Source organism: Callospermophilus lateralis, chromosome 7 (assembly GCF_048772815.1).
Source record: "Callospermophilus lateralis isolate mCalLat2 chromosome 7, mCalLat2.hap1, whole genome shotgun sequence".
NCBI classification, from domain to species: Eukaryota; Metazoa; Chordata; class Mammalia; order Rodentia; family Sciuridae; genus Callospermophilus; species Callospermophilus lateralis.
The window spans coordinates 126,789,908-126,932,517 of record NC_135311.1 but is presented as its reverse complement, the minus strand read 5'-3'; the positions used below and the strand labels follow the sequence as shown (position 1 = coordinate 126,932,517).

The 142,610-nt window shown below is 46.8% G+C and overlaps 2 protein-coding genes, 2 non-coding genes and 1 pseudogene across 4 annotated transcripts in view; 2 read left to right on the top strand and 3 right to left on the bottom strand.

Moving 5' to 3' along the window:
* Positions 1-18,403: 18,403 nt before the first annotated feature.
* On the bottom strand, positions 18,404-18,510 carry LOC143405420 (U6 spliceosomal RNA). Its single transcript, XR_013092117.1, has one exon. It is a non-coding gene; the product is annotated as a U6 spliceosomal RNA (small nuclear RNA).
* A 5,679-nt stretch (positions 18,511-24,189) lies between these two features.
* On the top strand, positions 24,190-91,831 carry Clic4 (chloride intracellular channel 4). The gene is made up of 6 exons (XM_076861017.1): positions 24,190-24,412; positions 62,864-62,973; positions 74,163-74,288; positions 80,072-80,178; positions 87,567-87,748; positions 88,439-91,831. Exons 1-6 carry the CDS (start codon positions 24,341-24,343, stop codon positions 88,601-88,603), a joined length of 762 nt encoding a protein of 253 aa, XP_076717132.1. The 5' UTR covers positions 24,190-24,340; the 3' UTR covers positions 88,604-91,831.
* LOC143405300 (U6 spliceosomal RNA) lies at positions 49,540-49,632 on the bottom strand (annotated as a pseudogene).
* Positions 91,832-92,013: 182 nt separating the features above from the next.
* Trnaa-cgc (transfer RNA alanine (anticodon CGC)) lies at positions 92,014-92,086 on the top strand. The gene has a single exon. It is a non-coding gene; the product is annotated as a tRNA-Ala (tRNA).
* Positions 92,087-132,955: 40,869 nt separating this feature from the next.
* The window catches only part of Runx3 (RUNX family transcription factor 3), a 46,251-nt gene continuing 36,596 nt past the window's right edge, over positions 132,956-142,610 (bottom strand). The window contains 3 exon segments of the mRNA XM_076863198.2: positions 132,956-133,142; positions 133,144-133,480; positions 137,329-137,487. Of these exon segments, the coding sequence (XP_076719313.2) occupies positions 132,956-133,142; positions 133,144-133,480; positions 137,329-137,487 (683 nt within the window).

Here is a 142,610-nt window from a genome sequence, read left to right as displayed (position 1 = left end):
CTGGCCTTCAGTTTCCCCAGGTCTTCTTCATGGGTCCTGTCCCCTTTGTTCCTCATGAAGTTGGCATTGACGGTGACCTTATCCCTGTTTGGCAGAGGTGGAAACTGAGGCCTAAAGAGGAGAATTGCTGTCCAGTTTGCACGGAACCTCAGCGGCTGTCACAAATCCGTATGCCCCTTCTGCAGAGGGACCTGAGTGGTTCAGAGGCTCTGTGTCTCTCATAGGCCTGGGACCCCTCTAGAGAATGAAATCTTTATTTCTTTTCTTTTTTTTTGTACTGGGGATTGAACCCAGGGGTGCTTAACCATTGAGCCACACCCCCAGCCCTTTTTATTTTTTAATTTTGAGACAGGGTCTTGCTAAGTTGCTCACAGCCTCACTAACTTGCTGAGGCTGGCCTCAAACCTGCCATCCTCCTGCCTCAGCCTCCCCAGTCGCTGGGATTACAGGTATGTGCCACCGTGGTCAGCTGAGAATGTGATCCACCACTTGTTCCCCCAGCAGAACCTCCATGGCCCTCTTGGCAGCGGCGGCTCTGGAGGTGGGAGGGTGGGACACTGGGCCTGGGCTGGCTGTCTCCCTGCTCGTCTCCTGGAAGGAAGAAGTGGGTGTTTTTCCACTTGGCCTGACCACACAGCACCCCACCCAGCATCATCTTCATGGATGCCTGAAATTCCTCTGTCCGTGATTCATGCTTTCGGTTGAGCAATTGCTCCCGCGAATGTCCTTTAGGGGAATGTCCTTTAGAGTTCCCGGAGTGGGTCACCAACACCTCACACACCTTCACGAGCCGAGAAGGAGCCCTAAAGCCTTCCTTCCAAGGGGGTGGGGTGGAGGACACGGGTCGTGGAGATGTGACGTCAGCAAAGGAGCTGGGCCCTGAGACTGGCCTCACTGCTCCTGTGGTTCCTGGGCCTCCGGGGACCTCCTGCGAGCCTCCCCACGTGGAAGGCGCTCTCTCTCTCTCTCTCTCTCTCTCTTTCTCTCTGGTACCTGGGATTGAACCCAGGGGCCGTGTACCACTGAGCCAGATCCAAAGCCCTTCTATTTTTTGAGACAGGACCTCACTTGCTGGGGGGCTTGCTCAGCTGCCGAGGCTGGCCTCCAACTTGTAGCACTCCTGGCTCGTCCCCTGGAGTCACTGAGATGACAGGCATGCTCCATAGCATGTGGCCCGCATGGAGCTCTCTGGATCCAGCCATCCCCGGGAGCTTTGCAGGGTCCCCTCCCACGTCCTTGGCGTGTCTGCCACGGCCACTCCTCTTCTTCTGGCAGCAGGGCCTGGCCTGTAGTTCAGGGAACCAGAGGTGCCCTTCACTGGTCCCTGCTGCTGGATCCCTGGGGCGGGGCTCCTGGGATTCCAAGGCCTGTCTTAGCTCCTGTCCTCTGTGGGCAGCTCCACACTCCTTCCAGGACATTCCTTTTCTTCCTCAGCCAGAGTCGATTTTTCTTGCTTGCTTTAAAGAGTTGTGGTTGGAACACTCACTTCACAGACCAGGAGACCGAGAGGTGACGAGGAGATGTGACGTGAAGCGGCAGGACTGGGTCTGCAAGTCAGGGCTCCTACCTCCCAGCCCAGGCTACCGCCTCAAGCTACTCGCCCACTGTGAGCCGTGGGGTCCCGAGGAAACAGAAAAGCTGTTATGCTCGAATTCGGGACCCCCAAAGACCCCCAAAGACCACCAGAGACCAAGATCGATGTAAGCAGCAAAGAGGTGTTTATTGCGAGCTAGCTCGGTCCTCTGGTGACGCTGAGAGGCCCCGAGCCCAGGGTTTGCAGCAATTTTATACATTCTTTGGAGAGGGCAGGGACTTCACATACATCATAGCAAATCATCACACACTGCGGGAAAATCAAATAACAACTCTAAAACATGATTAGCACATTCACTGGCGGGAACAAGTTGGGTAGGGGTGATTGGTCAGTACAAAAGGGGTATTCATTTGAACTGATTGGTTTGAGCCAAGAGGGGTGTACTGCTGAACTACATGGTTTCCCAACTTGTTATCAACCACCATAAAATACTGGGAGGGTCATCTGGCATCCCAGGTATTTCCCTGTCTCATGCTGATTGGTGGCTGCTAGGGGGCTGCTATGGATCCCCACCTAGCCTGACTGAGTCAGGGACACCTGGCACAGCAGATCTCTCCTGTTATTTGTAGATAAACAACTTAGCAGGGTGGGAATGTGCCTAGGAGTGCTCTGTGGGTTTTTCCAAGGCAAAGGCCATGTCTCTTCCTTGGACAGGCTTTGCTCTGAGATAGAGGCTGGTTTTTCAAAGTTAAGCCAGGCACAGTAGCACATGACTGTGACCCAAGCGACTGGGGAGACTGAGGCAGGAGGATCGCACATTCAAAAGCCAGCCTCAGCAACTTTGCAGGACCCTGTCTGAAAATAAAAAATAAAAAGGGCCGGGGATGTGGCTCAGTGGTTGAGCACCCCTGGGTTCAATCCCCAGGACCAAAAAAAAAAAGGAGAGAGCAAAGCAGAGAGGAGTGCCAAGGGACAAGCCCGGATGTAGAGGGTGTGGAGGGGACTGAGAAGTTTTGGAATCAGCGAACCTTTGTTTGAATCCCAAATCTGTTACTTATTAGATGTGAAACCTTGGACAAGAGATTCCATCTCCATAGAGCCCAACTTCCCTCAAACGATAACATAAGGTAGATAGGACCTCTGTATAGAAACAGAACGGCAGGAACACCATTGGTAAGTAGAGCACTGGGTGGGTTTTAGCCTTCACATGCCCCACCCTGGCTGAATTCCTTTGTGCCACGAACAACCTGGGCAACTGTACATGGCAGCCCTGAGGCTAATGATGATATCTGCCTTCTGTGGATATTCTGACTAAATAAGGTCTATAAAGTTCTTGGCCCAGTAACCAAACACTTAATAAATCCTCAATTAACAGTATCTATGTTGGATGACACCATCACCACAGGCTCAGTCTGGAAGGTTCTGGCAGGCTGTGGTGTCCCAAGCGCCTCCCTTTCTTACCACCCACGTCCAAACTTCATGACCTTTCCTGGGTGGCCTGGCGCCGGCCTCTCCTTCCAGGGAAGGGAGTTCCGTCCTCTTCTGTCGCACCAGCCTTTCAGTCTGGTGGAAGCCCCAGGTATGCCAGGGCCCAGCCTCCAGCCTCCAGCCTCCTCAAGAGGAAATCTCCTGAGCAGATGGAATCAGGGTGCAGCATTGCGGCAGCTGGAGCCCCTCGGCCTGCTCCCTCCTCTCGGGCAGGCCCAAGCAGCCTCAACCAGGAATGAGTGGCCTCTGGAAGAGCCACGGGGCTGGCCCAGCGCCTGCAGCTCTCGGGCTGAGCTCACAAAGGCTCCATTCACGGGGGAGAGGGGCCTGCCTGCCCCACGGGGCGGCGCTTAGGCCCCAGGAAGAAGGGTCCAGAAATGAAGGCAGGGGCTGCTGAGGCCCAGGGGGCAAAGGCCCACTGTGGCCGCCACCTGATGCGGAGGTGACCACCCACCGCGGGGGACAGAGGAGACTTCCTGGGGCCCAGATGGAGGAAAACGTTAGTCCCGGGGTTCTGGGGGGAAGGGAGGCTGGGCCCACACCCACGCTCCGGCTGGCATCTGCAGGACCCCAGGCAGGGGGTGACCTGGCCTTCCAGGTAACAACCAGGGCATCTCCGCCAGACGGACGGCCTGGGGTCTCCCTCCTCCCTGCTGCCCCTGCCCTGGGCCTCCCGCAGCCCCTCCAAGGACATGCATCTTCCCACAGGTGTCCCTGCCCACCCTCCCCACCACTCCCAAACCCCAAATCTGGTCCCAGCTGCTCGTCTCCAGACTAAAGCCCTCCCTGGCCCCTGCTCACAGGACGCCCTGGCATCTGTTCCTTTCAGTGCCTGTGGTCTGGCTGGGGGGGCAGCGGGAGCGGCCTGTGACCCCAACCCGGCCAATCGGAGCGCCCCACCGCCCTCCTCACAGCCTGGGTGGCCTGAAGCAGTCCTGGGAGGGTTAGTTCTAGAACCCGGTATGGAAACTGGAGGGAGGAATCCCCCTCTGCCCGGAGCTTGGGGCTGGGAGTGCGTCAGCCCGGAGCCGCTGCCTTTGGAAAGGGCCTACTCCGGGGGGAGCCCACCCAGGGCCGAGGCGGAGATGGCAAGACCAAGTCCTGATGGCGTCGTTTGCGCGGCTGGATCCACCTGGTCCTGAAGGAGATGCACTGGCATTTTCTGTTTCCTGAGTTGATAAGTTTCCTTTCCCTCTTAGCCTCTTGGATGGGTTTTCTTGTGACAGAGGGACTCTGACCAATCCAGAGGCCCCCCCTATGCTGGCCTTGAACTGCATGTGGAACTCGCCATTGTCCTGAAGATCCCATGTGTCCTCTGACCCCTTGCCGGGCTCCCGCCAGGCCCTCGGTCTCTTTTCTTTTTGTCCTTGCTCAGTTTCCCTCCTCCCCGCCCTCCTCCTTTCTCTCCTTCTTCCCTTCCCCTCCCCTCCATGCTCCTCCTTTACGGGGTCGGGATGCAGCCCAGGGCTCTTGCAGGCCCAGCACGCGCTCTACCGCTGAGCCACATCCCCAGTCTGGTCAGCACTTAAAGGTCCAGCTCCAAAGCCAGTTCTTCCACGGAGCCGACTGCTAGCCAGGGAGACTTGGCTTTTGCTCCACCACTGCAGAGCCACCGCTTGGCCTGACAGTGACTTGTTTGCACATCCTTCTCCCCCACCAGATTGAACCACCGTATTACCATGGGGGGGCGGCCTGGCTGGCGCTGTGCTGTCGGGGTGAGGCGCCGACTCTGGAACCACTCACGGTGCCCCCCTTCCCACCTGGCGCGTGCTGTCTCCTCAGCTGAAATGACCGTCTCCCTCCAATAGGACAATCCACTCACCCACCCGGGAACGTGGGTCCTGAGTGTGCGAGGGGCTGCTCTGCGGCTGGAAGACTTGAGTTCAGGTCCCAGCTCTTCTCGTGGTAGCAGAGCCACGCGGGGCAGGTCTCAGGACGTCCTTGGACCTGAACTTCCTGGGGTGACCTGACTTTGCAAACACTTGGTGCTCTTTATGTGCAGCACCGCCAGGTCTTTCATATTATCCTCGCGCCAGTGACAGGCAGACTGAGGCTGCGTGCTGAAGACTCTGCAGGTCACGGCAGGGGCACAGCCTGCTCTCAGGTGCACGCTCTCACCGCCCTCCTGTCCTGCCTCCCAGAGGGGGCACTACGAGAACCTTCCTCGGGGTCCTTTGAAGACCCCTTCAGCTCAGGTGCGCGGGGGTCCCTGGGGAGCCGACTTCCCGTTCTCGCAGACGCGCTCTTGGCTGGTGCAGCCCTGGCTTCTCCCCAGAGTCCTGGGTTTCAGGGTCGAGCCAGAGGAGGCCCAGCTAGTCCAGGATGGATGCGTCCACTGGCTCGGCTGCTGGGCAGAGGGCCTGTTCATACTGCTCATCTGTCCAGTCCTCTGGCTCCAGGACTTCTCATTCTCCACACCCCAGAGGGGACAGGGCAGGGTCGGCGACTGGAGGGGCCAGCCCAGTTGGGGATTAGAGGTCTGGGGTGACAGGATAGCCTCGTGTCAAGGTCCCCTGGCTCCATCGCTGCCTGGGCAAGACCCTGGGAAAATCACTCACAAATCTCTGGGCCTTGAGTCCCTCACCTTACTTGGGACCCTCATGACACTCACCTGGTGGGCGTCAGGATGAAGAGGATATCATTTGCAGGGTGTTGTGGGTCCTCAGTAAATGACAGCTCATCATCCGCCTGTTGTCAGCTCAGCCACGCTGCCTGGGGTTCCATCCCGCCTCCTCCATGTTCCAGCAGTGTGACCTCAAGCCCGTTACTTAACCTCTCTGTGCTCAACTCCTCCATCACAGATTAGAGACCGCGACAAAAGAGTGACAAGAGAACAACATACCTGGTACACGGTCAGTGCGCCCCAAGTTCAGCGAGTGTCATTCATTCCCCAGGGGCCCCTGCTCCTCCTGGTTTTCCTTTTGTTAAGTGAGATGTCACTTCACTGTGAGTGCCCCTGGCCAACCCACCCCCCGGGCCCCGCCTGGCCCTGCCCAGCAGGTTCCTCTGCGGGGAGAGGCCCGTGTGGCCTTCCTCCAGGACAGCTGCTGTCCCTCCTGCTCACCGCCTGGCACATGACGGGCCCTCGGGAAACACTTATGGGTCTGTGCATCTCACGTGGCGGGCCCTGAGGAGGTGCTCGCTGTGCGCCAGGCGCTCTTCTGGGTCCCCCTGGGCCCTCTGGCAGGGGTGACTCCTCTCTGCCCTTTTTCCTTACAGACAGGCGTTTGAGGCAGAGCATTGGAGGCCTGTGCCTGGGGACCCTGGGCCAGGCTCTGGGGCTCACCCTCTGGCCTCCTTGAACCCTGTCCCCTCTGTCCAGGACTTGGGGCGCACCGTGTGCCTGCCCGTCCACTGACGCCCCCTGCTCATCGCCCGAGATGGACTTGCCCATCTGTGGGCAGTGGCAGGGCTGGCGGCAGGGCGTGGGGAGCCGAGCCTGGGCCCATGGCTCAGCTCCCGGGGACAGCTTGCCAACACCTGCCACTCCAAGTCCCAAAGTGGCCTGGGCACAGCTTACATCCTGCTGTTCTCGGGAGCTGGAGCCAGAGAAGGGGACAGGAAGAGGCCAGGAGGCCGGGCTCAAGGCTGAGTCACGAGGGGCAGAGGGCCAGGGCCGCAGGAAGGGCGAGGGGCTGGGAGGCACCAGCCTTCCTCCTCGGACACCCGCTGGGTTGAGCCTGGGCCCTCCCAGCCCAGACCCCAGGATGCTCCAGGGCTGTGGGTGGGGGGACGTCCCCTGAAAACCCAGGACAGAGCTTGCCTCTGGGAAGGAGGGGGCTTGGTCCAGCCGAGACAATGGTGGCTTCTGTGGTTCTGTGGCTGGGGAGGGCCTCCCTCTGGCTGGAGGCCGGGAGGAAGGGCTCAGAGTCAGGAAGCGGTGGGGAGTGAGGGGCGAGGCCGAGGCGAGGCCCAGAGCAGAGACAGGAGCCCGGGGAAGCAGCGGGTGCCTGGAGCCCCGGGAAGGGGCCCAGGAGAAGTTTCTGGACAGAGGTGTTGGCCGGATGTTTACCAAGGACACTGAATGCTGGGATCTTACTTGTTTAGCGGTGGCTCCCTTCAGCATCACCCCGACCTTCCACTGCCACCCCTCACTGTGACGGCGGCCAATCGAGGGGATCGGGAGGCTGGGACCTCCCTGGTTTGGGAGTTGATGGATTCAGGGGCTCCGTGAAGCACAAGGGCCCAGGATCTTCCCGCCTCCTACTCTGCCTCCCTCCACATTGTCCTCCACCCTCTGGGTGTCAAAATGGCCGCTAGAACCGCGGGAGGGGGGGACGGGGGGACCGGGGGACCTGGCAGTTCCTCCACAAGGAAAAGAGGCCGGCCCCCTAAGGCAGACAGTCAGGACCTCCTTTCCAGTCTGACTGGGAACCGTGTCATCCCTGGGCCAGCAGGAGCACCCTTGTTGGCCTGGACTCCCCTGGACCCAGCCTGAATCTGAGGCGGGGTGACCTTCCCAGAAGGGGCTGGCGGGAGGAGGGTTCCCTTGGGAAGGCCTAGGGGACTGTGGGTGGGACTTTAGAGAAGCAGTGACCCCTGTCTGCTGGGACCTGTGCGGGCAGGAACCCCTGGGTTACACAAATAAGTCCCACACAACATGCCACCGGGCGTCCAGTGGCCGGATGCAGAGGAGGAAGCGGTTTGTTTGGACTGAGGGCGGAGGTGTGTTGCGGGAGATCCCCGGAGACTTTGTCTCTGAATCCTGAAATATGAGAACGATTTCTTCAGCCAAGGAAGCCTGGGAAGAGGGTCAGAGGGTTCAGCCTGAGCTCCCTGGGGCTGGGCAGGGGGCTGGCCAGTGTGGAGACCAGAGCTCACTGTCCCCACACCTCCACCTCCAGGCTGGAAGGACAGCCGCCTGGCTAGGTGTGTGCACGTCACAGGTGTGGAGGCCTCATGACGGCCCTGTCTATGGAGAAAGTCCTGTTACTCCCCCACTTTACAGATGGGGAAAGTGAGACTCAGAGAGGTAAAGCGATTTGCCCTAGGTCACACAGCTGACAAGGGCAGAACAGCACCATGAGTCCAGGCTGTTTGACTACAAAGCCAAGGCTCTCAACCTGCCCTCTACTGCCCTGGCCAAGCCCCCACTCCAACAGGGGGAGGGCAGCAGGAGGAGAGAGAGACCAGTGCGTCATGCCATGAGTCACTGTAGCTGGTGGTGGCCTCCATGGGGGAACGCACATCTGGCAGACAAAGGCGGGAAGCTGGGTTTGTCCCCGGTGAGCAGGGAGGGGGTCACTGTTGAAGCCTGGCCCCTTCCTGAGGCCTGGGAGCTGGAGAGGTGGGCAAGTGACGCGCAGAGGGGATCCAAGAGCCGGGAGAGCTTGCCTCACAGGCCAAGGTCGCCAGGTCTCATCTTGAAGTCATAACAGCTCTCATTATTTCAAATTCCACGCCATCGGGAGGGGACGGGTGGATGGCACTGCAGAACACAAAGCTGCTTTCTACCACGTCATTCAAAGGTTCCTTGTGTCCCTTATTAAATCACGGTCGGGCATGTAAGCCGCGTTGCCTGACAGTTGAATTTCTGCCTGCTTCCCCCGCTTCGCAGTCTCCCCAAGATATTTTACTTTTTAACAGACTCCGCCCTCAAAGAAGGAACAATACGGCTCATTATCAAAATCCCTCCACGCAACACATCTGCATGAATCTATGCCTAGGATGTCTTTGGAAAGCCACCAGGAAAATGACTTCAGCGTGGTGGCCTGGGGGAGGGGCTTGAAGGACAGGGAGGTGGTGCCCTGTGCTGTAGGCTCTGGGGCTGGCTTGCAGTAGTTGTCTATTTATCTGACTGCGTGCTTGCATAATCTTCCAAAATGTCTTTTTCTAAGTGAAGAAGAATAACTGGACTGGAGCCCGAAGTTCCCACTGGGTCCCTCCTTGTCACCCTGGGGATCTGTCTCTGGGGTCCTTTCTCTTTAAGTGACACCTCTTTTGGGGAGTCCTTGGCTCCCCTGGAAGGCTGAGCCAAGGCTGGCTTGCCCTGGGCCGTCCAGGGGCTGTTCCCATGGAAGTGGGCGCCTGGCAGCCCAGGGAGCCAAACTGGAAGGTGGCCCTCTGTGTCCCACGTGGCAGCCCCTCGCCAGCAGAGTGACCAAGTCCCCACCCCCTCATTGCTTGGGAGGCAAGCGCTCTACCAACTGAGCTATGGCCCCAGCCCCTCTTGTCCTGTTTTTTTTAATGTGTTTTCAGTCGAGGGACAGGGCTGGGTGTAGCTCCTGGTAGAGAGCTCACCTGCAGGCAGGGGACCTGGGAGGTCAAGACGGTGACATTCCTTAGGGTGGCACAGGCCCTCCATGCTCCCTGGCCTGTGTGGCTTCACCTCTCCACTCCTTGATCTGGGAGCCACGCCTGCCGCCCCTGGTCCACTCCCCCTCTCCTCAGGCCTTGGCAGGGCGGTTTCCAGGGCCATCTTTGTTCTCCACCTGCCCGGCTCACGTCCTCTAATCAGGCAAAGCTCCTCGGGGAAGCCCTCCTGCTCAGTCCTGCTGGGCCCCCCCTGAGGACCACGAGACCCCAGGCTCCTGAGAGCAGAAGTCTGTCACTTTGGGGGTTTTGTTGTTGTTGGTTTTTGTTTGTTTGATTGATTCCAGGGACGCTTTACCACTGAGCTCCACCCCTAACTCTTTCTATTTTGGGATAGGGTCTCACTAAGTTGCAGAGTTTGGCCTTGAACTTGTGATCCTCCTGCCTCAGTCTCCCGAGCTGTTTGCAGGTGTGCACCACCACGTCCAGCCAGCTCTGCCACATTTACACTTACTGTGTAGCTCTGGGCTCGCTACCTAATTTCTCTGTGCCTCAGTTTCCTCATCTATAAAACAGTGCTTAGGTCCTGGGATTGTGGCTCAGCGGTAGAGCGCTCGCCTAGCGTGGGCGAGACTCGGGTTTGATCCTCAGCACCACATAAAAATAAAGGCATTGTGTTGTGTCCATCTACACCTAAAAAATAAATATTAAAAAAAAAAAACAAACCCAGTGCTTATCTTACTAAGTCGTAATGGTCACATGATGATATAGACAAGAGGCTCAGGTCACAGCTAGTATATCGCAAGCACAAGGAGAACACTCTGGATTCTTATCACAGTGGTTGGTATCACCTGTCTGTCTCCCCCAGCACTCAGCTCTCAGCTCCGCAGCTGGGTCACGGCATCTCCGTGAGCACTCCAGTCCTGGTTCGTATTAGGCTCTCAGCAAATTATTATCATCACTTTTTTCGTTGTTCTGGGGATTGAACCCAGGGCCTCACACCAACTAGGCAAGTGCTCTACCACTAGCTTACAGCCCCAGCCCTGAAATTCTTGTTAAATAAATGAAACCATGAATTTAAATTGGGAGGACGGGGCGCAGGGTTAATAGTAATAATAACCAGCTTTTTTTAGTATATACCATGCATGTGCCAGCTTTTTTTTTTTTTTTTTGGTAGGGGGTGGGTACCAGGGATTGAGCACTAGACCACTGAGCCACACCCCCAGCCCTATTTTGTATTTTATTTAGAGACAGGGTCTCACTGAGTTGCTTAGTCCCTCGTTTTTCCTGAGGCTGGCTTTGAACTTGTGATCCTCCTGCCTCAGTCTCCTGAGCCACTGGGATTACAGGCGTGCACCACTGCGCCCAGCTGCGCCTCCTGTTTCTGAGTGGGCCTGCCTGGGAGACCCAGCCCAGGTGGCCAGACAGAGCCAGTGTTCCTGGGAGGATGATGGCCGAGGGCTGGAGCGTCCTCCTGGCTATCAGCAGGAGGGAAGGCAGCCAGCCCTCACACAGACCTTGAGCTCCGCCCCTCACTCAAACCCGTGGGAAATTCCCTGGGTGTTAGTCGGGAATCAGCTTTTTCCTTCTTTTGAACCTCCCCGATGTTTATTTTAACTTGAAATAATTTCCAACTAACAGAAAAGTTGCAAGAATAATACAGAGAACTCTTAAACAGCCTTTACCAAGTTCACCATTTTATTTTAGTGCGTTTTGCTACATTGTTTTCCCATTTAGAAGATATAGGAAAAGTGATGCAGAGGAATATAGATAGATAGACACGTAAAATTATTTTTTTCTGAGAAGAGATTGCGAGCATCATGCTCTGTTTTTCGTTTTTTGTTTTTTTTTTTTTCTGTGCTGGGGATTGAACCTCAGGATTCACTCCTGCTGAGTAATGTCCTACCACTGAGCTACACCCCACGCCGATCAGATTATGCTTCTACCCCTTAACACTTCAGCACATATTTTCTAATAACAAGGACACCCCCCCCTTACATAATCCAAGTACAGGTATTAGATTTAGGAAACTTAACATTGGTCTGATGCTTTGCTCTTCACATTCTAATCCTGCCAATGAATGATCTATTATTTATTTATTTATTCGTTTTGCTGTTGTTTTGGGTTTTTTTGTGGTACCAGGGACTGAACCCAGGGGCATTCTACCGCTGACTTCCATCCCCAGCTCTTTTCATTTTATTTTGACCCAGGCTCTTGCCAACTTACCTGGGTTGGCCTTGAACCTGCCATCTTTCTGCCTCAGGCCTCCCAAGTAGCTGCGATGTCAGGCTGGTCAGTGTCACTGTGCCTGGTTTCGCAATGTGTTTTTAGGAGATTCTTCTCCCACTGGTGCAGGATCCCGTCCGCTGATATACGGCATCTAATTAAAGAGGCGTAAGCCTTTTTACTCTGATCTGGAACAGGAACTCTGTCTTTTATGACATTGAACTTTAGAATACAGACCAGTTCTTTTATACACTCTTCCTTGAGTGGGGTGTGTCTGGCATCTCCTCACCATCAGATGCGGCCACGCACCCTCAGCTGGAATATGACAAAAGTGACATTGTGTGTCTCTCCGGGCTTTGCTTCCAGGAGCGCCTGACATGTGTCGGCCTGGGCAGGGTGATGTCAATTTTGATCCCCTGGTTAGAGTGGTCTGTTTTTACCACCAAGTTACCATCTCCCCGCACAAGTACAGGAGCAATCTGCAGGACTCCCCTGGGCCGTGTAAATACCCTGTTCCTGCAGAATCTTGCAGTGTTTATTTCTGACCAGCAGGAATGGATGTTCTGTCCCTGCTCACCTTCTTTGTCCCTATCCTCACCTCCTGGGGGCACTGGGATGGGCCTCTCTTACCATGATCTATCAGCCTCCTGCTAGGAGAGACCACTGATGTTAGCAGAGGATCGGGGTTGGTTGTGGGGGTGTGGACCTTCTCCACTCCTCAGGAGCCTTCCTGAGTAAACCCAGGGTCTCTGGTCCCTGCACTGGTAGGGTGGACCCAGCAGCTGACCAGTATGGGCAGGTTCAAGGGGACAAAAAACTTCTTCTAGAACCTCACCTTAAAACTAAGGCCAATCGGGGGTGCAGCTCAGTGGCAGAGCACTCACCTAGCTCGCACGGGGGCCCTGGGTTCCATCCCCAGCCCCTGCGAAAAATAAAATAAACAAATAAACCCACAAACCCAAGAAAAAACTAAGAGGCTAACCAGATGGGGAAAGCCAATAAATGCTGGGCTCACACGACCCTCAAGCCCCTGGCCACATCTGCGATCAGCTCAGACAAGGCTGTTGTTCTGTCGCGGGCTGCTCCTGGTGGGCTGTCAGACACAGCAGGGCTCCTCGGAACACAGTGTTCTGCACAGAGGGTGCCAGTGCTGGTCCCCACACAGGGGATGCAGTGGGAAGCCGGACTCTGGGAGGAGATTAGTGACGGCTTCACACAAGCCACCAGCGGGAGAGTGGGGTGGGCCGCCGGGCGTGGGATGCAGCTGGAAAAACATCAGATGGGCTGCCATTCCCTGGCGGAGCTTGCTGGGCCCCGCTGGCTGCGGAGGCTCCGAGCCGCTCAGAGCCGGGAGCGCAGTGGGTTCTATTGAAGCGTGAAGGGCACTTGTCAGCCCTGAGAAACACGTTGCCTGTGGAATTCCAAATAGCCTCACACCCCCTCTGCTACCTAGCTGTGATTTGAAGGTCTAACTGTTCAGGACTCAAAGTACCCAATACATGAACTGGGAGTGTTCAAGGATGGAGAAGAACTGTTCTTATTCAAACCACATTTTATGGCGGGGAGAGCACAGTCCTATTTGCTCTGACTTTGTGGGGAAGCCATCGTGGCCTGGGCCACCCCTTGGCATTCTCCCGGGGCTGGAGCTGGCCGTTCCTACACCCTCAGGCAGTAGGAAGTGGGCACCTCATCTGAGCCAGGGCCACCAACTCTGTGGTGAGAACCATTTCTCTATGTTAAGGTCATATTCACAGTCTGAGCTCAAAGGACAAACAGACAGGTGGGAATCGGGAGGGAATGCTGGACACAGTTCACTGCCCACGTGGTGGCTAAGGGTGATGGGAGAAGGACAGGGCTGTAGATTGCACCATCTGAACTGAGAGCAGACTTGGGTTCAAATCCCACCCCTGCCGCTTGCTTACCAGCTGTTTCGCTTGGGCAAGCAATTTAGCCCAATTTCCGCCCTGTAGTGTGAAAGCAATTATGATGCTCAACTTGAGGACAGAGGTTGAATGAGATGGCACAGCCAATGCATACAACAGGCACTTATTTATTTATTTATTTTGTGCTAGGCATTGAACCCAGAGATGCTCTACCTTGCAGCCATATCCTCCACCCTTTTTATTTTTTTATTTTGAGACAGGATCTTGCTAAGTCGCTCAGGCTGTCCTCTAACTTGAGATCCTCCTGCTTCGGCCTCCAGAGTTGCTGGGATTACAGACACCTTGCCTGGAGCAACAGGCACATATTAAGTGTTCGATATGCCTCTAGTAATAGTGTATGTTCTGATAATAGTTGGCGTGGGGATGGGGGCCCATGGAGCCGTGAGAACTGTGCTGAGGTCCCTGAACACAGAATGTTTGTCCTGAAGCTGACTCTATCAGTGCCTGTCCCTATCAGTAGCTCCGTCTTCAGCAGATTTCAACATTATTACTATTATTTTTTGGTGGCACAGGGATTGGACTCATGCGAGTTACGTGCTCTGCCATTGAGCTGCATTCCCAGACCTTTTTATTTTGAGACAGGGTCTCACTAAATATCTCAGGCTAATCTCTAATTTGTGATCCTCCTCCCTGAGACTCCCAAATAGCTGGGATGACAGGCATGTATGACCACGCCCAGCTCAACATCATCATTTTTATTTTGGTACTGGGGATTGAACCAACCCAGGGACCATTTACCACCAAACCACATCCCCAGACCTTGTTATTTTTTATTCTGAGTCACGGTCTCTCCAAGTTTGGTCCTCACTAAGTTGCTGGCCCCGAACTTGCAATCCTCCCGCCTCGGCCTCCCGAGTTGCTGGGATTACAGGTGTGCACCACTGTGCCCAGCAGGGATTATAATTTTTAACAGTTATAGAATATTCCAATGACAGTGTGATCCATACTTTGATAGGGACACAAAGTGGTGTATTCAAATCAGAACAGGCTTTGATGACAGACATGTTCAATCACTTAGTTGGGCCTGGTGTGTGCTACACTACCACTGAGCTGCACCCCTGGCTTAGGCAACATTTTCTGAGCATCAACTTTGGACCAGGTGGGGAGCTCTGTGCCGGCCACACAGATGGAGAAGATAAAAGCAGACCTGGCCTTATAGAGCTGTACCTGGATGGGACGTAGTCAAGAACTAGACCTGAGTTGAAGTCCCTAATTGTGTGATTTAAAACAAATCACCTAGCTCTTTTGGGCCATACTTTCTTCAAATATGGAAGGTCCTTGTGGAGTATTGTAAGTATAGTCAATAGCCAACAAACATTAGTTTTCTCTTCCAAGCACTGCTAGTTTACTTAATCCGTGGTCTGTTGCTGTAACTGAATGCCTGAAGCCTGAAATTTTATAAAGAATGAAGGTTTATGTAGCTCATGGTTCTGGAGACTGGGAAGTCCCAGGTTGAGGGACTACATCTGCTAAAGGCCTTCTTGCCGGTGGGGACTCTGCAGAGTCCCAAGGTGGCCAAGGGCCTTAGGTGGCGAGAGGGGTTTGCAAGAGACAGAACCAAACTGGCTTTGATGAAGATCCACTCTCAAGATAACTCATTAATCCATTAATCCATGGATGGATTAAGTCATTCCCCAGGGCAGAGTTCTTATGACTAATCACTTCTTAAAAGTTCCACCTCATCCTACCTCTTAATTCCTGACAATGGGGATTAAATTTCATCAGAAGTTTGGGTGGGGACCTTCGAACAATAGCAGTTTTAAATCATTTTCATATTCTCGTTTGCCTTTGTGGATATTATAACCCTGAATATCTCCCTAAATGTCATCTTTTTTTTTTCTTTTGGGGGATGGAGTGATTTATTCCTCATGGGGTGAGTTATATGCTGTAGCTAAATAAGTTTTCCTAAACCTTCAGCTATTCTTCGGTGTCTACCGGTCAGGGTGGTGGAAAGAGCCTCTGAATTGGTGGCCAGAGGTCTGAACAAACAAGTCACCCAAACCCTGCAGACCTGGGTCCCTCCTGGGGGTCTGTGCTGTTGGGTAGACACACCTGGGAAGAGCTGCCTCCAGTGACCTCCTGGCTCAGTGTTTGTTTATTATACTTCTTTCCAAAGAGCACTCAGTCTGTGAGAGCCAAGATGATGTCTGCTTGGGGCCTGGGAGAGTGCCTAGCACATAGTAGGCTCTCAATAAAAATTCGCAGCATCAGTGAATAGAGACTAGACAAGACCATTCACATACTTACCATATTTGCTGGTGTCTAGAGACAGCCACAAGCTCGTCTAATTAAGGGAGAGGAATAGCACTTGGAAACTTTATACGGCACCTTATTTGGGTGGTAGGCCATCCAGGACCTTGGCTGGGCTGCCTGCCGGTGGGGGCTGGGGCAGGGGAGGAAGTATTTCCTCTCTGCCAAGCTGCAGCAAGAGGCTAATGGCCTCCCCGGGAATCCAATCCAATTAAGAGCCTGGCTTCACGTCAGCTCGGGTTCCCTTCCTGGCTGGAGCAGCTTCCCAGTGACCAAATGTAATTCCCCAAGATGAGCCGGTCTCACAGGGAGCAGGGCCAACAGGGGCCCAGGGCAGGGTTTCTGCTTCCAGGGGATCAGATCTGCCTGGCTCCCAAATGCTTTTAATGCTGGGGGGCTGGGGGTGGTGGGGAGACAGACCTGGAGGACAAGGGCAGGCACACTGGGTGCAAAAGCTGGATCTTGATGCTGCCAGCGAGGTCAGCAGGGCAGGAAGCTGCCGGGTAGCGGGAAGGTGTCCCAGGCAGAGCCAGGAGCTCTGCTTCTGTCCTATGGGGAAGGACACCAAGTGGGTGGGGAGGATGATGGTGTGTGCTAGGCACCCGCTCTGGTGCTCTGTCACTGAGCTACACCCTTGACCTCTTTTCTTTTTTCAACCAGTTTTTAGGTAGATATTACATACACATGTGCCAAAAGTTACCAGTGACCTAGTTCCCCTTTCTGGGTGTAAGCACTGTTACCAATTTCTCTCCCCTCCAGAGAAATGCCTATTTGATGTGCACTTATTCCAAGGTGATATATACATATGCCAATGGCTGGGGTTGTGGCTCAGGGGTAGAGTACTCACCTGGCATTCGATCCTCAGCATCACATAAAAATAAATAAATAAAGACATTGTATCCATCTATGCCTAAATTTAAAAAAAAAATTAGATGAACAATAAAAGACCTAACATCGTTATATTTTTGAATTTCCCTGTCCAAGAATAGAAAATGGCTTTATGTATCTTTGTGTGTGTGTGCGCGTGCGGGGTGCAGTGGCCCACGCCTGTAATCCAGCTGCTTAGGAGGCTTAGGCAGGATTCAAAGGCAGCCTCAGCAATTTAGTGAGGCTCTACACAAGTCAGTGAGACCTTGTCTCTAAATAAAATATAAAAAGGTCTGGGGATGTGGCTCCGTGGTTAAGTAGCCCTGGGTTCAATCCCTGGTACAAAAGAAAAAAAAAATCTCCAAATTGTTATATTGTTATAAAGTTGTTTTTTTTCTCCAAGTGAAACATACACATATTAATATATTTTCATATTTCTTAGATTTTATATATTCTTGATTGTTCTTAATAAATGAGATCTTCCACTATAATTCTAAGTGATGGGGCTTTTGTTTTGTTTCGTTTTGACTGGTAGTTTTTTTTTTTTTCCCCCAAGATAAATTCAAAAGGTTTATGGCACCAAATGCCACAAAAAAATTGATCCAACTAATACATGAACAAGTTTTTCAGAAAAATTTTCCACGTGTTGACTGTTAGACCAGGACGAAAGAAAAGACCACTGACTCCAATTAAAGTCAAATTAAAGCAAGCTTGTTATTTCAACCGGCCGGGCTGCCTCTCCCTCCCAAAACGGCAAGAACAAGACAGCAGCCGCAGCTTTCCTGTAGCCCAGCTCTATAGCCCAGAAAGTTACACAAAGGGGGATTACAGATAACAGAACTCTGACAAGCATCACACTAATGGTAGTTTACATTTTTTGCTGGCCCCAACATCAGAATTTATGAGGACCATTAGAGCCTCAGAGAGGGTCGTTGTCTGGCCAGGGAAGGCCAAGATTTGTGAGGCGTCACTAAAGTTTCAGAGAGGGCTGCTATCTGGCCAGAGAGCCAGGCATGGGTGAGTTCAAGGCACGGGCAGGCATTCCAAGCAGGTTCAGAATTTGCAGTAATTTATAGTAAAGCCGAAATTATCTTTTCATGGCTTTGTGGCGAGATGGCTCCCAATTTTAAGAAAAGATCAGGTTGGGTCTATCGTTGACATTGGAATCTATTCAGCTCATCAAAATTATAAAGTCCTATCAATTTCTCTTAACGGACTTTCAATAACAACCCCCAGAATTTTCTCCTTATCTATCTCAAATTTAAGCATATTGCAATCTCACTTCCTAGATCTATGGTTCATCAAATTTCAACATTTAAAAGTTAACATTCAGGGGCTGGGGCTGTAGCTCAGTGGTGGGGCGCTTGCCTTGCATGCGTGAGGCACAGGGTTCGATCCTCGGCACCACGTAAAAGTAATTAAGTAAAAATAAAGATATTGTGCCCATCTAAAAATATATTTTTTAAAAAAGTTAACATTCAGAGGGGATGTTTGATTGAAGCAGAAATTATATTAAAATATCCCCTCAAGTAGAATTAAACAAAACAAATGGTTCGCATTAACTAAGAGAAGCAAAGACTTTTTTCATTTAATGGTGAAAATATGCAAGAATGAAATGCTCCCAAAAGTACAAATTAGTGGAAAAATTCAGACATTTAAAAGAATTTGGGGGTCACTTTATATTTTTTATATACAAGTAACTAGTGAAGAGAAAATCCGGGGGGTTGTGGCTCAGTGGTAGAGCGCTTGCCTAGCAAGTGCGAGGCACTGGATTCGATTCTCAGCACCACATACAAATAAATAACTAACACAAATTAAAAAAAAAAAAAAAGAGAGAGAGAGAGAAAATACGGGACTCTTCATGAATTTGCATGCCGTCCTTGCACAGGGGCCATGGTAATCTTCTCTGTGTCATTCCAATTTTAGTATAAGGGCTGCCAAAATGAGCACTGGTGGGGATTGACCCCATGGGCGGTTTACCACGGGGCTATACCCCCAGAATTTTTCATTTTTTATTTTGAGGTAGGATCATGCTAAGTTACTGAGGCTGGCCTCCAAATTGAGTTCCTCTTGCCTTGGCCTCCCGAGTTGCTGGGATCATAGGTGGGTGGCACTGTTGCCAAAAGCTCAGTCCTTGTTCCCCCAATGCCAATCCGATAATGAGGACATGGTTTTGAGAAAAAGGAAAAAGAAGGTTTATTGCTTGGCTAGCAAAGGAGAAACACAGGGGACTCCTGTCCCAAAGGCTGTGACTCTGCTCATCAGCAGGAATAGGGGGTTTTTAAAGAGGTGATTCAGAGAGAATGAGATTAGGGAGAAGATCAGGGAAAAGAAGATCAGGGAGGAGAAGGTCAGGGAGAAGGTGAGGAAAAAGAAAAAAACATTTAAGTTTCAGAGCCACCAGGGATCTAGCCAAAGCATCAAGTGAACCCCTGTCACACCACCACGCTATGTAGAAAAGTGCTGTTAGAAAAACAAAAACAAACAAAAACCCCAGTAACTTTGTATCTAGTCACTTTCATGCATTTTCTTATTGTTGGTACTTGATTTCCATTTTGTGTGTGTGTGTGTGTTTTTTTTTTTTTTTTGCAGGGGTAAGGGTGGGGTGAGGAGCTAAAGTGAAAAGTGAAGACAGCTGATCCCGGGGACCCTGTGCCTGTGGGTGCTTCTTGATGGGAATGAGGACCCTTCCCATCAGTGAACCCTCCTCTCCCTGCCTCAACCTGAACTTCTGAGGGACACATTATTCCCGTCTCCTTGGGAGAAGAAAATAAGGTGAAATGATTTGTCTAAGCTAGCTGAGGGCAGCGCTGGAATTTGAACTGGGGCATTTTATGCAAAACCTTCTGACCTCAGCACCCAGAGGCAGAAGAGAGGTGGAGTTGGGGAGGGGCTGTGCAGAAAATCACACTTCCTGAGGGCCTTGGCTGTGCTCCAGATTTTATGGACTTGTTTCTTTTTTTTTTTTTTTTTTGGTGCCAGGAATTAAACCGAGGGCCTCTCACGTGCTAGGCAAGTGCTAGGCAGGTACTCTATCACAAAATCACATCCTGAGTCTTTGTAAAAATTTTATTTTGAGATAGGGTCCCACTAAATTGCTCAAGCTGACCTGGAACTTGGCCTCAGTCTCCAGAGTAGCTGGGATTACACGTGTGCGCCCTTGTGCTTGGCTTGTGCTTGTATCTTTTTTTTTTTTTTTTTTTGGTCCCAGGGATTGAACCAAGGGGTGCTGAACCACTCACCCACATCACCAGCGCTTTTTTTTTTTTTGGCGCTGGGGATTTGTGCATGCAAGGCAAGCACTCTACGAACAGAGCTATGTCCCCAGCCCCTATCACCAGTGCTTTTTATATTTTATTTAGAATCAGGGGCTCACTGAATAGCTTAGGACCTCGCTAAATTGCTGGGATTGGCCTTGGACATGAGATCCTCCTGACTCAGTCTCCTGAGCTACTGGGATTACAGGCGCGTGCACCACCTGTACCATCTTTTTTAATGCTTGTAAGAACTCAGTGAAGCTAGCAAATGGCTAGCCAAGAGAAGGGCAATAAGGACAAAGAGATTCGGGTTTAATTATAGGTTCTGCCACTTACCAGCTGTGTGACCCTCAGCAAACCACTTAACTTCTCTGAACCTCAGTTTTCTCTACTCTACCCTTGTTATAAATGGTACCCAGATGGTCTTTCCCTCCATGAAATTTCATCCACAGGGGCTGGTGGCCAGGAAGAGCATCTCTGTCCTCAGAACCACGGGCACTCTATGTCTAGGGCCGAGGAAATGAAATGTGTCTCCAGTTCTTGTGTTTGTTCAGTGACTCGTGTCTTCCAGGGGAGCCCAGATCTATAGGGAAGCTGGACAGGCTGATGCTTCTGTAAATAGCACACACACTCAGGTTAAGCTTTAGCCAAACTTAACGGGTGTGTCAATTAACAGAATTTTATAGGACCAAATTCATGTCACAAGGACACCGTTGGAATTCAAAGTCACATTGAATTTTCCACAGCCAAGTTGATGGCCATCACTAAAGATGAACCAAGCCCTGATTTCGTAATAGGTGTAGTGAGTGAGAGAAACCCCATCTGGAACGTAGGAGTGGGAGGCTAAGAGGCAGCGCTTGGGATCTATTCGTTCATTCCTTCAATCAGCCTGATTAGATGGAGCAGGAACTTCTTGGAGCAGGGGACTGTCCGGGTTGGGCCTTGAAGGATATGTGCGAGATTCCCTTCTCTACACCCACTTAGCATGCAGTATGGTGGAGAGCAGCAGGGCTCCCAGAGGGTCCTGGGTTTGACTCTGGCTCCACCTCTGCCCAGCTGAATGACTGGGGTAAGTTGTTCTCTGACTTGAAGTTTCCTTATTTGTAAAATGAGAACAGTGAACACTATGCTTGTGAAACACCATGAGGAATGGACATGATTGGCTATGAAAGCACCCGGCGAGGTGTCCGCCAGGCAGTGGGGCAGCGCAGAGACTGGTGGACAGGAGGGTATAATACCCACAGCGAGTGCTGATGAAGCTCTCCCTCCAGCCAGGGTCCTCACACACTTGACATTGATTTATCAATGATCCTATTAAATAGGTACTAATCTTAAACCCATTTTACAGATGAGAAACTGACGCTCAGAGGATAAAATAACAGGCAGATGGCAGAAGCAGGACTGGAACCCGGGCAGTTTGACCCTAGAGTCCACATGCATAGAGCCTCCCTTCTCTGCTGCAATCGCTGACACTGGGGTTGGTACCGTCAGTGCGCAGGACCACCTAGTCAGAGGAGGGAGCTGGGGGGTATGTCACAATGGGAGGCTTACGGGAGGGAGGAATCCTCTCTGTCTTTGGAGAACCTGGTCCCTTGTGAAGTGCTAATCATGAAGAAATACAACCTGTAATACAGCTTCTTGAGAGGCTGAGGCTGGAGGATTTCAAGTTTGAGGCCAGTCTGGGCAACTGAGTGAGACCTTGACTCAAAAATAGATAAAAAGGGCTGGGGATGTAGCTCAGCAGTAGAGCACTTGCCTGGCAAGAGCTGTTCTATGAGCCAGGAACATAGAACAAAACCCAACAAAATTCTTTGCCCTAAAGGAGTTTATATTCCTGTGGGGGGGGGCAGATAAGAAGCAGGCAAATAAGCAAAATATATATTAGAGGATGTAAATGTTAAGGAGAGAAAGAAAAGGGAGGGAGGAGTAAGAGAGAGCAGTTTGCAATGTTGCATGGGATGGGATTTGGGAAGATCACTCTGAAAAAGGCAATATTTGAGCAAAGACCTGAAGGAGCCTAGGAAGAGCAAATGCAAAGGCCCCAAGGCAGCAGCACTCTTGGTAGGTTCAAGGAATAGCAAAGAGGCAGGTGTGGCTGGTGTGGAGAGCAAAGGGGACAGAGTGGAGATGAGGTAAGAGGGGTGTGTGGGGAAGAGAAAGCACCTCCACCCATCTTTGAAATTTCTCTGTGTTATAAAAACAAACAGGAGCATAAGATGCAAACTAGGCTTGCACTTCAAAGCCAGAGGGAGATGTGAATGCAGTGTTCTGGGAGCCTCCCTGCATAAACGTCCCTTCAACGCCTCCCCAGACCAGCTTTCCCCATGGATCTGAGACTCATGGGGGTGGAAATTGGAAGCCAAGTTGGAACTGTTTTCTAACAGGCTCTTAGCCTGAGTCTTTGCTCCTCCTGCTAGGTCATCTGCTGACCAGATGCCACGAGGCCAGCCTGGGGCTGCAGACACAGACAGGTGGAGAGTCACTGGTCCAAGCTGCATTTGACAAACCCTCAGCACACCTGAAGCCGGGCCAGCTGGGGCCTTCTTCGGGGTTCCAGTGGGATCCTTCCTTTTAGGCTTGGACCAACTTTGAACTGGTTCTCACTTGGGTTCGTTCCTTTTCAGGCAGAGCTGAAGGGGAAGACCGGACTGAACTTTAAGGCAGTTCACGATTCCATGAAAAATTAACACCAAGTTCAGTTCAGAGTCCAGCAGTCACTTCAGTTTGTTTTTCAAGTCCAGATCTAAGGGGTGGCCTCCTGGCATTTATTACTTTTTGACAAACAGGCTGATCATAGAGAGAGAGTGGATATGATGCCACCCTAGTCCACAGGAGTGGATAGGGACAGCACAAGGACCAGCGCAGGTAACAACCATTCCGGACAGCACAGGACACATGGGAAGGTGAAGTAACTCACCTACCATCTACTGGATAATGAAAACAAACTTAGGGATTTTAGTGACATTTCTGTGTCAAGATGTGAATGTAAATAGTCCGATTTTAGAGGTGTTTTTTCCAATTACCTGGATATATTATCTCTTTAACAGAGTCCTCCAAGAACATCTGGGCAACTTGCTTTGGACTGACAGAGGGGAAAGTTGGAAGGTTTCACTGTATTTTCCTGCATATATTCAATTTGTTCAAAGATTCTAATATGTGCTGTGAGCTAGGAATGTGGAGAGCCCCCACCTGCACCCCGTGTTTGGCCCTTCTGGAACTCACTGATCAACCTCACCTGGGATGTTGGGTACAAGAGCTGTGAGTCAAGCCTTATGGAAAGTCAGAAGAGAGCCCAAGTTTCCAGAGGAGGTGACATTTGCCCCAGGGGGTTCAATAGCAGCAAACCAAGGGCAAGTGCCTGCCACGTGCCTGTTTCAAAGAATTCCGGCCCTTGCCCTCAAGGCCTTAAGACCCAGTGCAGTTTTTCCAGTTTGAAGACCACTTACTTCAGAATTGTTCAGGTGCGTATAAAAATGTGAATTTCTCTCCTCTCCTGGAATCTGAGAATCAGATAAAGCAGGGCTGAGTGTCGTACCCAGGTGTTTCTGATGTCCACTCAAGTTTGCCAGGTGAAAGTGGGAAAGCAATGAGCCTGGTCGGGGGTAAATAGGAGTCCCGCCTCCCGCACCAAGGGTGCAGTTCGACTGAAGCTCTGGCGGGAGAGGGATCCTGTTCCACTATGAATCCCCCCTCAGAGCCTTAACACCCTGCGACCTCACGATGCCTGTGAATATGCTGATTTCCAATACAGAAGCGACCCGAAAGTCAAAAAGGAAAAAAGAAGTCGGAGGAAGAAAAAAGTATTTCTAAGGGGATGAAAACTCCGAAAAGTTTTCGTAGAAAAGGCAGCTCCACCTAACACTGGGAGCAGGGGGTGGTGGCCGCTCCGGGAAAGGGCGATGAGTAGTGGAGTGCAGCGGGGGAGAGGCTGGCAGGCGCCTCCTCGCTTCCCCAGGCCGGCCGAGGCATGAGGTCACCTGGAACCGACCCAGCAGCAGCTGCTCAGGACGCGCTGGCGCTGCGGAGGGAGGCGGTGTCAGGCTCCGACCCCGGGTGGAATTTCCCTCCCGCCCCTCAGGAGGCGTGGCTTGAAGGCCCGTCCACCGCCGGACTCAGCCAGCGCTTAGTACCGCTTCACCAAGGCCACACCCCGAGTATAGGCCACGCCCCTTAGCCGCCTCCCGGCCTCCGAGTGGTCCCTTCGCCTCAGCTCGGATGAGGCCACGCCCCGCGAGCTCCGGCCGCCCCCATTTCCCTCGGAGAGTCCCGCGGCGCCGGGCCTTGGCCCCGCCCCCGACCTAGGCCCCGCCCCCGGAGCCCCGCCCCGTGGTTTGAAGCTGCTGGGGCAGCCGCCGCCTCCGAGTCGCGCGCGGGGCGTGGGGCGGTGCTGAGGAGCTGAGGCCGCGGCCAGCTCGACGCCGGGACTGTCCAGCGAGTGCAGCGCGGCGGGAGCCGGCAGTCAGAGTAGCCTCGGAGCAGGACCGCATTCGCGCCGCCGTTCGCGGAGCCCAGCTGAGCCGGCCATGGCGTTGTCGATGCCGCTGAACGGGCTGAAGGAGGAGGACAAAGAGCCCCTCATCGAGCTCTTCGTTAAGGTGAGCGCTCGCCCGCCGTCCCGTCCCGCCCCGCAGCCGCGGCACCCGAGGCGCCCGAGGCGCCCGAGGCCCCCGCGGCCCCCGCCCCCGGCCGAGGCAGCTCTGCGGGTCCCGCGCCCTTGCCCATTGTCTCGGCACCGAGCCTTCCCGCCTCCGGGGGCCGTCGAGGGGGCCGGCCCGGGGCGCGCGCGGGGCCGCGCGGGGCGAGCGGGCGCAGCCAGCGCCCAGCATCCGGGCGGTGGAGGACCCGCGGTGGTCCCGGCCTCCCCGGCGGGAGAGTGACCTGTCACCCGCCCCGCCCCGCCCGGAGCCCCCGCTCCAGCCCCTGTCGGGTGGTAAACTTCCCTGAGCGCGTTTGCAAGGAACCTTTGCGCGCAGCTGGTGGGAAACTGAAACTTCAGTGTTCGGTGCAGTCTTAAAAAAAACAAAAATGATAAAGGGGACCGACGCGCCAGGGCCTCGGGAAGAGACCAAGATTGCCAACTTTGTTTTCCTGCCGTAGGTATTTTACCACCATCTGCTTTTCTTGATTCTTAAGGGCAGAGTGTTCCGAATGATGCAACATTTTGGCTGCTCCCCTTGGTGTTGCTGCCTCGGGAACGAGTGTGTGTGCCCTTTTGTCTTGAAAGAAAAATTGAGTCCATAACTTCTTTGGGGGCTTCAAAGGCTCGATCCCCTCACTCCCGGCTTCTCTCTTCCGCTTGTATATCCTGGAACTACCATTTTTTGCTTACGAATAATATCCGTGCCCCTTCTTCCTTTGTTGTGTTTTTCAGTTTTAGTCAAGGGGTATCCAGCTGCTTTTCCTAACAGTCCTTTAAAATCTTTGAGAGTCTCTCAATCATTTTAGAAGCCGGTGTCATTTGGAGCTAGGCAACAAGCTGGAAAGTTAGCAGGAATCTAGAACTATTCTGCCCCTTTTTTCTTCATTTTTTTTTTTTTTTTTTTTTTTAAAGAAAAGACAATGAAGAGCGTGTTTAAGAGATGGGGAGAATACATGATCTGTTAGTGAGCAGAAGCAATGTTTGTTTTAGGATTTTCTTTCAATTATCAGCTTTAGGAATGTTTTGGGCCAGAGAACTGAAAGAACATCTGGGCATAGAATTCCCAGAATATCACAGTCTCAATTACTTTGAGTGGCAGACAGTACTTTGAGGTGCAGAGAATGTAGGAAGAAGCCTGGAGCTAGGGAAGGGAAGAGAGGGGCATGGAAAGCAGCCCAGAGAAGGGAAGGTCAGAGATTAGTAATTTTTTTTTTTTTTTTTTTAACTGAGCTAGGAATAGAAAGGAATTTCTATAAACTCAAAAAAAGTGTATCTACTTATAATGGTGAAAAACATAATACTTAATGGTGAAGCTTTAGAAGCATTATTAAATTTAGAATTGTATAAGGATAATATCAGTTGTGGCTTGTATTCAGTTTTGTACTAGAGATCCTAGCCAATAAAATAAGCCAGGAAAGTATAGGAATTAGAAAGGGGTTGGAGGTGTAACTCAGTGGTAGAGCACTTGCCCAGCATTCTAGAGTACTGGGGAAAACAAAACAAACAAAAAATTGGGAAGAGACCAGTGCTTAATACTCACTGCTGATTTAATCCTTCAGTTAGAAGGAGATGGGTGTGGCAAACTGTTTCCCAAACTTTGGTCACTTGCCTACCCATTCCCAGTTTTCCATATTTATGCTGTGAGCCACCTGCTTATTTATCTTAAGTCTTTCTCACTGGGTTTGCAGGCAGAGAACCAGGATTCAAGGCGTAGTTGAGTGCTTATTGGCTGGATTACACTGGGCAATTTGTTTTTCCTCATCAAACTTATTTTATTTTTGGTACTGGGGATTGAACTCAGAGGCACTCAACCACTGAGCCACATCCCCATCCCTATTTTGTATTTTATTTAGAGACAGGGTCTCAGTGAGTTGCTTAGCACCTACTTGTTGCTGAGGCTGGCCTAGAACTCCAGATGGTCTTGTCTCAGCCCCCCTAGCCAGTGGGATTACAAGTATGAGCCACTGTACAAGGCACCAAACTTTTATTTGTAAAATGAGAAGTGAAATGCTTTTTGCTGGCCTGTGATTCACCATAGGCCAACTTTGCACTGATGTAGACCTGGTTTGTTGTTTGAAAGGAAGGAGAACAACAAAAAAAGACAACTAATGTGGTAAAGTTATTCTCAATTTCTGAAGAACTATGTGTGGGAAATGCAAATGAGGGAAAATACCCTAATAAATATAGTTGTTTTTCAAAGCAACAAGGCAGTCAGAGGCTGTGATTGTCCAGAGTAGTGTGTTAAACAGTGTTGATTGTTCTGCCAAGAGGTATCCAGTTAGTAACAGAAATGTCTAAGGCACGAGACTATGGATTCTGTATTTATATCTGAAGCATATAGTATGTGAAATAATGAGAAATCTGATGGTGAGTGGTATTAATGGAGAATTGACTCTACCTGTCTAGGACTCAGGTTGTGTAAGAGGAATGGCCTAGGTCCTTAAAGGGTATGAGTGGACTCGTGTACCTTTCTTCATGAGTATTATTTTTGGAGTTGTCTGCCTGTGAGCCCAGTAATTCTCCATCACCTATATAACAACATTCCTTTTTTCAATATTCCTTTTTTTTTTTTTTGAGAGAGAGAGAGAGAGAGAGAGAGAGTTTTTTTTTAATATTTATTTTTTAGTTTTTGGCGGACACAACATCTTTGTTTTTTATGTGGTTCTAAGGATCAAACCCGGGCCGCATGCATGCCAGGCGAGTGCGCTACCACTTGAGCCACATCCCCAGCTCAGCATTTTTTTTTTTTTTAACCCTAACACCTAAAGGGTGTTTTTTTTTTTTTTTTTGCCTGTTTATTTTTGAAGCCGGGGGTATCTCTTTATTGCCCAGGCTGATCTAAAACTGTGGGGTTTAGGGCTTACAAGATTCTTAGCCTTCTGAGTATCTGGGACTACAGGCATGCAGCTCAGCCCTCCCAGCAGTAAAAGGGGCTTATAGTGGCAGTCATCCTCAACAGTGGAGATGTACTCTCTGCCATTTTAGTTGGGAACTACTGTCCAGTAAGGTAAAGTGCAGACCCTTTAGCAAGGGCATAAAGCCCTTTATAATCTGACTACTCCGGGTTTCTAAGCCAGTTTGTCCACTTAACTAATCTTGTGTCCCAAGATACATTACTTCAACCTCTCTGTGCCCTATCCTGAGAGTTGGCCTATTAATAGACCAACCTTAGGGGAACAAATTAATACATGTAGATTGTAGTGATCTTAGAACAGTGTCTGGTGCACAGTAAGCAGAGGCTAACTGTGTCATTTTGGTATATTGCAGCAGATCTTTTGTACACGAATGCGCCTGGAGCGTAGGGTCTGTGTATTATTGAGAGTGGCTGGAACTGAAGAGAGTACCAAATGTTTGAAAGGAGATTGCTTCCTCCTTTTAGAGTATTTTATGTCAATGTGTATGTTTATCAGTCCTTGGAATTGGAAACCATTACTTAGATCCTGATGTTCTGAGTCACAAACCATAGTCCTTTGTTCTGATTTCTCTAGTCTCTGGTCTGCCACACCTAGTGTGACTTTTATCTCTTCACCTCTTCTGTTCTTTATTTAGTACTTTTAGTGTTTTCTACCATATTTTCCACCAATATTTCTTCTTGGCTATATCCAGAATTTGGGATTTTTTTTTTTTTTTTTTTGGTTGGGGGGAGGTACCAGGGATTTAACTCAGGGGCACTCAACCACTGGAGCCACATCCCCAGCCCTATTTTTTATATTTTATTTAGAGACAGGGTCTCAGTAAGTTTCTTAACATCTCACTTTTTACTGAGTCTGGCTTTGAACTTGTGATTCTCCTGTCTCGGCCTCCCCAGCCACTGGGATTACAGGGGTATGCCACGCTGCCCGGCTGTATCCAGAATTTGAGAATCAAATTTCTGTTTGGGTAAAGATACATAAATCACAAAAATGAGAGAAGTTGAGGAGACTGGATTTTTAAATTTTTCTTTTGCTTGTATAAGCCCAGCTCCTGTTGACATTGCTACCCCTTCTACACTTACTGGTAGCTTTGGTATGATGTGGTCTCCAATCTTTGACTAGTTTAGTTTTATGGACTGGAATTTACACTTCATGTACTTTTATGAATTGGGACAGTCACTGTCTACAGCATTCAGTAAGCTGCTGGGTTTTAGGGGGTGGTTGTAAGAAATTAATCTGGTTTTAGGATGGCATAACATGTGAGAATAACTTCCTTTTGAGATATTTGGAAGGGATTTCTAATATGCAGGGATCCAGGAGCCAAGACTGCTTTGCTGGTATCTGGCTTTTTATAATATGTCTGACGAGTTTCTTAACCTCTCAAAGCTTAAGTTTCCTTACTGTCCCCCTGTCCCCGCCCCCGCCTCAGGGTGGTGGTGGTGGTGGTGGTGGTGGTGGTGGTGGTGGTGGTGGTGGTGGTGGTGGTTATGGCACAGGGGAGTACTGGAGATTGAAGTCTGGGGAACTTAACCTCTGAGCTACATCCCCAGCTGTTTTTAAAAATTTTAAATTTTGAAACAGGGTCTTGCTAAGTTACTGAGGCTGACCTTGGATTTGCAATCCTCTTGCCTCAGCCTCCTGAATCTCTGGGATTACAGCATGCACCATCATGCCACTTACCTTACTTTTAATATTAGGATAATAGTAATTATAATATCAATTTTATTGGGTTGCTGAAGGATTAAATGGTAGTTTGTGTGGATTAATTAAATTATTTTAAACTGCTGTAATAAGTAATACTCCTTCCTGTCCCCAAACAATGGTTCAAACCAGATGGAAGTTTCTTTTTTACTCAAGTAGCAGCCTGGGAGGGTATTGTAGATGTTGGACTGGCTTTACTCCTCTGAGTCATTTAGGGACCAAGCCCCTGCTCTCCCAGCACCATCCTCTTATGACTTGTCAAAGCTGGTGACCGAAGTTCTGGTTACCATCAGTGAGAGGTGGAGAATGTGGAGGAAGCACATCTTAAGTGCCCCAGCCAGAAGTCTTTATCTGTAATTTCCTATCATACGCTGGAGGAAACTTAAATCACATGGCTTTATCTAATTGCAAAGGAGGCTGGGAAGTGTGGTGGCCATGTACCTACCACACACTAGGGAAAGAATTAAGAAGAGTGCTCGGCACATAGTAAAGTTTTTGTCACTGATTATACTATATTGTTATTTTGGGCACTGGGGATTGAACTTGGGGCACTTGACCACTGAGCCACATCCTCAGCCCTATTATGTAATTTATTTAGAGACAGGGTCTTGCTGAGTTGCTTAGCACCTTGCATTTGCTGATGCTGGCTTTGAACAAATGATCTTCCTGCCTCAGCCTCCTGAGCTGCTGGGATTACAGGCATGTGCCACTGTGCCCGGCTACAATAATAGTATACTCTTATTAAATGTAGATCTCATTAATGGGATTCAGGGGATGCTGTGCTTGAAATTACATAAAAAATTTGATGTGATTCCTAACCCAAGGGTACAGTTATTGAGTATTAAAAACAATTCACATAAGCAAGGTATGAAAAGAGGGGATGTTAGTTCTGTTAGTTCTGATTAGCTGTGACTTCACAATCGATTGGTATGAACCATCATGCCACTTACCTTACTTTTAATATTAGAATAATAGTAATTATAATATCAATTTTATCAGGTTGCTGAAGGATTAAATGGTAGTTTGTGTGGATTAATTAAAGTACTTTAATTACTTTGGGAGATTTAAGAAATTATATTTAGGTTTATAAATTGTTTTTGGCAGGAAAATTATACAAGAGGTTACATACTTAAAGAGTCAAGTGTGAGTCACAATAAGTTGGGCTAAGAGAAATGAGGAAATATGAAAGTAGACTTGAACTTGGCCTTGAAAAAATAGGAGAATAGGCGGATTGGGAATAATCAAGAATGAAAATGTTAATTTTGACATCATTTGTAAACTCCTTATACAGGAAACAGTTGATAGGTTGATATTTTTGAAAGAAGGAACCAGGAATGATTCAAATCTATAGTGCCAATTAGATAAGTTTTTAAAAAGTTGGATGAGATCATTAAAATGAACCTAGGTTTGTAAAGACATACGTTTTCCAGCCTTGTTTGTTCTCCTTGTATTTCCTCATTTCCTGGATTGCTGTCTATTCAACTTCCCATTGGCATTTGGGAAGGTGTAAATGGATCCTGCAGATGGCAAACTCTCAGCTGTTTGCTAGTGTGAACTGGGAGCTCTTTGTGTTTTCCTTCAGGGCCAACTTCATTCAGTCCCACTCCTGCCCCCCCCCCCCCCACACACAGTTTTTTTCTCTCAAACAGAACAAAAGAAATTTTCTATAGAAAGTGATGCCAAGAACTTTGTTCTAATAATTCAACAAAAACTAACTCAACATCTAGAGAATGTTACCTTGTATCTCATGGGTTTGCCGTTTTTTTTTGTGGTCTCTAGAGGGGGAAATTCAGGAAATAGAAATGAGCAAAATGTGAAGTTAATAGAAACTGTTCTTGTTACTTTTTGCTGCAGCTGTTCCTAAATAACTAATAATGCTATTTTGGCAAAGACCAAGGCAATGGTTTTGGTTCAGTATAAAATTCAGGAGAGAAAGTGGTCCAGAGTGGTCCAGAGTGGGCAGCTGTTGAGCCAGCAGGACTGAGGAACGCAGGGGAGACCCTCGGCCATGTGAATAGCGATAGGAAAGAGGCCCGTGGAAGACCTGCCGTCACTAAAAGTCAAGTTGGTTTGGAAAGATGCTTACAGAGGTGCCTTGAAAAAACCAGTTAAAGGATGGTGAGCAAGACTTTCCCACTTCCTGTTTCACTAGAACAGTACAGCCTCAGTTTTCCGATATCTCCTGAATAGGGAATTTAGTCTATAAGAAGGAAACGTGTTAGGCAGGATGAGAAATGTGATTGAACATTCAGTTAAGTTTTGATCAAGTAGGAGCTTAATTGAGGATGGATTTGCTCATTTTAGAGGGTGATATAGGGAATGGAAAAGGAGTTTCTGAAGGAAAAATAACATTTTGGTCATGATTACAAACCAACCAAGTATGATTTAACAGATATCTAATTTTAATTCAGGGCATTAGTTTGTGAATTTTCTTGGAACTTTTAATCCTGTTATCTTTTTTTGAGACTTGGTTTCTCTTCCTCAATTGTCAAGTATTGGAAGCCAGGCAATGTTTGGCATGCCTGTAGTCCCAGCAACTATGGAGGCTGAGGCAGGAGGATTACAAGTTGAGGCCAGCCTCAGCAATTTAGCAAGGCCCTAAGCAACTTAGTGAGACCCTGTCTCAAAATAAAGAATAAAAAGGGATGGGGATGTGGCTCAGTGGTTAAGCACCTCTGAATTTAATCCACAGTACCCACTGCCCCCTCCCTAAGAAATAAGGAATATCAATTAGTCTTAATTTGGTTTCTGTTTTTTCCTTATTTAAAACATAAAACTAGGAGACTCTATTAATCTAATTATAAGTTTGCAAAAGTGACAATGTGGATAAATAAGATCGTATTTGAGAATGGTGTCAAAAGATAGACTAGGAGTATCTTAAATTTGACCATTGTTTTAGATAAGTAACAATAATAGAACTAGGGCTAGGTATTGACCTTAGAGTTCATTATGCTTACAGTTTGTACTTCTAAGCTTCCTTTCATAGGATTTTTTATCTTTCTTTTCTTAAAGCTGAAATATGGTGTCTAACTGTAAGCTGGTAATAGGTTTTCTTCTTGTTTTTGGCAATAAAATTATTACTTCCACTTCATATGTGAAGTAATTCATTCTTATGAAAAGGATTTCATTATAATAGAGTTGTAAAAATGTCAGTTACCTTTTATAATGCAAGTATTGACTCTTACCACTGTGCAAGCAGCATAGCTGTTTACTTGTATATGTGGGAGAAGAATAAAAGAAAATTTGAACAAACTTTGATGAGTACGAAGCCAAATAATTAGAAGAAAGTTGTAGTTATTAAGAAGTTCTAAGCATTTGTGAATTCTCTGTGTCTTTTTTCCCTCTGCTGACTACTCGTTACTTGACTTTGGAGATGGAGACCAGGTGGTAGATTACTAGAGTGAACATTCATTAAAAACTAAAGAGGAATCAAATTAGGTTATTGTGTCACTTAGGAAAGCTGGCTGAGTGGTAGCTGTGAGACCAGATCATACAGACTCACTGGGGAAAACAAAGGTGATTCAACTTAAGAAACTAAACTTTGGCCTTGAATACAACACATACCCAAGACTGAGTTGACATTTTTGTAAAGATGAGGAGTGTATAGTTTCATATTTCTTGATGGTCTAGGTTACAGCATGTTTTAGTTAACACAGGAATCCAAAATTCTAGGTTGAAAGTTTAAGACTTGTTGATTCTTCATTAAGTTGTGTAAAAACTGTTGGTAGCCATCAGTAGCACATATGTTATTTATACTTTTTAATTGTCAATAAGGCCATTCTTTGCAAATATATCCTAGTCTTTTCCCTAAATTTGCATGAATCATTGATGAAAATTTATGTGTGGTATTTTTGTGTTCTTTATGAGATCCCTGAATAATGAGGTTCATTTAAATGTAACATGTATTGAGTTAACTAAGTTGACTTAAAGACAATTTATTTATGCTTTGTAAAAGAAACAGACTGTGCCGGTATGTATCTTCCTAATAGCACTAAAAGAACATTTGTTCTCTTTGCTCTTTGCTGGAGGAAAGTAAGGTTTGATGTTGTAAAATTTGACAACACCTAGAATTGCTCAAAGAGTAGATATTGATTAAATGGTTTGAAGGTAGGCTCTTCTGTGTGCTCTTTAGTCTTTTCTAAGAATCCAAGTTATTTTTCAGAATTAATTTCTCCCTTCCATATCTGCATAAGTAAGATATGACTATTTTATAGTTGGAGGATATAAGATACAATTCTTGCCTAGGAATAATTGAGCACAGTATAGAGATCATAATAGTAGCAAATATAAATTGAATAATTTCCATGCAATTACTGCTGAAGAGATAAAGAAATAAGAACAGGCCCCTTGTCTGCCAGGAGCTCACAGTGGAGCTGAAGGGGACAGTCAGATGAGGAGTGAGTCCCCCGTGGTTGATGATAGTAGTCAGGCACTTAGCACCATCTTTTTCCTATGTAATACAGTGACTTTTTGTTTCATTCACTTATTAAAAATCCAGTTGAATTAAGAGTTTAAGGGATTATTTATATGTGGGTTGAGAAATTGACTTAGAAATGAGTAAAATATTTATGTTGTATTCTGACAGATGGAAGGTAGTTAGTATTAGTCAATTAAGTGGTTTAAAGAAGCTTTTAATCTTTTCCCTCAATAATTGTGTGTTATGCTTTGTAATTTTTTGATTTATTTAAAATAAAACTGATAACTTCTTGCCTTAAATCTTTTTTTCTTTTCTATTTCGGGTATTGTAATTACATACAGTACTGGAATTCGTTATGCTGAATTCACACAAGCACATAACACAGTTTGATCAGTCTCATTCCAAAGTACCTTCCCTTTTACTTCTTTCCTTCCTCTCTCTTCCCTCTCAAATCTTGAATAAATCTTACTTTTGCTATTTGTTTATCAGATATAAATTACTTGATCAGACATTTATGATCCAACTTGTATTTCCGCTCTTAGCTCCCACTCTAGCTGCATGTATATTTTATATCCTAATTATATTGGTCTTGAACATGTCTTGTATTTCTTTGCCTTCCGGAGAAGAAAAAATAATTTTTTTTCTCCAATACTTGGGATTAAACCCAGAGGCACTCTATCATTGAGTTACATCCCCAGCCCTTTTACAAGAAATATTTTAAATTTTTTTTAAAAAAATATTTTTAGTTGTAGATGGACACACAATACCTTTATTTTGTTTTACTTATATGTGGTGCTAGAATTAGACCCAGTGCCTCACACGTGCTAGGTGAGCACTCTACCACTGAGCCACAACCCCAGCCCAATATTTTTTTAAACATTAATTTTTTAGTTGTGGTTGGACACAATACTTTTATTCTGTTTATTTATTTTTATGTGGTGCTAAGGATCAAACCCAGGGCCTTGCACATGCTAGGCTAGCGCTTTACCGCTGAACCACAACCCCAGCCCCCAACCAATATTTAAAAAAAAAAAATTTAAGAGAGAGAGAGAGAGAGAAAGAGAAAGAGAGAGAATGAATGAATCTTTTTTTGTAGATGGACACAACATAATGCCTTTATTTTTATGTGGTGCTGAGAATTGAACCCGGGTCCCGCCCGTGCTAAGTGAGCGCTCTACCACTGAGCCACAATCCCAGCCCATTTTTAAAAAAATTTTGAGACAGATCTCATCAAGTTGCCAAGGCTGGCCTCAAACTTGTGATCCTTCTGCCCCAACCTCCAGATTACTATAGATATGTGATTACTATAGGTGTGTGCCACTGTGCCCAGCACCTTGGAACATTTTTGTTGATATTCAAACCTCTTGAGATGGGTTTGGCTTCTGCAACCTTTCCCCTATCCCAAATTTCTGCCTGCCCAAATGATATCTTCTCTTTTTTTATTTCTTTAATAGATATCAAGGCAGTGCTGGGGTTGTGGCTCAGTGGTAGAGCACTTGCCTAGCATGGGTGAGACACTGGGTTTAATCCCAGTGAGCACTCTACCACTGAGCCACAACCCCAGCCCAATATTTTATAAATAAAAATAAACAAATAAAATAAAGGTATAAAAATTAAAAAAAAAATAAAAATAAATATCAAGGCACATTCCAGGTGCTTGGATATACACCAATGGATACATCATTTCCGTTGGGGGAGGAAATTAAACACAAGTCTACTAATGATTTAGTGCTATGAAGAAAAGTGAAGTAGGGTAGAAAGTAGAGTGAACGATGGGGGGTTGCTGCTTTCTGACTTGAGGGGATATTGGGCAACACTGTGGAGGACAGCAAATAGGGCGGCAAAGGCAGAGACTACCTAGAGGAGCCTTTTTCAATAATTTGGGCATGAGATGGTAATGGTTGGACAATGGTGGGAAGTAACCTAATTCTAGATATAGTTCTAACATGGAGATAGCAGGAGTTTGGATGGATTGGATGTGGGATATGAGAGAAAGAGGGTCAAAGATGATTCTGAGGTTTTTGTTCTGAACAACTTAGTGATGGGATTGCCATTAATTGGTGTGAGGAAGTCTACGTCTGATGAGGAGGTTATCGAGATTTTTTTTTGAACTGGTGATTGAACCCAGGGATGCTTTACCACTGAGCTACATTCCCAGCTCTCTTTTATTTTTGTCTGTGAGACAGGGTATTGCTAAGTTGCTTAGGGTCTTATGAAGTTGCTGAACTTGGCCTTAAACTTGCTATTTCTCTGCCTCAGTCTCCCAAGTCACTGGGATTACAGGTTTGTGCCACCATATCTGGCTGGGGTTTGTTTGAGGTGGGAGGATCTTACTACAGTTTCCAGGCTGGCCTTGAATTCATGATCCTCCTGCCTCAGCCTCCTGAATAGCTGGAATTACAGGCGTGTGCCACAGTGCCTGGTAGGAGTTTAATTTTTGACATGTTGAATTTGAATATGTCAACACCTTATAGGATCTATTGTCTGGTGGGAGAGGCTTATATTAAAGAAATACATAGATAGATAACTATGTAATTGTGGAAGAGAACAGAGAATCTTAAGAAAAGATGACAGGAAGCTCATTGTAGCTGGAGGTTCAGTGAAATTTATTTGAGAACCTGATTTATAGGATGAGTAGTAATTAGAGGAATAAGGGGGAGAGAGCCTTCCAGGCTGGAGGAATCAGCATATGTCAAGCCTGGAAATAGTCGAGAAATTGAGAACGGGATTAGAACACGGAGGGTATAACTGAGGAGTGGAGGGAGGAATAGGATGGGGTCAGGTTGACGAGGTCCTCGCATGCCCAGTCTTATCCCTTGTAACAGTGACAGTTCCCAGAAGGGTTCAGGTGAGGGGACTCAGGGTTGGGGTTGCAGTTCAGGTGAGAATCCTGGCTGTCTGGGGGAAATGCACTGAGTGGAGGCAAGGGCGGAACAGAGGGAGACTCTTGGGGGGTCACTGCAGTCAGTGGTCAGGGTGCCTGGGTTAGGCAGGATGTGGCAGAAGAGAAGAGAATGGGTTTGGCGTATCTTTTAGTCAGCTTTCTTGCTGCTGTGACTAAAGGATCTGAACAGAACAATTATTTAAAAATATTTTTTAGTTCTACATGGACTCAACATCTTTATTTTGTTTATTTATTTTTATGAGGCTCGAACCCAGCACCTCACATGTCGAGGCAAGTGCTCTGCCACTGAGCCATAACCCTAGCCCTGACCAGAACAATTTTAAAGAAGGAAAGGTTTATTTGAGGGTTCTCAATCCACCAGAGGCAGGCATGCCTCAGGGCTCCAGGTGAGGCAGGATGTTATGGAGGAAGAGTGTGCTGAGGGAAATAGCTCACATGTTGATTGGGAAGCAGAGAGAGATCCACTCTCCAGACACAGGTATGCACCCCAAAGCCAAGGCCCAACTCCCACCTCTAGCCATACACCACCACTTCAGTTACCACTCCATTAATCCCTATCAGGGGATTAAATCACTGGTTGGGTCAAGACTTTCACAACCCAATCATTTCTCCTTTGAACCTTCTTGCATTGTCTCATATGTGAGTTTTTGGGGGACACCTGACATCCAAACCTTACTAGTGTAGATTTTGGAAGTGGAGAAAATAGGAAGACATTGAAGAAGGAGGTGTGTGTGAGATACTGTGAGAAATGATAGGTCTCTAGTTGGACTCACTGACCCAGAGGTGCCTTTTATGGAGACGGAAGAGGAGTAGACAGCTGAATTTTTGATTTGTTGAATTTGAGATGGCTGAAATGTCAACTTGAGATGTCTACAGATATATAGATTTGTTCAGAAAGAAGTCTGGGAAGGGTGGAGAAATCTGGGTCTTGAGGACACATATGCATATATGATATTTATGTGGTATTTAAAATGTATCTGTTCATTCTGTGGATGAGGGAAGAGTTGGGAAATGCCAAGTTCTTAGGAACTCTCAACACTGAGGCCTGGGTTATGGAGAAGCTAGAAAAGGAGAACAAAGAGGAGTTGTGAAACTGCCAAGTGAGGGGAACTAGAAGAGGTTTTTAAGAAGGAAGGAGTGACCACTTGTATCAAGTGGAATGTCTTTTGGATTCGTCAGCATGGAAGTCTCGGATAACCTTAGCATTGTCAGCCTGGGAGGGGGAGGAGTGGTGAGGGGCTGAGATGATGGTGGAAGAGTGTGCAGGAAAGGCAGTAAGGGAGGGGGTCCTGGACAGTCAACTCTGTCAGTAAACTTGGTGCAGGAGAGACAGGTTGATAGCTGGAAGGGGACAGACGGATAGATGTCAAAGGAAAGCTTTTAAAATGTTTGAGCCTGAAGAGTTGGATTGAATGCTGATCTATTAGAGGAAGAGGTGAAAGATTAAACGGAGACATGGTTTAATAGATAATCTGTCAGGGAACCTCTCAAGTGCCATCTATTCCATGAAGTCCCTCACATGAACCTTCTCTCTTTTGTGAACCTCCGTGCAATTCCTTTCCCCCTTTTTTCTTTGACCTTAAAGAAGGAGAGATTTTGTTGAGATTTGATAAGGGAGAGATTTTGTTCCTCATCTTTGTATACTCTAGAGGATCCAACACCATGTTTTCTTGAAGGATCAACCTAAGGTGGCTTCCTCTATTTCTTACCTCTAAATGCAAAAATTATTTTGTTGCTCTCTACTAAATAATCAAGTTCAAATCCTTACTCTGGCACTCAAGTCTCTGGCCTTCATAGTCTAGCTCCAGTTAATTGAGCAAATCTATCTCCTATTTCCTGTGTCTTATATTCCAGCCAAATTGAACTCTTCGTTTCCTCTTCCACATGGGCTGTCATTTTTCTGAAGCAACCTTTATTATTCCATTGCCATTTGTTTCAAACCTATATTGTATTTTAAGTCTCAATTTTAATGTTTCTTCATTTGTTGATCCTTTGGGGTTTGTATTTTTTAACTCTTTTATGGCTCTTCTATTATCTACTTTGTGGATAGGTTTGCGTGAGTCTTTGCTATAATAAAGGAAGCCCCCATGTAGTAGGATCCCTGTCCTAGTCATCTCTGCACCCACCCAATATTTAGTACATTGCTTGTCTCACAATAGATACTCAATAAGTCTTTTTTTTTAATTGAGTAAGTGCACTTAAGTATAATTAATAGAACTTCCTTCTGCTACTGATTATAGTTGGCCAAAAGCTAAAAATATTCTTTAAAATATGCTGCCTTTGGAAAAGGAACATCTACTTAACAGCAGTATTTGATGGATAGTTGACAGAAAATAAAGCAAAGACTAGCTGAAATTTCTGGCAGAAATTCTACCAAATTTGGCTACGCCACTGAAACACTGATGGTTTAAAGTAGATTTGGAGGGGGAATTTTACATGATCAATTATCAGCCCAGTATTTCTCAGAAGCCTTCACTCACTTTTTCTGGTATCATAGTGCCTAGTTTGAAAAAGATTCCAATTCATGGGGACATAACCTTATTTGACTCTAGCTTTTTAATATGGCAGAGCACTTCTTACAAGTTTGTTGTTTTTGGCTTTGAAGATTCAAAGCCAAAAGCAGAGTATTAAGAGTTTTCTCCTAAAGCAGGTTCCAGTTAGGCTTTGTAAGGTTAAAAAAAAAAAAAAAAAAAAAAAAAAGCATCTTTTCTCTAATGCTATAATTAACAGCATCTTCCCCTTAAATAAAATGAAGTTCAAGCTTGAATAAAATCTGCCTTTCAACATTTATTTTGACCTCTTAAAATTTCCCCTATGCTTCTTGTATCCTCTGTCACGTCACAGAATTGGTAACATGGCTTCCTCCCTTTATTTCTGGCAGATATTCCTTAACCATGGTGCCGGAAGAAGACGATGATGCTGGGTCATCTGGATTCTGCCAAAACCTATTCCTTTGTCTTGTTAAAAATGATACCTTAAGCAAATTTAGGACTCGCCAATAAAGCCCTAAATTCCTTTGTATTTATTTTGTATTTGGGTCCCCTCTCACTGCCTCCTCCTCCTCCTCCTTTTGTTCCGTAAATACGGAGAGTACAAATTAGTACCAGTTTAAGCAGTCATCCATTAAACAAGCCTGTACTTCAGTGTCTACTAAGTACCAGAAACTGCTCTAGGCCCTGGGGAAACAGAGAAAATGTGCTCTCAAGCTCCAGCAGCCCAGATAGGAGCCATAATGTAGGAAGGAACACTGTACCATCACTGTAGCTGGGAAAATATTTTCCAGGGACTCATCGCAACTCTCTGCCTGGGAAGCTTTTTTACTTCTACCAAGATCTGATGTGTGTGTATAGATGACTGCTTATTCCCCCGACTTATTTTTATGTTGCATTTCCCAAGTGCATGTTGTAAGAAATATATAGAACTAACATAAACATTTGTGGAGTACTTTCCATGTCTTAGATGCTGTGGTAACTGCATTATGTGTATTATCCCATTCAGTTGTCAGTAAAATGTTTGCTGAAGGAATGTACAGAAGCTTTCTTTCCCCCGTGCACAAGCTTAATTCCAGAAGAGGCTACTGGGAAAAGAAGAAATAAAAGATCATGTGATTGGAAAAGCAAATGCCTATAAAATTCACAGAAATACTAATACAAGAAGCCAGAGAAATAGGCCATGAGGGTCACGCAACTCCCTGGACTCAGTTCATATTTGCTGTTATGGTGCAGTGCCTCAAAAGGACTCTTGCTTTAGATTGAAATGAACAGATTTTTCTTCCTTGTAAAGTAAAAAAGATTGACAGGAGAGTCCATGACTGTGCGCCTACGACCTGCCCACTATTGGGATTTAGATCAGTGGTGGCGTTTACTGTCTTGATAACTCAAGAGGGACCCTGACTTAGGTTTATAGTGTTGCCTAGGTGTTGCTTGTAAAAAGGTTCTTTCCATCTTTGTGATGTTTGAGATCTAAGATCTCAAAGTCAAAGCCAGAGGATAGTTGTTGACCTGAAAGGTTACTTATATTCTCCATGTAGACACTGAAATGGTTCATTTTAGAGTTCAAATCATTAGAATTACTATTTCAGGTTTGCAGATGAGCTGACATATAGAACACTGGATCCAGTGTTTTGCTGTTGGAGTGTAGTGGTGAATTTTCCAGCCAGACAGCTTGTTTGATCCTGGTTCTTTATACCCTTCATTTAGTGCCTTAGTGTCCCCATTGGGGTAATAGTGTCTTATCTCTTGGGTTTTTGTGGAGTTCAAAAGAGTTAATAAAAGAGAAGCATTTAGAGTCTGACACAGCAAACCTTGTTTTTGTATGTTATTCTGCCTTTGGGAACGTGGCGCCAAGGCTGTGCTGGTTAGTTTATGTCTTCAATATATGTACTTTCAACCTCCAGGATGTTATGAAGTGCAGTATCTGCCAGGCTGCCACCACATGAATGTGGGGAACTTGCTACGCTTTCTCAGACACAGGGTTAGTACAAAAAAGTCCAAGATTAGACTTGAACTTATTCCTGAGTTAATTTCAGTGACCGTGATCCTGTTTATGCTTACCGGGTTGCTAAAGGACAGTCCAACTGAATCGCTGTTTTACTCTATTTGCTTCAGCAGCTCTTTGTGGACTTGTAACCAAAGCAGAGGACATTATTTTTTTTCTTTTCTTTCTTTCTTTCTGAAAGCACAAAAGAAGTAAACAGGAGTAATGTATGATATAGCAATAGCAATATATGATCTAGTGGTTCTGAAAAGTATCTTTGAGTTATGGATTTTGGCTTCTTGTGCTGCTGAATTTCATTCTTCCTTGATTTTTTATGGTATTAATTTATAAAATTAAACGGGTCACATTTATCTGATTTTTTTTGGGGGGGTGCAGTATTGGGGATTGAACCCAGACTTGAACTATTTTTTTTTTTTTTTGGCTATTAAAAATAAATCTTTATTTCTCAGCAGAAGCATATGCGTATAGAAATTACTGCATATCTGAAAGACTTGAACTATTGCTAAGCTATGTCCCCAGCCTTTTAAAATGTTTTTGTTTTAAGACAGGGTCTACGTTGCCCAGACTGACTTCCAATTTAGGATCCTCCTGCCTTAGTTTTCCCAGCCCCACTACTCTGGCTTATCTGATTATTTCTTTAGGGCAAATGTTACATGAATAGATATTTAAAATCTTCATTATCCCAGAAAGGGAGGAAGACTTTACTTTGTAACTGTGGTAATTGAAACAGTGTAGATTTATAGGTTCCAGAGCCAATTGATATAGTACAGATTTACAAGGTTTTATATTTGATGCTTTTAAGGGGTAAAAGTAGAGTCGAAGTCTCCTAATTCATGTATTTCTTGACCCTAAATTTATTGTTTCGTATGGTGCTGGAATTTGAACCTAGGGCCTTGCACATGGTAGGCAAATGCTCTACTGCTGAGCTACATCCCAGCCCCTTTTTATTTTCTGATTTCAGACAAGTTCTCACAGAGTTTGCCCAAGTTGGCTTCACACTTGTGATCCTCCTTCCTCACCTCCAGAGCGGGGATTACAGGTGTGTGCCACTGCATGTGGCTTAATTTTTTTTTTTAACCTTATACCATGGTTACAATGGTGATAGAGCTTTAAAATGTTAGCATGGTTGTAATTGTAGATGAGATAAGTAAGAGTCATAAAGTGACTTTAAAAATCTTTATTATATATATTAAATTATAAACTTCTTAAAACTACATAATTTTGTCCCTAAATAGGATATAGTGAACCGATACCTAAAAAATGAACAGTAGTTGTTAATTTCCCTGTTAAAGCTAGGATAATAATCAAAAGATTATCCATAGCATTGGGTACTGATTATGGGTCTAGTACAATATGCCAACTTTTTACATGTTAGCTAATTTGATCCTCATATAAACTCTAAAATAGGTGCTGTCGATTCTACTGTATACGAGAGGTTTAGAGAGGCCATTGCTTGTGTATGGTCAGGGCCAGTAAGTAACAAATTGTGATTCCAGGCCTGAATCTTCTTTTTTGTGGTGCTGGGGTTGCATTCAGGGCCTTTGAGTGTGCCAGGCAATTGCTCTACCACGGAGCTGCCCCCCTTAGCCTCACTTGGTAACATTTTAAAGGAAACTAAAATTTTATCATCTCACCTCTTTGCATTTTGGAGGCCTAGTTAATTAATATTTTAAAGCATTTATTTATATACTTGTTGAAGAAACCTGACTTGAATACCACATATTTTGATTTTAAAGTTGTTTTCCAATTTAGAAATGTCAGAGTAGTCCAAGTTCAGCAAAAATCACATAATAATTTGTTAATATTTTCCTCTGAGTTCTTTCTTCCTAAGCTCCTTCCCCTTCAGAGGAGTCTACACTTTCCATTGTTGATAGAAAAAAAAAAAAATAGTAAGGAAGTTTCTTTTTGTGGAGAGAGGAAATGGCTGTTAGTTCAGGACTTCATCCATATTAGGTATAAACTAAATTTAGAGTTGTGATCCAAGAGTGAAGTCACATCTATAAAGTTTTTTAGGCCGAGCTAATGAGATCAGCCAGTACTTTTGAATTGGTCTTTTATCTCCCCTACTTTTGGCTTACTTAAAAAGTTACCAAACTGATTGTCCTATGGTCAGTCTGCCTTTGCCCCTTTAAAAAAAATAAAAGCCAAATCATTTACAAGGAATCATTCTGTAAGGCAAATAATTAAAATTTCTTTTAGTTTCTTGACCCTGTTATTTTGCCCTCACTAATTTTTTTTAAAGTAGTCTTATCCTTCAGCTTTTGTTACAGGAATTTTTACCAGGAGGCTGGACTCATGTAAGAAACATGCTTCACTTAATGCTTTCTTGAGTTATTCAGCTTTTGACCATTTAAGTTAGATCCCATTGTGGCTAAGTGGTAAACAGGATTTCTTCTGATTGGCTGGTTTTAGAGATTGTAGTAGAAACAGAATGATGGAATAAATCTCCTGTTTCTGGCCAGAGCACATGTTGTTCTCAATAAGGACTTTTGAAAGCTCCCCAAAGCATTCTTACTCACAATAACGGTTTTCAGCTCTTGTGGTCCTCCTTAGAGCTCTTTGCGAGCTTGCCAGGGCTCTCAGCTACTTATGAATGTGCTGTTTCTGAAGGGAAGAATTCTATATGTTTATGGCAGATTTTATTAAAAGTAGTTTGAAATGCAACTAACAGTACAAAGTTGAGCTTAACAGATTTCAAGAGTTTTTTAGGGAGGCAGCTCATGAACCCAGATATCTTCAGTTTAAATAACTTCCGAGCCCCTCAGCAGAGCTGGACCTTCCTGCTGTCTTTCTGAAGCAGTTGTGCATTTTCATTTTCTGCTACTCATCTGAATCCTCTTTTATCTTTTTCTCTGGCTAGAATGTGAATTCCAGGAGTTTTGGGGAATCGGACTGTTTTCTTTATCCTTTATATCCCCCACCTACCACAAACCTTGAAAGATGAGATAGTTCATTAATTGAGTAAACATCTGTTAGCATTTTGGGGCAAATTGGTATGCACAGTACAGGAATAGAAGCATGTTAATAAAATAGTACGTCTGTTTCTAGTGTGGTGTTCTATATTACCTCATGGTAAAATACCAGAGGTAGAGGTAGTGTTCAATTTTCAAACTCAAGACATGTTATTTGGGTTTGGCTAGCTGCTCATTTTATAGCCATTGGTCTAAACTTAATAACAGATTGGTAGAGAGGATTAGAATCTTCAAATTACATAACTGGAAGGCCAGGTTCAACCCTTGCATGTACCTGGACCAGTTTGCTGCTGTTTTCATCAGTAAAGCCTGCATGTTTCTTAGTGGTGGTGTCTGGTCTGGCCCACGTGGATGCCAAGGTTGCTAGCCTTAGGCCTGAGTGTGAGGCCCAGACAGAAAGCTTGAGACTTGAAAATTTGAAGTCAGAGCCAGAGAATTAAATCCTCATAGTTAGACGTAGTCTATTAGCAGACACATATAGAGATGGAGCCAATAAATGTTTAGTGATAATGGAGGTGTGTTGCCAGGGAAATGAAACTTGATTTCAAGAGTGAATTCTTCGAATTAAAAGAATATATTTTTCATTAACCAGGCTCAGTGGCCCATATTTGTAATCCCAGTGGCTTGGGAAGGTGAGGCAGGAGAATAGAATAGCAAGTTCACAGCCAGCTTCAGCAACAGTGAGGTGCTAAGCAACTCAGTGAAGCCCTGTCTCTGAATAAAATATAAAATAGGGTTGGGGATATGGCTCAGTGGTTGAGTGCCCCTAAGTTTAATCCCTGGCACCCCCCCCTACCCTGCCCCCAAAATATATTTTTCAAATAAACTACTTGGACGATAAAGGGATGATTTTGTTTGTCTTATCTAAAATAAAATTTACACAGAACTATACTGTTTGAATTTGCCTTTATCATATTTAGAGTACTTGTGCACTGAAATGGTAAGTTAAAAAAAAAAATCTCAGTAACAAACATGCTGTCTTTTTTTTTTTTTAAAGAGAGAGAGAGGTAGAGAGAGAGAGAGAGAGAGAAAGAGAGAGAATTTTAATATTTATTTTTTAGTTATCGGTGGGCACAACACCTTTGTTTGTATGTGGTGCTGAGGATCGAACCTGGGCTGCACGCATGCCAGGCGAGCGCGCTACCGCTTGAGCCACATCCCCAGCCCCAAACATGCTGTCTTGTGCTCTTCAGTTATGAGAAGTTTTAGGACAGGCCAAAGATAGACTATTATTCTGAATAATAATTTTTTTCACAGTGAAATATGTAAGTTTAAAAGAAACTTATTTTGTAATACTTCTAATGAAAAAATTTTAAAAAATACAATACCTGAGAAATATTCATTTGGTCATATGCTTATCAAGTGCTAATATTTTACGTTAAAATATTCTGTAGTTTTTGCATGATTGTAATTTTTTATTGTCATCATTAATCTACTGTTCTTAGCTAAAGTTTGGACCTCTAAATGACTATCAAACTCTTGTGATGTACATAATTAAATTCAATTCTCTGTGCATATCCATGTCATGTAGTTCTTTTTCTAAAGTGTATCCTTGCACTTTCATTTATCTCCGAATCCTTTATTTTTGCCTGGAGAATTTAGATTGTTCTACAAAAGGAGAAACTGGGATTTTGACCCCACTGCTGAACTCTTGGTGGCATGTCTAGTTAACTGGTCTGCAGCTCGGTGAGTGGCCTAGCTGTTGCTCACTGTGTTTGGGTAGCTGCTGGTAGCACAAACAGGGGAAGCGGGGTCTTTCTGGAACAATTCATCATTTTCTTTCATTCTTAAGATTTTTTCTGAATCTAGTTTATACTACAGCTGGTGTATTTTTAAACTACCCTCAGGGAAAACGGGTTGCTGGATTTTTGACTTGACAGAAGAATTTCATCTATCCTTCTAATGCATTTGTTTTTAGTTGATAAACAAAGGAAGACACCAGCAGTTAGTGAATTGATCTTAGGCCAGAAGATATGTTAAAAATGTGGCTTAGAAGCTGGGTGTGGTGGCAAATGCCTGTACTCCCAGGGGCTAGGGAGTCTGAGATAGGAGTATTGCAAGTTCAAAGCCAGCCTCAGCAATTTAGCAAGGTCCTGAGCACTTAGCAAGACCCTGTCTCAGAATAAAAAAATAAAAAGAGCTAGGTGTGTGGCTCTATGATAAAGCCCCCTAGGTTAAAATCCCCAGAACAAAACCAAACAAAGAAGTTTAGACCATGGAAAAGTTTGGGATGCACTTTTTTTGGATGTGACCAAAGTGAGAATAACTAGTTATAAACGGAGTATGTTTCTTTATTAAATACAAAACAATAATAATAAATACAAATTAATGTTCTGTATTCCTGAAAGTTACTTATCTAAATACTGAACATTGACATTCTGAATCGTTACCTGAAAATATCTTGACTTCACTTTTGTTCTTTGAAGAAGTTTATATAGGATGTGGGGTTTTGACTTTTCATGTTTTCTGGCTTTCATTCTTTCTTTCTTTTTTTTTTTTTTTTTTTTTTTGGTGTGGGAGGGTACCAGGGATTGAATTCAGGGGCTCTTAACTACTGAGCCACATCTCCAGCCCTATTTTGTATTTTATTTAGAGACAGGGGCTCATTGAGTTGCTTAGTGCCTCGCTTTTCCTGAGGTTGGCTTTGAAGTCGATCCTCCTGCCTCAGCCTCCCCACCATGCCTGTCTTGGCCTTCATTATTTCTGATGAGAATTCAGCTGTCATCCAAACCATTACCCTCTTGTGTGTAGTGTGTAATTTTTTTCCTAGATATTTTAAAGATTTCTTTTTCCTTTGCTTTTTATCTTGTTCCCCGTTTATGGTTCTAGCAGTTGAACCATTGGGCTCTACTACTGAACTACATCCCTAGTTCTTTTATTTTTTGGTACAGTTCTCCTTAAATTGCTGAGGCTGGCTTGGAACTTCAGATTCTCCTGCCCAACCTTCTATGTCGCTGAGATTAAAGGTATTTGCTGCTATGTCTGGCTGCTTTTAGCATTTTATTACATTAAACCTGGGATGATTATTTTAACCTTTTTTAATGTTCAGGAGAGTTTTTTTTTTTAAATTTTTTTTTAGTTATAGTTGGGCACAATACCTTTAATTTGTTTTTTTGTTTTTATGTGGTGCTGAGGATTGAACCCAGCTCCTTGCACGTGCTAGGTGAGCGCTCTACCCCTGAGCCACAACCCCAGCCCTTCAGGAGACTTCTTGAGTCTGTAACTTTGTCCTTATTTGGAAAAATTGGGCTGCCTGCCTGCCTGTCTTTCTTCCTTCCTCATCGTCTTCACCATCTTCTTTTTGAAATCTTTATTATTTTTTTTTTTTTTATTTTGCAGAACTGAGTATTGAATCCAAGGGCACTTTATCACTGAGCTCCATCTCCAACCTTTTATTTTTATTTTGAGATGTAATCTCACTAAATTGTGAGGCTAATGTTAAACCTCCTGCGTCACTGGAACAATGGGCATGTGCCACCTTGCCTGGCTTCCATAGAGATTTTCTATCTTTAGTATAAGCGTATTTTTGTTTTGTTTCTGAGCATAGTTGTGATAACTGCTTTATATTCTGTAGACTCTTGGTCATCTTAGGGTATGTCTCTGATTTTTTTTGTTTGTTTGAGAATGGGTAATGTTTTCTTGCTTCTATGAGGAATAATTTTTATTGTTTCTGATATTACAAGTAACAAGTTGTAGAGACTTTGGATTTTGTTATGTTCCTCTGAAGAGTATTGATTTTTTTCCTTCTTTTTTGGGAGTACTGGGGGTTGAACTCAACGATACTTGACCACTGAGCCACATCCCCAGCCCTATTTTGTATTTTATTTAGAGTCAGGGTCTCACTGAATTGCTTAGCACCTTGCCATTGCTGAGGCTGGCTTTGAACTTGTGCTTCTCTTGCCTCAGCCTCCCAAGCTGCTAGGATTATAGATGTGCACTATGCCAGCTCTTTTTTTTTTTTTAAAGTAGGCAGTTAACTGAATTGAAAATGCAAAATGCTATTCCTTTGATAGATGGTAACTTAGATTTCATTTTGTTTCTTTTAGCTGAGCTACATGGAGTCTGGTGTGTGTGTGTGTGTGTGTGTGTGTGTGTGTGTGTGTGGTTTTTCAGGGATCAGCCAGAGATTTGGACAGAGTTTTATGCAGATTTTAGGGTTCCCCTTCTTTGGCTTTCTTTTTATTTATGGTGCTCTTATTTTTCAGTGCCGTTGGCAGTTCTGGACTATTCTTTGGTTCTGTCTGTATGCCAGCGAGACTATGAGTTTCCCATTAGCTGCCCTGTGTGGCATAAGGGTAAAAGATGAAAATAGGAAACCTGATCAGTTCAGCTCTTTCTTCAAAGTGTCAACTCCCTTCCAACATCTGTTCAGTCTGCTCTTGTTCAATCTCCAGGACCTTCAAGTGGTCATTTTTATATAGAAATTAGACTGTTTTGAGAGGTAGAGGGTTAGTCCTTTAGTAACTGGTTGGCCATACCAGAAGTCTCAAAATAATTTTTTTTTTTTAAAGAAAGAGTGAGAGAGAGAGTGAGAGATTGGGAGAGAGAGAGAGAATTTTAATATTTATTTTTTAGTATTTGGCGGACACAACATCTTTGTCTGTATGTGGTGCTGAGGATCGAACCCGGGCCGCATGCATGCCAGGCGAGCGTGCTACCGCTTGAGCCACATCCCCAGCCCCTCAAAATAATTTTTAAATAAATTTTAAAATTTCATATTTATAAAAAATTGCAAAATAGTATGGTTCTTAAATTGGTTTTAAGTAAAAATATTTCTAAAATATGTCAGTGCTTCATGGCTTCTTAAGATGCTGAGTTTAACTGTTAATTAATGTCAGTGTTCTGAATATAAATTCAGTAATGCACTAATAGTCTTAGTATGTGAGATTATTTTCCTTCCTCCTCAAAGGCCTCAGCCATAACTCTTTAAACCTCTTTTTGTGAGAGCATCTCTGTGTGCATGTTTTTCTTTGCTAAATTAGCTCTGTTGATGTACTCTCTTTCCTTTAATTTTCTATTGCAACGTGTTGTGTTCAATAAAACAGCTAAATAAACTTGGTAAAATTTGTTTGAAGTAAGAGTAAGTATTTCCGAGAGAGCTTGAGTGTTGGTTTAGTGAGTCAGGCACCTGATCCTTTGTGTGTGGTTGTGTGATGGGTGTGAGTTGCCCTGAGGCTGGTTCTCTAGACTGTGCCGGCCACCACAGTGAGCACCACCCGTGTGTGGCCACTGAGGGCTTCAAAGTGTCTAGTCTGAATTGTGTAATTATACAATATACATCAGATTTTGAAGACTTAGTACAAAGAAAAGAATGTAATAACTTTTTATGTTGATTACATGTTGAAATGATATTGTAGATGTATTGTGTTAAAAAATACTACTTTAATTACACCTACCTGCCTTTCTTTCATTTTCTTCCTCCCTTTCCCTCCCTCCCTCCCTCCTTCCCTTCCTCCCTCTCTGTTTCTCTGTTTCTCTTTTTCTCTCTTTCTTTCAATTGAATACAGTGGCACTCTATCACTGAGCCACATCCTCAATCCTTTTTATTTTCTGTTTTGAGACAGGGTCTCACTAAATTGCCCAGACTGGCCTCAAATTTGGAATCCTCCTGCCTTGGCCTCCTTAGTAACTGGGATTTACAGGTGTGAAATACCATGCCTCAACTTTTTTTTTTTTTTTTTTAATGTGGGCTGTTTCATGAATTTGTGTCATTTTTGTACAGGGGCCATGATAATCTTCTCTGTATCATTTCGATCTGCTGCTGAAGGGAGCACTCTTTTTACATTTTCAATGTGACTACTAGAAAAATTAAAATAACATTTGTGACCCCCCATTATATTGAATATAGTTTAGGAAATGTATCTTGCTTGATAATGATGTGAGTTATGCCATAAGAACTGTGAGACCAACCAGGTGCGATTCTTGCATCTCCTGAGCCTCAGGATAAGAACCTGCATCTTGGCAGCTAATACTGTGGAACCTGGAGTTCAGACACTCAGTTCTGCCCTCCTCAGTTGTGTGACCTATGGCAGATTAATTGGCCTCTCTAACTACAGTTCCTTCATCTGAGCATGAGGAAAACAATACCCAACTTCATATGGCTATTGTGGGGTGAAATATATGTGGACAGTGAGTATGGGACATAGCAAGTGAGAAATAAACTGCTAGCTGTCTTATTTTCAGAAAGTTTTGGCAACATTTTGATTCATTCTAATTGGTATTTTATAGGGAGTACAATCAAGGTCGATCCAGACAGGGACAATGACTGTATTCTTGTTCAACCCCCTCCCACTTTCTTCATGTCAGTCAGGTTTTGTTTTGTACCCCACTGATCCCCCCACTTTTTGGTGGTATTAGGGATTAAATCTAGGGCCTTGTGCATTGCTAGGCAAGTGCTCTACCACTGAGCTGTGTCCCCAGACTAACAGTATCTGTACTGAAGAATTTGGAAGAAAAAAAATGTGGATTCCTCTGTGAAAAGAGGAGATGTTACCTTTAAAGATCAAGTCTTTTAATTATATGTTTTATAATTTGTTCTGAAGAAATAGTAACTTTGCTCCTCCTGGCTCAGGCTTTTGATGCGAGCATGCCCAAAGCAGAACTGAGAGTTTTCATCCCAGTTCTGTTGTGCTTAGGTGGAAAGTGCACTCCTTGCACACCTACACTTTGTTTTTAAAAATAATTCCAGCCGAGACATTTCAGATTCGGTTTAGTACAGATTAACGCCTTCATTTTCATCTTTAGCATTTGCTTTAAATAAGAAATAAAAATACTTAAAATCTTTTCTCAACTGACATTAATTTCTTCCATTATTTTCAGTTAGTAGTTTTTCATCAACTACATTCATTTTTTATTCAAGAAATTATATTTTATTTAAGAATTTTAATATTTTGGCAGCTATTAGGGACAGAATTGAGATCAAACATCTGCAGTATTTTCTTAAATCTTAAAGAAAAACAAAATATGTTCATTTTAAAAAGGAAACAAATAAAAAAAACCCACAAGCGACGGAATTTCCCTTTCCACCCTTCAGCATCTCAGGGCACCTTGCTCCCATTTTGAGGCTTTCCTGGACTCAGATGCTCAAAGCAGACGTTTAGGAGACATTGATATTTCTCCCCCGCCACCCCTCCTGTTCTGGGGACTGAACCCAGGGGCTTGTGAGTGCTAGGCAGGCGCTCTACCACTGGGGTACATCCCTCGCCACCCCCCCTTTTTTTTAAGACTTTAGCCTTTATTTATTTGTTGTTGTTTATTTGTTTTTATGTGGTGCTGAGGATGAACCCAAGGTCACCCATCCTAGGCTAGTGCTCTACCACTGAGCCACACCCCCAGCCTCCCCAACATTTTTACCTTTTATTTTGAGGGAAGGTCTTGCTGAGCTGCCGGGGTGGCCTTGACCTTGCCCCAGGCCATGGCTTCCTGAGTAGCTGGGGTTACAGGTGTGAACCACTTTGCCCAGCTTGGTTTCTTTCTCTCTACTTTCTCATCCAAACCACAGTCTCTAGGATCGTACCCTCTTCATTTGAAGCCATGTTTCTCTCTCTCCCTTGCGTCTCCTAATCCAGCCCACATTCCTGTGACAGCTGGCAGTAGGGCTTCCAGCCTCTACTCGCAGCAGCTCCATGCTCCTGCCTGCATGCCATCTGAACGCAGAACAGTGTTTCCTGTCCTCACGTCCTTGTCCTTCAGTGGAAAGCACTCGTCCTGTTCACTGCCTTCTTCACCTTTCCACCGGGAGTTCATGAAGTTGGGAGTGTTTTCCTATGGCTCATTTTATTGAGAGCTCATCACATACTGGAAGTATTTTAAGAACTTTCCACATTCTCATTTAATATTCATAATAACTCTAGGAAGTAGGTATTCTTCCCCTGTTATAAGGAAACAGGCCCAGAGAGATGAAATAATTTGCCCAGTACCCAGTACCACAGATAGGTAAGTAGAAGAACTGCCATGTCAAACCAGGCACTCTGCTTTCAGTCCTTGCTGTTAAACATGTTAAATGCTTATTTAAAAGTAGGCTTTGGTAAACATTTTCAAATGAATGAATTGTTGTATCGGTGAGTGTAAAATTTGCTCTTTAGTTTGATCTAGACAGTCTTTCAGGATCTGGCCCCTGCCAGTACCACTTCCTGTTGTACTCACAAGTCTAGTCTCAGACTACATTGGCATGGTGAAAGGGATTCTCTATGACCATCTTTTTTTCTTGGCGGGGTGTGTGTGTGTGTGTGTGGTTACTGGGTACTCAGTCCAGGGGTGCTTTACCACTGAGCTGAATCCCCAACCCTTTTTATATTTTATTTTGAGGCAGTCTTGCTGAGTTGCTTAGGGCCTCCCTAAATTGCAGAGAGTGGCATTGAATTTGTGATCCTCCTCCCTCAGCCTCCTAGTAACTGGGATTACATGAGCCAACACACTCAGCTGTGACATCTTATCTAAAGTAGGTGCTCCTTGTCCTTCCTGTGAGTACTTTGTTTCCTTTAGACACTTAACCACAGTTTACAGTTTTTAACTTGATATGCTTACTATTTTTTTTTTCACAAAAATCTTAAGTTTCATGAGTCCAGATCTTATCTTTCTCACTCCTAGTAGTTTCTTGTGGGCCAACTACATGCTGCGAAGATAGTGGACCTTCAGTAAATATATATTGGATGTGGAGTATCCCTATCTGGGACCTAGGTAAGGAGGTTTCTGTAAGGTGCTATGTGACTGAGGAAAGAAAGCCCATACTGTGAACTTCAGAGGAAAATACTGTCTTAAAATTGAAATCTATGGAAAATAGAATTCGTTATAAACAAATCAAGAGTCCTGGAATGCCGTTATTTCTCCTTTACTCATATAAAGAGTTTTCTTTTTTAGCCAAGCACAGTAGCACACACCTGTAATCCCAGCAACTCAGGAGGCTGAGGTAGGAGGATGGCAAGTTTTATAACTCAGTGAGGCCCTAAGCAACTTAGGGAGGCAGACCCTGTCTCCAAAAAAGTGGGTGGGGCTGGGGATATGGCTCAGTGCTACGGCATTTCTGGGTTTAATTCCCAGTACCTGCTCCCGCTTCAAAAAAAAAAAAAATTTTTTTTTTTTTTTTGGTGGTGCTGGGGAATTGAACCCAGGGCCTTGTGCATGTAAGGCAAGCACTTTTCCAACTGAGCGATATCCCCAGCCCCTCTTTTTTCATTCTTTACCACATTTAAATATTTTCGTTCTTACTGCTTGATTTTCTTTTTTGTTTTCTTTTGTTTGTTTTTTTAGGTGGTACTAGGGATGGAATGCAGGGCCTGGTGCATGCTATTTAAGCAAGCACTCTACCACTGAGCTACTGCCCAGCCCTACCTGCTAATCTTAATTAGAGATAAATGACAACATTGGTTTGGATATTTAGGATTGTTAATAACAGAAAACCCGAATTCAGATCAGCTCTAATGACGAAAGAAGTCTAGGAAGAGCTCCATGTGCATGTTGCCTGCCAGGATCCAGCTTGCTTGTGATTCTCTCTCTTTTTTTTTTTTTTTTAAAGAGAGAGAGAGAAAATGAATTTTATTATTTATTCTTTAGTTTTCGGCAGACACAACATCTTTGTTTGTATGTGGTGCTGAGGATCGAACCCAGGCCGCACGCATGCCAGGCGAGCTTGCTACTGCTTGAGCCACATCTCCAGCCCCTTGCTAGTGATTCTCTTGGCTCTGTCTTCTGGTGTTGGTTTGTCCTCAAGCCACTGTCAAGTCTGCACAGGTTTCACATCCAAGGTGTTCCTCTGCTAGAATCCTTAAGAGTTAGAAATTTTTCCTGGGAGACTCTGTGTCTTAATAGCTAGAACTGGGTCCCATGATTATGTCTAAATCAGTCAGTGGCAAGGCGAATGGAATGGTCAAAACTGACTTAGAATCAGTCAGGAACTGCCCTAGGGTTGGGGTTTGGATCATCATCGCCTGCAGTCCTGGGAACAGGGAGGAATGGATGCTGATCAAAAATAGGTGTCCTATCATCAAAAAATGATAAGAATGCATGGATGTTGGGCAGGCAACTATCAATTTGCTGTAGTGCCTTCTGTGCCCTGTTAGTTCCCAGATGATTTGGGGACTTAAGTTTTTGAGAAAGATGATGGCTTAATTTTTTTTTTAATATTTTTTTAGTTGTCAATGAATCTTTATTTTGTTTATTTATATGCGGTGCTGAGAATCAAACCCAGTGCCTCACACATGATAGGCAAGCGCTGTACCTCTGAACCACAACCCCAGCCCTCAATTTATTTTTGAGAAAAATTATTAATCAGGAAAATCAGGGCTGGGGATGTGGCTCAAGCGGCAGCGCGCTCACCTGGAATGTGTGTGGCCCGGTTTCGATCCTCAGCACCACATACAATCAAAGATGTTGTGTCTGCCGAAAACTAAATAATAAATATTAAAATTCTCTCTCAAAAAAAAAATCAGGAGATAATATTTCAGTGGTACAATTAAAGTGAGCTATAATGTAGTTAGAAGCTATTAGGGCTAATGTAGAAACTAGATTAATAATTAAAAAACACTTTATTTTGAGATGAATTCAAATTTACAGACAAGTTGCAAGAATAACAATTCAAAGAACACCCTTTACCTTTGTTTACATATTGTTAACATTTTACCACATTTGCCCTTATTATTGTTTGCCTGTCAGTTGCATACCCCATGGCTTTTTTCCCCAAGTACTCCAGTAAGGGGATGTGTCCGGTGTTTACAATGTTGTTACATTACAGTTATCAACTTCAATAAATCAGTCTCCCACCCCCCTCCTGGAATAAGAAACCAAGACCCCAAAAGATTAAGTAACTTACCCATGGTTAAGTAGCTTCCAGATGGAAAGTTTAGCCTGTTTTGCAACAAGTCAGGTGTTGGTTCCACCCCTATTACAACAGAATCCTTTCTCTTCCTGACTAGCTACAACGTTTAGCAGTGTACATTATAGTATAAAATTTGTGATTGTTCTTTCAAACTGGATATAACTATCCCACAGCACTTGATCTATAAAGAATTCTGGGTCCCCAAAATTGTCCTTGACACTATATTTAGTTTTTAAGCCAAAATTCTTAGAAACATTAATGTCATATTGGTTCGCATTAAAAAGTTCTCACTTTTGCTTTTTAGTTCATGTGAAATAAAAATGTTTTTGAATTTGACTGTCTGACTCTTACAGGGCACTGAGCTGGCTTGGTTTAGGTTTGGGTTTGTCCCAGTGTAAGGCCAGGTAGGTTGGCATTCCTTTAACAGCAGGGAGGGAACTGTTATTTACCAAGCATGACAATGCCAAACAGCGATCAGGTTACTGGTCTATGAAGAGCAGAGTCCAAAAGACATCGAGAGGGATTCAAAGTTTAACCATGGAGCAAACCCTTTCCAGTTTTGTTTTTTTTTTTGCATGTTTCCCTGTCAGTGTTTATGAAATATGGTGTACCCACCAAATGCATCAGAATTAGAATTGCGTGAAGGACTTGTTAGATTGCCCCCCGCCCCAGCCTATTGAAAGCAGGCATCTGAAGGGAGATCTGGTAGTCTCCATTTAAACCTGCTGCTTGAGGATTCTTCCACGTCCTATATAATTCTGTTACATAGATGCCCTTTATCTTTAGAGCTTTCCCATAGTCATTCTGTGACTTGTGTTTTCCTTCATTTTAATATGTTTAGGGTAGAAAGGTTTTTGTTTGCTTGCTTTTTTTAAATAAAAGATGCATGTCCATATTAAAAATATCGGAAAGAATGAAAGGGTGTGTGTACAGTGAGCTACACCCTCGACTTTAGAGCCTTGTGTTCTTCTAAGCCCTTGATATGTATTAGCTCCTTTATTCCCATACAATCCACTGAGGGAGGCACTGATATAGTCCCTGTTTTATAAGAAGAAAACAGCCCAGAGAGGCCAAATTACTTCTTAGTGCTTAGCTAGGAAATGGTGGAGTGGCTGGCTCTAGATCAGTGCTCTTAACTACCATTCCCCGCTGAGTGGAAATAAGGATTAACCAGATTAGTGCATGTGGAGAGCTTGTTGTGGGAGAGTGGAGAGTTCATTAAGGTGAATATTCAACGTGGACTCCCAAGAGACCCTCCTAAGCTGCCTCTCTCCCTGGTAGGTGGGATCCTTGGGTCACTTCACACTCATCTTTCCTCTCTCAATTGCACAGGCTCTTATTTGGAGAGTAGATTTTATGAGTTGGTAATGCTGAACAAGGAAATGGTAGCAACCTAAGTCTTTCCATTGTCTTGTCCTGGACTGGGTTTTATTTACATGGTAAGAGCTTGGGAGGGTCATAATTCTTCCACTTCCTATCATTTGACTTTATTGAATTTTAATTCTTTGATATGGTTATGGTCAGGAAATATTGGTACAGTCTGTGCAGGACCAGAGATTTTTGACATCCTACATAAATAATATCTTTGCTCACTCCATTCAGTGGACGAAACTTTATGGACACTGTTTCTTAAAGCACAGGGTTACAACATACTTCATCAGCTAAGGGAGTTAAGTGTGGAATATACTTAGATTCTTTCCCCTCGTTGTTTTCTGAAAGCTAAAGTAATGTAGGGATTCTAATGACCAGGGAGGGGTTTGAACTAACGAAACTGTTGATAGGCCCTGGGTTCCATACCTGAAGCATCTTTAAAGCCAAGCAACTTTTTTTTTTTTTTTTTCCCCAAGCAACATTTTTTAAACTCTTACCATGTGCCAGGAGCTGTGTGTACCCTAACCCATGTGATCCCCATAATGATTGTATAGTGGTTTCATAGACGTTAAGTAACTTCCTTAAAGGTGACATAACTAAGTTGTGAGGTCGGGATTCAAACTCAGAAATTTGATTTGAAACCTTGTTACTTCCTGCACACTCTGCAGACATTATAGAAGGACAACAGCTTATTAAATCTTTAGGCTCTACATGTTGGCTTCAGCATGTGTTTAACACAGATCCTAAAGAAATCAGTAATAGAGGCCAGATGAATTTTCCATTTACCCTTTTGGTTTGTGATTTATCAGTTAATTAAGCCATTTTGATGATTCTTCTCACTTAAATCAACAGAATCCACATTAAGCGTAAATGGGGTATTGCAGTTTTTAGGTTATTCTTTAGCAACACTTTGCTCTGCATATTCCCTAGCAAATGTGTGCAGTTAAATAATTTAGTGATCAGGAGCCCACTCTTACCTTTAGGTCCCAGCTTTTCTCTCTCTTTCCCCAGCCATCATCACCCCTCACCCCAGTCCCATGGGTGCAAAGAAAGAGATGAGCAAAGTTAAAACTCTCCCTCTTAGGTATGTTAAAGTCTCACTTGTCTGAAGACTGATTAAACTAGGTTTTCTAAGTGAGCAGTTCTTTAATCTTGACTTAGTAAAACATTAAAATATTTATGGCATTTGCCATTGACCTTAATTCTGTAATGTAGGAGTTAATCTAGCAGTTTCTCGTTGAATACCAGAATTGTGCAATTCCATGGGTGACAACAGAGGTCTGGAGCGAGGAGGATGAAGCTGGTGGTGAGGAGCAGTGAGTGTGTGAGAGGAGCCCCAGACAAAGCTGGCAAGACACTGCTTTCATCAGAACAACCCACATGAATGCTAAGATTCAGTCTTTTTTTTTATTTTTATTTTTTGGTGCTGGGGATTGAACCCAGGGCCTTGTGCATGCAAGGCAAGCACTCTACCAACTGAGCTGTATCCCCAGCCCAAGATTCATTCTTGATCTGGAAATCTGTGGTTATATCTATGTCAGTGAGAATACTCATGTTTTCTCTGATTATTTGGATTTTCTATTTTTTAAGAATATATAGAAATGTATATTTTTCTAAATTACAATTTTAGAACTATTTATATTCTTCAAATTAAAATCTTCTCCAGCGTGTATTTATACTTATGCCTGTACTTTTTTTGCTTGTTTTTGGTATTGGGAATTGAACCCAGGGGTGCTTAGCCACTGAACTAAAGCCACAAACCTTTTTATTTTTATTTTGACACAGTGCCTTGCTAGGTTGCTGAGGCTGGCCTCATTTTCCTGAGTTACTGGGATTGCAGGTGTGGGCTCCCATATCTGGCTACACATTTCAAAAACAGTTTTATTAGATATTATTTATATATCATACAATTCACCTATTTAAAAAAGGTAAAAATCAGTGGTTTTTAATACATGCAAGAAGTTAGCATCCATCATCAGTCTAATTTTAAAACATTTCTCTCACCCTCTCTAAAAAGCTGTGTACCCTTTAGTAGTTACTTCCCAACCCCTGACCCTCAAACCCTAGGCAACAAGTAATCTACTTTTTTTTTTGTAGTTGCAAATGGATATGATGCCTTTATTTTATTTATTTATTTTTATGTGGTGCTGGTCCAGTGCCTCACACATGCTGGACAGGTGCTGTGTCACTGAGCTACAGTCCCAGCTCATAATCTACTTTTTGTCTCTATGAATTTGCCCATTTTGGACACTGGACATTTCATATAAATGTAATTATATAATATATCGTCTTTTGTGATGAGCTCCTTTTATTTAACATGTTTGCAAAGTTCATCGAAGTTATAGAGCATGTATCAATGCTTCATTGCATTTCTTTTTTAGTATTTATTTTTTAGCTGTAGTTGGACATAATACCTTTATTCTAATGTGGTGCTGAGGATCCCACCCAGGGTCTCACATGTATTGGGTGAGTGCTCTCCGCCGAGCCCCCACCCAGCCCCGGCTTCATTGCTTTTTTGTTGTTGAGTCAAGTTCACTATATGGATGTACATTTTTGTTTTGCTTCTTAAGTTTAATACTTCTTAGAGATTTTGCTTCTGGGACAATAGAGGAGATGGTAGTGAGTTTCTTGGCAGTTTTTTTTTTTTTTTTTGCCTTATATATTCCAGGCTTGGAAGCAGGCAGTTTGGGGGGAAAAATAAACTCAGACAAAACAGAAAGAAAGAGTTCCAAAAACTCCTGGTCCTGCTAGACAAAGATTCAAGAAAGGGAAAACCTAGGGGCTGGGGTTGTGGCTCAGTGCTGGAGTGCTTGCCTAGCACGTGTGAGGCACTGGGTTTGATCCTCAGCACCACATAAAAATAAAGGTGTTATGTCCATCTACCACTAAAGAAAGGGAATACCTAAGTGAGGCTGAAGTTTTAGACCATGATCATGGTGCACCAGACTCCACAGTGGGATGTGGTGGCTCAATGCTCACCCATATGCCGAAGGCTGAACCAGTGGCCTAGGTGCCGCCCTGGGTGCTGGTCTGTTTGAGCAGAGCCTTTCCTGATGATCTTCGGGGGTCTCCAAGGCTTTCTGTTAGAAACATGCTTCAGTCACAAGAGAGTATCTTTGGACATCAGAGTAAGTGTTTCTACTAGGTTAAATTTCTAGAGTCTAATTGTTGGGCCAGCGCATACAAGGAAAGCTTCACAATGTCAGTTAGATGGATGACATCAAAACATGGGAATATGGGGCATGGTGGCACATGCCTGTAATCCCAACGGGCTCGGGAACCTGAAGTAGGAGGATCACAAGTTCAAAGCCAGCCTCAGCAACTTAGTGAGGTGCTAAGCAACTCAGTGAAATCCTGTCTCTAAATGAAATACAAAATAGGGCTGGGGATGTGGCTCAGTGGTCAAGAGTTCCTGAGTCCAATCCCCCCAGTACACCTCCTCAAAAAACAAACAAACAAAACATGGGAATATATAAGAAGTATTCAATTTTCAGCCTACTTTTTTTTCTGTTGTTTACACTGAGTAAAGAATTTTTTGTACTGGGGATTGAACTCAAGAATGCTTTTCCATTTAGTTACATCCCCAGTCCTTTTATTTTGAGATAGATTCTCACTAAGTTGCTGAGGCTGGTCTCAAACTTGAAATCCTCTTGCCTCAGCCTCCTGAGTTGTTGGGATTACTGTTGTGTGCCACTGCACCTGGCTACGCTGGGTAATTTTTAAAAATGTATTTAATAGTGTGTTTTAATTATAGATAATAGTGGGGTTCATTGTGGCATTCATGTATGTACATAACATAATTATTCCAGTCCATTCCCTAGTGTTTCTCCTTTCCCTCCCCCTTCCCTCCTCCGGTTCTCCTTCCTCTATTCCTCTGGTCCTCCCTCTGTTTACTCACACGCACTTCCCCACCTTGGTGCATTGCGTTTACACATGAAAGAGGATTCATAACGGCTGTTGGCTGTCATACATGCATGTATAATTTGGTTGATTTTATTCCTCAGTTCTTTCCCTTTCTCTCCCTCCCCTTGATGTCCTTCCTGTCCTCTCTACTTTCCCTTCTATTTCTTTTCTCTCTCTCTAGCTTCTGCACATGAGGGAAAACATTTGACCCTTGACTTTCGAGCCTGACTTCTTTCACTCAGCATGATGTTCTCCGGTTCTGTCCCTTTTCCTGAGATGACGTCACTTCCCTCTTATTTATGGATGAGTGCTGCTCACTGGGTGATTCTCCAGCTCGTTGATTCTCCCTCTCTCCCTCCACTGGGCTCTGAGTCTGTGTTAGTGAACTTTCCATCACTGCAACAAAATACCTGGAGTGATTGACTTATACAAAGAGAATTTTTATTTTGGATCAGAGTTTGGGGGTTCTAGTCCAGGATCAGGCAGACCCGTTCCTTTGGGAATCTGGTGGGCCTGCTGGGTGGCACTTGCTGGAAGTGACTAAACATACTGCTCAGGGCCAGGGAGCTTCGGAGAAAGTGGGAGGTCAGGAGTCCCATGGTCACCCTTTTATTTCAGCTACTGCATTTTTTCCATCTTCTGTTTCTCCGCTTGTGGTTTTTTCAAGCTCAAGCTGCTGATAATTGCTCATTGAAATATATTTTATCACACCACTTCAGAGAGACGCTTTGTCGGATGTCCTGACATCTCTGTCTTCTTGGTGCTGGCAGCGGGCTGATTGCCTTTTCTCACTCAGAGATGGTGTTTGGTGTTTGGCTTTTAGGTGACTTTCATGGAAACCCTGGCAGTTGCATATTACAAGACCCTGGGTTTTGTTAACCCTCGTGTTTCAACTTTTCTGATGGAGAGAGGTATAGGGTTGTAAGGGTCCGGCGAACGTCGGAGGAAGAGACCACCAAGTGACCAACTCATGCAATAGCAAAAGGGGTTTATTGAGGATCCAATTCAGCGCGCTGGGGCTCCGTGCTCACTCAAGAAGGGAGAGCAGCCCTGAGCCCCGGGCAGGGCTTGAGCAGTGTTTAAGTACACTTTTTGGGGAGGGCGGGGGCTTTGCATACATCACAGTCTCCTTTAACAAATCATCATACACCGCGGGAAAATCAAACAACAATTCTTAGACATGATTAGTACATTCATTGGCGGAACAGGTTGGGCGGGGGTGATTGGTCACTCCTAAGCGGGGTACACATTCAAACTGATTGGTTTTGGGCCCTGAATGCCTATGTGCCAGGCTACACAGGGTCCTAGGTTATTAAACAACCAGAGGGTCAGGGGGAATATTTACTGGGCAGTTCCGGGTATTGTCCTAACAGCTACAGGAATTTCAGGTTTTGGGGGTAGCAGAGGAACTTAACAATACCTGGTCCTTTACTTTTGAACTCAGGCCTTGCAGCTTAGAAACTTTACAATGCCCCGTCTTTTACACTTTAACTTCAATTTCTTTTACAGGGTGAGGGGGGTGGGGACATCATTGCCTTGTTACAGACAGATGAAGGTGGAAATCCAGGTGTTCCCGTGGGTTTCCACTGATGCCCAAAGTGGAGGCACCTCATTCCTGCTGGGCACGGGTGAGAGTCCACTTCCCCACGAGGCCTCCCTGATACTGCAGCAGAGGTGACCTCACTACTGCTGCTTGGTGATCAAAGTCTCTTGACAAGGTCTCCTGTGACCCCACCCAGCAGGGAGGGAAAAAGCGGGAGGGGCCCCTGTTACTGGTCAGCAGGATTTCTGCTTCTAAAGATCCTGTGTCCTTCCCATTGAGGTGATCATGGCCCCGGGCATAAGCCTCCAGAAGGTTGATACACTAAGTTTGAAACAAAGTACTTCATTCCCATTAAAGAATTAATGGCTTATTGTGGATGGAGCATTTTACTGAAATGCTTCTGAATTTTTTGAGCTCCATTTAAGTAGGATAGTAAGAAGTACTTTTTAAAAAATATTTATTTTCTAGTTATAGCTGGTCATTATATCTGTACTTCATTTTTATGTGGTGCTGAGGATTGAACCCAGTGCCTCATGCATGCTAGGTGAGCACACTACCACTGAGCCACATCCCCAGCCGTGCCCCACATCCCGCCCCCCGTAATATTTTATTTAGAGACAGGGTCTCCCTGAGTTGCGTGGGGCCTTGCTAAGTTGCTGAGGCTCCTCAAGCTCAGGCCCCTGGGATTACAGGCCTGCATCACCTCCTGACTCACCAGCGTCTTTGAATGACTGTTGAAGAGTTATTTTTGGAACTCTTTATAGACTTCATAATAAAGAGGCTGTGTTGATTCCTAGCAAATGTCAGAATGTTTTCTTGTCTCCTTTTCAAGTTGGGGCAAACCTGATGAAATGAGGGAAATATGCCCCACTCAGATTTTTAGGAAAATTCTACCTCATTCTTGAGCTTAGAAAAGTCAGCTGCTCCATCCATTAAAAAGTTTATAAATAGCTTATTACAAAGGCATCTTTTGTTATTTTCTTGCTTCCTGAAGGAATGTGTAAAATAGTATATAGGATTTTTATAATGAAAAAAAAAATTTTTTTTTTTTTTTTGTACTGGGGATTAAACCCAAGGGCACTTTACATTCTCAGTCTTTTTTATTTTTTTTTATTTGAGACTGGATCTCTAACTTGCTGAGGCTGGCCTCGAAACTACAGTGCTCCCACCTCAGCCTCCTGAGTCGCTGGGATTCAGGTGTGTGCCATGTGCCCTGCTGGTCTGCTCGTTTCTCATAAGAGAAGGAGGCAAATGAAAGACCAGAACGCACCTTGCCCTGTCTTCTGGTAGCTTTGATGGAAATGCACAGAAAGCCCTGTCGTTTTGCGAATCCTCATGCTGACCTCCTTTTTAATGTTTCTTTCTGCTTTCAGGCCGGCAGTGATGGGGAAAGCATAGGAAACTGCCCCTTTTCCCAGAGGCTCTTCATGATTCTTTGGCTCAAAGGAGTTGTATTTAGCGTCACAACTGTTGACCTGAAAAGGTAAGACATGGTCGTAGTCTGGGATCAGTTTAAATTGAGAGTATGTTATTGTCTTTCAGTTTCATGCTTTCCCATCCTTCACTTTGGTTGCATTTCTTTTTCCCTTTCCCCTCACATCCTCTTACATGTAATTTTGTATAACAATGAGGGTCTCCTTCCATTTCCATGCAGTTTCCCTTCTCTCTCCCTTTCCCTCCCACCTCTTGTCCCTGTTTAATGTTAATCTTTTTCTCATGCTCTCCCTCCCTGCTCTGTTTTTAGTTGCTCTCCTTATATCAAAGAAGACATTTGGCATTTGTTTTTTAGGGATTGGCTAGCTTCACTTAGCATAATCTGCTCTAATGCCATCCATTTCCCTGCAAATTCCATGATTTTGTCATTTTTTAGTGCTGAGTAATACTCCATTGTGTATAAATGCCACAGTTTTTTAATCCATTCATCTATTGAAGGGCATCTAAGTTGGTTCCAGTCTAGCTATTGTGAATTGTGCTGCTATGAACATCGATGTATTGATTGCATTTCAAGGAAGTGTACTTTATTAAAATCCTGCTGGTTTGTGGACAGCTTTACCATGTGTCGTATCATGGACAACCTGGGTCAGGGAACTGCCGTGGCCGCTCAGTCTGTTTGCAGCCTCTTGTACACCTTTAATTTCTCAGGAGCTACATTTTAGCGTGATTACAGAGGAATCCTTGCACTTCACTGGAAGCCTGGAGCAATGGAGCAGGGTCTCTGCACACATTTTCTTTGTCTAAAATGTGCTAAACGTGAAGATCAGAATGGCACTTTGAGAACGCTAAATACTGTTCCTTTAACTTTTTCTATTTCATTTTCTACTTTTCAGGGAATAAAAATTTTAATCATATTTTGTTAAACGGAATTATAAAACAAGAGCAATTACCCATGACCCTATGATTGTTCTTTTTTTTTTCTTATATACAACATCTTTGTTTGTATGTGGTGCTGAGGATCGAACCTGGGCCACACGCATGCCAGGCGAGCGCGCTACCGCGTGAGCCACATCCCCAGCCCCCTGTGATTCTTCTTGCTGAGTTTTTTTTTTTGGTGGGGAGGAAAGGGGACTCATTGGGGACTGAATCCATGGGTGTTTTCCCACTGAGCTACATCTCCAGCCCTCCATTCCCTTTTTGTAGTTGTAGATGAACAGCATTTCTTTATTTTGTTTGTTTATTTTTAAGTGGTGCTGAGGATCAAACCCAGTGCCTCACACATGCTGGGCAAGCACTTTGCCACTGAGTTACAGCTGCAGCCCTCCAGCCCCTTTTTATTTTTTTTATTTTGAGCCGGGGTCTCACTAAGTTATCGAGGCTGGCCTCAAGCTTGTGATCCTCCTGCCTCAGCCTCCCCAGTACCTGTGATACACACATGTGCCACCGTGCCCAGCTTGTTCTTGCCAGATGAAGAATTGTTTCTAGCTTTCTCTTCATAGGCCAGATTGAAGAAGATCCCTGACAAATAGAAAGCTATTTTTTATTCAGGAACTCTCTTCTTCCTAGCAAATTCATATCCCTTTTCTCCCCAGGAGATTTAAATCAAGGGTTAAGAATACTTGTATCAGTGGTGAATTTAGAATTTGGCAGTAAACATTCATTTCTCTGACATAAATGCCACAGCATTGTTTGCTGTTTATTTTTTAAGCATATCAAAGTCATGAACAATGTCGGGGGAAATGTGGATGAACTGTCACTTGTGGTAGGTGGCAGAATTGATGTGTGTTATCCCTCTGAACAGCACATCCTGGGAGTTATCAAAGCTGGAATCCCCTTCCCAGGGTAGGTAGCAGACTTGGGGTCTGTCCATGCCTTAAATTTATTCTTTATTTGATCCCAGTGCAGTTTCTTGAAATGGTGCAGACTTAATATTTATGAATCAAAAATAAGCCATAAAATCTTCTAGGAAACTTTTTAGTTAGGAGTATGAATGTGGAAGTAAGCCTTTGAGAGCTAAAACTCCAGATTCTTGAAGACATTCCCCATTTCAGGTTGGAGAGTTATTTTAAGAATGAAGTAAGTCATGTAGTTACCCTTCTATTACTTTCCCCCCCTCCACACATCCAGAGAGGAAGTTTCCCAATATAACTCCTAAAAATAGACCATGCCACTAGGCACACACCCTCACTCTGTCCTAAAATACACGGATTTTTCCTTTTCCATTTTTGGCTTTGAGCGAGTGAGTTGCCTGCCACACTTTGAAAAGCCCTTGCTCCACACAGCCCTTGGTTCCGCCGTAGTCCAGCCATCGTGGGCCTGGTTCAGAAAGTGAGGGGCTGTTTCAAAGTCATCTTTTTTTTCTCTTTTACAGGTTTTTTATGGCATTATTATTGTTAGTTGATTGATGCTTAAGGGTTTGTTTACGTGTCAGTAACATATGAAAGGCGAAGGCATCCAGGGCCTCAGGACCAGAAATACACCCAGGAGGACATGTGTCTCCTAGGGCTTGTGTGAAATCAGCAACCCAGAGGCCTGAAGTTGAAACCTGTATTTTTTTTGTTTTCTTCATAAATTTGAGGTCTCCAGTAAAAGCTGTTCCTTAAGGACAACTTTGGTGTACAAGTTGTACATGATACTGAGTCCTTTCCACCCCATCCCTGGGGGTGGATACTAGCTTCCCCTTCACAGAGATTATTAGCTTTTAAGTTTGGTCTTTGTCCTTCCAGAACTTTTCCATGAGTTTACTTACATAGAATCTTGAACCAAGCCAGGCCCCAAGCCTGTAACCCAGTGACTGAGGAGGCTGAGGCAGGAGGATCATGAGTTCAAATGAAAGTAACTTAGTGAGCCCCTAAGCATCTCCATGAAACCCTGTCTCAAAACATAAAAAGGGCTGGGGATGTGAGTTAAGTACCCCAGGTTCAATTCCTGGTTTAAAAAAAAAAAAAAAAAAAAATCAAAGAATCTTGAACAGAATTTCAAAGAGAAAGTACCCCAAGAGAGTAAATAAATTAATGTAAAATAAAATAAAGTCACAGAGAAGTGAAACAGTAAAAAGGAGCTTTCATAATAAGTTATTAATTTCAAGCATTAAATGTGACTCTAGAACTCTGTGGGGGAGAAACTACCTGTAAGTGCTTATTTTACTGCCTTTCTTGGTAATTGCCCAATTCTTCTGTGAAAAGTACTGATCCCAGAACAAACCAGTGGTGAGCAGTGGAACTCCCCTGAGCGCTATTTAGAAGCCCACTCTCTGCTCTGAAAAAAATAATTGTCCATGACATTTCATCCCTAAGAACAACCCATTGCCAGTTCTGGCGCTGATGCCCATCTCTTTCAGCCTCTGTTGGTGCTGATGGCAGTGCTGGGGGATTTGTGAGTCCTTTGTGAAGCTTTGAACAGTCTCCCATTACTCGCTTTTAGTGCAGCTTTCTGCTTTAGTGGGAGTTATTTCCAAACCTAATTTTCTGTTCATGCTGCATAGTATTAAAGAAATTTTAGATAAAAAAGTACCCGGGCTTCAGAAAGAATTTACTTTTACATAAAGTTGAATTTGAACAAAGGCTGCGGACAAACATGCAAAAATATTAAAATTTGGGGCACAATTACAGGTGTCATCACATGTCATTCAGTGGGGACCAGCCATGGTACAGGGGAATGTCCCAGGCATTAAAGTTGGCTCTGTAGAAAGTGCCCTGCCACCGACATCTGTGGGATCCCAGGCAAGCTGCCTCGGACCCTTGAGGTTCCGCTACTTCATATTTAAGTTCAGGAAGAAGGAGGGGAACACAAACTAACATGTCTTCAGTCTTGTGTGTGTGTGTGCTCAGGACTATTGAGGGTGCTTTTTCTATTTTCAGACCTTTTTTAAAAAATATATTTTACTTAGAGATAGGGTCTCTCTGAGTTGCTGAGGACCTTGTTGAGTTGCTGAGGCTGGCTTTGAACTTGTGATCCTCCTGCTTCAGCCTCCCAAGCTGCTGGGATTATGGGCGTGCGCCACTGTGCCTGGCAACTTTCAAACCATTTTTCAATCTTGGTATACTCTCTGACAGAATAAAGGCCACTTTTTAGAAGTCTGGGAAATGGGTGTTTCTCTTTGTCCAATTTCATTTTAAACACCGAAACATCGTCAGTAACGATTTCCTTCTGTTTCAAGTGCAAGTATACCATTTGTAACAGGTTGTGTGACTCTGACTAGGGTTCTAGTCACCATAGTAGCAACATAAAGTTTTGCAATATTGTGATACTTTAAATTTTAACAATTTCTTAATAAGAAAAAAATGTTACAATGGAACTATGAAACTGTGTATCTTAAAAAGCGGTTATAAACTCAGAACAAAATCTGATTTCCAAATTCCACAAATAGTTTTACTTTCATTATCATGTCCCGTAGTTCCACTCTCCTGAAAAAAAATCTTCAGTAAGTTGATAAAATAGTTCAGTAGTTCTTCAATAAAAGCAGCATTAGTGCCACATGCAAAGAGACAAAGTGGCACAGGACAGGCCGGCTGTTAGAGGAATCATCCATCTCCTGCTGCCGGCCATTGGGGAAAGCAGACTCCACTTTTCCCCAGAACAGTTCAAGAAGCTTGAGTTTTCTGGATGCATTCTTAATCACGCATATGCTCTGTGTGCTGTGTGTGTGTGTGTGTGTGTGTGTGTCTGTCTGTCTGTCTTTGTGTTTCTGTTTCTCCCACATGCATTGGAACAGGGAGAGGTTTGCTGCCACAAGTTTTTATGTTCTTTTCAAGATGATTTCAATGATCATAAATCCTGTTGAGATGCTAAGAGCTGAATTAGAAAAATTATTAGCAAAAGTTCTTCTAAATTCTGTTTATAAATTGCATTGTTAAAACACTTTAAGAATTATAAAAGTTGTATTTGGAATCTTTTAATGTATGCTATTTTGTTCTTTAAATATTATTCCACAAAGAGATACTGAAGTAGATCACCATTAGTAGTGTACTACATTCAGAGAAATCTGTAAAATCCTTTTACTGCTTGAACTGGGGCACATAGAAAGAAGCTTCATTACTAGGAGTCTTGGTGTCTTGTTGTGTGTGTTTTGGTGAGTCCATTAAGGTCCTTCAGTGACCTTAATATTGTCAAGCCAAAAAATATCAAATCTAGTAAGGAATAATGTGTACAGAAGCAAAGGATTCAGTGGTCTTCACTTTTATGGGGAGGGATCAATTATTTATTTAAATGTAGTGCTCAATATTTTCTTGATGTGTGTGAATTTATTTTGTGCCTTGAAAATTGGCACCTGTAAAAGGGAGTGCAACTTGGGGGGCTGGGGAGATAGCTCAGTTGGTAGAGTGCATGCACAAGGCCCTGGGTTCAATCCCCAGCACCACCAAAGAGAAAAGGGAATGAAACTTAAAAGTTCTACATACTGAGACTTATTTCTTCATTTGGCCAGTCAGTTGGCTACAGACAGGTCATCCTCACAAGCCAGCTCCAGTGTCATATAGCTACGCCCACCTCACTTCCCACCACGCTGGGACTGAGCCACCAGCCCAGGCCTCCAGTTGGTCCATGTGCACTGCATTAAGTCCTAATTGGAGGCACTTAAGTTGCTGAGAGTATTAGCTTCTGTGGGCCCTCCTTTTTGTTCCCTCATTTCCCTCTCTTGGTTTCCTGTTTTCGTTTCTCTTCATTCCTTTCTTCATCTAGAAATAAAATGAGAGAGAACAAAATTATTTGTTTTATGCAAAAAGAAATGGGGTAGTAGGGAAAACCCCACAAAACACAACACCAAAGAAAAACCACGCCTTTATTTCAAGGCATGAGCTTCGGGCCCTTTGCTTTTTCTAGATTATCACCCAAGGGAAGCACTTGAATGAGTTTGAATGAATTGCTGAGTATTTGTTGGAAGGCCTTTTATGAAATAAACCGAAGATGTCCTGTTTTCAGCTGTTTCTTATCAGTTCACTTCCACATATCTCAAACTGCAATTCCTGCAATGTTAAGTTTCTGTGAAGCATCTGTGAAATGAGCCCTTGTGAGTCAAACGGAATGCCTGAGGCCCTGAGCACCAGCTGAGGGCTGGAAGTCAGGATCTTACATTCTGTTTGGTTGATGGTGCAGCTTGTGAGAGAGTTACCCACTGCCTAGGACTTGGCCCTTCAGTTTTGGTCTACTAATCCATTTAGTGGGAACAGTTTCTTCTCAGATCTTGCTTGGAATAAGGACCTGATATGGTTGTCCTGCATCTGTCTCAACAGTTAATCCTGGAAAGAGTTTCATTACATTTGTTTTTATAGCTTTTCAGAAATATGATGGACTAATCAGTACACAACTGGGAAACTGGTTGTCCTGTGCCTGGTTTCATGTTCCTTGGTTGAATATGTCCTCTAAATCAGGTTTTATTATTATAAACTGGCTAATGCTGGACAACTAGCCATGAAACATTAGCTGTATTTAAATCTGCTGATCCCGTCATCTGTGTGACGCCCTGTTAATGTGATGTGGAAGGCAGCGATGACTTCTGTTTGCATACTTTTGTTGAGTTCACTTTCACATGCATTATTGATGATAAATTAAATGTCTATACACCCAGAGAGGCCGGGGCTTACTTAGGGAAGCAGTGAGTGAATGTCAGAGTTTAGGACTTTAATCAGCCCATCTTATTCCAACTTTGGTTCTTTCTTCTCTGCCATGCCACCTTAGTCCCTCCTCTAATAAATATTTTTGCTTGGAGAGTTTAAAAGCTGTCATAATTAGTTATAGAAGTAATAGTTGTTATTTATTTTGGTTCCTTCATGGGCTATTTTAAAGCATGGTGTTCTTCCCCTTTATCCAACTGTACACCATTCATGAAAAAAATATTTGTAAAAAAACAACAACAACAACAAAAAAAAAAAAACTTGTGGGGCTGGGGTTGTGGCTTAGTGGCAGAGCGATTGCCTAGCATGTGTGAGGCACTGAGTTCAATCCTCAGCACCACATAAAAATAAACAAATTAAATAAAGGTATGCTGTCCATCTCTTAACTTCAAAAAAATAAAAAAAAATAAAAAGACAAACTTGTTATTACTTTATACTTAGGCACATAATTTACTATGTATTGTAAAAATGTTGATGATTATGTTTTATGACTTTAGATTAAGAAAATTGTTTTCCAGGTGATCACAATTTGTACATGAAGAGAGGAAAGAACATTCTTAGTCACCCAGCATCATTCCCTGGGAGATGTGTGTGTGTGTGTGTGTGTGTGTGTGTGTGTGTTTTGCAGTGCTGGGGACGGAACCCAGGGCCTTGTGCATAAAAGGCAAGCTCTTCCACTACACTGAGCTAACCCCCAGCCCCTCTTTTGTGTACGGTATACAAGTTTTATTTTATTAGCCTTCTTGCTTTGGTGAAATGATTTTTCTTACCTTTGTGCTATTTTTTTGTTTAACTTTCTAAAACATTTTCTCTTTTTTTTAATACTGGGAATAGAACCTAGGGTACTTCACCACTGAGTTACATCTCTAGTGTCTTTTACTTTCTATTTTGAGATAGGGTGTTGCTAAGTTGCCCAGGTTGGCCTCAAACTTGCAATCCTTTAGCCTCAGCCTCCTGAGTCACTGGGATTATAGGCATGCGTCACCAGACCCAGCCTGTTTAACTTTTTAACTTGAAAAATATTAAGATTTGAAAAAGAAGTATATGAACCCTGAACTTTTAGGGTTTCAGGACTTTTGATTATGTACAAGATCTTCTTGAATTGAAGAGGAAGTAAATTATCAGTGGGAACAAATGAGTCTGTCAGTGAATGATGTATAGACTAAAGATGACTGTGGTCTTGAACGTATGGGATTCTTTCATGATCAATGACGAACAGATGTCTGGATGGGGAGTAAAAAGAAATAACCAAAAGAAGCCAGTGAGGGGCAGGTTATAAACGAATTAGTTCTTCTGGTAGTCAGACCAAAATACCTGACGAACAACTTAGAGGGGGAAAGATTTATTTTGGTTCATGGTTTCAGAGTATTCAGTACATGGCTGCTGACTCCATCGCTCTGGGCCTCAGTGAGGCAGAGCATCTGGGTGGAAGGGTGTGGCAGAGGAAGGTGGTCAGCTTGTGACATTCAAGAAGCAGAGCGAGACAGAGACAGTGCCAGAGAGAAGATAAGTCCTTCCAGGGCATGCTCCTGGTGACCTATAGGTCCCACCTCCCAGGAGTCCTTTCAGCCATCACGGATTGGTGAGCTCAGAGCCCTCAGGACCTAGGCACTTCCCAGAAGCCCCACCTCTGAGCACAGGAGACTTGGAGGAACATTCTAGTTCTAAACCATAACAGTTATAATTTGAAGTTGAATACTTATAAAAAGTAACTAACATTATGGGCTTACCCCTATTTTAGTGAATGGGGGTCTGGAAGACCTCAGGTTTCAGGTATTCCCGCTATTTTGTGCTCACCTTTACCTTGTCAGACTGAAGGGTGCTCAGGGAAAGAATCAGGGTTGAAAAAAGAAGTCATCTTTGGAGCTTAAGGAAATATGTCTTGTCTTTGATTTGGAAGAGAGGCCCTGGAACTTGGGTAAAGGCTCTAAGTTAGAAAATTGGAATAATCGAATAGTTCAAGAAGTCATCGTGTCTTTGCTTGGAATGTGGTCATAGACCCCCCCACACACATACACACACACCAACACACATCTCCCAGGGAGTGATGCTGGTGAGCAAGAACATTCTTTCCTCTCTTCATGTACAAATCCAACCTGGATTGAAAGATGGAGCTTAAGAGAGAATGGGAACCAATGAGACCAGGGGACGTGGACAGCTGCGCTAAGTATGGATCTAGGCCCTCTGTTTTGAAAATTCTTTTTTAACAACCAAGTATTCCATTTTCAGGATCCACTTAAAGATATCTTTTATTCTATTCAGATTCTGTGCATTTGTGTTCAGGAAGGAAGGGAGAAGGCAGGAAAGCCAGCTCCTCCGGTATGGGCTGAGAAGGGGAGGTTCTTTGAAGTGATGTATTGTTATGTGTTTTTTTAAGTTTAAAGTTTACTTTTTTTTTTTATTTTGGAAGTTTTCAAATATATACAAGAATAGAATGAACTTCTCCATAACCCCAATATAGTTACCAAATCTTACTGCATTTTCTGAAATGCTTAGATTTTACTACATTTTCTTGGCTACAATGTTTTAAAGCAAATCCTGGACATCATGTCATTTCGTCCGTGCTAACCTCAATGAGGTCCCCAAACAATAGGGACGTCTTCTTACCTAACCACAATGCCATTGTTATGCCTGGTTCCTAGTTTATAATCCGATTTTCCTGGTTACTGCCAAAGTATCTTTTTTATCTATGGCAGTTCTGTTCAAATCACTGTCTAAACACATGTCACTCATTGTATTTGGTTATGTCCCTCAATTTTTGTTTTAAATAGTCTGCTTTAATTGAAGAGTAGACTTTTTGTATCTGTTTCAGGATTAATTACCTTGTCATCTTACACACCAAGTATCCAAAATAAATTTGGAAACTTTACTCTGCAAACACGAAAAAATGAGAGTGATCAGGCAGATGATGGATGCCCTGGTACCAAGAGGATGGTTTTGACCTTATGGATTACCCTGGGCAAGGGGTTGCCTGGTTCATACTTTGGGAAACACATGCCTCCAAGGCTTGATTAGATTCAGATTTTTTTTTTTTTTTTTTGGTGAGAATATTTCATAGTGCTTTATACTTCATGTTTTATCAAGAAACACACCATATCTGGTCATCTTATTTATTTATTCTAATATTCATGGGAGGGGCCTGAGTGAGACATTCTACTTTTTAGCTATTTAGTAACAATATTCCTTGCTATTAGTGGTACTGTTGAGTATAAAGTTTTGTCATCTTTATTAGTGTTTTATGGTATTTTCGGTTTTTCCTATTTAATAAGAGAAAAATAGCTTCATTGTTTAGCTTTTAATTCCTTATATAATTGTGATATCTGACATATTTCCATGTGTTCACTTTTCTCCTATTAATTTCTTTCAACCCATTCTAATTCGATCTTTTGATGACTCTAAAAAAATAAATATATGGGCTGGCGTTGTGGCTCAGTGGTAGCGCGCTCGCCTAGCAAGCGCAAGGTCCTGGGTTTGATCCTCAGCACCATATAAAAACAAATAATAGTTGTGTCCAACTACAACTAAAAAATAAATATAAAAAAAAATAAAAATACATGTGGACAAAACTCCTTATAGATTTTCTTTTTTCACTATAGTGTTTATCTACTCTACTGCCTTTTACCATTGATTTTGCTATCTCTTATATATTGAAGTAATTTTATTTTTACTTTTTGGTACCAGGATTGAACCCAGGGGTGCTCAACTACAGTGCCACATCCCCAGCCCTTTTTATATTTTAATTAGAGACAGGGTCTCCCTGAGTTGCTTAGGGCCTTACTAAGTTTCTGAAGCTGACTTCGAACTCATGGTCCTCCTGCCTCAGCCTCTGGAACTGCTAGTTTTACAGACGTGCGCCACCATGTCTGGTTACTGAAGTAATTTTGATAATTTATTATATAATCTGGTGATCTTTTTCCTTGTTAAGTCTGAACTTCTATAAAAACGAGGAGAGGCAGCGCCAAGAGTTGGAATCTTAGAGTTGAAAATGGCTGCAGGATCAGCTGCTCCCCTGTATTTTTTCCTGCTCCCCTCAAAAAAGGCCTCTGTAGTTTCTGTCTTAGGCACAGTTGCTACCAGAGTCGAAAATCAGAGACTGACTTTCCCAAGTCTTTCTGCCCCTCATTCTACCACCATCTCTCATAAGCACCTTAGTTAAATTTGGAATAATGGAAGACACTTAATGGTCTTACCATAGAATATGTGCTTTGTGGAGATCTGATTTCTATTGGCGTACTTTTGCAGCTCTTAGACTTTAAATGCTGTCTCTTATTCATTCTAATATACTTTGAAAATTTAGAACTACTCTTAAGAATTTAAAGTATTGTTGCTTTTTTTTTTTTTTTTTATTGGGGATTGAAACCAGGGGCACCTTCCCACTGAGCCACATCCCTACCCTTTTAAATTTTTTATTTTGAGGGAAGGTCTTGCTAAATTGCTTGGGGTCTTGCCAACTTGCTTGGGGCCTTGCTAACTTGCTGAGGCTGGCTTCCAGTTTGTAATCCTCCTGCCTCAGCTTCCTGAATTGCTGGATTTATGGGCTAAAGTATTTTTGCTTTACTAGAGTAAAAAAAAAAAAAAAAAAAAAAAAAAAAAAAAATCTCATTTTGACTACTATTTTGCCTAACAGGAAGCCTGCAGACCTGCAGAACTTGGCTCCTGGGACACACCCACCATTTATAACTTTCAACAGTGAAGTCAAAACGGATGTAAATAAGATTGAGGAATTTCTTGAAGAAGTCTTATGTCCTCCCAAGTAAGTATCAAATAAAATGTGCATGGAGACATTTCTACCTCTTTGTAGCTTTGTGTGATTTGTCCTTAGAGACCCTTTACCTGCTTACTTAAATTCTCATAGCATTGATTTGGGAATGGCCAGGTGTCTTTTCTAAGTTACTTATAATTAATCCTACATAGATGTCAGAAATAACTTCTTGCTAGGCCAGTAAGCCGTACTGAGAAAGAAGGGAATGTGTCTAAGCTCTCGGGAACATGGAGAAAGCAGGTTTGGGACATATCAGAAAAGATTCTTGTGGGCTGTGGGTTCCACTGACCCTAGGCAGAAGGTCTGAGCAGGTGCTTGGTGCAGAGTGTTGTTGAATTTGCTCTCACTCACTTTTAAAGGTAACTTTCGGAACCTATAGCTAGGGGAAGTGATTTTTCACACTGTTGGGATTCATTTTTACTTATTTCTTTGAGGTACTCCAGATTTCCAGGTTGTACATGTACTAGGTTAACTCAATTGCAGATGTGCAGTTTTGGATCCTTCTGTAATCTTGGCATAGGTTCAAAGCATTATTAGTTTCTTTGAGACTTTTCCAGTTTCATTATCCCAAAAGTTGATGGGTTTTTTCCCTTTAACCCAAGCTTTTCTTGTTAGTAACTTGACTTTTACCCTCCATGTCCAGATAAATTCCCCAGGAAGGGAATTATTAGGTTAGAGGGTTTTAAAATTAATTGCTCATTATCTATCCATTCATTTGTTCCTTCCTTCATTCATTCTGCAGTTACCGGGCAACAAAACAGTCTAGATACACTAGCGAGTGTGACACGGTCCCTGCCTTCACCTGGTACCCTCAGTAGAAGTGGGAGGGGTTGGGTGAGGGTAGTGAGTGGCAGCAAGAAAGGCTTTGGAAAGGGGCAGCGCCCGCACTAAGCCTGATTTATAAGGAAAAAAATGACAGCTAGCAGATGAATGAAGAGTGGCAGGCATTTTAGGGTGCAAGACTCATTTTGAGGAAACAGTGTTTCTTTTGGGGAGCTGGAGGCTGGCGGGAGCTGGCGGTGAGACTTGGTGGAGAAGGAAGGCTGCCCGAGTGGAGTAAGGAGCCTCCTCGGCAGCCAGCTCCCTGTCCCCTGGGAGCAGAGTGGCCCCGCTTGGCAATCCCGTGTCAACCCCAAGATTGTGTTCTCTTAATCTTTTTTATATAATTCCAAAAGCCTGTCCCCCGCCTGCCTGCCTGCCTTCTTTCTGAGAGCTTCAGGCTTCTTTTATCTCTTTTCCCCAGACTTTCTAACTGCCTTGATCCTCCAATAAAGTGTCTCCAGACCAATGTTAATAAAATTGTCTTAATTTCTCCTCCAGGCCGTGCTGTGATTAGAATACCGGTACATCAAAACTGAGATCTTTGTAAAATGTGAAGGAACGCTTTATACACATCAATTGGGAAACATTAGGAACTTTTTTTTTTTAATATTTTCTTTTTAGTTTTAGGTGGACACAATATCTTTTTTTTTTTTTTTAATGTGGTGCTTAGAATCAAATCCAGTGCCTCATGCATGCTAGGCAAGCACGCTACCACTTGAGCCACATCCCCAGCCCCACATTAGGAACTTTTGAAAGCCTGTTGCAACATGGAATATAGTAAATTAGATCCCTTTTTATTCTTGAAAAGTACCACGTTTGCCAACTTGTCCTCAGACTTTGATTGAAAGTGATCTTCCTCTCATACCTGTGGATCATTGTGTGGACATTAAATTATAAGTAGAGAAGCTGTTTGAATGACATACTCATTCTCTATGAAGAAAACTATATTTTGTTTTAAAGCACTGTATGAAATACTTATTGTTTAAATTCCTCCAAGTTTAAGTTTTTAAAATCATTGTGTTGATAATATATGCATCACTTAGTCAAATGGACATTTTCCCATATTCCTTTCTAGTCTTCTTCACCCACCAAAAATCAAGAATGTTTATCATTTCTTCTTACTTCTCCCAGAGGACATTGACATTACGAGAAATGGTAGCGCTGGTATCAACATATTATGGTTTCTTGGTATCCATTGTTCTGTAAGACATCAGAGCTTTGAATTGGACTATGGAAACAAACATTTTCATTTTGCTTTGTTTTGTATGGAAATTTCAGCCCCATGGGTGGGGAAGGGCAGATTTGAAGAGATACTATAAACAGAAATGGTCTTTTCTTTCAGTTTAAATGCATGGAAATCTTTCTGTTTCAAGTATTCTTAAGGTGCCATACTCTCTCTAGGGTATTTTTCTTGTTTATGTGTTGTAGTTTATATTCTGAAGAGAGTTTCTGAGTAAAGTTATACTTTATATAGAAGAAATTACTTTTGATGCTGCTAATGCTTCTGGTGTTACTAATATGCATGTGCTAATGTGTACCATGTATTATGCTTTGAAGATTATTTTATGGGTGATCTCAATTCCCACATAGACTTGAAAAAGAAACTGAAAAATGAATAATCCAAATACTTTGTCCAGTCTCTCCCAGTTAGTGGTGTCAGAGCTGGGCCACCTTTAAAGCCAGGTTGATATGGTATTAAAAACATGTCTCCTCTGTTCTCTGCTTTGTCCTTTCATTTCATTGGGTTTAGCTTTTATAAAAGAGGCAAAATGTGAGTCTTTGATCAGAATCGTGCTTCACGAGTACAAGATTGAAGTCCAACTTGAAGTTTAGAGGAAGGGTAGGCTAGACCCAGGTGGGTCATTACAGGCTGCTCTAGTGAGACCCACCGTGGTTGGCAGCAAGTCATGAAGCCCCGCTGCAGGTGAGCTGCTGTTGAGCTACGGTGAGGTGTGACTTTGGCTGTCCCTACGTCAGCATGCTGGGGTGGCGAATGCCTTCTCCGAGTGGACTCTGTCGCCCACAGTGCGGAGCGCTGTCCACGGGACCCAGCTGTGGGTGCAGGAGCCGTGGTAGACGCGCCACTGGGTGCCGCCTGCGCTCCTCTGTGGCTTGCACCAGGAGCGCCCTGGCTGCTGGCCCCTTTCTCTCCTGGAGCTTTGCTGTGAGCGGCCTTTTTCTGGATAGGATGAGAAGAGGCAGGAGAGCGGTGCAGGCCGGGGTGCGGGGTGGGGGCGCGGAGGGGCCGGAGCCCAGCATTTCTAATGACTCGGCTTTGGCGCTGGTGATGCTGAGCACAGCGTTTCCATGTGAACGCTTCCTGGTTCAGTCACAGCGAAATACAGGCACCAGGCAGTGTCTCCTCTGGAGTGTTTGAAATTTAGGGACTGATGGAAAGCTTGACTCAGAGCTTTCGTCGGGTGTGTGAGACTACAGGTCCCACAGTGCGCTCCCTTCCTGCTCTTGCGAAAGTAGTTCTGTATTTTTTAGACCCTCTTGCTTGAACTACTCTGCCTTTGAAACTTGGGTTTTTAACTCAACTGTACTTGACCAAAGTACTTATAAAAGATAGAAAGATAAAAGAAGGATAATAGGATAAATTTGGAGGCGAATTCTATAAAAGTTAAGCTAATTTTATTTTTTAATTTTTATTAATTATTATTATTATTATTTTTTTGGGGGGTGCTGGCTATCAAACCCAGGGCCTTCTACATGAAAGGCAAGCACTCTGCCAACTGAGCTATATCCCAGCCCAAGATTAAGCTCTTACTCTTTTTGTTCAGTGAGAAACTACGTCATTAAGCCAATTTTAAAAAATGAGAAACATAAGGAAAGAATTTACAAGGATAATTCAATAGGCAGTATATAACCAGTTTTTTTCTTATACTAATACAAGAATGGAGAAAATATTGATTTTTTTTCTTTCCCCTAAAAGGTTATAATATTCTTAGCTAGTCTACCATGAGTTGAAGGGCTGGTTTGAGACTCAGTATGATGCCTGGGTGCTCATATCTGTTCTGTTGTTGAAACATAGTTCATGAATTATTTGCTTCCTTTTTGTAAAATATTAAAATGATGCTCGCAATAATTGAAAATCATTGCTTGACTAAGCTTTTTGCTAAAACTAATAATGGAGGAATTAAAATCTAGTGTTTTGTGAAGGTACAAGAAAAATTGGCAAATGATTTTGGACCCACTAGTTTAGAATTTCATTTATCTGTTAGAATCTAATCTAATAGAAGCAAACAAAAAAATCCCCACTGATCCTGAAGATAGGAAATTTGAGTTTTTGTTAGTGGTTACTTTTAACTTGTTCAGTGTTTTTTGGGACCAAATATGTAAACTTGAGGAATGTAATTTTCTTTTAGGCCAACTATGATTTGAGGTGAATGATCTCGTATAGCTATACTATTTTATTCATTAAACTAATAGTACACATTTAGTACTTTATCACAGTAGGAGGAGATCTTATAGTTAGGGGAAAAAAATTCATTCACATGCATAAATTCAGGTGAAAATCCTTTACTCTGTTCATTGAGAAACTACGTCATTGTGTCTATAAGGGAAATATTTAAGATTAAAAATTGAGAGCTACTTAGAGACTGTGTATATCTATTGAGAAGGAGGTTAACTGGAGCATAGAGGTGTTTAACAGGTATTGTTTATCTCCCTTACCAGTGTATAGTATTGTGCACAATTTTTAGAAGATTCGTCTCTTCCTAAAATCAAAATTGTGAACAGAAGAAATGTGATTGTAAAACCTGCACTGAAACACAGCTTGCAACTGAGCTCAGTTTCTTAAAGACTGCCTCGCCTGTGTCTTTGATGGCAGGACAGCATCTTCCAGTGTACGAATGATTGAAATAGCTAGTTCAGTATAAAATATTTTTTCCCCAGAGTTTTTCTGCTTTTTGGTCCATTTCCGGTGGCGTTTTACAGGACCTTCTGGCTGATTCATCTTCCCTGAAATGGGGTGGAGGTTGCATTCCTCCAGCCCTGACTCTGGAGTGTGCTGGCCCTGAAGGGAACATGTCCGGTTGGGCCTTTTCATATGTGTTTTCCAATTTGAGAAATGTGCACTGAGTATGTGGGTTTGAGATCTAAATATATAAAATACACACGTTTTAAAAGGTTGCTGTCATGTCTATTCTCGGAGTTGAAAACTTTATAACAGTGCCCCAGAGCACTCAGTATCATTTCCAACATTTATTTTTTTTGCTGCTCACTGATGCCCTTATAAATGTAGTATGGAATATGTAACATGGAGGTTTGGGTAAGTATGGGTGAGGGTGTGCAGTGGATGGCCTACCTGCCGTGGGTGATCAGAGCGCCAGATCAGCCTGGGTTCTCTTCCTGCTGTCAGCATCTCTGGTACCTGTGCAGGCCTGGTTCAGTGCGTGGACTACTAAAGATGTATGAGAAGGCGCCTGAGCTGTGCTATCTCGTAACTACTGAGTGCTTGAAATGTGACTAGTGCAACTGAGGAAGTGAATTTTTAATTTCATTTTATTGTGATTCATTTAAATTTGTATTCAGACAGTCACTGGCACTGATGATGTCCTCACTGGACCGTGAAAATGTGGAATATCTCCATCATCACAGAAAGTTCTCTTGGACAGTGCTCTCCAGAGGTCTCATTCTCTGATGCCTCTTGGCTTGGCAGGAATTACATAACAAGTCTACTGTCTCCGTAGTGTTCTAATTTATCAAATAGAGGTGGCATGTGGTTGGCCTTTGTTGCCAAGAATATTAATGTATGAACAAAAACACTGTGCAGAGCTTTGTTTCCTAAGGAAAAAACATATTTTAAAAATATCATAGCAAACAAATGATGGATTTTCTTACAGTAATAACTGTTATAGGAGAGCTAGCACAGTTCTTTGTTGATAGACAGAACTTATGCTAATGCATCTTTGAAGGCTCTATAACATACTGTCACCTTTTCTATTTAGGTATTTAAAGCTTTCACCAAAACACCCAGAATCAAATACTGCTGGAATGGACATCTTTGCCAAATTCTCTGCGTATATCAAGAATTCAAGGCCAGAGGCTAATGAAGGTAAAAAACAAAACAAAACAAAATTGAATCATCACAGCAAATAAATAAATAAACAAAAGCTAGTGTTGTGTCAGTGATTATAAATGAACACTTGGAATTCCCATAAGCATTAAGAGCATCTTTTAGAGTTGACCAGAGATTTGATGATAAACTGGAATAGTCCTTAAGTTGCTGTTTTTCTGTGTTTTTTTACCTAATGCCCCAACACCCTGCGCAGAGTAGATATATGACAAGAGACATACTGAATGAAATTGTTCTTATGTTCTTTTGAGAAGTTTTTGTGAAGGGAAATATGTAAAGAATAAAGATGAATAGAAAATAATGGATTATTTGGTTGTGATGGTTTGAAATGGATTGATATATATATATATATATTTATAATATATATTTATTGTATATTTATGATATATATATTTATGATATATATTTATTTATACTTATATTTATATTTGTGGTGCTGCGGATTAAACCCAGGGCCTTGTGCATGCAAGGCAAGCACTCTACCAATTAAGCTGTATACCCATCCCTGAAATGAATTGATTTAGCTTAACTTAAACTATTGCTAAATCTTTTATTTTGGGGTACCAGCAGCCTAAAATCAGCCTGGATGATTTTTTTTAAATGCTTATTACCCTTAAAAAATAGTTTTCAAGAATTACTTTAAAAACAAACAAATAAACATAAATAAATAAAAGAATTGCTTTTAGAGCATAATTAGATTCAACAGCCTTCCAGATTTCTCTGCAACATAAAAGTTTTGTTTCAAGTGATATTTTCATAGTGAGAATTATTTAGGTAGTACAGAGGCAGTTTTAAAATTTTTATTAAAAGATACTTCAATTATTTCATTTACCAAACTTACATATAGTGAAAGGAAGTCTTTTTGAAAGAGGCCCCTTCTAATGAGCATTGTCTGACATATACCATTTGGTAATTTCTCATTTTCCTGTCTTTGCAATGTGAAGCATTGTTCTCTCTGTAGAAAACCGTATAGAGGGAATGCTAGTGTTTACTTAAAAGTTGTAGTGATAACTGGAAAAACTAGCTTCTAAAGATGCTTTACTTCATCATAGTTTAGTTTGGTAGTGAAGGTGGGGTTCTGGGTGTATATGGCGGAGTACCAAGTGGGGGACACATCCGTGCTGGTAACAGAACAAAACATCTTTTTAAAGATTGAAACACTGCTAATTTCCTTAAGTTATTTTAGTAGGCAGTTCCAAACTTTTCAGGCTATATTTTATAATTAAATTTTAATATTATAGCATTTTTATAATTTAGTATTGAATTTCAGTTGTTTTCTTCTCTTGGTTTCTGGAATAATAGTCCCTGTATGAAATGTTTTTCTCCAGTGAAGGGGAAAGGGGGATCTTAGTGCCTAGGCCTGGATCGTGTCTATTTATAACGTGTTCCAGTGGTTGCCTTGGTTTGAGAGCAATTTTCTTTAGTAATTGGCTCTTTGTCTTTAACTGACTAAGCACATGTGTGTCGGAACCCCTCCTTCTGCCTGCGGGGTTTTCCTGGTGTCCAGGGTTTTTTCATCAGACTGTCCTTTTATACCCAGATCCTCTTGCTGAACAGTTCTTTGAGCTCTTAAAGTTTATGATGTTTTTATTTCTGGGTGTGGCTTTTGAGGGCTGGAGGGTGGCTGGATTTCTTCTGACACTTGGGAGAAAGGGGATTAAAATGAGTTTGCTTTTTCTTTGAGGGATAAGGTTAGGGAAGAAAAAGTGACTCACTTAAGTATAACTCTGTATTCTATTTTTTCCTATCAATTTGTTACTGCCTCAAGTAGCCACCTACACTCAGCTGCCTTCAGAGTGCTGTAACCAGTAAGGACAAACAGCAGTGGAGCACACCGTTCAGAACTGATGAGGCTTTGTATTAAATCACCTATTGGTAAATGAGAACTCCTGTTGCCAAGCAACTCCTCCCTGCAGGGGCTTGTCACTGCCACGAGACTGTAAAAAACAGTATTCTAAGTCACTCTGGAGCTCAGTGGGTGTCCCTTATGTATGTTGGTGAATGCCTCTTTTCTGTTTAGTGCAATCAAATGCCTTTAATAAGCCTAGGAAATTTGTGATCCATATCTCTATTCCCCCATACACTCACCCAAGTACCGGTAATCCATGCAGAGATGGGTTTGTCATTTTTACATGAAAAGTCAGGAGCAGACAAGTTTTTGATTAGTTTTATCAGCTTATTAAATATTTTATAAAATCCAATATGTTTGGACAATTTTAAGACCTTTGGGAACCTACTTCTAAGTAAGGGATTAGATTCCTGGATGCCCCAGCTTTGCAGAGCAGGGGCCAGTGCTGAGATTGGGGTACAGAGTAAACAAATAAGATTTAAAGAATAGGATAAAGGGAAGCTGTTAGCTAGCTAGCTAGTTAGATGATAGACAAAGTATGTAATTCTTTTGGTGACAGACCCAAGTTGATTGGTAGTAAAAGTTTGTGTGACCTTTTAAGCATTAAAAGAGAAATGAATGGTAATTCCTTTTATAGGAATGGATTAGGTATGACCTGTCTCAAATCTCCTAAGTTTTTTTCAGTCCTGTGATTTCATTAATTTAGGTAATTTACTAAGCTCCCAAATAGAACTAGTCTGTGGGTAGTTATACTATTCTTAAGAGAGAAATGAATTTATCGTTGTTGAAATCTGCCATTATGTGTTCTGAGGTGTATTTCATGGTGTCCAAATTCCTGTTTTTAAATGGAGACAAGGAATCTGGAGATTCTTATGAGTTTTCTTTTTATTTCAAGATCCACGCCTTCCCTTACTTTCTGCTGCCCCCAAGACCACTCCCACCCTTCTCTGCCTGCTGCTTTCTCCCTCCTTCCCTTCCCCCTTCCCTCCCTCTCTTCCTCTCTGGTAAAGTGGGAGAGAGGATGGCCGTTCATCATTGTAACTACAAAACTGCATTCTATATTTAATCATCAGTAAATACTCATTATTCCTCTGTTTCCTGCCAATGCATAACCTAGCCTTTAAAAATTAATTTAAAAATAAAACTAGCAGTAGTTTATCAAAAACTACACTGAGATTTCATCTCATTCCAGTTAGAATGGCAGCCATCAAGACCTCAAACAGTAACAAATGCTGACGAGAAGGAAGGAAAGGGAGCACTTTGACACTGATGTGGGATTGTAAATTAGTACAGCCGCTGTGGAAGTCAGCATAGAGAGTCCTCAAAAGAGGAGAATATAACCACCATATGACCCAGCTATACCACTCCTGAATTAACGTCATCATACTGCAGTGACACATGCACACCCATGCTTATGACGGCCCAGTTCACAATGGCCGAACTATGGAATCAGACGTGTCCATCGGCAGAGGAATGGGTAAAGAAAATGTGGTATATACACATAGTGCAGTTCTATTCAGCCATAAAGAAGAATGAAATTCTATCATTTGCAGGAAAATGGACATTACGTTTATTGAAATAAGCCAAACTCAGAAAGTCAAAGGTTATGTTTTCTCTCATGTGCAAGCTAAAGAAGAAAAGAAAGGTGGTAGCAAAAGAGAAGGAGCTACTTTCTGATGGCCTGCTACTGCCTTCTAGTGGTTAATCTTGACATTTTCTTTATCTGAACTACATGCTCCTTTGTGATAGTCTCTAAAACTTTACTGCTCATCCAATGATGGTGTTGGTACCTATTGGTGGTTGTTTTTGTTTGTCTTGTCGGCCGTACATTATGTAGATACATAAAATTGTATCGTCTATTTCCATTTGGCTCTTGAAAGTTTTGGGAGCCTACCCTGTCTCCTCTTTCTTTCTTCCTTTTAAGAACAACAACTGTGAAAAATTCTCCATCATGGCCTGGACTCCTTACTGAACCTAGCTATTTCTCACCTGAATTCTTCTGTTAATTTATGAACTTCACATTTCAGCTAGATATATGTGTTATCATTAGCTTGCATGCAATTCATAATAGGTTAGATCCATTGCTTTGCATTTTGATCTCTTATTTTCAAATGGCTTGAATCCCAGTTACTTCTCCAGTTCCTCACCTTTATTTTTTCTGGGTTCCAGTGCCCTCTGCTGCTTATCTATTTTCTCTATGAAATAAGCTAATTGATCATGGCTATTACCTTTTATTAATAAAATGTGTAGACCTGTGAACTTGTCATATCACTTGAGATAATACGTTACGATTTGGTATTTACCTAATCACCTATCAATTACCTATCAATTTTTCTTTTATATTTTAAGAGGGTGGTTTTGTGTTTATAGCAATATGCAGCACGTACCTTATTCCCATCTTCCTGAAAATATATAACAGTCAAGTACAAATATCTTCACTTATCTGACTTTATTTAATGGTGGTGCTGGAGATCAAACCTAGATCATATATGTTAGGCAAGTGCTGTTCCCTTGAGCTTTGTCTCCAACCCTTATTTATATAACTTTAAAAGTTATATAAAAGACAGCTAAAAGAAGACAAATCAAAATTCTGTGAATGGTGAACTACTAAGTGGAAGCAAATACATCCAAATATTGTATCTAGCTTCAAAATGTGTAGCCTCAGAGTCCCGTGTTTGCTGAACCAGGTGGCTTTCTCTTCTGCCTTGTTTGTGAATCTCTGGAACTCAGCACTCAGTTGATAATTCCAAGTCTTACCAAGTCAGATTCCAAAATTTTGAATTTCTTTTCTTTGATGCTAAAAATTATTTGAAATCGTACACCTTTATTTTTTCATCTATAAAATAGTTTAATGTCTACCCTTTCTATGCAATGAGAATCAGCTCCTTTAGTATTTAAAAGTTCAAAGTTTTTAGCTGAAAAATACTATAAGAATGCGATTAAGACATTAGTTTTTTATTTATGGATTTTAAAAAGTGAAGGCAAAATAGACATTGTAAGTAGGCAAAAGCTGGATATTCATTCACCTTGGCAGAGCCACACTAAAAAGATACTAAAAGTAGATTTCACATAGAAAATAATTTCAGGTTCAAACACGTAGGAAAAAATGAAAAACAAGAAATAGTGTAAATATAAATGAGTACTGTCCATACAAAATAGTAATGCCTTCTAGAAATTAAAATGCATGTGTAGTTTTAAAAACTGTCAATGTTGCCTACAGATCAGGAAGTCGGTTAGTGGGGTTAATTGTTCTAAGGTTCTTGCCTGGAAGTCCTAACAGTTATGATTAAATTTTAATAAGTCAAAGAAATAGTGGCTGATAAAGAAATGTATAATTACCTAACAGAGGGGGAAATGGGGCAATAATGTGAAAAATCTTAATCCTAAAAAAAGGCAAAAGAAAAACAAAACAAAAAAAAATCAAACCAGAACAGGTGGCATGTAGGAAACAGAATGTAGGCTGGGATTTAGCTTAGTTGGTAGTATATCTACCTAGCATGTTTTAGGCCAGGGTTTAATCTCTAGCAAGCACATTAAAAAAAGAAGAAAAGAAAGAAAACAACAGTAAAAATGTGTTGACATATTTAAACCAGATTTTTTTAGTGATTACTTTAAGTATAAATGGTTTAAATATTCCAAATACAAAATTTATGGGATTAAAATATATTACTTTTAAACAAAAATGAATATATTTATTTGTGAAGCATACAGAATATTGATCCAGGAAAATTGAATATGAAATAGTATGAATGCTAACCAAAAGAAAATGCAAATTTACACCAATATTGGACAAAGTAGTTGGTTGGTTTTTGTTTTTGTTTTTGTTGCTGTTTGTTTGTTTTTGATAAAGTAGAATTTAAGGAAAGAAGCATTATAAGTAGCGAAGCATGTTTCAAACTGTCTTAAATTTACCAGGAAGATAAAATACCTCTGTACATTAATAACTAACTAACATATACATTTTGAAATTTACATATAAAGCAAATTGACAAAGCTAAAAGAGAACTCACAATCATAGAATTTTAATTCACTCCCCTTTGTAATTATTAGAATTGCTCAAAAGAAAAAGTCAGTGAGAAATTGAAAGAACTGAACAGCACATAAACAAATTTAACTCTTTGTGTGTGTGTTAGTGTGTTACCCAACAACTTAGGAACATACTTTTGTTTTCCAAATGTACATGGCATACTTATCAAGAGCGACAGTAAAGCTCTGTCAAAAGGCAAATCTAAAAAGCTTTCAAAAAATATTGAAATTGGTGGTAAGGTGGCACGTGCGGAATTGGAGGCTGAGACAGGAGGACTGAGAGTTTAAAGCTAGCATCTCGGCAACTTAGTGAGTCCCTAAGCAACCTAGCGAGAACCTGTCTCTAAAGAAAACGTAAAAAGAGCTGGGGTGTGGCTCAGTGGTTTAACACCCCTGGGTTCAATCCCTTGTAAAAAGTTGAAATTATAAAGCATGTTTTCCCTGGCCAAAGAAAATAACAAAAGTATAGCTAGAAAGTTTTTACTTGAAAATTAAGTAGTACATTTTATAATATCCCACAGATAAAAAAAATGAAATGATGAAAATATATCTAAATTTGTCAGATGTGTGTGGTGAAAGCTGTGTAGAGAGGGATTTTGTGGCTCTAAAGTGGGTATATTAGAAAAGAAGAAGAGCTAAATATTGGTAATCTAAAATATCCACCTCGAGAGTTTAGTTGCAGAGTGGGCAGAGATTAGCAAATTAAACCCAGTAAGGCAGAGGAAGGAAATGATAAAGGGCAGAATGTAATGAAATAGAAACAAAATTGATAATCCTTCACAAGCAGTCACCAAATTAGAAATGAGACAATAACTTAAGTTGCTAAGTCTGTCTTTGAACTTGTGATCTTCTGCCTCAGCCTCCTGAGCTGCTGGGATTACAGGCGTGTGCCACCACACCCAGCAAGTTGTAGCATCTTCATCTATTTGACTCTTAAAGACACTCTTGATTCAGTATTATAAATCCAACTCTAATCTGACCCTTGTGCTTTTTATGTAAGATAGTGCTATTCTTGGCTTCTTGTGTATTATAACAGTGCAAAATCCCTAGGTTTTCTGCTCGAATTGTTTGTGCAGGTGTTGATGTTTCTTAACACATTTCTTTGTGATAAATCCAAATATTCCTGGTGGAACAGGATTTAAACTTGAGAACTATAATCTCTGTCTCTGCAACAGTTTCTTATCTAGATTCACGTTAATACACTTGCCCTTCCCCACTCATTTTTGCAGTTTAGGCATCCACCGTGTTGGGCCGCAGTGTGTCCATGTGTGGGCATTTGGTGATGAACAGGACTTTACAGGGACCACTGCCCGACACTCTGGAGCTTGTTTGTCTCTTTACTTGAACATCATGTAAACAAGCTCCAGGAGAGCGGAGCCTCGTGCACCTAGCTCTGCAGAAGAGGTGTCAGACGAGCGTTGGGTAGTTACTGACTGAAAGCGCTTCTCCTAGGCGTAGGTCATTTTTTCTTACAGTCCGGTCTTTTTTTCAGCGCTGGAGAGGGGACTCTTGAAAACACTGCAGAAACTGGACGAGTATCTGAATTCTCCCCTCCCTGATGAAATTGACGAGAACAGCATGGAGGACATTAAGTTTTCTACGCGTAAATTCCTGGATGGCAATGAAATGACACTGGCTGATTGCAACCTGCTGCCCAAACTGCACATCGTCAAGGTGGGCCTTTTGGGGGTGGTGTCGCCGCCCTTAGGCCCAACGTCGGGTTTACCAGGCTAGCACTTCCTTTATGCTAAAGCTTTTCTGGTGGTCTTTCATACGAGTGGGAAGTCCCCAAATAGTGTCACTCAGTGCGGCTTAGGCATAGCTGAAACACTCAGAGGTAATGAAATGGAAAACATGTCTTAAAATTGAGGCATATGATAAAGAGGAATATTTTGCTTATTCTTTTCTCTGAGTAAATATTCAAAAACGTAATAGGTAGGTCTGACTGGAGTTTGCTGCTACTCTGGCTTCCCTGTCACATTCCGCTCTGTGATCACCTGGCTTTTTCTATTCCAGTCACAAAATACTGAATGTGTTTGATGGGAGACGCTGTGCTAGACAGAACAGTGAGGAGCGCTGGTTGTGTATAAAGCTCTAAGATAGAAGAACAATTCTAAGTAGCACGTGTTTTAAAAGCATTTACCCAGTGGGTGAGACTTAGCTCTGTCTCTGGGGGCCCTAGTGCTCATTTATAGTCACTATTACATTTCTGAGTCCCTGGTGTAGCTTGCAGTCTTAGTCATTATTTAAAAGTCTAATTAGAATGATGGTGACAGAGACTTAATAATGTGCTCTAAAATCAGACGTGTCTACTTTATGAGACATGGAAAATGTATGTTAACTTTGGATCTCTTTGTATTTCAGGTGGTGGCCAAAAAATATCGCAACTTTGATATTCCAAAAGGAATGACTGGCATCTGGAGATACCTAACTAATGCCTATAGTCGGGATGAGTTTACCAATACCTGTCCCAGTGATAAGGAGGTTGAAATAGCATACAGTGATGTTGCCAAAAGACTTACCAAATAAAATAGCACTTACGAGAGAGATGTCTTCAGATCTTCCCCTAAGAATACGCTTTTCCTAACAGACTGCTCATCTTCCTATAAAGTAGAAATGTGTTTTGCATGAACATGCAGTTATTCAAGATTAGGGTCAAGGATAGACAAGGTATAGTAGTTATCTTAAAGTATACACTCCTAAGCAGTATTATTTTACAATCCTCCCACCCTGCCTGCCTTCCCTACCAGTGGTGTCCTCCTGTCCTCTAACTTGGAGACACTCCGTCACAACCCTCCACGTGAGAGGCAATTGCCATCTCTCTGGAGTCCTCACCATTCTGTGCATAGATGGCAGAACTTTTGAGGTGCAGTGTGTAACTGTTAAGATAGTAGCCGTGACATCGGTCAGCCGCAAGCTGGTGCATAATACGTGGTACATGAAGTATTTATGTATTTTTTGGAATTTTGTAATATTTAGTAAGAGTATATGAAAGGATTGCTACTGTATCAGAAATACTTTCAGTTGAGTCTATCCTAGATACATCCTGAAAGACACCACCGCCAGAGAAGAGCGCCTGCTACAGAAAGTCACTACAAATCCTGCTGTTCTTTTGTAGACAGACTTTTAGTTTTGTCTAAAATCATTTATCCTTCATACAAATTTTAACATCTGACGCTATGTGGAAGGAGAAAGTTTAGAGGAAGGGATGGTATTCTCAAAATCGCAAGCATTTTGTCCTTAGAGGAGAAACTGATGGGCACCTGACACTCTGAGTGAGTTGTTGGTTGTGTGTGTTTTGCCCAGTGCCATTCATTTGGAAGAGTATCGCCTTCTTTATTTTAAAAAGCTCCTTTTTAGGTAACCATACGCCCTGCTGTCTGTAGATATTTTTGAGCACTACATACATTGACACATAGCTGACGTAGCTCTAGCCGTGCAGTGATTAGAAATGTAAAAGTTAATGAGTACAGAAGTTAGTCTAAAGAATGTAGAGTGGGTTTGTCAAAATGTCAAGTATATTTTGTTTCTAAAGCATATTTAATGTAGATTAAATCTGGAGAGTGCATTATCCATTCTGTTTTGAGACCCATAAAGCACACATTACCAACTCTTGCACCACCGTTTACTGTGGGGCTTTGCACAGAAGGTGGTTCGCTCTGTGTAGACAGGTCGAGTGTTAGCGTGAGGGTGGGTTCACCCACTTGGCCTGATCTCCGTCTCTGTGCTTCCTTGAGTCAAATTTTTCTGCAGCTGCATTAATTGAGGAATAGCACTCTAGGTGTGGGCTTTTGACTTTGTTATTTAAATTGGAAGTCCTAAATTAGAAATTATTTGTGCTCTAACAAGAATGAACTTGGTGAAAATGGAACAAAAGTTTGCTATGTGTTTTATTCGTTTATTCAAAGCAAAACAAAACCAAGGTGGACTTTCTTAGTACTGCTCCAAAGACTGTGGCTGTGACTGTAATAACATTTGTGTACCTAACTTGTTTAAGATGTGCTATTCCTTGGGCTCTTCTTTCTTTCTTTTTTATTTTTATTTTTTAATTTGCTTTAAGGATTTTAAGAATATTGCTTTAAGATGGCAATGTTTTCTCCCCTTTGATACGGTGACATTTAGTAAGCACTGGTTTTATGGAAGCAGCCTGACTTTTATAAGCACAACTGCGTTCTTTAACCTGTCAGTAATTAGCTTAGTATAGGAAGATAAGAAAAAGCTCCATATTATATCCATTTGGCTCAGGGAGATTCCTTTACCTTACCTGTCGCAGTGCTCCTATTGCTGATCAAAAGTCTAAGCCCCCGTCTTGGATGATTTGCCTGGTTCCAGAAAGAAGTGCTGTCCAGCTCCCATCGAGAGTCTGGGTTGCGGTGGCTTTGGTGGGTGCAGGTGTCCCATCTGCACCAGGGCACAGCAGGCCTCAGCACCCTGCAGTCTTCACGTTTTAAACATGACAATGTGGCCTCCGGGTGATACCAAACCACACCTATTAGCTTAAAGCTCAAGGGAGATTTAAGAGAAGGGTGTCTGTTCTTTCAGAGAAAGGTGGGCCAGGCAGACAGAGTCGGGCGCCTAGAGGACAGCACTGCTGTCCTGAGACAGAGGTGACCAAGAGCCCCTTAGAAACAGCTCCCTGTGATTCCACTCGGCTCTCTCCACCTGTCCAAGAAAGGCCAGTCTTCTCTGACTTTGATGAAGGCAGAATTATTTTTCTCTGTAGAAAGACTGATTTTATTTTTCTACCAAGGAAGTTAGTCAGACGTGATTGAGTGGCAACTACATCACAGCTGGTAAGAGCCTGCACAAGTTTTTACTCCATCCTGTGTCTGGGGAGGGAGCCTAGCTCAGTCTTGAGAGACTTGGGACATAACAATGTTCTTGGCAATTCATGTGGTATTTGGCTTGACGTATGGAAATCATCTGATTTTATTTCTACAGCTAAAAAGTAATTCCTCTTCATTTTGTTATACTTCTTTGAGGAGATTGCAGTCTGAATGGACAGTCTCACTATTTTCCAAGGGACACTGAGAAAATTATTAAACAGTTGGGAAGCTCTGTACTATTCCAGTTATAGACTTCCTTTTTTTTTTTTTTTTAATTTAGATTCAAATTTTCAGTAAAATTCAGATAAGGTTTTATTTTTTGGTAGCTTTGGGTTTCACAACCCTAACCTTTTGAACAATCCGTGTACAATTAAGAGATTTCTAATGTTTATTCTTACACTGAGTGGATCAGTTCTAGAATTTAGACATTTTTATTTCTGTTGGGTTTGAGCCTCTCCAGAGTTGCATGCAGATAGTTTTAAAATTTCTGTGCATTAAAGAAAAACCCATTTAGAAAGTATCTACAAAGTAAAAATGAGAGGAAATAGAAATTATTTTTTCATGAACATTTTGATACACATTTCATCAAACTAATTGATTCACCAATTTCTTACACCGATTATAATTAATATTTAATTCAAAGAGAGGGAAGCATTCATTGTTGATATTTATAGGCTTTAAAAATTCCATCCTTTACAGATTATCAAGGTTGGGGCATCTGAAATTATATTTTTATCAAGGGAGAAAAACAAAACTCCCCAGGCCATAATGTTAAACAGAATTGGAGTATTTTCTTTAGAATTTCCTGAGTAGGCAAATGAAAGCTTATTATTGAGTGCTTGTATTTTCTTTTCTCTCTCTCTGGAACATCAACACCAGTATATTGCTGGCAGCTATTATATTCAAAAAATAAAATATATTTTCACTATCATACAGTATTCTTTTTTTCTCCCTCATGAGAATAAATAAAAACTTGGGGTAGAAGTATTTTTGAGACTATTTTTTTCTATGAATGTGCAATTCAGCACATTTAATAAGTTAAAGGAAAATAAAATCCATATGATCAACTCAGTAGGTGTGGAAAATAATTCGTTAAAGACTTTCACGAGGGGCTGGAGTTGTGGCTCAGCGGTAGAGCGCTCGCCTCGCATGTGAGAGGCCCTGGGTTCGATCCTCAGCACCACATAAAAATAAATAAAATAAATATATTTTAAAATGTTTAAAAAAAGTTGTCATGATACTTGATTATCAAAATAGGACCAGTATTTTAACAAGATGACGACTCCAACCAAGAACTAACCGCAAATGTCATGTAAAAGAAGACTTCTTATTAAAGTTAGGGATTAGAGTTGCCCCCTGTCAATTACAGGTACACCCAAACTACATTTCATAGCTGCTTTATCTAGAGACATCTTAGCCAGCACAATAAGACAATTAACAGAATAAAGATTGAGAAAGAAGTGACAAAATGACTCCTCTATGCAGGCATATGTGTGTTTGTGTAAAACCCAAAATGACCTCAGATTGTTAGGTTAGAAATACTAAGAATTCAACTGGATTTTTATATGCAATACTGAGGAACAAAAGTCCTATTACATATAGTGATAGAGTCACTATATACTAATGTTAGCCACATTAACAGTTAAAGTTGGTAACACTGATTTCTTCTGCAGGAAACCTAGATGATGGAGAAAAAACAGGAGGTGTGTGCCTCTTAGAGCTTTTAGAGATTTGTGAATTTATTACTTGTTTTGAAAAACAAAGTGCTTCAAAGGATCGAAAAGACACTAAACCCTAAGCTATTTAGGATCAAATCTGACAAAGGATTTTCTTCCTTTATGGAGAAAATCACCAAATATTGAAAGGCCTAACAGAACTCTGCTCCCTGGACAGGTATACCATGTTCATGGTTGGAGAACTCAAAAAGCATAAGAATCTCATTTCGCTTTCTATCATGGGGACAAAATGTAACATAAACAACTCATAAATGAAAGGCTTATTTTGGTGCATAATTTCAGCACTTTCAGCCTGTGATTGTTGTTGCTTTGGGCCTGTGGCAGCACGTGGCAAAGGAGGCCTCTTCACCTTATGGCGCCTGGTGAGCCGGGAGAGGAAGGGGCTGGGGGCCCCAGTGTCCCCTTTAAGGGCACATGTCCTAAGGTTTCCACCACCTCCCACAGGCTTGCAACCACACCTTTAATACATGGTCTTTGGGGAGACATTTCAAACCCAAACTATTTTCCAACAAAATCTCAACAATGTTTTGCCCCCAGATAGCCCACACATGGGAGTGGGGTGAGAAAGGAAGCCCATCTGATAAGATGCAAGGATTTATTAAAGAATAAATTGATGGGCAGGATGTGGGAGGCCACAGCAGCACAGTGTACTGCAACACAGCGCAGGGGGCCTGGGTTCAGACACAACAATAACACGCACCAGAACATCACCTAAACAGGGGAGACTCCCTGGGTCGGAACGCAGGAAGACAGGCCCTCCTCGTAGCTGGGCTGGTTTCTCCCCAGTGGATTCTGGGCCCAGAACTGAGGGTTTTGGCCCACCCAGAAGGGCACATTGGAAACCCAGGACACCCGGATGTACAGCTGATTTTCTTACAGTTGTGCAGTTTTCTGTTTTTTTTTTTTTTTTTTTCCCTGCACTCCAGAGCTGCACATGACAGACTAGAAGCTAAGCCGAGGGCTTCTAAAAGGCAGAGGAACCTCTCCTGTAATCTCACAATATTAGATGACAAGTTTTCATTAGGGAAAAGGACATGTCCAAAACACACAACACATTTTGGTGATCTAGTGCTGGGGGTGAAAGGGAATTGACGCAAACAGGATCTTTTGGGGATGATGGAATTGTTCTAAATAGTGTGGATTGTTGATTAGGATCTCGTATCCAGAATATATGAAGACTTCTTACAACTCAAAAAGATAACCCAATTAAAAAATGGGCAAAGAATCTGAATGGACATTTCTTCAAAGAAGACACACAAATGACTCAAAACATCTGTTCATTTTCCATGGCTGTAACAAAATACTCGAGGTTGGATATTTGGTAAAGAAAAGAAGAGATTCGCTTAGCACTCGGTTTTGGAGGTTCAGAGCACAGCACTGTCCTCAGTTTGGCTCAGGTGAGGATCTTCTGGCAGATGACGTCACAGTAGCAGGTGTGCTTGAAGCAGAGCCATCGCCTAGCAAGATAGGAAGCCAGACAGAGGGAGGGGCCAGTCCAGCTCTTTTCTAATAACCTTATTTTAAGAACTAATGAAGGTGCCAAGAGAACATGAAATGAATTCAATTCCTTCCAAGGGCAGTGGCTCCAATGACCTAATGACCTGTACTAGGCATTATCTCTTAATGGTTCTTCCATCGACCAATATCGCCAAACTGGGGACCAAGCCTCCAACCCAGGGACACACTGGAAGCATATGCAAACCATGTCACGCACAAAGAAAAAACGTTACCATTTTTAATCATTAGGGGAATGTAAACCAAACCCATGATGGGATCCTTCACCCCACTAGGACGGCTGGACTTGAGAAGGTGGACACCAGTGTGTTGACAAAGGTGTGGAGAAATGACAACTCACACTGCTGTTGGCAAACGTGACATGGAGCCGTTCTGGAGAACAGCTTGGGAGAGCTTCGTATCTACCCAGCACGTCCACACCCAGAAGATTGAAACATGTCCCCATGTCACACACATGGATGCTCCTAGCAGGATACTGAGCAAGATGGCCCAGTAATGGAAACAACCTAAGGTCCATCTGATGGATGGATAAACGCAGGTGGAATAGCACACGGTGAACACTAGCGAATCATGAAGAGGTGTGGCGGCCACACGGCCGCAGCGTGGAGGAGCCCGGGAATGCCACGTGCTGCATGAGTTCACTTATTAAAGTGTCCTCAACACGCAAATCTCCCGAGGCCATGGATTAATGATTGCTGGGAGCTGGAGGAGATGGGGAAAGCCTGCTACTGGGTACGGGGGTTATTTTTTGGTGATAAAAATGTTCTGGAATTAGATGATTGTGGAGGCTGCACATTTTGTGAATATACTAAAAATGGCTGGATCGTTCAATTTAAAAATACAAACTTTCTGATTCCTGAATTATAACAAAAGTATGGCAAGAGGACAATTTGCCTTGTTAAAATTTTGAACAATTAGTATATTGACAGGTTGAGTGGCAGTTAGTAATGTGGTTTCCTTCCTTGTATTTGAATTAAAAAGTTTGATTCAGATATCATCTAAAATATATTTTTAAGGAATAAATGAATTGTGCTGATGGAGGTTCAACTCCATAAATTTATTAAAAGTCATTTAACTTTTCATCTAAAATTTAGGGTGAATTGTGAATTCTGTGGTTTGTAATAACCTCAATACATTAAAAAAAACAAAAACAAAAAACCTTAAAAGCAATACTAAGGAACTCACTGGATGGCTTAACAACAGAAGTCAGGGTTAGTGCTTGAAGAATGGTCAATAGAAACCATTCCAACTAAAGCCAAGAGAATAAAAAGAATGCGAAATGCTGGGTGCAGTGGCAACACCTGCAATCCCAGAGACTCAGGAGGCTGAGGCAGGAGGATCACAAGTTTGAGGACAGCCTCAGCAACTTATTGAGGCCCTAAGCAACTTAGTGAGGCCCTATCTCTAAATAAAATATAAAAAGTTATGGGGATGTGGCTCAGTGGTTAAGTGCACCTGGATTCAATCCCCAGTACAAAAAAAGAAAAGAAACTAAAAACAAAGAAAGCCAGAGCAGAGCCTGAGAGACAAGTGGGACCCAGTCTAAAAACACACATATGGAAGCCCCAGAAGGCAGGGGAGTGGCAAGAAGCCATATTTAATGAAATAATGGCTGAGAATTTTCCAAAACTGATGAAAGACACCAACCCACAAATCTTAGCACACTCCACATGGAGTCAAAACAAAAAAGACACTTAAAAAAGCCAAACTGTTGAAAACCCTCAAGACAGCCGGGGGAAATGGAGTTATGTGTAAACTTTGAAGGAGCCGCAATAAAACCAGGGCCTGACTTTCCAGTGGGGACTGTGGAAACAGAAGGCAGCAGGATAAAGCTCTAACGGGCGAAAAATCACACCCCCCCCCCCACTAACCTAAGATTCTCGCCTCAGGGGCATGAATCTCAACCATGAGGGCAAAGTAAATCCTTTTAGACAAAAGCTGAAGAGAATCTGGCACCAACACACTGTGGTACCAACAATATTAAAGGAAGTACTTCCAGGCAGAAGAAAAATGCCCCAGATAGAAATGTAGAACCAGGGTAAGGACAAAAGTAGCAGTAGGGGCTGGGCTGTGGCTCGGTGGTGGAGCGCTGCCTGGCATGTGTGAGGCCCTGGGTTCGATCCTCAGCACCACATAGAAATAAATAAAATAAAGGTCCATTGACAAAAAACAAAACCAAAAAAAGTAACAGGTAAATATGGAGATAGATATAAAAGAATGCTCTCTAAACAACAGTAATAATAATGTGCTGATGACATACGCTCATCTGTTGTATGAAATACGTCTCGCTGGTGGAAGGAAGTGGAATTATGTACAACTTGTAGATGTTTACATGGGAAAGTGGTAAAAGTACTAATTTAACAAAAGTAGACTAAGTCATGGATAAATAGTGTATAGTACAAATGAGGTTATTTTATTGAGGTTACTTTAAAAGTCCAAGATTCGTGGAGGACATGAAAATTTTAAGAAGTTCAATTTAAAGAAAGCAGGACAAGAGGACTAAAGGAACTAGGAGGAGAGCAAACTGGAAAGAAGCAAAAGGTCAGCTGTAAAGTCAACATCCTCAGTGATTCCATGAAGTGTCAACCAGGGCCACGAGCCAACCCGGGGAGCCTCCCCACCGCACAAGGAAAGCAGGGCCCAGTACTGTATGTGCCACATGCAAGAGCCCTGGCACATGGGACGTTGTATTCACCTCAAGAATGCACATTCTTTTCAAATGCACATGGACCTTTTAGCAAAATGGCCTCTAATGCCAGCTTCAGTCAATTTCAAAGGAAGGAAATCATAGGAAGTATGTTCACTTATCGTGGTAGAATTAAACTAGAAACCAATACCTGAAAGATAGCAAGAAAATCCCCAGGATAAGGAGACAAGCACTTTCCCCATCCTGGAATTAATTCTTTTTTAATTTGACAAACATAGGTGCTTATTATGTAGCAATAACTCTTCCAAGCATTTTATGTATATGATCGACTCAGTCTCCTTAACAATCCAATTAGATGGAGACTGTCATTCCCATTTTGAGGTAGAGGAAACAGGCACCTGGAGGTGGAATTTGCTTAAGGTCATTAGGGAAGGTAGCAATATCCGGGTGGTGCTCTGCAATCTTGAGATGGGTGCCTGCTTTTCTCATTAGTCATCTTGGTTCCCACCTCTGACAGCCCATGTAACTAGGCTGCCAGGTGAGCAGAGGTCCGGCAGGAGCGCACGTCTTGCGTTTGCTCTCTGGGGCGAATCTCCTGCAAACAAGCAGAAGGCAGAGGCCCCAGGCCCAGACAAGCCCTGCAGCCCCCAAGACCACCACCTTCTGCTGAACCCCTCTGGCTCGCTTTCACGCCACCAGACGGTGCCGTTTTAAAACGACCAGCAGGGGGCGCAGGCTCTCCTCCTTCAGGCGCCACTTCTGCAAACAGGGTTGGGCCAGCTGCAGGACCTCGGCAGTTTGCGGAGCTGTCAGCTCCCAACAGCAGCGTCGCCTGCTTCCTTCCTCTTTATCAGATCTGTCAGGGCTGCTGTGTGTTGTGAAGGCACCCCCGGCCTCCTTCCCTCCTTCCTGTGTCGAACGGACGCTCGTCGGCGCTGCCACTCCTCGACACCTCCGCGCCTCGGGCCGGGGCTGGGCGGGACGCCGATCGCACCCTGGGGGGAGGGCTGCGCCCCGCTCCGAGGTCAGGTCGCCCGCGGGCTCTGGCTGCGGCGCCCCGGACCCTTCGCGCTTCTGCACACCCCGCGCTGGCGGCCTGCGGCGCACCCCTGGAGGAAACGCTTCGCTGGCAAAACTACCGGGTCTGGGTGGCAGCTGGGTCGCCGCCGTGCCAGGGAGGTCGCGGCGGCTCAGTTCCGCGGGGCTCCTCGCGCGCCTCCCCTAGCGCTCCCGGGGTCCCCGAGCGCCCGTTCCCGCACAGGTGGAAAGTGCACCCGCAGAGCAGGTGACTCCAGATAGCCAGCAGTGTCCCCCGGAAAGAAGGCAGACAGGGACCCTAGGGGGACAGGCAGGCCCCGCCCCGGGAAGAGGCCACTGCGCAGAGAGAGGATGGCGACCTTGGGCGCCCACTGGGAAGACATCCCTGCCAGTCGCATCCCTAGGAAAGAGGTGGCCTTGGGATCTCATTTGGGGGAAAGAAGGGACAACCGATGACACATCGCTCATCTCATGTCATAAAGTAAGAAATGAGTAAACCTCAGTTTCTTCAAGCGTTTCTGGGTCAAATACCAAAAATAAATTATTTTCATTAAATGCTACGTTCCAGCTACTGTGCTGAGTTTTTTTTTAAAGCATATTTCAGTATTTTAACGTTTTTAACCATCTATTGGAGGAAGGACGATCATTATCCCTCTTCTTTTTTAATTTAGGAAACTGATGTATAGGGAGGTTAAATAATTTGCCAGGGTCTCACAGCCAGGAATGGGCTGAGGTCATCTGGCTCTTGAGCTTGCCTTGGGCACTGAGTTCAGTGCTGTCACCTCCCCTGTGTTGGGAGAGGCTCCTGTGGCCACTGGCCTGTAGAGGAGCAGCCTGCAGCTCCCACGTGGACTTTCCTAGCAGGAGTTCAGGAGCCTGTGGGGGGTGCAGGAAGGACTGCAGTTCATACCACTGCCAAGTGCAGAAGAAGGGGTCCCGTTTGGTTGTGAGGGGACTTTTCCAGGGCAGGGAGAGCATTCTCCCTGTCCCCCTTTTCCCCAAAGCTCAGAGATGGTCTTTCAATTCCCAGTTATCTGCAGAGGTCACTCTAACCCAGCAAAATCCTAATCATGGAAGGGACAGGGGAAGAGAAGCCTGGGGCCCTTTTTGTGTCCTTTTTTCTTTGAAAACATTTAAAAAAAAAAAAAACTAGTTTCATTTCATTCTCTTAAATAGTTTAACAATAAAAAAAAAAAAAAAATTGTTCCTAAATTCTACAGATTCTTCAAGAGTTCCGTGGCCCTTACAAGAACCTTGAGGTTGCCTACTGTGTGTTTTTTTTTTTTTGATCAGGAAATGTACATAAATCTAAATGAAGTGGAGCCCAAGTCCCTGACCCACACTACGGAGTTGATAGTCAATGGTTTTGCTTTTTAAAGGAATATTTCTGCAATGTTCTAGAGTCACCTTTCAATTTAATTTTGGACATCACCTCTCATTATCTGATGCTTAGACATTCTGGTGACAGCAAGCTGGATGTACTGCCACATCCTTGTCCCATGAATGAACTAAGGTGGATGTACTGCCACATCCTTGTCCCATGAATGAACTAAGGATGGACGGCCTGCTCTGTAGTTGGTCAAGTGCAGAGTGGGGGCTTCTAGGAAATGTTTCAGGAAAGACGACGTATTGGCACAGATGTGACCGCCATCCAGTGAGGACAGAGTTGCCACTGGAACCACATCTGTATCTTTGTCCCCTCTTGTTGGCTTTCAGGTGGTTCCCAGACTTCATAAGGATTGGGTTTAACAAATAATCTGAGTGTGCGCACGTGGGTGCACGCGAGTGTGCACACAGGCTCACAGTGCGGGAGTCGAGCCCAGGGCTTGACACTCGGGAAGCCCACACTCGGACACTGAGCTCCATCCCAGCCACCCAAAAGTCCTGGTGCCCAGGATCTTGATCTCATGTTTAAAAGTATTTTCGTCTCAGGCTGGGGATGTGGCTTAAGCGGTAGCATGCTCTCCTGGCATCCGAGGGGTGCTGGGTTCAATTCTCAGCACCACATAAAAATAAAATAAAAGATGTTGTGTCCACCGAACACTGAAAAATAAATATTAAAAAATTTTAAAAAAAGTATTTTCGTCTCATGTTAAAATACACACAATAACTACATGGGATGCTCCAGTTTTTAAAGGTAACACTGTTGTCGCACGCATCCTGGGTGCCAGGCACCGGCAAGCTGTGCCTCCAGAGGCACGTGACATCTGCTTTCCAGGAGCTCCGAGGATCACTTGGGGGAAGAGACATAAACACAAATAACCAGGTGAATAAAAGCAGAGGGTGAGACAGGGTCCCAGGAGAGGCCAAATGCTCCTCCTTCATTCACCCACAAATACTTGTGGACAGATCTTGGCAGATTCATAGAGGAAACGTTTTGTTTGGAAAATCAGAACACCAAGGATCCTTTTTGTTTTGTTACAGGTTTTTAAATGTTGAAGGGATTATCAAAGTCATTCTGCTCTTTGGAGAAGTTCTGGAAAGTACAGAACAAAGTAAAAGAAATGGAGCGAATTTCTCCCCAATTCACCTCTCAGAGGTGACCAATTCATATGGAGTACATTTTCCAGTCTTACTGGTTACAGTTGTTTTTTCTTTAAAAATTTTATAGCTTATTTTCTTGCTGGGCATGGTGGCACACACACCTGTAATCCCAATGGTTTGGGAGGCTGAGGTAGGAAGATCTCAAGTTCAAAGCCAGCCTCAGCCATTTAGCAAAGCTCTAAGTAACTCAGCGAGACCCTGACTCTATGTAAGATATAAAGAAAGGGCTGGGGATGTGGCTCAGTGGTTAAGTGCCTCTGGATTCTACCTCTGGTACCAGGAAAACAAACAAACAAACAAACAAACAGAAAACTATAGTTTACTTTCTATCGTGAATCTAAAAGATTATAAGCATTTTCCTGAATCATCTGGGACACTTGATTTTGTTTTCTTTCTTAGACAACTCAAAGTTATATTACCTTGAGTTACAATTGTCTGCTTAATGTAATTTACAATTTAAAGAAAGGCATGGCCAAGAGATATTTAAGAGGACACATCTAGGTCGAGCTGAATGTAAATCATTCTCCAAATACTACATTCTGTCTTTGCATTGCAATCACTTTGTCTAAAGGCACACAAAAATTAATTAATTGCTTTTAATATGTGACCATGAAATATCAATCCTAGTGTCTCCAATAAAGAATAAAAATGTTTTCGTAGCATCAAGGTAGTTAAAGTCATTTGTCAAGACAGTACCCATTAGCACTTACGACTAATCCATTATAAACAGAAGCTAATCTTAAAACACAATTCCAGAAAAGTGCAGTCATGCTAAGAACAGACAAGAATGTAGAAGCCAGGCAGGTGGCACACGCCTGTAATCCCAGCGGCTCAGGAGGCTGAGGCAAGAGGATTGGGAGTTCAAAGTCAGCCTCAGCAACCCAGTGAGATCCTGTCTATAAATAAAACACACACACAAAAATGGGCTGGGGATGTGGCTCAGTGGTTAATTGCTCCTGGATTCCATCATTGGTACCAAAAAAAAAAAAAAAAAGTAAAAGACCTCACAGCAAACACCTGCTAAGCAACACTGATTTTATACCATAGGTCTATACAAATAAATAAATAGATGAAATCCTGTCTTTTCTTCTTGTATGGATGCTTAGATTTCTTCCACAAATAATGAAATGCTTTATTTCATGCACTTCAGTAGAATGAATTCCTTAGAAAAAGACTAGAAAAAGTTGATAATCAACTCCAAGGTTTTAGATCTTTTTTTTTTTCTTTTTCCCTTTTTCTACTTCTGTCAATCTCTTGATGTGTTTAACCTAAGGAGGAAAATTTTGTTGGGAAATTGAGCACCCGAGTCTACGAGTGGCTTGGAGAACTCTGACAAATGACACGTAGCTTGTGCTGTGTTCTGTCCCATCTCTCCTTGGTTTCAACCTCCCCAGGCAAGTTACTTCTTTATTGGAGCAGCCTAGAAGTTTTCAGCCTCCTTTTTGGCTCTTAGAACTTGTGGCAGGCAATGGCTCTGATGACTTTTACACCAACCCTCTAGTAGCAAGCTGGTTGCTGAGTTCCTCCGCCTTCCCAACAGCCCGCCTCTCAGCATCCTTGTCTCTTTTCAAGGTCTGACTTGTCAACCTTCTCACTTATTTTTATTATGTTTTGCACTGTAGATTGAACCCAGAGGTACTTTAGCAGTGAGCCACATCCCCAGCCCTTTTTATTTTTTTTATTTTGAGATAGGGTTTCACTAAGTTGCTTAGGGCCTCTCTAAGTTACTGAGGCTGGCCTCAAATTTATGATCCTCCTGCCTCAGCCTCCTGAGTTGCTGGGATTACAGGTGTGCACTCACCCTTTTTCTGTTTAACAGGGAGTTCAACTCTATCTTTGACTCCAAAGTGCTGGGTGAGCTCCTTCCAGTGGGTTTCGTTGAAGGACTGTTCACTCTGAGATCCTTTTTCATTCTTCAATTTATCTTTTCTGGAGCACTTTCTCTTTTTCCCTCTGAATCTTGAGGTTGAGGTTTTCTGTTCAGAATGGTTTTGTATGCAATTCGTGAAATTTCTTCCACAAAGTTAAGGGCATTCCGAAGGGCACTCTTCAGAGGCATCTGCACCGGCCTGTCTCCATGTCTGGTCTATCTGCTGGGAGACTGGAGATCTCTGCTTCCCTCCTGGTTTCGCCCTCTTCATCTTCCTCCAAGTTCAGGCCCGACTTCTCCAGGGTGGCTTCATCTTCAGAATTCACTGGTCACTTCCGTGTAGGCCGGGAGGCAGTCCTCAGCACATCTTTGCCTTGGTTGGGAAGTGACCTCCCAGGATCCCTCTCATGCAGGACTTCGGATTGCCATAGGTTGTTTGCCCGGGGCCTCCAGTCACAGGGAGCCCCAGGATCCTCGCTCTCTCCTGATGCAGGACGTTGGGGCTATTGCTGGCTTCCCCTACACATTCAACCCCAGTGGTCATCTTTGTGCATTTATCATTGGCCGTATTTCAACATCTGGGCTTCAGAGGAAATCAGCAGAAACATGAATCAAAAGTGTGAACAGGGGCTGGGGCTCAGTGGCAGAGTGCCTGCGTCGCTTGTGTGAGGCACTGGGTTTAGTCCTCAGCACCACAGAAAAATATTGTGTCCATCTACAACTAAAAAAATAAAAAAAAATTTAAAAAGTGAGCATTTGAAATACATTGATAAGTATCACCAAATTATTTTCCAAAAAGTTTCCTATGCAATGTTTTTTAAGTGCACAGAAACTTGGACTCATTTATTTATTTTTTAAGCACTTTGATAAATATTGCCAGTGGCTTGCAGACATATTTCCCAGTATACATACCCCTGGCACCTGGGCACGTGCCATCTTTCTGTGCTTTGGCTACGGAAGAGGGGTATCTTTTCTGACTTAATGTTATTATTATTGCACTTTGTTGACTCTTAGAGAGATTGCAGCTTCTCCCTCTCCCAGATGTTTGCTGGCCATTTATAGGTGTATTTGTTTTTAGTGGTGCTTAATTCGAACCCAGAACCTCACAAAGGCCAATAGTCTTTGCTTTTCCCCCTGAGTTACATCCCCAATCCCAGCCATTTACATTCGCCTCTTACTGTTTGTACCCTTGGTCTTTCAATCCATAGACACCTTTGGCTTTTTTATTGATAGATCTGGGTTCTGTATAAAGTAAGGATTCCAGCCATCTGCTTTTGCTATCTGCTGCAAACATGTGCCCAGTTGTTTGCTCTTGAGTTCTGCTTCTGTGTTTTAATCGCACCGGAATTTTTTATTTTTATGTGGCACAGCTCTGTCAAACATTTCCTCTGTGGTTTCTTCCACAGCTTTGAAGCTTAGAGAGCCCTTGGCCATGTGAAGATCAGTGGGTGAGGGGAGTTCCCAGGTGAAGAATGCCATGGGGACTTGTCCTGGGGCCAGAGGTGACGCTGTATCCAGGAGTATGAAGGCTGGGACTTGTGCTGGGGACCCCATCAGGGACACTGTGTAAGGCTGCACTGTGGGGTCATGAGCAGAGGGGGAGGTGCGGAAGAGTCTGAGCCAGGGGATGGAGCTGGGAAGGGCTGGAAAACAGAGGTGGTGGCTTCACGAGGAAACCTGATCCAGAGGCCACCATGAAACCCGAAATTACTCCTTGCAACTTGACAGATCTCCCCAGTCTCCCGAGGGTGCAGCTGGTTTGGGGAGTGGAGGGTGAGGTTTCTGTTCAGATTCAGCACCAGGAAGGATCCTCCAACCCGCAAATTTCCTTCTTCCTTCTCAGCAAATTGATGCCCACTGCTTGCCCATCACTCCCTGTGGTTGCCACCCTCGCCCCTGCTGGGCGTGGCTTTCCCCTGCTGGGCGTGGCTTCCCTGCTGGGCGTGGCTTCCCCTGCTGGGCGTGGCTTCCCTCCCAGCCTGGCTGCCTGGGGCACGTCGCCAACAGACCTCCACTTTTCTGCCCTAATGAAAACGGTAGTTTCAATGAGGGGCTCTGCTGGAGAAACCGCGCTTGAACATTCAGTAAAATCTCTGGGAAGGAAGGACGTCTTCTGGGTGGCCGCGTTTTGGGTGAATAAATAGCTTCCTCCTTTGAGGTCACCTTGTGGAAAGGTATTATGCTTCCTGGTCCTTTTTCATTCTCTTTGACAAGACAGTAGGATACGTTCTTCAACGATATACTTAAATATTTAAAAACTACCCGTAATCCCTGCCTCCCAACACAAACATTCCCCTTTCCTCCGCCTTCCCCGGGCCTGCGGTTTGCAGGGCTGCAAATCATTTGTCCTGACTTTCCTGAGCGCGGCCCCTTCCCCCAGCACAGCCCGGTCCTGTGCCTCTAGATTTTCTAGGGTGAGAGTGAAACTTTAAAACACTTGAAAGTTGAAACAAACCTTTTTTTTTTTCCTATTGAAATATACAATATTTAAATATTTAAGACCTAATAATCTGTATGGCCAACGCGCACCCTTCAGAAACAGGATGGATTTTGGCAAACTAAGCACAGCCATTGCCAGCCCCCACACCAGACGAGGGGACATTACCAGCCCCCCCCCGCCCCCACACACACACATAACCTTCCTGCTGCAAAAGTAGCCACCACCATCATGACTTCAACATCACACATTAATTTTGAGTGTTTTTGACCTTTGCATCAATAAAATCCTGACCCATGTCACTGGGTGTCTGCTGTGTGTGCCCCACACCATGTCACTCTGCTGAGCAGTAGCTACGACCCTCACTGCCATGGCGAACTCCCTTGGACGAGGTGCCTATTTTACCCATCGCTGTGAACAAATCACCCCCAACCTGGTGACTCAAATCAACCTTTGTCCTCTCTCAGGTGTCCCTGGGTGAGGAATGCCAGGGGGCCTTAGCTGGGCGGCTCTGGCTAAGAGTCCCCCACGAGGTTGCAGTTGAGAAGTCACCCAGGGCTGCGGCCACCTGGTTGGGGCTTGAGGATGTCCATCCCCAAGATGCATGGCCATGGGCAGGAAGCGGCCCATCGCCACAGGGGTCCCTCTAGAGCCACTTGACATGGCAGCGGGCTTCCCCAGAGTAAGTGACCAAGAGACCAAGGCAGAAGTGGCCACATCCTTTATAAGCTGCCCTTGGAAGTCATACCTGGTCACTTCCATAATCCCCTCTTAGTCTCCAAGCCAGCCCATTCAGGATGAGAGGGGACTTCACCAGTGTACCAGGAGGTGGGGACCTTGCAGGCTTTTTGGAAGCTGGCTGCCACTTTTTATCTGTTGTTAGAGAATCACGTCCAGTACCTCTCTTCACGCTGCCCATGTGTAAGTCATTCACTACTGTAGTTGACGGCGACGTGAACATCTCCCGGTTAGTGTGTGGTTCTGAGAAGTCCGCCTGCGCCTGTAATTCCTGCATCAAAGGACCTTGACCTGTTTGTCATCAGTGCTGCCCGCAAGGACATGGTAGACCAAGTCACTTCAGCCACTAATGCCACCAGACAAGACATTGTAGGGAACTTAAGAGTGGCCGTCGGTCTTAAGCACAGACTCCACAGGCACAGTCACTGTCTGGGCTGCCCTGCAGGACACCTGGGAGCACTGCTAGGGGGGACCTGGAGACTCTTCTCAAGAGGCCCTGAAGGTCAGTCCTCTGGACGTTTTGAAACCAAACTGGCCTTGAAGTCACACTTCGGTCACCTCATGGAAAGGTAGCGAGGAGAAGCAGGGCTTGGGTTCCGTTTTAGCTCAACCTCAAACCTGCTGGCACAGCGGGGACCAGACCGCCAAACTCCAGGCAGTCATGAGGGTTAAAGCGACAGTGGATGAAGCTCTGGGGCCACCTGAGCTCTGTCCTCTCCCGTCTCCTCTTCTTGGTGAACGAGGTTGGCCCGACTGGCACTCACTGGATGGACTATGTCCCTGTGCTCGGTTCTTGGTTTCTCCTGGAGGAAAAGAGGAAAAGTGCAGAGTTTTGGCTTTTTGCTTCATTTTGTTTTGCAATTCTAACAGTGATGCCTGGTCACCATAGAAAAATTTGGAAACTGTGGGAAAGTACGAAGAAGGAAATAAAGGTTGCCCACAATTTCACGCCCCAGATCTGCCACTGTGAATGTGTGGGTGTGCCCCCTCCAGGGTGTCGGGCCACTTATTTTCAGAATTCTAAGGCGTGGCTCCAGGGTAGTGTGACAACTCTGCCCAGGCCCCCATGGTGTGGGGGATGTGGTGGGCTCTGGCGTCCACCCCATTCCCAGGGGTGATGGGTGCCCCTGAATGGGCCCCACTTCCTGTTGCACAGGTGGGAGGAGATAGGATTTCAGGTCTCAGTCCTCACCATCTGCAGGCGGCAAGACCAAGGGCCTGAGGGACACAGGACTGTTCTTTGTTGCCCCTCCCCCCTGCCTCTGCAAGGTCCTGGCCCTTCCTGTTCAGGCCTCAGTTTCCTCATCTGTTGAGTGAATGTTGGGCCTCCAGGTCCAGGTCCAACACTGTGACAGAGAAAGGGCTTTGCAGCTTGCAGAGGATTATGCGTGAGTATGTCTTCATTTCTCCTAAGAGGAGAAGAGAGCAAACCTTCTGCCACTGCAGTGGCCTTGGGACCTGAGCCGTCTCTCTGCCTCCTCAGCTGCCACGTTGGTCAGCCTTTCCTTACTGTAACAAATGCCTTCGACACCAGCTTATAAAGACAGAAAGGTTATTTTGGTTCACAGTTCTGGAGGTTTCAGTCTGATTCATTGACCTCGTTGCTTTTGGACCTGTGATGCAGCAAGTCATGGCAGCAGCCCGTGGCAAAGCAAAACTGAAAACAACAACAACGACAAACATGTCATTTCGTAGCCGGGAAATGGAAAAGAAAGAAGAGACCCGGATCCCACTCTCCTCTCTGAGGGTCAGCTCCCTAGTGACCCGAAACCCCCCACTAGGCCCCACCTCTTCAGTTTTCACCGCCAGCACATGAGCTCGGGGAGACATCCCAGATCTGAACTGTAGCACTGCTCTGACGGCCCTTGGGTCAGACAAGCTGTAGTGAGCCTGAGAGGCAACCAGGCACCAGCGGCCTTGGAGTCAGTGCAACAGAGGTGTCATGACATATCACCAGGGGAGGGGACTGCCAGGCTGAACCCCCAGCTCTTCACTCGCTGGCTGTGTGACCCTGAGCAACTTACCTGCTCTTTGCCTCACTCATCTCAAACCAAAAACACAGTGATAATGTGGGGGTTAAACTGTATTCAGATTAAATAAATTAATGTGCATGAAGCCCTTAGGACAGTGGTTGGCACATAGTAGGTGCTACATAAATTATTATTATTATTATTTGCCTGCACTGCTCTGAACTAGAACTGTAAATGGATTCCCCAAAACAGGCACGTTTGACATGTGACCATTTCTCCTGCCCCACTCAATCTCCCTGGAGCAAGCCATGGTGGAGTTCAGTCGGCCACCTTCCGACCATGCTCTAGAAACACACATGAGGTCGGTTTTCTTTTTGGAGCGTCATGGGGCAGGTCGCCCTTGCTCCTTCATTCCCAGGGTCATGTGATCAGCTCCTCCTGGGGCTAGCAGCAGAGCCAGGGGCTGTTCCTCCATTGTGAGGTGAGGCAGCGTCTTGGTTCACCTAGACCCAGAAGAGACCAGGCTGGGCCTAAAGACACAACAGCAGACCAAAAAGCCTCTTAGCTGTGACTCCTTGGGTGGGTTTGTTTTGGAGGGGAGGCGGTGAGCAGGAATTCTTGGCTTCTGCTGCCGGTGGGAGGTCCGGCAGGCGCAGGAGGGAGGCTGCCGGTGGGGACCGGGGCAGGTGTGTGCCTAGCCTAGGACGGAGCCAAGAGTGTGTGTGTGGGGGGGGGGAGGACGGAGGAGAGGCAGGCGCACGGTGGTCCCTGGTGTGCCCCGTCCGGGTTCCAGGCGAAGCTTCTGTGCACGCCCACACCTTCCCAGGCCACCTCCTGCCTCCCCTGGTGACAGAACCGGCATCTTCCCTTGGCCAAGCTCAGGGGTGATGCGCTGACCTTTTCCTTCCCCACCACCACCCTGGTGGCCAGCTGTGACTCCAGGGCCCCACACCACAGGCAGCGGCCAGACCGCATCCCCTCCTGGGCGCAGGGCGGGCTGGGGCTCGGAGTGTCGCGGGCCCCACGCTCTCCCTCCCCTTCTGTGGCTCCCGCCTCCCTCCCTCCCTCCCTCACGCGGGCCCTCCCTAGGGCCCTGCCAGCGGGGACAGAGAGGCGACGTCGGGGGCTGCTCCATTTGCTGAGTCCCAGCCAGACAGCGCGCAGACGATCTGCAGGGTCCCGGCGGAGACGCCAATGGCCTTGGCCGCAGCCCTGGGGCGCCCGTGGCTGGGATCAGCCCTCCCGGGGGAAACGAAATGAAAGTGGTGTGCGCGTGGAGGAGCGGGCGTCGTAGGTCTGCGTGTGCGTGTGCGTGCGACAGCGACCGTGTCTTGTGCCAGGCCAACCTCCTTCCACCCCGCGCCCGCCCCATGGGAGGGTTCAGCAGAGACAAGGAGGCGCCCCAGGTGCTCCCTGCAGGTGCGTCCTGGGGCGCCCAGCTGAGCCCCCAGTGTGGCTGCGTCTGTCCCCGCTGCCCGAGGACCCTGATTGCAAAGGCTCCGAGCAAGGGGTCCCTCCTGCGTGGCCCGCTACCTTTGCCTCTTAGGGTTCGTCCCCCCCACCCGCCCCCTGGGCCACCGCAGTCACCTTTTCTTCCCAGAGCGGCTCTTCCAGTGCGCGTGCCCGTGTGTGCCAGCGCGCGCCTCGCACCCGCGCCGACCCGTTCCCGCGTCCCCGACGGCTTCCCAGACTCTCCGGAGTCGTCCTCGTTAGCGCCCCAGCGCTGCCCATAAAACACCACTTCGCTCTGTTTTCTTTCCCCGTTCCCCTCGCGGCCCCTCCGCCCCGCAGCCCGGCTTTCTCCGCCGCGTTTGGCCAGAAACACAAAGTAAACACCGCCACCGCGCAGAGGAAATGACCTTCGGGTTCTGGGGGCCTTTTTAATGGGGTCTGAGCGCTGCTGACAGTTCCTCGCTTCCCGTTTTACCATTTCGCTCTGCTTGGGAGCCGGGGTCCCGGGCCGGGGTGTCTGGGGGCCCCTAGCAAAGCCTCAAGGCGGAGAGCAGGTCCCTGCCGCCACCCAGGTCCTCCTGGCCTGGCCCCAGCTTCCCTCTGCCTGGGGACACCTACTGCGTCTCAGAGGTTTGTCTCTGAAACTATGAGCAGTGTAGACACGGGGTGTAGACACCGAGTGTAGACACGGAGTGTAGACGGGGCTCCCTCTTTGTTCCTGTCCTGAAGGGCTCCCCACCGGAGCAGCTCCTTGGGGCCTGGCAAAGGCGGAATGAATGAACCCCCGGACCAGGAAGCCCTGCAGGGCAGTTTGTCCCTGAGAGGGTGGTGACCCCAGAAGACGGTCCTCAGTCATCTCAGAGGTAGAAGATCAGATGTGAGGGGTGGCCCCTTCTTCCTCCTGTCTCCTTAGGCAGGTGCATTGACCTTTGAAACTTCACTTTTTCCCTCTGGGAGATGGGGGCATGGCCTGCTCTGTGAATCCCAGAGCTGTGAAGGTCCGCGGAAGGCTGGAGGGAAGAGGCTCTGTGAAAGGCAAAGTTCTGAGCAGAAAAATCAAGCCAGGGCGGAGCCACCCAGGATCAAGGCTTCCCTCCTGCATGTCTCCTGTGAGGTGAAAGGCTGCAGGTCGCTCACCAAAGCTCTGGGGTTTCCAGGATCTTGTTGGCTTTATTCTCCATTTTGCTTGTTACTAGACTGTACCGAGGGAGATATTTTAATAAATGCAGATAAATAAAATAAGATTAATAATAGTCTCTGCTTATTGGGCTCTTGCCTGTCACAGGCTATGGGGATGATAAGTGCGTCCATTTTGTAGATGAGGAAACTGAAGCCCAGAGAGGTCAAATGACCCCCTCAAACTCACAAAGAAAGGCTGAGATAGACTGGGCCCAAGGAAGACTGACCCCAGTGGGAATATTAAGTGGACGCTGGTCGTGGCCACACCTGGGCCAGCAGGATAAAGGATTCAGAGCAGCTTCCTCACAAGGGGAGACAGCCCAAAGCGCATTGCTGGGGACAGAAATTATGACATCATGTGGAAGAGTGAGGGGTTTGCTGTAGGCAAAATCTGGGCTTTCATCCCAGCTCTGCCACTTGCTGGCTGTGTGTCTTTGGGGAAAATCCTTCCACCTCTCTGGGCTTGAATCTGCTCACCTGCAACAGGAATGAGAATTGGCTTCCTTGTGGGCTTTTGTGGACTGACTGTGTTGCAGCCATAAAAACATCACGTAAACCGTAAAGTGCTGTGAATTTGTTCCTGAAACAAGGACCTAGGGTGCAGCCGCTTCCATGCCACGCTCCTCTCCAGGAAACACCAGACGTTTCCTGCTGCCTGGGGTTACATCTGGGGGCTTGGGGCCTGACCATCAACCACATCAAGAGAGGTGGGGCGAGCCCAGGGAGCACAGGTACAGGAGGGCGTGACAGCTGGCCGGAAGAGGCCTCCCTAAGCAGTGACCTTGGAACTGAGGCCAAGAGGGGAGAGGTCAGTGGCAAGGACTTTAGGAAACTCGTGGTGGCTGAGGGAGAGCCTGGAGGAAGGGGACAGCTGGAGCAGTCGAGGAACAACAGAAAGCATTGCCCTCTGTGCAGCGCTTGCCGGGGTGAGGACTTGCGCACAGGGCTCGTCCCTGTCCTTCCTGGGCTCTGGTTGGGGACCATAGTCGCTCAGGGCAGAAGTTCGCTCAGAGATTAAAGGCTCCATCCCTGTGTCCTGGGACTGAATCCCCTCTGTGGCCTCCCTGCCGGACAGCTGCCAGCCTCAGCAGATCCTCCCTGGTGACGGCCACTTACTCCCTACCCTTCAAAGTGGCTTGTGCCGTCCTGGGCAGGTGCCCCGGCAGCCTCTCCTGACGTGAAGCTCAGCTTTGTACCCTGGTGGGCTCCTCTGGGGGCTCCAGTCCTTTCTCTAAACCAGCAGAGCCACCGCACTAGTCCACTCGTGAGTGGCAGCTGGCAGGGTCTCCCACCCGGGCCTTCCAGACAGTCCCCCGTGATGCTCTGGGCCCACCTCCCACCCTCCCATTTGTCCAGATCCTTCTACCCCGTGAGCTCGAGCCTGAGATCCCGAGAGCAGATGAGACGGGGCCTCTGGGTCCCCATCAGGCAGGATGGGCTTGCCCGATGCCTGGGCTCTGCCCTCACCCTCTCTTCTCCAGCATCTGCAGCGTGCAGGTAGGCTTCTGCGGCCCCTGGACTGTCCCCTTCCTCACTCAGCCAGGAAAGGGCCAGGCCAGCCATGCACCAGGAGACAGAGAATTCTCCAGCAAACCTGGATGGTTACCAAAAAGTAGGCTTTCTTCTCTTCTTCTGAAACAGTTTACGATTTTGTTGTAAACTAGTACAATAATTCAGAAGCATAAGGCTGGGGATGTGGCTCAAGCGGTAGCACGCTTGCCTGGCATGCGTGCGGCCCGGGTTCGATCCTCAGCACCACATACAGACAAAGATGTTGTGTCTGCCGAGAACTAAAAAATAAATATTAAAATTCTCTCTCTCTTAAAAAAAGAAATTCAGAAGCATAGAAAGTAAAAAGCAAAACCCTTTTTCGTCTCTCTCCCTCCCCCAGTCTCCCCCTCGTCAGCTGGGTGCAGTTTCTTCCTTCCCAAGGGAAGCCGCACATGCTGGTGTCCGTGTATCAGGGACCTGTCTCCATGCTGGCACAGAAAACTTAGCTCCATTCTTTCTCCCTTAAAAAAATTTTTTTTTTTTTTGTTACCTGGGATTTAACCCAGCACTTCACCACTGAGCCACACCCACAGCCCTTTTGTATTTTATTTAGATTCAGGGTCTTGCTGAGTTGCTTAGGGCCTCCATAGGTTGCTGAGGCTGGCCTTGAACTTGCAATCCTCCTGCCTCAGCCTCCTGAGCCGCTGGATTACAGGCGTGTGCCACTGTGGCCAGCTTTTCTCATTTCTAAAAATCAAAGATTAAAGACAATTTTATTAAACTCTCAGAATATCTCGGTGCCCAGGACAGCCACACTGATATCGTCAAGGGTTTGTGATGGAGGGTGAATCTTTTCAGCTCAGACCCTTGGCCCCACGCCCATGCTGACCACCGTGGATGGGTTTTCTGCACACACCTGGACCTGGCACCTCCACAAGAACATACACAGAAGCAGGTGGTGCCACCTTGGTCTCCCTGCTGCTCAGGACCACGAGAGGTGGACACACCATGCTCTTCTGCCAACCCCCCACTGAAGGGTGTCCGTCACCCTCAGCATTCCTCTTTGAAATGAGGCGGCAGTGGTCACTGTGGCACAGAGATCCTTGGGCCTGCAGGGGGAGCATTCCTGGGTGTTGGCACCCCAAGCAGGCTTGTTAAGCCCCAGCAGTCCCCGAGCCCAGCCCAAGGGGCACCTGCCAAGCTGCCCTCCAGAAGCTGGTCCTCATGCCCATGCTGGCCAGTGTGACCCAGAATCTGTTTCCTAAGAGGCTGGGCCAGGGACAGCACAACACAGAGGGAACAAAGAGCATGGGCCAGGGAGCTGGGGCCTGGATCCCAGCCCAGCTCTGCCGCTCACCTGCTGGGCAGCCTTGAGAAAGTGGCTGGCTCTCTCTGAGCTTCAGTTCCCCACTCTGTGGGGTGTGTGGGGGGGAGTGGCTGCTGGCCTAGAAGTTCCCGGAGGTGGAGGCCTCTCCTGGCACGTGAGCAGAAAGCCAGTCTGCGAAGCTGAGGGGCAAGGGGCAGCCCCTGCTCTCTGGGCAGTTAGTTCTTCCTGCCATCGGCAACTGGGGCTCTCGGTTCTGGAGAACCGCGGACAGACTCCTGAGCGCTGCTGGCTTTTGCGGGGTGTTCAGGTTTTGCTCCTGGACTGTTTGCAGTTTCGGTGGCACTGGCTTGTCTGCTGCCCCCTCAGAGGGAAGTTGGCACTTGGATGGAGGTTGGTGGAGGCCTGGGTCACCTAAAACTGAGCCCCGAGTCTCAGGCTTGCAAGGGACCTCTCTGGAGTGGCTGAACTCCTACCCCGAGGTGCCAGGGAGGATGGTATCCTCCAGTTCTGACCAAGAAATCGGGAATGGGGTCCTTCAGACAAGCACTCCCCGCAGGGAGTGGGCTTCACAGGTTGAGGGAGAACTCAGAAGTCGCAGAGAGGAGGGTCCACCCTGGAAAATGCCCCCACCCCGGCATGGAGGGACCAGGGAGGGGTCAACAGAGCCCAAGGGGCTGGGGCCATGTGATGCCAGGCAGAGGCTTGTTGGGTGGGAACGAGAATGCCCAGGAGTCACAGCCACCACTGAGGACCCCTCCTGAGACAGGAGGGCAGGGGACAGCGGGCTGGCTCCTCTCCTCCTGCCTGTCCGCTCTCGTCTCCCCAGGACCTTGCCTTGGCAGAAAGTGCCTGGCAGGAGAGCCCGGGACATACGGCCTGCAGCCCAGCCCCCACGACACAGGGAGGGGTGCATTTGAGGGGAGAGGCCCCCACTGGCCTAGGGACGATTTCTATTCATGCTCTGGGCACCCAGGAGCTCACTCTTCACTCCAGAGGTGACAGCGAGGGCCCATTTTGCAGCCAGTAAAATATAAAAAGTATAAAAGTTTGACTTGAAATGAGGAAGAAACTGGTTTTCCTGTGCCCCCCCCCACACACACACACCTAAAGTCATGGGGTTTGCCTTTGGAGCAGAAGGACTTGTGTGTGGCTTCAAGTTGTCATCTTCCAGGGATGTCCCCACTCTCCATCACTAGGCTGTTGCCCATCTAAGGAGAGGCAGCGCTCCCGTGAACCTTGCAGCACCCCAGCTGAGTGACAGTCCCCTGGTGTCCCTCCCTAGCACCCACACCCCCTTCACTCAGCACTAGCCACACTATGCTAGGTGTGCAGTGCACTGTTTGTCCCACCTGAGTCAGTGAACACAGAGCTTGGTGACATTGACTTTGTCGCCCCACCTGCCAGGAGAGTCACCCATGGTGTGCAGGCTACTAGGTGCTCTGCCTGTGTCATCTAAAGTGCCTCTCTAGGGGTCCCCGAGTCCTTAGGTCCCCATTGCCCAGCTGAGAATCCGAGGTTCAGAGAGGACAGTGCCCAAGGCCATTTGGCCAGTGAGGGGCAGAGCGAGGATTTGCACCAGCCTCTTCTGGCTGAGAAGGTCAAGTTCCTTAACCACAGGCACCTGGTCCTGCCTCAGGACAGCTGGGCAGAGGCAGGATCGCATGGGGTGGCTCACGGGAATGTCTCCACTTCAGCTTCTGGAGCCCTGAACCCACCCGCTCTGCCCAGGGCCCCCCGTCAGCCCCTTGCAGACAAGGAGGCCATTCCCACAGCCACTTCTCCATTCCGAAGTGACAAAGAGGCCAGGCTGGGACGGCAGTCATGACCACAGATGGACAGACGTTCCCACATGTGGAAGTGGGCTTAGCCCTGTTCTGTGGGCCTCTTTCCAATCTGTGTGTGGCGCGTCCAGTTACCATCTGGCTGCCCAGAGGGTTTCTGTGTCTTTCTCGAACAATTGCCCGACGTGTATGGCATTTAGTACACACAGCTCCGTGGATCTGACAACCCAGACCCTTAGGTCCATGCAACAGAGGGAGACTCAGAGCGGACATGATTGTTATTATTATTATTGTTATCCTTATTTTTGGAAGTAGAGAAACTGAGGCTGGGAGAGGGTAATTGACTTGTCCAAGGTCACAAGGGGGCAAATTGAGACCTAGAATCTGCCTCCTGGGTGGGCCCCTCCTAACTCGGTTTTAGGATCGACTCTTGAGAACACCTGTAAAGCTTAGAAATATACATTATTTTATTTTTGAAAATCTGCATCATTGAGAATAGACACACTACTATTTTTTACACCCGAGGAAATAAAAATGCTGTCCATGAAATTGACACAATACTTTATCTCTTGGAATTGTTTATTTATTTTTACTTTTTAAAAGAGTTCTTCAAGATTTATGCACATTGTATGCGGGTGCACAGACGTGTGCAATCTCACTGTTGTCCCCACATAAAAGGAAACTGCATGTGAACATGAATTTATATGAAATAAGTTTCTCCACATTCAAAATCTGGTGCACTAGTCAAGAGGCCTGTATGGTTCCCACAATATCATCGTCAGTGCCATCAAGTGTCGGTGACAAAGGTACCTCTCCCTCTGACCTTTGGTACCCTTGTGCTCCTGTGTGCGCGCAGTTCCCGCAGGCTGCCAGGGCGCGCTGGCTCACGGGGACCTACTGTTAAGTTGTCAGGCCCTTTGCAAACCCATTTTTAAAATGCTGGTGGCTTGAAACCGGCCCCCACACCGCGGGCTCTGCAAATGCTTCTCCAGCAACGTCACTGCGCCTGTCTCCCACCCAGACCAAGAGAAACTTGGGGGACGCAGAAGGCTCCCTGTGGCCTCCCAGCCCCCTCCACCTCTGCAGCCCGGGCAGCAGCGTTTCCCCCGAGGGCGCCGAGCCGTTGGGGCTGGCTGCGCCCTGGCGCAGGGGCCGCAGAGCTCGCCTCACCTCCTCCGCCCCGCGCCCACAACCTGCGCTTCTTGGAGCTTGAAAGAACACTCCTCCATTGTCTGCCGGGGGTTTTTCCAAGCCGCAGAATGCCCCAGGGACGGCAGGACGTTCAGGTTCAGCACAGGGCCTGCGATGGCCACTGTAGGCCACACCCTGATTCCAGAGAGGCCAGAGGTGGAGCGCCAGCCTCAGCATCGCGATCAAGGATCCATTTCCTTCAGCGGCTGCTCCTATTGATAAGGACGCCTCAGGATCAGCCGGGCTGGATCCCTGCTGGCCAGGTCATCTCGTCTCCTGGAACCAGGGGGCTCCTGGACACTGATGAAGACCGAGTTGTCCCCTCCCCGGGCTGTTCAAGGTGGTTTTCTGGGTGGGACCTTGGACAGCCCCAATGACTGCTGAGGGTCCGAGATGCCTTTCCGGCCTAACTGGAAGCCGACTGAATTTCAGTCACAGATGGGGTTCCCAAAGCCCAGGGCGCCTCTGACCTGGGTGAGGTCCCAGCCAGTGTCTGGTGAGGGAACGAGGGGCCAGGAGGAGGGCCCCACTCTGCAGGCTGCCTGCCTGGCTGCCCCTTGGGAAAGTCACTTTCTGTGAAAGCCACAGGAGCAGATGAGACACTGATCCCAAATGGCTTTGTACTTGGGGTTCACGGTGTGCATCTGTATGTGACCTCCCTGGAGACCTCAGGGCCATGCCTTCTGCCTCGTGGCCCAGGCTGCCCTCCCTGGATCCCCCCGCTGGGGCCAAGGCCTGGGTCCCGCGCTGGGCCGAGGGTGGCCAGGGGGATCCGGCTTCAGAGGGTGGGGGAAGGGAAGCCTCAGGAAGCAGAATCCAGCACTGAGGTAGATGGGAGGTGGGCAGGGCAGGCCTAGACACAATCCCAGAGGGGGCTGGAGATGAGCAGGGGCTTGTTGAGGATGGGGAGGGGGCTGGGCATCTCCCCACGTCTTTCAGTAACTGTGAGAATTTTGAGGAAAATGAACTTAAAGGCCCAGGTTGGGAAGCGTCTTCAACCTGGAGCTGGAAGACCTGGGCTTAAGACCCAGCTCCACCACATCCAGGCCTTCTCTTGGCCTCAGTTTCCCCAGTCAGGGAGAACCAAGGTCATATCCCTGGTCCTCGCACCGGGGGGCTGGTTTCTCACCTCCTCCACCTTGTTGGAACGTGCTCATGGGATGCTGAGCCCGTGCTCTGGGGCCAGACACTTTCCATGAAGTAATTCTCAGCCTGATCCCGGGACCAGCAGCACTTGGGGACTTCCCAGAAATGGCAGCTTCTGAGGCTCCCCTCACTGAGCCACCAGCTCCGGGGAGGCGGGGAGTAGCTTGTGACTTAGCCAGCCCTCCAGGAGAATCTGCCGGAACCTAAGGCTGGAGAACCAAGGCAGGGGCTGGTGGTTCTGCTCAGGGACCGTGAGCACACAGGGCAAAGTCCCTCATCCCAGTTGGCCCCCAGTGTCTCCAGACTTGAAGACAACTCCGAAAGACAGAATCAACCCTTTTGATGTGTGTGATTCAGCGGTGTTCAGTGTGTTTACCAAAAGGTCAGGCAGCTGCCTCCATCAGTTCCAGAATATTTTCATTGCTCCCCAAAGGAACCTTGTGCCCTGGCGGTTATCTCTCCTTACCTTGGCCACTGGTGACCACTAACCCATTTTCTGCCCCTAGATTTGCCTACCCCGGACAGTTCACATACTGGAATTACACAAGGCGTGCGATCTTTTATTTGTTTTTAAGACTCATCCAGGTATAACTTGTATCAGTTCCCACACCCATGAAACATATTTCATTCCTTTAAGAAATATACATATTTTTTCAGTACTGGGGACTAAACCCCGGGGCACTTTACCACTGAGCTGCATCCTCAGCCCTTTTGTATTTTGAGGCATGGCCTCCTGAAGTTGCCCAGGTTGGCCTTGAGCTTGCAATCCTCCTGCCTCGGCCTCCTGAGCAGTGTGCCACCTCAATGCCACCATGGACGAGGTGGGGAACAGCCACCTCGTATGCAAGACCAGGGATAAGATCTTGGTTTTCCCGACTGGGGAATCTGAGGCCCCAAGAAGGCAGCAACCACCAGGAGGCCAGAGAAGGTTGCTCAGCTTCGAATTTTTTAATGTAAAAGAATATTATTCTTTTAAAATAAAAAAAAAATTAGTGCATTCAAAGATTTTTACAGAGCAGTTTAGGTTCACAGCAACATTGGGAGGAAAATACAGAGACTCCCCAGCGTTCCTGCCCCAACACAGGCCTCCCCAACGGCACCGTCCCTCCCTGGGGTGGCACGGTCACTACAGCTGGGGAACCCCTGAGGGCGCGTGGCTGCCATGCCAAGCCCACGTTGACCTCAGGCTCCCCCGTGTTGTATGTCCCGTGGGTTTTGGATAAATGCATGTGACATGTATTCATCACTGCCCGAAAAACCCTCTGCTCCATCTAGTCGTCCCTCTTTCCCCCTAGACTCATCTTACGGCACAGTGTCACAGAGTGAGATCTCATTAGGTAGCCTTTTCAGGTTGGTGGCTTTGTCCACATGGGTGTAAGGTCCCCCACTGTCCTCATGACTTGGTGGGGTAAGAGTACGGTGAACTTTGTAAGAAACTGTCAAACTGTCTTCCAAGTGGCTGTGCCCCCTTGACTCGCGCCAAGGGTGAATGGGAGCTCCCGCGGCTCCACACCACCCCGCTGCTTCTTGGTGAGTGTCCTGGATTTGGGCCATTCTAACGGATTATCAGTGGCATCCTGTGGTTGTTTCAGTTGGCAGGTCCCTGCCGCCCGAGGACGCAGAGCATCTTTTCATCTTCTTAGTGAGATGGCCTCATCGGTGCCCCATTTTTAAAAATGTATTTTCTTGTCGTTGAATTTTCAGACTTCAGGATAGATTTGGGCCAACAGTCCGTTGTGGGGTGTGTGTTTTGCTAGCATTTTCATTTTTCCTAAATGGCTTCTCATTTCCTGACATTGTCTTTCACAGATGTCTTTTTATTTTAATGTTTAATTATACATTGTTTTGTTTTCCAGGGGTCATAAAGAGTCGTCGCTGTGCCTGGGGTCATCAAGGTTTTCTCCTGTGTTATCTTCCAGAATTTTTAGTCTTGCATTTTGCATTTAGGTCTATGATACACTGTGAGTTAATTTTTATGAGAGGGGTAAGGTCTGTGTCTAGGTTCATTTTTTGCATGTGAATGTTCGGTTGTTCCAGCCACATTTGTTGAAATATCTTTACTTCATTATTCTGCCTTCTCCTTTGTCAAAGATCTCCATCTGCTTTGGGCTCTGTATTCTATTTTTTTGATCCATCTGTCTATTCTTTGGCCAGTGCCACACTGTCTGGTGGAGTATAGCTCAGAGGAAGTCTTAAAGTCAATCAATGTCTGCTCTTCTCTTTCAATTCTATGTTGTCTATTCTGGGTCTTTTTGTTTCCATATAAATGTTAGAATCAGTTTATCAATATCCACAAATTAATTTATTGGGATTCTGATTGCGATTGCCTTGACTCCATCTTGACAACATTGAATCTTTTTTTTTTTTTTTGGGTGCTGGGGATTAAACCCAGGGTCTTGTGCATGTGAGGCAAGCACTCTACCAACTGAGCTATGTCCCCAGCCCAAGTCTTCTTATTAATGAACAAGGAATATCTGTTCTCCATTCTTCTTTGATTTTGTTTTTCCAGGTTTTGTAGTTTTTCTCATATGGTCTTGTACATTTGTAGATTTATACCTAAGCATTTCATTTGGGTAGATGCTAATGTAAATGGCATTATGTTTTAAATTGAAAATTCTACTTGCTCATTGCTAGTATAAAGGAAATGATTGACTTTTGTATATTAACATTCTATCCTATACCCTGTCATAATCATGTATTTGTTTTATGAGTTTCTGTGTCAATTCATTTGGATTTTCTACATAAATGATGCTGTTGTCCACAAACAAAAGCAATTTTATTTCTCCCTTTTCATCTGTATACCTTTTATTTCCCTTTCTTATCTTATTGCATTGGCTAGGATTTCTAGTGAGGTACCAAAAAAGAGAGGTGAGAGGGAGCATCCTTACTTTGTTCCTGACCTTAGTGGAGCTTCTAGTTTCTCATCATTAAGTACAATATTAGTTGTAGGTTTTTTGTAGCTATCTTCATCAAGTTAAGGAAGTTCTTCTTTATTCCTAGTTTACTGAGGAATTAAAAAATCAAATTTTTTTTAATCATGAATGAGCATATGATTTGGCAAATGCTTTTTCTTCATCTGTTGATATGATTAGGTGCATTTTCCTTTATAACCTGTTGATGGGCTACATTAATTCACCTTCAAATGTTGAACCAGCCTTGCACATCCGGGATAAGTCCTACTGAGTCATAGTATAGAATTCTTTTTAAACACTACTGGATTCAATTTTACTAATATTTTATTGAGAATTTTTTGCATTTATGTTCAAGGAAGGTATTGGTCTATAGTTTTCTTGTAGTGTCTGGTTTTGGCCTCTTGTAGTGTCTGGTTTTGGCCTCTAGTAATGCTGGCTTTGTAGGATGAGTTAAGAAATGTTTCCTCTGCCTCCAGTCCCTGAAAGAGATTGTAGAGAATTGGTAAAATTTTTTCTGGAGATACTTTGAATGTTAGAATTCTCTGGTGAACCCATCTGTACCTCAGACTTTCTGTTTTGGAAGGTTATTAATTATTGATTCAATTTTTTCATGAGTTCAAAGCCAGCCTCAGCAATTTAGTGAGGCACTAAGCAACTCAGTGAGACCCTGTCTCTAATAAAATATAAAAAAAGGGCTGGGGATGTGGCTCAGAGGTCGAGTGCCCCTGAGTTCAATCCCTGGTGTCCACCCACCAAAAAAAAAAAAAAAAAAAATTCGGGGCCCAGAGTTATTCATAGTATTACATTATTATCCTTTTAGTGTTTATGGTATCTGTAAGATGTCTCCTTTCTTTCTGATATTAGGAATTATGTCCTCTCCTTTTTTCTTAGCCTGATCAGAGTCTTATTGATATTATTATCTTTTCAAAGAAATGGTTTTAATTTTATTGATTTTTCTCTATTGATTTTCTGTTTTTCATTTCACGGTTTTCTGCTCTAATTTTAATTTTTTCTTTTTCCTTCCTCCCCGTCTCCCTCCATCTCTCCCTCCCTCTCTCTCTCCCTTCCTTCCTCCTGTGGATTAAACTCAGGGTCGCCCATAATAGGCAAGCACGGTACCACTGAGCTGCGTCCCACTCATTTCTTTGCTTACTTTGATCTTCTTTCTCTAGTTTCCTACAGTAGAAATGGAGATTGCTGATTTTGGCCCTTTCTTCTTTTCTAACATTTACATTCAATGCTATGAATTTCCCTCTAAGAACACAGCTTTTGCTGCCTCCCATAAACTTTAATAAGTTGTGTTTCAATTTTCATTAGGCAAAAATATTTTAAAATGATTCTTGAGATTTCTTCTTTGACCCATGCATTATTTAGAAGTGTGTCATTTAATCTCCATGTATTTTGGCATTCATTTTCTTTTTGTTATTGCTTTCTATTTTAATTCTGTTGTGATCTGAGAGCAGGTATCATATCATTTCTGTTCTCTTAAGTTCATTAAAGTGTGTTTTGTGGTCCAGAACATAGTCTGCTTCATTCCATTTTATGGCCAAATAATATTTATTGTATGGATAAGACACGTTTTGTTCATCCCCTGGTCAGCTGACGGACATTTGGATTGGTCCTGTTTTTTTGTTAATCCACTGTATACTGAACATACAATTCAGTGGCATTTAATACATTCACAGTGTTGGGCAACCATTGCCTCTTTTTTCAAAATATTCTAAAGGAGACCCTGACACCATGAAACAACAGTCCCTCCCCACCTCCATCACCCTGGGCAAACATTGATCTGCTTTTGGTCTCCACAAATCTATTTTGGATACTTCATATAAATAGAATCATACATGTGATCTTTTGTGTCTGGCTGGTTTTTTTTTTTTTTTTTTTGTACTGGGGATTGAGTCTAGGAGTGCTTAACCACTGAGCCACATCCCCAGCCCTTTTTATTTTTTATTTTATATTTTTTAAAGAAAGAGTGAGAGAGTGAGAGAGAGAGAGAAATTTTTAATATTTATTTTCTGATTTTCGGCAGACACAACATCTTTCTTTGTATGTGGTGCTGAGGATGGAACCCAGGCCGCACGCATGCCAGGGAAGCGTGCTACCGCTTGAGCCACATCCCCAGCCCCCCAGCCCTTTTTAATATTTTATTTTGAGGCAGGGTCTCACTGAGTTGCTTAGAGCCTCGCTAAGTTGCTGAGGTAGGTGGCCTTGAACTTTCAGTCCTCCTGCCTCAGCCTCCAGAGTGGCTGGGATTCTAGGTGTGCACCACCACACTTGGCTTGCGTCTGGCTCTTTTCAGTTATAATGTCTTCAGTGCTCCCCCACGCTGGAGCTTTTCTTTTTATGGCTGAATAATGTTCTGCTGTGTGGACATACCACACTGTGCTGATGGACATTGGAGCTATTTTCACTTTTGGCTGTTGCAAGAAGTGCAGCTATAAGCATTTGTGAACAAAATCTGACTTGACTACATGTTTCCAGTTCTTTTGCATAGACATCTACCGCCTCTCACTGGTGCCCCGACACCCCCTCCCCTCCCCCTGCCAGGCCCGGCATCTCTCCGTGAAGCCAGATTCGGTTCCAAAAACAGCCTCAGAAGCCGTGGCACATTGTTTTCCAGCCCAGACTAATAGCGCTGCCGTCCCCCGCCTGGACCTGGGTTCCCTTCCTCTGTGGGGGTCACAGCCCCTCACGGCCAGGCGGTGGTGGAAGGTGTGGTTTCGTCTTCCCGTTTGACTTTTGGAACTCACGTGTCTTTCCGGACAAATGACGATGGTGTGGCCTGTCAGCCTCCCTGTCTATTCTGCCTCAAGCGGGCGGTCCTCCTGTCTCGGCCTCCCGAGTCGCTGGGATTGCAGGAGTGCACCGTCACCCCTGAGTGCCTCCAGAGAAGGAGAACTCTCTGAAAGTCTACAAGATTTATTCCTCCAGGATTGGAAATGATGCTAACGTGAAATATATGCCAGGGTAAAACCTAGGGATAAGTAGCGCTGGCAATTTAAGATAGTGGTGAAGAGACTTTAAAAAAAAAAAAAAATCCCTGCGAAACAACAACAGTAACAAAACCTGAAACAGAAAACGTGAGGCATGAGACGTGCAGGACAGGAACGGCTGTGGGCCTGGCGTTTAAGACAGGCTGCTTTCGCGGTGGGCTTTCACCACCAGGAGCCGTTGCCAGCGATTTCCCCTGGAGACTCCTCCCAGCGGGTGCCCCTGCTGCCCTGCAAACAGCCCAGGGGCACCGGCCCTTCCCCAGAATTTGATTTTCTGCTCCTCTTATGTGGACTCCTTATTTTTATTTATTGTTATTATTATTATTTAGTGGGAATTGTGGTTTTCAGGGTTTTGGCTTTTGGAGTTTCAACATTCGGGTTTTAAATCTCTTGGGATTGTGATTTCAACTTTAGGAATTTCGAGTTCTGGGGATTTCAACATTTGGGACTGTGTGTGTGGGACTGCTTACAGGACAGCCATCAGCACTGACCTGAGGGGTAGGTGGAGAGGCAACAGAAGTAGGGGACCCGGGGCTCTGCACAGGCCTGCATGGCACCTGCTTGTGTCCTCTGGATCTGCCCAGGGGACTCCAAACACCAGCGAGTCCTTCCCACTGCCCACGGGCTGGCTGCTGGTCCCTCCAGGCTGCGGCGCGACTTCAAGATGGGTTTGACAATGACCATCCCTGCCAGGAAGGAGGCCCTGGGAGCCGAGTTGCTGGCCTCTGGTGCTCAGGCCGGGTCTCTGCAGGGCCTAGCAGTGCCCTAGAAATTGTTTCAAAAGGAGACGGTTCTCTGCTGCAGAAAATTCTAGCAGGTCTGCCCTGGGCCTCCTCTGGGGGGCTTTGTCAAAGTCTCTGCCCAATCTCCTCGTCCAGCATGTGGAACCTTCTTGGCCTCGAGGCTGGAAGAGCAGGATTGCCACAGAGGTCACTTGCTCTATCTTAAAACAGCTTTCGGATTCCCCAGTGGACCGGCGGGTGGCCTCCCAATCATGGTATACGCTGCTTCGAAATTCAAAGAGAACCAAAAGGGTGGTGGAGACCCAAGAAGTTCATTCTTTCATTTTGGGGGCTGGATGTGGAAATGAGGGTGCTAGAGGGCCGTGGTCCCCCCGAAAGGCCTCTTCTTCATAGTCCCAGCCTCTGGTGGCTGCAGGCATCCCTTGGTCACACGATCCCTCTTCCACTCCGTGTTCCTCTTTTTTTTTTTTAATTTATTTTTTTTTTTTTGGTACTGGAATTGAACTCAGGGGTGCTTAACCACTGAGCCCTGTCCCTATATTTTATTTAGAGACCGGGTCTCGCTGAGTGGCAAGTGCCTTACTAGGTTGCTGAGTCTGCACTTGAACTTTAGATCCTCCTGCCTCAGCCTCCCAAGTCCTGGCATTGCAGGTGTGTGCCACCACACCCGGCTTCCATGATTGTTTATAAGGACATTTGCCATGGGACTCAGGACCTGCCTGGACAGTCCAAGAGCATCTCCTTGTCCGAGCTCTTTAATTACATCTGCAAACACCGGCTTCCCACCCAAGCTCCTGCAAGGGTTCCGGTGACTAGAACAGGAGCTGGCACAGCGGAGGTGCAGGACGACTAGCCACCTGTCTTTCATCTTGGGGGGGCGTGAAGCGGGTCTCGGATCACTGGCTTCTGGAGACCTTCCCGGTGTGGGGACCTCGCCCTCCGCGGGATTCGTCCTTTGCTCTGGGCTGCGTGTGCATCTTACTAAAGGCGTCTTTGGTTTCTGGCACGTCCCGCTCTCTGGGTTCACAGCAGCAGGGCCCTGGAGGCAGCGAGCCGCAGAGGGGGTCTGAGGACCTGCCGACAGCAGCCGTGGCAGGGTCCTCGATGGTCTTGATATTCCACAGACACAACCCAGATTGGCCGTGTAGACACCGGGGAAGTGCCGCTGCCCCTCCTCTGAAGACTGCTGTCTGCCAAGCAGCAGGTGTCCTACCAGGCAGGCCACACCCCTGCAGGGGACAGGGGAGTCCCGACTGGCTGGCTGGGGACAGGACGGGGGCAACTCAGGAGTGAGATTCGTGCTGCAGAGACCCCGGAGAACCCAACAAGGCGACTCCCGCCCGAGGGGCCAAGGACTGGCTCCTTCCTGGCTTCCCTGGGTCCACTTCCCCCCCACTACCCCATCTCTGGATCTGCTTCCTGGGGGCCGACCCACGCTGGTCCCTGGGCGTGGCATTATGATGGAGGACAGAGTCTGTGGTCCTGGGCCGGGCCGTGAAGGTGCGCTGGTGTCCCTGCCATGTAAGGGCAGGCCACCTGGGCGCCTCCCTGCGGCCGGGTCCCCTGGAGACCATGCTGCTGGGCTCCCAGACTGCGGGGCCCCTCCCCCTCCAGTCTTCCTCCATCTCATTATCCTGTTCACTTTTTATAGCTCTTATTACGACCCGAGACAGTGTAATATAGTTATCTGCTTATGACCTTCCTCCCCAATGAGGGTGACAGCTCCCTGGGACCAATGACAAGGTCTGCCGTCTTCAAAGCTGTACCCCAAACCCCCAGCACCTGGTCAGTGCTAACCCACTCTGTGTTGAATGAATAACAGATGGCCCCCAGGTTCTTTCTTTCCCTCAAAGCAGACAGAAGGGGAGACGAGGGGCTTTCTGTGAAGATTCTACATAAGAGATCATTTGGGGGGACAGCTGGGGTGGGAGTGGAGGCTGAGGTGGGCTGTCTCCTGGTGGGGAAGGCCCTGCTGGCTGGCTGCCCCTCCAGGCTGGCCTTGTTGGGTCTGGCCAGGCCTCAGGGAAGCACAACGTTTTTCATAAACCCTCAGTCCATAAAGGCGGGGTCTCGGTGCCCCTCCTGCCGGCCCAGCTGTTGACTTTAGAAGCCAAGAGGTTGGGGGGCTGCCCAGTCCCCGTGTAGTCGGGGAGTATAAGTAGAAGGTTCTGGCCCATTCTACAGGGAAAACAAAACAAAACAGAACTTGCTGGGCCCTGGAAGGAGTCCACAGGCAGCCGGAATCAAAGGTCCATTCAGAGCGACCGACTCCTCACATTGGCCACTAATGAAAACCAAATTTCTGAGCATTTTCAGGGGCTGCAACTGGAAGGGGCTGTTGTGGGGGGCTCCGCCACCCCTCCCACCCCAGAGAGGGCCCCGCTGTGTTAAAATTGTTTTATGATAATATGGGCCTCGTATTTTTCTAATTTCAGGCGTCGGTGACTTAGGACTGAGTCGTTTTCATGGAAAAAGAAATAGAACCTGTTTGTGGCCAGGAACCAGGGCCACCTCGGCAGATATTCCCACCGTGTGCACAGCCAGCCTGGGTGAGCTGCCACCGAGAGGCCTAGCCCCTCCAGGGAGGCCTCATTTGCAAGGCACCCCCTGGACTGGGGAAGGGCAGACTGGGGGGTCACCAGGGGGACACAGAGACAGTGATTTCTCTTTCAATTTCATGCTTTGTGAAGCCTTAGAAACACAATTCAGAAAGGTAGATGCCTCGCTTTCAGAATCAGAGGAAAGGACCATAAATATCATGCTCTTTGTATTCTTCTTTTTTCTTTTTGTGGGGCTGGGGATGGAACCCAGGGCCTTTGCACATGCTAGGCCAGTGCTCTACCCCTGAGCTGCACCCCAGCTCCACTTGTGTCCTTTCTGCTGATTCTTTTTCATTTTGGAGTGCTACTGAGGTCAAACACAAGGGTGCTCTACCACTGAGCTACACCCTCAGCCCTTTATTTTTTCATTTTCTCATAGGGTCTTACTAAGTTGCTGAGGCTGACTTTGAACTTGGGATCCTCCTGCCTCAGCCTCCCGAGTTGCTGAGATTATAGGTGTGCACCACTGCACCTGGCTTCTGTGTCTGTTTTTAAGAAGACATTTTCTCATCATTTTTTTCTCCCCTGATGACTGTCTTTATAACAAGACTGTCCCGGGGCACTTTGCCTTTCCTCCAAGGCTAAATTTATTCTTACTTTGAGCTACCAGTCCCTTTCTTTGGTAGGCAACTTAAATTCAACTTTTTCAACTATTGTTCTGCCATATCAAGGACTGGAGTGAATTCCTCCCTTGTTCCTCAGTGTTTTTTTTTCATCTGTAAAATGGGGATCAGTAAGCTGAGTTGGAAAATGTGAACTATTTAGCCTAAGCATTAAGAATTAGCAAGAATTATTATTCCAAAGCTAAAGGGAAGGCATCAAACCCACCACCGGGGCCTCAGGGAAGGCTCCCTGGAAGAGCTGGCATTTTGGTCGATGACAAGGTCTTGGAGCCAGCATGGTCTCCATCCCCTCCGTCTGGATGCTTATTCAGTCTGGGAGTTACACACACGCCCCTCCATGCAGGGTGCTTACGTGAAAAACTTGGAAAGGACAGAAAGATGTACAGATTGAAAGAGAAAACAGTTATCCTCCCATCTTGCCAGTGACTTTATTCTAGATAATTTTTATCTTTATTTTTAAACCACATTAGTTGGTAAGCTACATACAGCAGGATTCTGGTCAGACAAATGTTTATTCCTAGAAAGTATTTATATAGTTAGAATAAACAAACATCCAAATGCAAGGGAAACCCCCAAATGTTGACCTGGTTACCTTTGGGGGTGGGATTAACAGCAATGTTTCTTGGGTTTTTTTCGGGGATCTGTATTGTTTTTGTCTCCTCTCATGATCATGTGCTATTTAGTGTCATTTTAAAATGTAATACATAGATTTTTTTCCCCTCATACGCAAAAGCTAGAGAGGAAAAGGGGGGAAAAGGTGGGGGAGAGTCTCATGAAACCAAAGGGAGGTCAGCAGAGGAAAGGGAGGGAGGGGGAGGCGCTGGGGAGTGACACCGGCCAAAGGGTATCGTTATTTTGTGCCACGTGCGCATGTGCAAAGATTGACAGACCCCATGAGTCTGCAGGACTGTAATGCACCAATTAAAAAACCATGTGAGTGGTGGGGAAAAAAGAGTCAAACTGAAAAAGTCTCAAGGACCCTTAGGATACGCTATAAAAAATAAAATAATAATGACAATAAAACATAATGCATGGAACTTGGGAACCTTGGGTGCTGTCCATAACTTTATCTCCTCAAATCCCAGAGGAGAGTGAGTGGGCCAGACGGTGAGCCCCAGGCTCTCTAGGCCGAGGCTGCCCGTGACCTCGGGTGTGGTCAGGGGTTGTCCTCAGGAAACTGAGGCAGGACCTAAGGCTTCCCCCAATACTCTTGGGCTGGGGTGGGTGCCGGCAAGGGCTGACTGTAGATTAACTGGCTCCTATTGAAATCTTGTCCCCAGTGGCTCCTTTTAAAGCCACTACCCCCGAGGGAGGGGGAGGCATCTACAAGGGAGTTCGGGGCACCGTGTCCTTCCTGAGAGCCGAGTGCTAAGGGTCTTTGAGGCCACGGGAGCTCCTTCTCCATCTGCCCAGATGTCACACTCCTGTGCTCGGATTGCTGCAGTGGCCTGTGACCAGGTCTCCGCACGCTCTCCTCAGCTCGGCTCCGGTGACCTGGACCTGTCCCTTCCCCTTCCCCAGAGTCCCTTACTCCTCCAGCGCGGGCCCCACTCAGGCTCCGCAGGCCTGTGCGCATGGACGCCGCTGCCCAAGGCCCTCCTGCCGCTTCACTGCTGGCGGATTTCCAGCCACCTCCTCCTCCTCCGCTGAGGGAGGACGCCTCTTCCGAGGAGCCTCCGGGGCTTGCTCTGCCCTGGCCTCCTCTTCCTGCCTCTGGCGCCGGGGTGAGCTGAGTGAGCGAATCCTGGCACAGAGGAGGGCTGCGTGGCCCAGCAGCTGCCACAGGTGGGACACCAGAGCGCTCTCCTGCTTCAGCAGTGACGGTGGCACGTGGGAGGCCACCGCCCCCTCCGCAGGACCGGCTCCTTTGGGCCGGGGTGGGGGCAGGCTCTCGGTGGATGTAAAATGTCTGAAGCCATCAGCGGCTCTGAGCCCCCAAACTAAACATAGGAAGCCGGGGGCCTCGGGGCTGCGGTGGGCCTGGACCACACAGGTGCGGCGGCGGCGGCGGATGTCGCGAGCTGCGTCCCCGCCCCCCGCCTGCGGCCGCGGCGGCGGAGGGCTCCGGGACTTCTGCCAGGACGGTCACCCCGGCTCGCGGCCTCTGCCTCCGCCTCTCCTGGGTGACAGCTCGTTTCATTTACGACCCCAAAGTGGGGGGCAACCGGCCCACGAGCTGAGGTCCCCACGCAGGTGGCGGGGCCAGGGCTGCCCCTGGGCTGTGCTGTGTGGGGCAGGGGAGGGGACAGGGCTGGTGAGGCGGCTCCGGGGCACACGCCTCGGCCTCCGTGCTCGGCCCTGCCCTCCTCGCGGCGTCGGCTCCTCCTCCGGCGACTCTCCGCGGTGTGTGTCACCGTCTCGGTCACACCCTGCCGGGGTGGCCCTTCCCAGAACAAGAGCCAAGGCCGTTCCCGCGGCCAGAGCCCAGCCTCAAAGGGGGCTGGCTCGGGTCTCGGGGCCACGTCCCCCTCGCACGCTGCCAGGCCCAGCCCAGGCCAGCACAGTCCCCTCCCGGGACCCCTGCGGGCACCACCGCTCAGCCTCCCACCGGGTCAGCGCAGGCTGCCCAAATTAGAGGGGTCCCTGTGGCCTCTGAGAGGGAATTCCCGGGTCCCAGGGGGTGGCAGAAATGGCCTCTTCACCCTGGACTAGCTGCCGGTGGCTCAGGGGACTCTGAAGCCAGCCCTCCCCTCCAGCCAGGTAAATCCCGGCCTGAGGCGGGGGTTTGGGTTCAGGGTCCTGTGACTCTGCCACAGCCTGGCACGCGGCAGTGAGTATGGGAGTAAAGAGGGCAGCCGGGCCTCCCCAACCCTCCCCCAAGGGGGCTCTTTCTGGGTCTCTGGCGCATGAGGCGGCCCCTGCTCACCCTCCTCTGGGGGTGTTGGTGGGGGCGCTGGCTGCGGCGCCACCTGCGGCCCTGCGCTGCTGCCCCCTGCAGGCTGCGGCGGCTACTGCGGCGCTTCCTCCCACAGGGGCCACCTCCAGCAGCAGGGGCTTCTCCGGGCGCCCGCTGCCGCCTGGCAAGTGGGGCACAGGGGATGGAGTCAGAGGCTCTGGAGTTCACAGCCTCTGCCATCAGCTGCGGAGAGGGCCATCAGCTCCTACAAAGTGACCCCCCTCCCCCAGGGGGAAAAACCCACTATGGAAGCAGCGCTGGCCACGTGGGCACTGCGCAGAACCCGCTCTCCCCTCGGAGGTGCCGCGGGACACACGGAGAAACCGCAGCTGTGCCAGGACCTGCTCAGGGACCTGCTGGTCCCTGTATGCTGGGGTGAGGGGTGATCAAGGGTTTAGGTTAGGGAAACGGGAGCTTCCTGTTGGGTGCTGGGTTTAGGTCTCAACCCACTGAACAGGGCAAAATTTTGGGATTAGTTTTAAAGTGGGCATCATTCAAAGGTCTGTTTATGAGAGCTGCCCTCTGCACATCCCAAATGGCTGGCACAGGGCTGCTGTTGGGTCCTGGGGTGGGGGAGGCTGGGCTTCCTTGCTGACAGGGCCAGTAGGGGTTTGTGGAGCCAGGTCCCTTCACAGTAGCCCTGCGGCCCCAAGCAGACGTGAAACCCTAAGCACCCCCTCAGAAAACTTCAGGCCCCTCTTCTACAAAACTGGGGTGCCCAAGAGCTGCCTACTCTGCCATCTGATTGCTGTGCACTAGCCACAAATCCCAGAGGGGGCTCTCCCCAGGTGCCCCCTCCCTAAGTCTGCATCTGGGGAACAATCTGGGACAATGTGCAGTGTCTTCTATGAGGTGAACACATGCCACTGAGAGGAGAGGAGTGGTGGCACCTGGAAGGCTTGCCTGAGGTTCTTCATGGTCCTGGCCACACCAGAAGGGCTGGCAGCTGTCCTTGGGCCGCAAGGGGTCTCTGCTGCCATTCTTGAGCCAGCTGGATGGGAACAGGCATGGGCCCCAGGCTCCCCTGAGCAGCAGCCTTGCCCTGCTTCCTCCTGGCCAAGGACAGGAGGCCCCTGCCCACCACACCCCCCATGCCAATGCCCACAGCCCTAGAAGCCTGGCACCAGATCCTTCAACATATCTGTTATATTATTGTAACAAACCAAAATTCCACTTTACAGTTAAATAGTACAGAAGACGGACAGTTTACTGTACAAGCAAGTTGTGCATGAAAAACAAACACACCAAGCAAACAATAGTGCAAAGCAGTTTCTCTCCCCCCACCCTCCCCGCCAGTTCTGGGACAGTTTTACACAAGACGCGAGCACAGCAGACACCAAGGCCTCAGCGTGACAATATGTCACAAAGGATCTGCACCCGCTGCCCACTTGCTTACAGTAACGTTGGCTCAACCCCTTCCCCTCCTTGTGCTTTCCAGTCAGTGTGTTTGCCCAGCACAGCTTTAAACCAGCCTTGCAAATAAGGACCCATCTCTGTCAGCCCGGTTGTCTGTACCCACTGTGGGCATGACCGATTCCACCTGGCTGCCAGCAGTGCTCATCAGGGGTGGGGTTGGAGATCAATTTATTTCCTGTCCCTGCCCCACTGGGGGCTTGGGTATCAGGAAGGGGTAGTCACTTGGGGTGGGGCTACAAAGTGCTGGGCACTGGGAACCCAAAGGCGCCTCCCCCACTGACCTGGGCCAGTTTATGACCGCAGAATGGGAGTGAAGCAGGTAAGAGGGCAGTGGACTTATAGCTGCTTCCTGAGAAGGGGTGGAGAGGACCCCCTGGGTGCAGGGAGTCTGTAGGACACCCCCAGTCACTGTTTTGAAGAGATGGAGAATGCCTTTATTCCAGTGAGGGCAGGACAAGGGCTATACAGAGACCATCACAAAGGAGCAGGATAGGGGACTTTTCACATCCACAGAGGATGTGGCAGAAGCAGCCATGTAAAATCACCTGCTCGCCAGCCCTTGTATGCTTTCCTGTTCCTTTCCTTGGTCCTTTCTAGAACTAAGGAACTCAGATGTGAGGACCTTGCAGCCTGAGCCCCTGGGCAAGCCTGCTTCCTGTCCGCAGATTCCAGAGGTGTCCTCCCAGCACAGGGTTGCTGAGCCAGGACTGGGGAGTCCTGCACCACTGTTCTGCTGTCACACAGCCAGTGCCACCCACCCCCCACCTCCTCCAGGACCAATGTCTTTGAACGCAGATGTGAGATTCCAGCACCTCTGGAACTTCACGGGGTCCTCGAAGGGACCCCCTGGGGAAGGCGCAGCTGTAGGATCAGGACATCTGCAGGTGGTAGGATCCCAATGACCCCACTGGGAAGGCAGCCAGGGGTGGGGGGTGCTGTTCCCAGCCACAGTGCTTCATCTGTAAGAGACCTTCTGTTTGAAAATGTTGGACTAAAGCTTTTTTTCTAAAATCAAGGTTAAAAAATGGTTTTTGTTCAAGACTGTTCACTTCTGCAGTGCAACAGAGGGGCGTGGCCGGGCCGTCCCAGACCCAGCGCACAGGGCCGCGGGGCTGACCCTACCGCCCCTCTCCTCAATGCTTGCTGCTAGGACCTATCTGGGCCCTGAGTTCTCTCCAAAAATGGAAATGATGAAACCAGCCACCAAGAGGACAGAGGGTGGTTGCCTTGGGATGGAAAAGTGCACGAGGGGCCCGTTTGTAAGTGCGCCCCTGTATAAGGGACCTGCTGCCACAGCTCATCTGCTCCCTGGGACCCAGAGGCAGCTGGGACCAGACGGGGTGGGGTGGGGGTGGGGGTGGGGGTACTTCTCGGCTGTAGGAATTCCGGGAAGCAGGGTCGGGGCACTGGCTGGGGTGTGTTCTCTGCTCTCTGCCCTCGAGGTCCAGCCCCTCCGGTGGGCAGTGAGGGGACCCTCGGGCGGGGGCGGGGCCTCCAGTTCTGACTCCTGTTAATGCCCACGGCGGCTGGGCCTGGGGTGCGGATGTGGAGGGAGGCCGGCCCGGGGCTTTTCCTCTGGGCAAGGCCCCCCCACTTTTCTGGATCGGAGATGGCCTCCGGCCCAGGAGCTAGCCCTGGGCACGGCTGGAGCCGGGCGGTGGTCCCGGGAGACGCAGGAGGACGAGTCGGCTGGGCCTGGGCTGGGGCAGTGTCCGGGGGTCCCCGCCCCCTCTGTACAAAGCCGTAGCTGGACAGGCGCGCGGGGCCGCGGGCCAGCGAGGTCCCGTCCCCCGGCGCGGCGCGGCGCTCAGTAGGGCCGCCACACGGCCTCGTCCATGCGGCCCGGCGTGCTGAGGGCGGTGGGCGAGTTGCTGTGGCTGCCGTCGGCCTCCACGCCGTCGCCCTGGCCGCCCAGGCTGGGGTTCATGAGGTTGCCGGCGGGCGCGGCGCCGCTGGGGCAGGAGGCCAGCATGCGCGTGGGCGAGCGCTCGCTCCGCCACCATGGAGAACTGGTAGGAGCCCGAGGAGGCGCCGTAGTAGAGGTGGTAGGGCGCCGCGTTGGCCGGGAAGGGGCCGCTCTGGCTCTGCGGCGCCCCGGGGTAGGGCGGCGGGAGGTAGGTGTGGTGGAAGCGGCTGGCGGCCGGCATGCCCGCCACGCCGAGGCCGCCCAGGCTGGAGCCCGAGGGCGCGGCGCTGTAGGGGAAGGCGGCCGACATGGCCCCGGGGTAGTGCATCCGGGGGTCGGGGAAGCGGCTCTCCGAGAGCGGCGGCAGCGCCGAGAAGGAGCGGTCGAACTGGCGCGGGTCGGAGAAGGGGGTCAGCTCCGAGGTGCCTGGGGAACAGCAGAGGAGGGTCAGTCGCAGCCAGGCCACCCGGGGCCTCCTGAGTGTGACCCGGGCTCTGGCTCACAGGGCTCACAGGGGACCCCCGCGTTGGGGATCCCTGGGAAGCACAGGGGGCAGGTGCCTGGGCCGCAGCCGAGGATGGGGCCTTGCAGGTGGCCTTGCAGGTGGCCACTGAGGACCTGGCTCGCCTGTCGAGGGCTGACAAGGCCAGGGGATGAAAAAGGCCTGTGATCCCCTTTAGGGGTCTGTGAGACGCCGCAGGGGACCCTGCGTCTGAGGATAGGGAGACAGAGACAGAGAGACACAGAAGGAACTGGACCCCCCCCCCCCAGGCCCCTGCCCTCGGCATCCCGGGGTTGTGTGAGTGCCCAGGTGCACACTGGCCTCTGCGCCCAGGCCGAGGGCCTCAGCTCACACCCAGGATGGAGCTGGCGCCCTGCAGCTCTGCAGGTTCTATCTGCCCGCTCTGTGCCCTCTCCTGCAGGCTGGAGCTGACCGTGGCCTCACAATGACCAGCAGCTACCCACACCTGCCTCGACAGCAAAGGAAAGGCCAGTTAGAGGGACCTTGGGGTCCAGGCCCCCACTGGGCAGTGTCCAGCCTGGCCCTGTGCAGGCTCCCCTGGGAGTGTGGCTCCTCAGTGGGCTGGAAGACAAGGGCTCCCAGCCTCTACCCTACTTTTGTGGTCACAGGCTGTCGAACCTCACATTCAAATGGACTCTGGGACTGAGTCTAACCCGACTGGTGGAAAAATGGAGGCCCAGAGAGGGCGAGGCACGAGGACCCCACAGTACATTGGTTCTGGCATAAAACCTCAGGGTTCCTGGGGCGGAGCCCCAACCTACGCCTTCTCATGATCAAGGCAGCAGAGCTGAGGCTAACCATGTGGCCTCCAGACTGGACAGACATCCCGCTGTGTGTCCCTGGACAAGTCACTTAGCCTTCTGTACCCGTTTCCTGGGGACCACAGCCTTCTGTAAGGTTTCAGTTGACAGAGCCCTTAGAACAGAGCTGGGCACAGGGTAGTTCCTGTGGGGCTTTGCGCTGCTGCCATTGCTCTGACATCTCTGGCTGGCCCCCAGGAGAATTGGCCTTGCAGGACCCTGAAGAGAAGGGCCTGACCCCAGACCCTTCCTGCACTCCAGCAGCAGCGGGGGTGGGGGAGCCTGGGAGAGTCCAGGAGCGAAGCCCATTTGGCACCCGGCCCTCTGTCTCACCCACCATGGCAAAGAGCCAGGAAGAGAGGGCCCAGGAAACCAAGCTCTGTCCCCTGGCCCAGTGGGGCTGGTGCCAGAGCTGGTGGGCACTGCTGACCAGGACTGAGGCCTGGCTGGGGACAGAGCGCTCAGGCCTCCTGCTTCCTCAGGTGAGACTTGTCCCTTCTGGGGCTTTGGGGTCTGCTCAGGCAGTTGGGTACATATCCCTCGACAGTGTCTCTGGGCAGCTGGAACCTTCTGGAATGTCCGACACCCTCCCCAGTGGTCACTGGCTGGTCAGTCTGCCTTGGAGCCTGGGAGGTCAGAGGAGCCTGGTGGCAGCTTACACCTAGGACCCCAGGGGAGCAGGCCCTCCAGACAGTACGAGGTGGGCACCTCCTTGTTGAGCAGGGTGGAGGTGGTTCCCATCCTCAGGGCAAAGGAACCCCAAACGGAACCCAGTAAGGGACAGCAGGTCTGGGGCTCTGGGAACACGAGGTCCTGCAGTGGAGGGCCTGGGCCTGGAGTGTGGCATCAGAGTCCACATGCACGGGACAACAAGCTGGGCCTGCCTGGACCTGCCACTATCCGCCCTGCCTCCCTCCTCGAGGGGTGGGGGGTACCTGCCCTGGGCACGCCTCGGACCCCCCAGCAGCTTCCTCGAGTCTCCTGTGCCACCCCCAGCCTTACAGCCCCGGGAAACCCGAGCTGGCGGCCACTGTCCAACAGCCAATCCCAACAGTGGGAGGAAATGTTTATTTTTTTCTCCAAATTGCCCCAGCTGCTGCGTGGAGGCTGAATGGGCCCTTTGAGTGGTGAGAAGCCCCCATTGTGGGTGGCTGTGGCTGGGGGGCCGGGCTCAGCACTGCTCCCCGTGACCAAGGCCAGGGGGTCAGAGCTATTAACAGGCACCAGGGAAGTGGTGGGTGTCCTGAGGGCATCCCAGGATGCCTGAAGGGAGAGGCTGGTCCCACCCCAAGGGAGGGCCCATGAGGGACAGTCCTCATGCCTGGGCTGCCAGCATCCTTCTTTCCACTTTATAGATGAGAAAACTGAGGCTCAGAGAGGTTTGGTGACTTGCTTAAGAACACAGAGCCAGTGACAGGCGGAGCCAAGCTTGTAGCCAGGCCCACCTGACTGCACCGGTCCTGCCCCTCTGCTGGTCCTGGTCAAGGGCTCTTTCTCTCACTCCAAAGGGGACAAATCTGAAGAGGGGGACTTTACGGCCCAGTGTTGTGGGTGGCTAGTGAGGGGCTAGGGCCCTATTTCAGGATGTGGCAGGAGGAGAAGGACGGGTCAGCCGCTTGCCCTGCACAGTCTGCTGACCTCCTCTCCCCCGACCCGCGGAGAGGCAGGGGCTGTGCCTGCTGTGGGGCAGGCCAAAGCCCTTGGGGCTGCGTGGAGGATGGGCAGGGGCACCGATTCCCAGACAATGCCCCCCCGACTGTGGCAGGGCAGATTCGGTCCCCAACACGTTAGGCAAGGCTCTGCCTGAGGCAGGGAGAGGTCAGCTGGGTTGGGGCTGCTGCAAGGCTCAGGGGCACACAAGCAGAGAGCGACAGGGCAGGGTGTGCAGGTCCCTACAGCCCATCTGGGGGCCAGACCCGCTCCTGTGCTCCCCAGGGCTCGGGCTGAAAGCTGGGTCAAGGGGACTGAGCCCAGGCTAGGGGGGCCGCACCCAGCCCCCAGCTGCTGCGTCAGGCCTGGAGCACAGAGCAAGGGCTGGGCCAGGCCTCTGGTCAGCTGGGGGAGGAGGAGGAGGAGGAGGAGACAGGTGGGGGCCAGTCTGCAGTCCTGCTGCAGCCCCCATCTTGAGGCCTCCTGAAGCACAGACCCTCCTGGGGGCAGCATTGTGGAGACTAGACCTGGTCACTGATGGGCCGTGTGACCAGGGGACTCTTAACCTCCTCAGCCTCAGTTCACTCATCTGCCAAGTGGGCCTCATGCAGCTCTGCTAACTGGGAGAGAAGGTCAGAGGCTGTGGCAGCCCGCCCCCGCGCCCTGCCCTCCAGCCGCGTCCTGCCCCTGCCCAGCCAGTGCCAGGCGGCAAAAGCCCCCAGCCGACAGCTGCCCCCAGCTGACACGCTGGCTGAGTCCTGGAGGCCAGGACAGGCCCTGTCCACTGCCTGCGGGCACCTACACACTCTGGAAGACCTACCTGCAGTCCAGCTGCTACCTGCCTGCTGTCCCCAACTGGGCAATGGGGACAGAGCCCCAGTCCTCAGTGCCCCTGTTTGGGGGAGTCTCTGGGCAGGGGGGAGGCCTTTCCCAGACAGTGCCGCGTGTCTCTGGCGACTCATGTCACAGATGAGTGCAGTTGAGTCCTGTGGCCTGAACACCCCCCAGCCCTGGGAGCCCCCTCACCTGACTTTCAGATGGGAGGCTGAGGCCAGGGGAGAGTCCTGGGGGCACACAGGGGACACATCACCCCAGTTCTCACTGGGCCTCTGGAGTTAACCCCATATTCTGGGCTGTGTCCGCTCACGCTGACCCCGGGGACGTGGTTTGCCAAGTCAGGAGGTGGGTGCTGGGTGGGGGAAGGGGCCCGGGGAAGCACCCGCAGGAGTGAGCGGCCCACGCCTCCTCCGTGAACCAAGAGCAGCCAGAGCTTCTCAGAAGGGCCACGCCCCGGTCCCTACCTTGGATGGGGGTCTGGCCTTGGCTGCCGAAGTGGGTTGTGGTGGTGAGTGAGCCTCGGGGGCTGGGTGTGCTCGGCGTCACCCTCATGCGCAGCCGTTCCAGGTCCCCAAAGCGGTCAGGGAACGCCTTGGTCTGGTCTTCTATCTTCTGCCGGTGCCCTGGGGAGCATCAGAAGCCATCAGCCACTGGCTCCCTGGAGTCCCAGGCAACCCAGAAATGCCTCGCTCTCCTGGGAAGTTCTTCCTGAGTTCTAACCTCAGGTCTGAGCCTCCTCTGAGGTTTTCAGAAGACTCTCTGGACAAAGCATGGTGGTTCCATGCCACCGAGGCTGCCAGGAGCTCGCCGCGAACTGCACAAATCGGGGAGGTATTCTAAAGCCACCAGTGGGGCCTGGACGGGGTCAATGAAGCTGTGAACCCAAGATCCAAACTCAGGGCTCACATCAAAGTCTGTGGCCTAATGCTCTCCAACCTACTGTGAGGCAGAGGGGGACATGGAGGCACCAGGCGCGGGAGGCCTCCGTTCCCAAGGGTGGCAGGGCGAGAGGTCAGCAGTGCCCACCTCCGACAGAACAAGAGGCCCTGCTCCAGCCCCAAGGCACAGGGACCGCCCCGTCCCTTCAGCCTCAGGCAGAACACAAAGCCACCAGGACGCTGGGTAGGGCTGGCGCACCTGAGGGGGAGCTGGGCTGAGTCCCTCTGGAAGCTGGAGTCAGGGGACCAGCACACCTGGCCTGGGGCGTCACACTTGCAGAACCACCGCTCTGCTCTGGGCCACAAGAAAGAGCCCCAGCCTCACCTCCAGGGCCCCAGGGAGCTGGCAGGGTCAAGGTGGCCATGCCCCTGCCCTCCTGCAGCCTGCTGAAGGCCAAAAGAGCTCTTTATGAATGACATCAAGCTTGTGGGGACCTTCCCCGTCACACACACACTTTTTCAGTCACTCAGGTTACATTTCGCAAGCAACAAATCAAGTTTCCAAAAATCAAAACACTGCAGATGAGGTGTTTTGACCCATCCCAGGACCCCTCCAGAAGCCCCCACTGTGGAAGGCTTCTACCCAGTCTTTTCTTTTGTTTCATGTGCACGGAATATAGGAAGACTCTCATGGAATTTCCTAGAATGGTGTCACCTTGGACATATCCTAATGTCCCTTCCTTTTTGAGTGGCATGTCTGGGAGGACAAGCTCAGTTTCCTTACCTGTGAAATGGAGCGTAACCTGTCTCTGGGAAATGCCCGACTCCCTAGGGCCTGCCCTGGGACTTTGGCCTCAATAACTGTGTGAGGACTGCTGTGCTGATGGCTGTCCCTCGCTCTGCGTCACATCTGCCGGAGGTGCCCGTCACCTCCCTGATGAAGGTGACCAGGCCCTCTCTTACAGATCAGAGCACTGTGGATCAGAGAGGCACACAGGCTTGCCAGAGGTCACAGAGCAAGATGTTGGTGGGATCTGTTGGACCTGGGCCCCTTTAGAAAAGTGGGGAGAAGGGGGGCTGGGTTGTGGCTCAGGGGTAGTGCAGTCGTCTGGCATGTGTGAGGCACTGGGTTCCATCCTCGGCACCACAATAAAAAAAATAAACTAAAGGTATTGTGTCCATCTACAGCTAAAAAAAAATTTAAAAAAATAAAGTAAAAATGGGGAGAAGGGGAAAGACAGAAAAAGTTTGCCCGAGTCCTGGAGTGACGTGGAAGTTTTCAGGCTGACAGAGGAGAGAAGTGGGGGGGGGTATGACAGTCCCCTGCTGTCCTTGCTGGGGATGGGAGTGGGAAACAACCGCCCCCCACTGCCGGGAACTAAGGGCAGAGCCGGGAGCCCCAGGAGAGGCCTCACTTCTGATTTTTAAGATGGGGTCACAAGGGTTCTGGTGCCTGAGGACCCCTGAGCTCCCTCCACAACCCTGCCACAAGTTCCAATGGGCATCTGCGAGTCCTAGGGGCCCTGGGGGCTCAGCAGGCCACTGAGACCCAGGGAACCCTGTGTCCTGTGACAAGGCCCTTTCCAGAAACTGATGGGACACCTGGTGGCAGGAATAGGACCACCTGGCTTCTGGCCAGACCCTCTCACAGCTGTCCCCTGTGCACAAGGAAGGGGAAAGCAGGGCTGGGGTTGAGACTGGCTGGGGCTGCAAACTCAGATGCCTGGGCAGGGTGCTGGGTGAGTCACGGCATCGGGGTGAGAGGGATGGGTGGGGAGTGGGGCAGGTGGAGAGGGGGCCGCAGGAGGCACCTGGCTGGTGGCCACTGTCAGCCAAGCCCTGACAGGGCTCCAAGAAGATGCCATGGCTCCAAGAAGAGGCCACTGGACATGGCAGGGAGGCACGGATGAGGTGGGGGCAGATGAATTTAGAGTAATCTCAACAGGCAGGAAGGCAGCCGGATGGATGTGGAGACCGCAAACTGACCTGACAGCAGCTGGGTGCGAAGGATCTGGGTGTCTCAGTCAACCACAAGCCTGAAGTGAGCCAATGAGGCTACACAAAAGCTGCTGCAAAACCTCAGGCCCTGTCACTGTTGTCACTGGGGAATAAAGTCCCCATTTTCTGAGTCACACCACGTACAGAGAGTGCTTACAGGTACCCTGTGGCTGGCGGAAGGAGGGCAGGGTTCACAGCCAGCCTGGGTTTGAGGCCCGGCTCTGCTGCCTGCAGCCCGGGGCCTGCTCAAGTCGCATGCCCACCCCAAGCTGCAGGGTCCTCACTGTGCCGCCCTCCTGGGCCGAGGTGCTGGCCTAAAGGCTTGGCCACTGTCCACTCCCCTGGGTCCCTGCCCTCACAAGTGTCCCTTCGGCCCCTGCTGGTGTACGTCGGGGGTAGGTAGGATGGAGACAGCAGGCCCAGGCCAGGTGCTGCTCATGTCTGGAACGCAGGGCAAGGAGGCAGGACCCGCCCGGCCTCTGCGCCCAGCTCTGAGGCTTCAGAGCAGGACCAGTACCAAGTGGCTGGTCCCAGCAGGGAGTCGGTGACCTGGCCCCACAGTGGGGCTGCTCTGTGGCTGTCCTGCCTTCGCAGAGGACGGACTTCCTGGGGGAGGCCTTTCCACAGCCTGCGGGACCTGCTTCCCGGTGCTGGGCAGCACTGCCGGGGAGGGGCAGGGGGCAGCAGGGTGGCCTCATGTGGCCAGGGCGCCAGAGAGTCTGGGAGCCATGGGGCTGGGGCCCCGCACTGGGAGCCAAGGGAACGGAAGTGCCTGAGCCCGAGGAGAGGACGGGGTGGCAGAAAGAGCTTCTTTCATTGCGGTTCCCACGGTGGGAGCCGGGCAGGGGCTGGCCCTCTCCCGGGTCACCTGGGCCCGCGCTGGTGCCGCAGTCCCCCTGCGCAGCCGCTCGCCAAGCCCGCTCTGGCTACCCCGACTCAGTTCTGCATGGAGCAGCCCCTGGTCAGCTGCCCACAGGCACCCGGGAAGAGGGCGGGGCTGCCTCCCAGGCCCCTCTCCTGCTGCTGCTGTGGCCAGCTTCTAGAATGTTCTCCACCCCACACTCCAGAGCCTCAGCTCAGAACAGCAAGGCCCTCTTAACCGTTGGGGCCAGACCCAAGAGCCCTTCCTCCAGGAAGCGCCCTTCCTCCCCCCACGGAGCCCGTGACGGCCCTTGTGTGGGAGCTGGGGGAGTGGGAACCCCACCAACTGCAGCCACTGTCCCCCAAGTGTCTGTCCCCACAGCGGGTGAGCAGCCCAGCACTGCCTGCCTCGTTCTGTGAGGTCCTGCGAGCAGCTCTGCCACCGTCCCTGACGGCCAGTCCTGTGCTCAGGGTCACACAGAGCCACCTGCCCACCTGGTCTCCCTGGAACCTGGGGCTTGACAAGGGGTGTCGGCCCCAGCCCAGGCCAGGGCACAGGCTGCCTCTGCAGATGCAGGAGGACGGGCCTGGGCAGGGCACGCTGGGGTCTCTCAGGGGACCCACCAGGGCTGTGCCCTGCTCTGATGCCCGGGATGGAGAGGCAGGTCCACGGTCACACCCCGCTCAAGCCCGCCAAGACCCCCTCCTCTAGGCCTCAGTTCCGACATCCACGGTGGGAGCCCGGCTGTGGGGGAGCAGCGCACAGGGGCTGCCGAGTGGGCAAAGGGCTGGCGACTGGGGCTCACTGTCTTCAGACGACAGAGGAGGAGCCTGGGTTCAGAGCACAGCCGTTTAGAAGTCGAATTCCTGGGGAAGACAGAGACGCTGGGGAGAAGCCTCCGCCCAAGGGGCCTGGGTGGGCTGCCATCAACGGCCGGTAGCTGGGCTTCCCCACGTGGCCTGGAGTAGTGCCCAGGGGCCTCCCAAGGGCCCGTGGCCATCTGCTCGTCGTCCTGGGCAAGGCATCTCCTGCTCTGGGCCTTGGCTGTCTCATCTGTGAAGTGGGATCATGCAAACTGAGCCCCGAGGGGGACAATGGGTTCAGCAGGGGACAGTGAGCCAGGCACTGGCTTCAAGGGAGGCCTCTGCGGCCCCAGCTCTGACAAGGGCACCTTCTCCAAGGCAAGCAGCTCCACTAGGATACAGCTGGACAGTGGGGTGGCCAAGGTCACAGGTCTGTGATAAGGGTCAAGGGTGGGGAAGAACGCCGGGGCCCTGCAGGCTGGGTGACTCACCAAGGGTCACGTGGGGTCTCCTGACTGTGTCCCCAGGACTCCGCTCATCACTACCAGTCAGGCCAGCCTGGGGTCCCACATCCTGCCAGGTGTCCAGGGGAACCAAAAGGCCATCAAGGCCAGCCCCCTGCCTCCGTGCAGCCCAGCACACACCCCTGTCAGGGAGGCACACAGCCCACTCTTCTTAGGACAAGTCAGGCAGTGTCCACTGCGGCATCACACACGATACCTCCACAGCCACAGCCCTGAGAGGTGGTCACCGTCACCCCCCATTAAGGACAGGAAAGTGGAGGACAAGGTTAAGGCCACACAGTGACATTCAACCTGGAACGACGGCGCGTTCCGCGGTGCTGGGCTGGAGCAGAGGGCTTGGCTTCCCAAGGCTCAGCCAGGTGGGAGGGGCGCAGGAAGCCGGGGAAACAGGGTTGAGCAGGGCCCAGGGGACCAGGGGACAGTGTCGTCTGCTGAAGACAGAGGGAGCCGCAGTCGCCAGGCCTGTGCCCACCCGAGGCCACTCGCAGCCTCGGTCGCTGCGACCCAGACACAGCGGCCACTGTCTGCGCGGGGCTGCGGCCTGTCAGGAGATTTACACCGGACCCTCTCAGCCGCGGAGTCGAGCGGCGCTGCCCGGGGTGGTCTGCCGTGAATCGGCCCCCTGTGAGCAGATGAAAGCAGGCGGCGGCTGGGCAGGGAAACGGGCTGGCGGGGGGCCAG

What these genes read in the sequence shown, in the direction of transcription:
- Clic4 (XM_076861017.1), top strand. Translation starts at nt 24,341, where the DNA reads ATGGCGTTGTCGATGCCGCTGAACGGGCTGAAGGAGGAGGACAAAGAG. An exon ending in GAAGTCTTATGTCCTCCCAA is followed by an intron (nt 74,289 to 80,071) that starts GTAAGTATCAAA and finishes TTTTCTATTTAG; the next exon opens with GTATTTAAAGCTTTCACCAA. An exon ending in CCAAACTGCACATCGTCAAG is followed by an intron (nt 87,749 to 88,438) that starts GTGGGCCTTTTG and finishes TTTGTATTTCAG; the next exon opens with GTGGTGGCCAAAAAATATCG.